The following is a 144,179-nucleotide window of genomic DNA, read 5'->3' as shown; positions in this document are numbered from 1 at the left end:
CTTCGGCATAAACAGACCTTTTTGGAAACCGCACAAAGACTAAAATGGTGTAAAACATCAGGAAGTTATTCATACCCTCTGCCCAGTCATAATCATACTAATTAATTATCCAGCTAATTAATCATTTTTCACTCGGTTTCCACTATATTTCTATAAACATACACCACCAACTCTATCCTTTCTCTCCACTGAGTACTTGATAAGGTCATGAGTACATCCACTGAGACCAAATATTTCTATATATAGAAATAATTGCCTGTGGAATTAAGTGCACTTGCCTGAGTATCTAGTTCATACTAAACTTAATTTAGCTGATTCTCATCATCTATTATATCCATTATTAGGGACAGTGTGTACGCTGCCAGCTGCAGCATTGCCTATCAAAGATGGAAACTAATTAGATATTTACGCATCAAGCATGAGTTCCTTCGCGAGAATATTCACAAACATCAGATGTAGACAATCCAGAGACAATCTAGTAAACTATCACAAGGAAGGTTTATCCAGTGTGCCATGTTTCACACTCCTTTTTTAAAGGAGGTAAAAGAAAGGTATCTTATTCTAGGAATATTGGTTCTCATTAACCATTTCCAACACATTCCATTCAAGCAAAGTAAACACTTGAACAGGCCCCATCTCAGACAAAGTGCTGTAGGTAATATGAGCTGATTATGAATATGTGAAATAAAATAAAATAAACTTTAGGGGAACAAAGTTGAGACTCTAGACATGCTGTCTCCTAGGCCTATGCACCCCAAAATAGGATCGAGGGACAGGAGCAAACACTAGTATCGGAAGAATATCAAGTCACTGAACTCTGGTATGCATGCATACACGCCTGAGGATGTAAAGGAAGCAAGCCAATGTCACTGCAAGGCTGTTCTTTACCATCTCTATCATTTTTGAAAGTTTGTGGAGAATGAGGGATGTCTTCTATGACTGAAGAAAGGTGAATATTATATCTGTCTTCAAAAAGGGAAATAACAAGCCACGGATCTGCAGGCTGGTTAGCCTCACTGCTTCCTGGGAAAACCCCAGAGAAAGTCTTCTCAGAAGCCGCTTCTGAGCACATGAAGGTGAAAAAGGTGACCAGGACCAGTCAGCATAGATTTACCAAAAGTAAACCACGCCCAGCCAACCTAGTTGTCCTAAATGACGGTACAACTGGATCTGTGATTAAGGGAGAGCATTGGATGTTGTCTACCTTGGCTTTAGCAAGTTACATGATACATTCTCCTACAGCATCCTGGTATATCCAAGGTGGGATGTTATTATTTGGATAGGCTGACTGTTAGCTGTGTGAAGAATTGGCTGGGTAATCAGACTCAAAGGCCAGTGGTTAACAGTGTTTATCTACCTGTAGGCCACTTACAAGCAGAGTACTTTGCTTAATACCTTTTATCAGTGGCCTGAAGGAGTTAAAAATAGGTGCATCAATACTTTTGAGGCCAGGGCTGCTGTTCAGAGGGCCTTAGGCTCGAGAGCAGAATGGGCCAACAGGAACCTTACATAGTTCAGAAAGGAAAAATGCCACAGCCTGCTTGTGGGAAGGAAGAGTCCCTGGCTATGAGGAGTGGCTGCTCTGCTGAAAAAGACCTGAGGGCACCAAGCTGAGCATGAGCCAGCAGCGCACCCTGGCAGCAAAGACTGCCAACAGCATCCTAAGTCATACCAACAAGAGCCAAGCCAGTAGATCAAGTGAAGCGGTTATCTTCTTCTAGCTATGGTCTAACACACACTGGGTAATGCATCCAGTTTTGGGCCCCAAAAACCAAAAGAAATATTGACAAACTGGCACAGGTCCAGAGGAGGGACACCAAGACAGTCAGGAAGCTGAAGAACTTGCCCTTTGAGGAGAGGCTGTGGAAAAGTGGTCTGTTCAGCGTGGAGATGAGATGACACTAGAGGATCACAAAGTCGCCGGCCAATGCCTATGGAGAGGGCTGCTAAAAAGACAGAATCAGGCCCTTCGCTGAGATGCATTCAGGACAATGAGCAACAATGGCTGTGAATTGAATCAGGAGACATTCTAACTCGATAGACTGGTAGAGGGGAAGCCACTGTGAGGACTATTTAAACACTGGACTCGGCTGCCCAGAGAGGTTGTGGAACTTCTGCTCTCAAGCCCAGTCAGGTAACGGCCCAAGCAATCTGGTCTAAATTCACTATCAAGTCTGCTTTGAGTGGAAAGTTGGACTGAAAGTCTCTTGAGGTCCCTTGCAGCCTGCAAGGTCCTTCCCACTTGCAGTCAGAGACCAAAACTGGAACCCCCAGAAAGCAAACTGAATAAGATGCTTTTTCTTTTCCTTATGCAGAATGTCAGTCTCGGCTTGTTTAAAAGACTCGAAAATATTTTTTAAACTGCTTCCACTGCAATGACTATTTTCTACTTATCACAGCCGTCCAGGCGCATTTCTTAACATTTAAGTTTTTATCAACACCATGATAAGATCAACAGTATTGCCTCTACAGCAGGCTTGGTCTAACACAGAAGATGTAACCCAGGTAATGATTTATATACAGATTTGGAAAGAACAGCCTTACCTCATATCTACTATCTACTATGTTTTCCTCTGGCGTATTCAAAATAATTCTTAGTTTACATCTGCATAAACAGCAGCCATGCTACTCGCCCAGTGGATTTCTTGATGTCCTTGCGAAAGAGGTTTTCAGACTCAAAACAGACAGCTATTTTCATATGACTTCTAAACAATCACAAAAAGATAATTTAATTAAGAGATCATTTACTTACTTATTCCTTGAAAAAGTTCTTCAATGTTAACAGCATTCTTTGCACTGGTTTCAACAACAATTGCACCTATAGATTCTGCATATTCTTTGGCATCCTTCATAGGAACCTCCCTACCAAAGAAAAAAAAATTTACATATAAAATAAAACAAATTTTCAAAAAAAACCCCTTTATTATGGATAGGAAAAAAAAGACCTCAAACATAGCCTGATCAGAAAAGCATTAGCATAGTCTTCTTCCCCGCAAGAGTATCTTTCTCCTTTTTATAGCATTTAATCATCATATTAAAAAAATAAAATTTTCACGAATATCAATCTGAAGATTTCTTGGACTTGCTGCTGAACCCGTGCCTTGAAAAAAAGCAGATAATTTAAATGTCAATCCCACTTGTTTTTCAAAACTCACCCCGATAAAAGCATTAAAACACTAGAGAAAAGACATAAAACTCTGCTGTTAAAGTGACACCATCTTAAACCCACTGGTACAGCATCCTCATTCTGTAGCCAATATACGCTAAAAGCTGGTAAATACAGTTTACAACATGCAAAAGGCCTCGGCTTCAGACACAAAGCAAGCCCCACACTGACTTTGTGCCTGCCTGAGCCAGGTGGCAGAGCTGAATCTGCCCATGTCCACTGCTGTCTGGAACCAACAATACTTCTTATTTTTAAGCAACAGCTCAGAATCAGAGACCGAACACGTTCACAGGCACCCGAGACACACCCAATTAGGGGTGCAGATGTTGAAACACCAGGCTGCCAGTTGTTCAACCCATCCAACTGGTGTGTTTTGTGTGGCTTTATAGCTGTCTATTGCACACGCAGAATTTGCCTTTACCCCACAACTCTAATGTACAAGCCCAGACACTCCTAGAACAATTTCCTCCTAGTATGAGTGCCTTGGACTTCAACAGAAGGTAACCAGGTGGGGGCACAGCAATGCCATTTCACAATTAGTTGAGGGAGGTATGTATTTTAAATAAATCAGATCTGCTGCTCATGGGAAACATGCAGAGAGGCAGAATAATTGTCCAGTTTATTAAAAATGGTTTTTGAAAAATTAGCCTGCAAATCCAGCAGCTGGATTCAGAGCTTGCTTCCACTACTTGCTTCTTTGTATTACATGTCTTTGTTTTTTGAGGAAGACACATGGAATGCAGCATTACCCCTTATTATTTCTGAAACAGCAGTCTGGCCTTTATTAGGAAAGGTACCACCATCTGCAGATGGCCCCAGAGATAAGAAAAAAGGAACTTAACTATGTAACAGAATATTCAAACAACAGTAAAGGAAGAAATTTCAGAACATAGTGTTATGTAAGACTTTCAGCTTGCTGTAATTTAGATGAGAAAACAAACTTAAGTAATCAAGGAAAAGTAAAAAAGCACCAAGTAACAATATTCCACGGAAGCGTCACAAAACTTCTTAGCCTTCTCTGATGACATTTCTAAAGGGAACTGATAAATGTCCACAGCACGTGGGTAATAAGCATCACGCTATTGATGACGTCAACTGCCACTGACACCAAGAAGGCTGCGTAGAAGTGGAGTCACCATAACCTGGATGTCAACATTGCTAAGATGCTACCTTGTCAAAAAGGAAAAGTACAAATGCTTGAACTCTAAGCCAAGAAATGAATACATGCAAGATGGGGTGACAAAGGAAGAAGGCAAGAACCATCAGTGGAGTGTTGAGTGTTATTCCAGGGCTACAGGCAAAGTTAGAGGAATACGTATTCTAAAAGATGTCAATTATTTCATTTTATCCTTTCCAAATCATTCTATTGATTCAAGCTCCGTTCAGATTTTCTGAATCACTACTGAATGAAGAAATATTCTGGATGCACAGAGGGAAGATCTGAGCATGACATTCTGCTGAAGTCTCTTAACCAAGGATCTGGCAATTTCCAGTGAACACAACTTGTTAAGAAGGTGCATCATATTTTTATGGAAGTAAACCATTCTTAGTTGACTACTAACTTCTATAATGTTCAAAAAATATGTTGGACACTCAAAATATTTTAACACTGAAGTTTCAGCTCTTGTCTTTAAAACGACTGTTTAATGACCTGCCTGAAGGACTGGACACATACCAGAAGGAAAAGTCTACTACTATTACTTAAAAATACACCAAACACTCAACAGTACTATCACAAAAATAAGGATTTATATAAAACAAAACTGCCTGTTAACCTGTAGAAATTCCTTCAAAATGGAGAAGAAATGTACTTCAAGAGTGCCAAGAACTGCTCATAACCTATTAACAACACTGTAAAAACAGCATGACCCCCGAGTGTCCCAAATCCATCTTGGCAGCTCAAAACCAAATTTTAGATGCTAAACAAGGAGGGTAACATGGTCAATGATTATGAGAAATGGTGCCAGTTTCCCAGGGGAAAATAATCAGTTCTTATTGCTTCCTTTCATTCCTCCTTACATCTCCTACGGTCACAGAGACTGCAGAATCAAATCAACTCGGATCTAGGCAGCTTGTCCTCTTTTGCTTCTATTCACATTGGTCTTAAAAGCAGCTGTCTCTCTAATATCCCACAAAACATCTGCCAGAATTTCTACAAAACCCAAGAGAGATGCCAAAAATGCACACAAACAGCAGCTTTCTCCTGTGTGCTCACATCATCTTATCTTTAAATTCTCTGTGCAGAAAGGCATATGTATTTTCTACTCACTGGAAACAATGTGATAAATTGGTGACACATTTCACCTACAATCATTTTTACTGAAGTCAATCTGAAGACATAAAGCAGCCAGAGAATACATACAGCTGCATGCATTGCATAAACAATCAGATTGCTGGAAGAACTGTGAAAACATATCACGTACAATACAGTCCGCTCTCTATTTGTCGACCAAAATCTCTGTAACTGGACATCACTAGAAGGCTTTAGAAAGAGAAAAGACTGCGGGATGCAGAAAGAATAAAAAAAAAAAAAATCTCTAAACTGTTCATAATTATACAAAAAAAAAAAAAAAGAATAAGACATTACCTCACTGAGGACAATGAACACCACACAGATGCCAGAACATTTTGTGCATGGAAGAGATGTACTGGCTGAACATGAGCAAGAAACAGATAATAAGCCATCAGTAAAAAACAGGTAGCATTTGAGAAGAACATGTTGGGAAGATCACAATCTCTCTGTGAGGAAACCCAGTACTGTTCCAATGTTTCTCTGGTGCAGGTTTTCCTTCATGTCCCCAAGTTAACCTGCCTCTGGTGGAACAGCGTTTAAAAGCTTGCTGCTCTAGCAAATGCAACAAAAAGCAGGAGGAGGGCTGGTTATGGATTCATTTGCTATTAGTGTTATTTGTCAGAATCTCTAGATTTATTACCCTGGATCTAAACAGGCAACGGTATTGCTGGGAACACGTAATTTTAAAACTGAAGATATCTCGGGGCAACTAGAAACTCCCCTTTGTGCTAACTGGGTTTGGGGTTTATTTTTTATAATTGTCCTTTCCTCTGTTTTCCTCTTCTTCGCATTTGGAAACCTCTAGTTTCTTATTATAAGATTCTGCTTCGCCATGTTGACAAGCATAACACAAGAGCAAGTAGGAGATGCCAATATACTGTGTCCCTGACTCGTAGCCCAACAGAAACCAGGAGTCTTCTAGCAGAAGAACAGGGCTTCTTCAGGTCTTCCAGAAAGCACTGACTCACAGTTTGGGGCTGGTTCATGGCAGATGGGCTGAGGGAGGGAACAAAAAAAGAAAACCCCAAACAAAAACAAAACAAACCCAACACAGTTTGGTTCTGGAAGCACTGCAGCACTTAAGTTATACATGTGCTTCAGGGACCTGATGAACTTGAGTCAAAGTAATGATTATGAAACAACGGGGGGGTAACATTTGAACAACCACAAGAGCAAACGAGGTCCTAAAAAGGAAAGCATCGAATACAGCCATTGAGTCTGAACTCACAGCTGAAGCAAAAAAATAACAGAGTTGTGGACTGACACAAAGGATTGCTACTGTACAGCGGAATGTGTTTCCAGTTCCAGAAAGGATAAATGTGAATCTAAACTAGAGCTAACAAGAGAAGAGCAACTCTACTTTCATTCTCATCCCAAAGGGCATCATCTCAGCTTTTTTGCAGGAGGGTGGATTCAACCACCAACTCTTTTACCCAGGAACATTTTGTTTCACAGGTGACAATTTTTATGTGAGGCTACGCTCCTAAAAACAACAAAAACACACTTTCTACATCCAGTTTCAATTATTGCAAAGCACAAAGTACAAGTGGTCACTGCTGCTCTGTGAATAACATTATTCTACTGCAGGTCCATCCTTCTAGCTTTACATTGCTGGTTTTGCTCATCATTTAATGAATTCTGCACCTTTTAATATGAATGGAAGGGAAAAAAAGAATAATACTTTTACATTCCAAATGATTCAGCAGCTAAAAGGTGTACACCGTACAAACAGACAAGAAAGGCAGTAAAAGAGAGGTTAAAAAAGAAATATATAATTCTAGTTGTGCTGTGGCTGGTGAGGTTCTTCACTGGCAGGACCACTGCTGTTAGGAGATACTCCATACAGCTGACCAAAATGATATGCTGTTGTAACAATGAAACAAACTGGCTACCCAAAGGAAGGAAACAAGATATTACTAATTTCAAAACAACAAGAAAAATAGATGCATTACCTGATATCAGAAAGATCGCATTTGTTTCCAGCGATGGCCATTACAATGTTTTCAGGACCGTGTTCTTTTAGTTCTTTCACCCATTTCTTCAAAGTATGAAATGAATCCTAAGAGAAACAACAAATAAGCCTAATCTGTGTTGACATATTTGCTTATTTTTCTGAAGTTAGAGGAACATGGCTTTGACAGTATTAATGCTGTTAATTATTGTTATTAATTATTATTAAAAATAATAATTTTATAGATCACAACTCCAGAAAAAGATTGCTGTATCTATGTAATCTGCTTTTCAAACTTTAGGTCGTAAGACTTCCTCAAATTAAATCTTGTCTGAACTTGGACACTACCTTCTCTGTCCCTCCTAAAGCAGCAATGAATGTTTTTCTTCAGTTTTCATTGACGGAGAAATTACCACAGGTCTTTTAAGTTTGTCTAGCAGTTAATTTCCCTTAACTTTTAATGTGAGCTTCATTTGTCTAATTTCAACTTCTGCCCACTGGATTATCATCTGAACCACTGCCATATGTTTAGTAACATCCAAGAGACCTTTCAGTGACCCCCTTCCCCTTTGCATTTCTGAATCTGTGACCTGGTAAACTTCAATTCAATCATTATGGAAACAAAGAGATGTGACAATTCACTTGGCTTTTTTCCTCCAAGTACAAAATTCAAACACTTTTTGATGCTATCTACCTTTTAATAGTAAATGTTCTATTTCTTTAAACTAATGAACTAATAGCATTAAAATTACTTTTGTTCCTAAAGTTTCTAATAATAATCCACACTCGAAATCATCACAGAAACTCAAAGTGAGCTCTCAAATGTATTATAAATAATATTTTCCTCTTCATAAATGCATGTGAGAGTTGTGTCTAAACCAGCAATGGCTGTATCAGTATCACCGAAAAGAAAGCACTATCAGTCATTTGGGGGAAAATATCCATTCTGCTTTAACAGCCAATGCTGCATATTAAGCATCAGAAAGTAAAATACACATTGACCTTCCTCTCCTATTTTCCCATCTTTATTCTGCAAGCTGTTCCATACAGGCTTGGAAAAAGGCTGGCAAAACAAAATTCTGTTCTTACAATGCATTACAAAATCAACTGTAAGACATTTAAATTAAAAATAAGTATCAACCCAGCATGATTCACTCTTCCTCATTTTTTTCTTGGCGAATTAGCAAAGGAAAACAGCACTGCTGTGCAACAGTGGCCACCATCATCAGCCACAGATCATTACACTAATGCACTGGAGAACAAACTCAGCCCTCTCAACCTAGTAGTAAATAATTCAATTGGCAGGAAAGGAATAAAATGCAAGTGAACTGTCATGACCATCCATCCACTAATGCCTCCTCTAACTCAGCTTTATCAGCGGGAGTTTCTTTCAAAAGCAGTGGAAAAGGCATTCAGCTAGAACCTCCCAGCCTCCTCTGCCTGAGAAACAAGTAAGAACAGTTTAGGATCTAAAAATACAGTTTTCATTCCAAATGAATAACGTCGAGCCAAAGGTCAGAGACTTATTATTTCATTACTGGTTTCCAAGTTAAGACTCGAGTCCCTCAGTGCAATCATGAGATGTTATGCTTAGTTAAAAATAATTAGCTTTAAAATCAGTAATATGCAAACAACTGAATTTCTGTTCGGTTGCTAAAGCAGCTAGCTGCTTTTGGCATTAAAATTCAGTTCTGTACAGAGAACATAGACAGTATTGCAGGATATCATCCTGCCTACTTAGCTAGAGGAAATCCAAAAGAAGTTTCTATAAAATGCCATCTTCAACCTTTTGTCAGGAGTAAGCATAAACAACACATAAACTGGACTTTCCATTTAGGTTTTTTAGGTAGCTGGACACCTCCATCCAAATCTACCCAAACTACTGAATCCTATAAACCCCACTGCTCCACTGATGTGGACACAAATTAACATATAAATACTTCCACGGTTTTACTCTGCCCACAGCAGAAGAGTTAACACAGGGAAAAAGCATACAGGTGGTCTTACCTGTTTGGTGATATCATAAACTATCACAGCTGCTGCCGACCCTCGGTAGTACATTGGAGCCAAGGAATGAAACTGTTAAAACATACCCCCCCCAACAAAAAATATCATTAATAAATCAGAATTACCACACCTTGTGAGGTCACATATACTTGCATGGCAGGACCACTGAGTTTCTTTCATCCCATAGAAAACAGACCTATTTAGTAGTTGCCCACTTCTCATTTTCCTTAAGAGCCAAGAAAGTAAATCTCCCTTACCTCCTGCTGCTCTTCATCCTGCTGGATTTACACCATCAGCACTGACTGGTTCAATACAACTTTTCCATTACAGAGCACGGGCTCCAAGGATAACTTTTGACATGAAGATCACCTGCACCTTGAGTCCTAACCCGACACCCCTCCTCTCGCCAACAGCAACACTTTGCTTTGTATTCATTAACAGACAGGACTCAGCTTGGGTTCAAATTTCATAAAACACTGCAAATCACTTAGGTAAAATTAGCTTTTCCGAAAACTCGGAACAATTTTCATGTTTACGTATTTTACACTGTGGTAGATATTTCAAAAAACATGGGTTCTTGCAGTTTAAGTTATTCTTTAGCCTTTTGTTTCAAGAGAAACATCCTTTTAGGAAAAAAAAAAAGGCAATAAATATGTTTATTATAACAACAGCTTGCCAATGAACAGCATCATTTTCATAATTTGCCATGACTAAGCAGCTAATTAGAATTTCAGCTTATAATTACACAGAGAAAGGAAGTCAGAAAGCCCCTCTGCTGATTCAACTAAACTTAGTCTTAAGCAAACCAAAAATAATCTTTTCTGGAAAATATATTTAGTCTCACTGTACTCGCAAAGCCATTTTACAAATTTTTATTTGTAAAGTCATCTGCAAAATATATCTTCATATAAAGCTGCAGTTAATAACTGAGGTCAGGTCCTAAATCAAATGCATTATTTGGGCAGGGTATGCATATCTCACCACCCACTGCACACACACACACGGATCCATGTGTTACACGGCAAACCTGTGCAGATTTACAGACACATCTTCGCCTCAGAACTTACTTAGGGAATGAGCATTTCGACCTAGCAGCTTCCATATGTTGTGCTGTTTCATGTGCAATGTGTAAAGCAAGTTATTTGTAGGATTGGTTCATTTGTCAGACTGTAAGCCATTTATCAGAGATCACCCACTCCAGCTCAAGGTGGATACTTTTTCTTGTAACACAAAGGACAAGCGGCAGCAATGACAGATGGTCAAGTGCTGAAGTGTTTTGGGGAGCGAGGCAGGTGGGAGAGCTCATTAATAGGAGAAAACAGCAGGAAGGGGGATGAGAAAAGAAAGAAGAATCAATCAAGAAGCTAGGTCTGAAGCCAAGGCATCAGCCCAGATCCTCAGGGAGTTGGGCAGACGCATGCCTTGCAGGCCTTTAGGGTGTGGCTTTACTACTTGCATGTGTAATGCAATAAATGCTTTCCAGAATTCTTAGGCTTCCAGATTGCAAGAGAAATTTCCCATGTGTTGCATTAAAGTGCCCTAGAAATCACGGATCTTAATTGTGGAGGCTAGATCAGACCTTTTATGGTGTACGTATACCAGTCCCAGTCTGTAACCTCCTGGAAAAACAAAAATTTCATACCCTAAACACATGCTGATTTGGTTTTAATCTAGATTAACGAGGTATTTATGAATTTACAAACAGCTCTCAGATAACAGTAATCACACTTCACAGGAGCCGTGCAGTTAAGCTCACATGCTTCAAATTCCTTCAATACTGGCCCAGAAAGCATACTGAGAACCTGTACAATATCTTGGGAATTTCTCTCCCTTTTCTTTTGACCAGAACAAAAAAAAGGCACCAAAAGAAAGCATCAAGTAAACATAATTATTTGCATTATATTTTTACTAGTATGTTTGTGATGTTCATGCAACACATTTGTTAAGAGTCTATTATTTGTTAAGAGTCTAGTAGATTATGAAAACTTACTCAGAATTACAATTTTTCATCCCCTCTGGATTCATCCAGTGTTGTTCCTGTTTTCTTGTGGACAGCAGTGATTTCTCATGATTGGGACATAGCGTATCATCATATTTTTCTATTAGACAATTCTTACTACTTCTTGTTTTGACAAGAACACTTTCTATAACAGCTGTTTCAATGAAGAATACTGTGTTAAGGCCAGAAAGTAAAAATAAAAAAAAATAAGAATTTTAAAAAAAAAGGAAAGAGAAAAGCAGACCTCTTTTGCTCAGTCCTGGAAAAGAACTGGATGCAAACTGGAACCAGGATGCAAACTACCATTTTTTTGGGTAGGATTAATTTTTAGCTGGATTCCTAAGCAGCTCTTTGTGGATCAGATAAGCTCCTGGCTCAGCCGAAAGCAAGGGGTAGGAATGTGTGGTTGAGAAAAAGGAGGAAGGACAGGACCACTAGAAGTCTGATTCACACCAGTTTAGACCATACTGAAAGATCTCTGCACTTGCAGAACTACTTAATGCACATCCCTGCTGGTACAATCTACTGCCACTGGCCATTCGACTCTTTTTCCTACAACATAAGCAATAATCAATTTAAAACCAGCACGGTTAATAAACAAAACCAATGAAAACTTCTTTTAAAACACTTTTTGAGATTAATTACTTCAGCAGTGTGTTGCATTTCAGTAACAGAAGCGCCAAACAATGTCAAACCACATTTGACCTGCTCCTTCTGTCAAGAAACAAAAAGTGGCAAGCAGAGGCGCAGGAGGAATGCAGTTCCTCTGCTATTTAGGACAAAATAATCTACTTAAATATTCCAATTCCTCACAAGCTTGGAAAAAGGGAGGGCAAGACCACAGCAAGCTAGGCTTGGAAAGGCTGCCTTTGAAAGGCACTCAGGTTCAGTAATTGTTGGTAACACATAAATACAACCTCCCTACTCTACTCTACTAAAAAACTATTTACTTGCTTAGCTGACAGGACAGTTACTTCTTCTTTTGTGATTCTACAATAATATTTTAGCTATAAGGCATTTTAAAAGAAGAAAACTTTTCATCCATATTTGGGCATGCAGGTTAAGGATTTGGGTTTTTTTTAATATCAAGTGATAGTTTTCATCTGGAATGTAAGTTTACATTCCTGTTCAGACAAACTTGACACTCAAGATTTCATATTTTACATTGGACAAAGTGACCAAGATGGGATTACAACGCATCTTAATGCAATTTCCTATGGTCTGTGAGGAAAAACAGGTACTTTTATACTGTTTAATAACAACCAAAAGTACATTAGTAACAACTATTATCAGTTATCACAATACAGAATACCAAATAAAAACAAAATTAAATCCTCCTTACCATTCTTTTGTAGAGTATAATAAACAAACATGATGATACACTACTCCCAGTCATAAGAAATCACTGCTGTCCACAAGAAAACAGGAAAAGACTCTTTGCAACACTGAATGAATTGAGAAGGGATGAAAAATTGTCACTCTAAGTAAGTTTTCATGATCTAATAATAGACTCTTAATGAATATGTTTTATGAGCATCACAAACATACTTTTAAAAACATTATGCAAATAATTATGTTTATTTTATGAGCTTTTTTGTGCCTTTTTTTCCCCTTTTAAACCACTGCCCAAAAGCAAAGTCCTCTTGAACCTTTTTCTGGCTCAATTACCTGGAAAAAGAGTCACACAAAATTAAAGGGATACAAAATACTAAAGTACACATTTATCACTTGCCAAGGATCAAAGGTGGGACTTGTGCCCAAAACAAGCTTCACACAAAAGATCAGCTCACAAAATTAAATCTCACAGGACTACTTTCTGTATTATAAATGACAACGTCTATAATCTTGATTTTACAGCTCAGTATTTCTGTGCCCAGTCATTCTCAAAAACATCAGGAGAAACAGGAGCAGTCGGAGACCTGCTCTGCTTCTCGACAAGGGCCACCTAAAACACCCAGGCGGCCACTCCCAGCTCTGCAACACTGACAACCCAGGTTGCAACCCCAGCTTAGCAGGGAGTCAGACAGCTCTTACCACCACAAATAACCACACTCCTAACCTGTTTCAAAAGCTGATCAAGCTCCAGCCTAAAATAAAACCTTTTTTTCACCCCATACTTCTACAGGCATCATATTTCAGCAATTAATAAAATTCTGAATTCCTAATTAATTACCTGTAATTTATTTGCTCCTTGACTTAGCAAAATTCAAGCATCAATGCTCGCCTTTTGCTGAAATACGAATATAAAGCAGTTTTAACTTTGTCAGTCTGCTAAATTAGGCTCTTCCAGTCTTAAGATTAGGTAAGAGGGGAAAAAGCAGAACCTACTCACCCTTCTCGGCCTTAGTCCAGCTTCAGTTCATCTTTCCTGACTGCTGCTGATCAGGTTTGTATGCAAACACAAAATGATCAAGTGCACTTCCCCTAACTTGTAACACATTTCTCATGGCCGCATCAGACACACATGATCATCCTCTAACCAGGAAACACGCTCACAAGTGGCTTATTCCTCTGTTTCCTAAGAAAATCACCTACAACTTTACATTACACACTTTTGTTGGGAGTCAAAACGTACTTGCTACTTAGACCACTGAATTTCATCCACACCATTTTCCACCAGGTCATTCTAGGCACTGGGAATACCTCTTATCTTTCTGTAATGACTGAACTATCATTAGGAGCTCACCTATTGTGGAAGTTTAGACGTCTTGTGCCTCTCTTTCAGTATCCACAGCAAGTTCGCCTATTTGCAAATACTGACTCACTTCATTGCTCATTAGGCCTATTCTGCTTTTGTAGGGATTGATAACAACTTTTTAGTCTGAGGTCATTAAAGGATGCAATGCAATAGTTAAGTTGTAGGGGTACATTTCCCCATTCAACAGCTACAGCAAGGCTGGAAGGGCCATTCAAAATATAAATAATGCCAAAACCAAAATCAATGACTTGTGTAGCTTCATGCAGGCTTTTAAGTCTCTATTCGTTAAAGCAGGCCACCAAGCATACTATGTACCTACACAGTTGCATTAAGTACTGGTGCAATGCTAAGTGGGTTTAAAGCACATTCGTATTCGTGCTCCTCTACCAACACGTGCACTTTGCACTTGCAGTTCATCATCTCTGCTGCTAAGGAGGAAGCGAGGCCACATGCACATGATGAAACTTCTTCTGAAAGCAAGTTCTTTTTTTCTCTCAGGATCTGACTAGAAGCTGCCTAACCTTTACAGCTGTACAGCCCTGCAGCACAGAGGACAAATTCGGTCTTAGGTGATACAAATGCAAGTTCAGCATAACCAGTGTTGCTCTTGTTGATTCCAGGAGTATTTTGGGATTCTGCAACCCCTGATCCAGCCATCGCACTGAAGTCAACAGAAGCTTTGCCCTTGCAAAGGGCAGAAAAATGGAACCAACCAATCATTAAGGGATTTACCACCTATTTAAAAGCTCTGGAGTATTTTGCTTTGTGTTTCCTGTGCATCTCATCATGGACGGGTGTATTTGATCGCAGGTAATGCTTTTCACATTTCCTCTGTACTAACAGTACAGAATGAGGAAGAAGAAAAACCCAGAGAGTAGCCATATCACAATGCTTAGAAGAGAAAACCAGATTCAAGGGAACACAACATAAATCACACCCAAGCTGTGGTAGTGAAAGTCAGTCCTAACTGTGTCTCATGTAATGCTGGTTTAGAAAGCAAAACAGACCAAATAAATACAGAAATACCACTCCTGCCTATTTATATAGAGGCTGACAAATGCTGCTGAAGACAGTCTGGATTCATTCAATCTGCCAGGCACACCAGGGAACACTAACTCATGTCTGCAGCTCTTTGCACCATGCTGTAGTGCTACACCCCAGTGCTGGCTTACCGCCACAGCAGGGCTGCCTCTTCCAAACTCCACAGCCAAGCGGAAAAAAGAGAAAAACAAAATACGAGACAACAACAAAACACAAAACCCCTCTCTGGATCACTTTTACCCTGCTAGAGTCATCACTTGTTCCTGCTGCAGAAAGATTATAATTCTGCCTACAAGCATGGCTGGAAAGGGTAAGGATGCACAGAGTAAGCAGAACCAGACCAGTGCTCAGCATCTTCTCACATCAAGGGCTGAATTCAGCTAAGATTTTTCCACGTGGTACTTTCTCAAGCACAAGATTTGCTTCCTGACAGCTGTAATCATTTGACTACATTTTATTCCCATTCTTGAAAAGCTGCTCTCTGACTACATACATTGCACCTGAGTGGCCAAGACCAAACCACTTGGCTTCTCTCAAGGTCAGAGATCCTTATGCTTTCTTTATGTGGGTGCCATTAATGGTAAGGACAGCCACAGCTTCTGTCACTCACTCCCTTCCTATTACACACACTCACCCTTTCAAACCAGGACCTTCATGCACCTTGGTCCCCTCACTCAGTTGTCCATTCCAAGCCCATGGGATTTTGGGTGTCCCACTTCTTCTGTCCTCAGCCCTTCGTGCCACACCACCCTCATGAACCCCTTCAGTCCTACCCCCCAAATCCACCTGAAATATGTTCCTCCACCTCATGCTTTCCACCTCACTTCTACAGCTCAAACCACTGAAGTTCGCATGGTGAAGAGCATGCTAGACCAGTGCCACAAACACGTTACTACCAGCCTGCTTAGCAGAACTGCCTTAAGTGCTCCCATGAACCAGACAAGTACCCGTGTGGGAAGAGTCAAAGGTTGCCACTCCTGCATCTGTGTTGCACGAGTCACTGAAGCAGTCTGTACGCCATGAACAGTATCCATTCCACTACTTGCCCAAGTCTGGGCATTTAAATGCCACATCCCTGTCATCTTCGAGGCAACAGAAAATCTGGGGCATGGAGAGAAGCAAAGGCAAAAAACAGAAGCATCAAACAGATTATCCTAACACATAAGCTTCTCGCACAAGAAGCAGCACAGGGAGGGATATAAAATTCCTGACATTCTTAGCTGGCAAAGAGTGAACAGAAAAATGTTATGCATGAATGCTGCTATCAGATACCATTTAGCATTTTATAACCTTGAGTAGTTTTTCCTACATGATTGAAGGCTGATTCCATTTCTCAGGATTCACAAGCTGAATAAATCAGGCTCTCTATCTCTGACCTACAGAGTCATACCTACAGGTATTTTTTCCTAATTAAATTAGAGAAGATACACATAAAAGAACAAGCATTTCTCTCAAATATCTAAGATAGTCTTAAAGCAAAGGGGGGAAATTTCAATATTTTAGGATAATCTTTTGAATATACTTTCAATAAGCAGAAAACGAATCTTTGCAACATCACAGAAATTCGCTGTGCTTAGCCTTTTGAAGCCTACAGTCATTAAATGAAAGAGGCAAAAGATACTACACATAAAACGTAGCTCAATTGCAAGCTACATGCACCACAAGTTTGTTGAAGCTTAAGAAAGAACACAACCACAATCATCTCAAATTATTTACCATGCTTTGTGCTCACTGAAGATAACATATTCACTTACTAGCTCTAACACAACTTATGCTCTCATGAACAAGTGCTACCAAATCACCTGTTGACCTCTGCAGCACACTGGCAGTAACACACCATGGTGAGGTCCTTACACCACATATATAGAACCACCTCCAGGCTGACTGAGCTGTGGGCTACCATCAGTCACCTATATAAAATGGCAGAACAAAACTCAGGCCACATCTTGACTGCAGAAGTAATTCAAGCCATTGATAACTTGTGTTAATTCCTCGCAGGATAGTCTGGTTTCAGAAGAATCATCCATGAGCTCAGTGATTAGGTTGCTCAGCTTAGAGGAAACATTCCACTTGAGACTGCAATGAGGACAAGTCCTCCTCTCAAGGAGCATTTTCACCCCCTACCTTGTGACACTGTCTCTGAATCACCAGAAGTCGGAGGAGAAGGGGCTATAAAGCTCTTTAGGTATCGCACCAGTCAGCCTTTTCCTGAAAATGGAGCAGTTTGAGAAGAAAAAGCCCTAAAACTCAGGGTAATTTCTATCAAGGTTTAAACTGGGCTCAAGTAATTGAGGCTCATTCTATTACACAAAATTAAAAATCCCAGAGTTTAACACAGTAAATTTAAAAAGGACAGAGATAAATCTTCCTGCCCTAGAAACATGGCTCCCCAGCTCCCTACCTATTTGCTATAATATTCCTCAGCTGGCAAAATAGAAAGCTGGCAGCTACCCAAAGTATTCAAACAAAGCATTGTAATTAGAAGCTACTTAGGGCATCATGAACCAAAATATATGCTAATAAAAACATCATTAACTAACTTGTGAAGACAGTCTTCTTAGGGGAGGGAATCTTCACTAACAGCAACATAATTGTCATGCATTTCAGTTTGCTGGAGACCACAGCAACAACTTAAAGCTGATGAGGAAAAAGTGAGGTTTGGAAAAAAAAGTGGTATTTGTGAAATAGTGGGACAGAGGGAAAGTGCCTCTGAAAAACAGAATACAGTGAACTTATGTGATTTCACACCAACCAAATTGGGTCTGCAGGGACCAGTACTTAGGCACAGAAAAGCAGGGGGATTTTGTTAAGTGTGCTGCCAGTTTCTGGTTCTCCCTATCCAAAAAAGGGAAAAGAAAAAAGAAGATAAAAGAATTAACAAGCTATCTCCTTTTGTAATCAAATACAGTGTACAGTTTCCACAGCAATAGTTGCTGGAGAGCCATGTACCCTTCTCCTGGGTCTCCTATGGGATGCACAATGAGCATTTGCTCCCAGCAAGCCTATGACAGAAGAGCTTTCCATTTTCTGCTGCATTATTGTCACCCTAAGGAAGTGACATTTGCTCATTTTTTTCTGCAAAATGACAACTGTTGTTCCTTCTCTACTCTGCCTACAATTCTCAACTTTCCTGACACAAAAGCAATACAATATTCTATCTAAAACCCATATGCATCAGAAGTTATCTGTTCTCCATGACCAACCTCTGACTAGCTGGCCTGTATATCAAGGTTCTTCAACAAACTCAGGTATTCCTACAAGCTCTTAAACCCAGTAAAGATGGGTATTTCCAAAGGCTTGCTACATTCCAAGTAGCTATCTGAAAGTTGATTTAACGCCTCAAGGGGGTGCCGAGTACTTCCAGCTGCCTTCTCTGTACACCCAGGACACAGCTCCTTTTCAGAAGCAACCACATGAATTTCTAGTTTGTTCCAGCTGACTGAAGGCAGCCAAGAGGCACACTGGTTCTCACAGAGCACTGCTTGCAACTAAGACAATTAACTGGTTTCTCCACACTCTCCAAGCTGGCAGTTTCCCACTCTAGTGGCCAGAGAAGAGAAACTCAAGAAAGAGAAACTCATGCATGAGGAGCACCAAAGTGCTGCTGCTACAGTTACCACCTACCCGCTCTACTACGGTTAAGGTCTGGACCTAACTTGCAAGGCATACGTAAGGATTATCAAGCACTATCAGAGGCTGCACAGGGAGGTGGTTGAGTCACCATCCTTGGAGGCATTTAAAAGGTGGATAGACAAGGTGCTTGGGGACATGATTTAGTAGTAGACAGATACGGTTGAAGTTGATGATCTCAAAGGTCTTTTCCAACTTAACGATTCTATGATAAGGCTTCAGTTAAATCTCATCTCAGACTCTCCTGCTGTGCATCACAGGGGAGCAGCAGCACAGGGAAGGATTCACATCAGCACACAGACACTGCAACTGCTGGCACAGCTGGAGAAGCATGGAATGCCCCAAACTCCAGAACAAACATATGGCAGTCCTATGCCTGGCCTTGCATTTAGAAGAACAAAGCAAAACGACAACAACGTTGAAAGAGAAGGAAGTCCTAAACACTGTTATCAGCAGTGTAGACAATAGGGGCACTGACAAAACCTCCAAACTTTGTCAGTGGAACATAAAGCTTCAACAGAAATCATAAAGAACAGGGGAAGGACAACAGCTCTCAAAGCAGAAACAGAACTTGGCAGACATTTATTAGTACAGTATGGAAAATGGCAATAGGCCCAAAGGTTGGGGTAGGCTGTGAGCTTTGGGTCATTACTGTTGTTCAGAGGATAAAGAAAAAGAAATTAACAGGGGGAGACATTTGTTCTTGAATAGCAGATCAGAAGGAGTAACATAAGACAAAGTAACCAAAATCCCAGATACAAATTAAAGTGAATAAGCTACTAAGAAGCATCATGTGTTTAGCTGTAAAACAGGGATGTTCTAGGACAGAGAATGGCCTGGAAGAACATGGATCTCATCCTGGGAAACTTGTCCGCCTCAGTGGCAAGCACCCAACACCTGTCAATTTTGCTTACTGTATCACCCCAGTTTTGTAGAGTCATAATGAAGGATTTGGAATATGCTGTGCAAACACCAAAGAAAAAGATGGTCCCTAGCCTAAAGAGGTTGTAATTGACAATTACAAATGAAAACACGTAACACAAGTTATCTGTAATAGATTCTGGGCAATTTAACAAAGTTTGTGGTGGTCACTGTTCATCATTGTTAAACACACACATACAAAAAAAAAAAAAAAGGAAAGCAGATGTTTGAAAAATGATGAGCTTAAAAAAAAAACTGAGAGGAAACATAAGACATGAGATGGGAAGGATGGATTTTGTATCCAAGAGTCACAGCTCAGTCAAGTCACAGATTTCCTGCTTCAAGTGGGGCATCATTTAACTCAGTAAATATGACTTTATTCATATGCACCTACTTCAAAAAAAAAAAAAACTTTGACAGTTTTATGACTATGTGAGAAAACAGATTAGTACTTATATATAAATGTCAAGAACAGAGTTTTGTGTGCTAAAGAGCTTAAAGGGAAAAAAAACAAAAGAAAGGACAGCAGGGCAGCAGAAGGGAGAGAGAACAAACAAAAACTCAAACCATGGGAAAAGAAAACTGAAACTTTTCTATCTCTTGCTATAATTACCTGACCATGCAGAAATGGAACAGACAAGATCCAAGGGAAGGAATGATGCTGTACTTCAAATACATTTCTCAAGATCCATTTTCCCATCATAAATAACATACTGAATTACTAAGAGGCAACAGATTTCATCAGGGCCCCTTTTACATCATGCTGTGCATTGCAAATAAAAGCACAAGCATTTCCTGCACTTAACAGCAAAAATCTTCATTGACTGCAATTCACATACAAGGCATGAAGAATACAGTGGGATGTATCAGGACTAATATTACAGCCTGTATAAGCACCTCATTTTACCCCAACCAAACATGAGCATAGCTACGTATTTTTTTTTACAAATGGGAACACTGCAATTTCAAAAGAAAGTCTGAAGATACTTTTAAAATGTGTGCAAGAGTTTTTGTATTTCTTTCAAACCTCTCAAGATAAATGGAGGCATATATTAAGAGAACTCTACAGTTCTACAGCGTATTACCACATAGTGCTGCCACTGAGGCAAAGAATCAAATGACCAATGAGGCTTACAAGTCAATATGAACTAATGACTAAAAACTCCACCATGGCTTTTTTTAAAAGCCAAAGGAATAGCTACTTAATTTGAGTAATTCACCTCACACACTTGAAAATCAAGACAAAAACCCTAAGCGGTTCAGGCTGACAGTGTTAAATTCTAAAATAATAACAATGGACACAACACGTGCCCACATTCAATGTCCTAACTCAGGTCAGCCCCGGAGTCACCACCACCAGCCAGCCAATGTGCTGGAAGTCAAGTGCTTTCCAACATCAATGAAGGCTGCCATACATACCCCAATGAAACCAGAGGGGAGCTGGAGACTGCTTGGGCACTGCCCAAATTGTCTTGAGGAAAATAGCTGACAGTTCACAACAGGCTTTTGGTTTTTTTTTTTAGGTAAGCAGTATGGTCAGCCTGCCTCTGCATTTTCCTCAACTGTGAAATAGGAACCTATATACTTGATGACCGCTGATCATCCCCTTCACAGAGCCCTGCAAAGATTCAGTATGTTTGTACTTATGAAGCCTTCTGAAGATAAAAAAGTTTAGAAAAAGTATGCCAACGCATTAAAAAGGACTGGGACAACAAACATATCATAAAGTAATACTCACCCGTTCCTGACCAGCTGTGTCCCAGATCAGAAATTTATGAAGCTCATTCCCACAAGGCACAGTTTTAGTCATGAAGGATGCCCTGAAAAGAAGGAAGCAGCAGAAATTTGTAACACAACTGTTAATCCAAATATGTAACCCATATACCGTAGCCAGTTCTGCTGGGTTAGACCGCACAGGAGGAAACTCCAAAACCTTGATAAAATGCCTACAGAAGTAGAAGTCCCCCTTTTCTCAGATAAATTATATGACAACTCTATATGTATTTTAAAAGGAAGTTCAAAGTGCAATTGTGTCCAGGAGCACAGTGTTCCTGCCACTCACACTTAGTCTCCGCTGTTTGCTAGCTCCATCTTCTCAGTGATATGGACCTGAGAAAAAGGCATCAGCCAGCATCATACCAGGCAACGAAAGCACAATTTTTCAGTTACAGCTAGAAGACTGGATCACCAGGGAAGAGAGAAGTTATCATGTGTCGAACAGGTGGAAAAAAGTTCTTCCCCTTCTCAACTCAGATGAAGAAGTCTTCTTGTATTTTTTGTAGGAAATATAATTTGTCTATGTTTTCACAGTGTGATTTTCTTCGAAAGAGGGTTACAAATGTATAGGCTTTTTCTATATTACAGCACTTGAATTGAAAGCTAGCTAGGAGATATTGCCAAACTCTGGTAAATTCGGGTTTTCCTCCATCCTATCTGGACACTGCTGAACAATTTCTGCTGTGATAGCATTTTCCTGGCTCGTAAAAATGCATTTGGTACAAAGCACTGTCATTACAAAAGCACCAAATGACATATGACTGATCCAAACATTTCCTTAGAACGATGTATCAGAATTCTCCTCTACAGCCATCTGCAAAGTGCTCAAATTTAACAATGCTGCATTGCTTATAAAAGTATTAAGTAAGGCAAAAATAAGCAGCATTGTCTTTGGTTATTTTCAGGGTGTGTGCTTTCGATTGTCACCCTTCTAGAAGCATTACACAATGCTTTACGGCTTCAAAACCAGGAACTTCCAAGTCTCAGCAGCTACTGTAAATGGCAAGGATTGCATATTTAAAACATTTGATTAATTTGGAAAAACACAAATAAAACCCAAGTAGCATCACCTCTGTGCAGTGTAGCCTTCACATTTTAATCATCAATTAGAAAATAGTTTTGCTCCATTATCATAATCATGAAAATGAAAAGAACTTTTTTTTTCTATTTGACCGGAAGACATTTACTCAGCAACAACTACTTCTGAAAAAGGTTGCTGATGATTCAGAAGTAAAGAACTACTCAAGTTCCCATCAATTCCTTCACTTCAAACAAGCATCCTCCAGCCAGTGATATTATTCATTACATGCTTCTTCTCTCTCTGTCTGTTTTTTTTTATGTTCATTACATTCAGGAGTCCAAAATTGTCCTTAAACTTCAACGCGCAACTTCCAGCTGAGACTCTTTCAAGCTTCAAATAGCAGAGCTTTGGAAGATATTGTCTAACCCTCTGAACAGCACACAGCAATCAATACCAATCCTTCACTGATGATTTAAAACAGCTATAACACACAAGCAAGATCAGCCCTTTCCATTCAAATTTCTCCTTTGTGAACATTATATATTATCTTATTTCCTAATAAGATATCAAGAATTATCAAAGTTTGCCAGGTAACATTGGATTTGGCAGATTTGTCCCCTTTGTTAAAAAAAAAAACTTTGGAATTAAAATCAACTACAGGACCAGTAGGCTTCTGACGATCTGACACATGGAAGCTTGGCAGTTTTTAAAGAATAGGTGTGAATTAATTATACTTAGTTTAATTATAGTAGTTTAAACTGCATTGTCTCCATCTTGAGAAATGCAGGACAATGTAACATGTCCCAAACCCAGATGAAACTGTCCATGTTCCAGCCCAGCATGGCAGGACATACAATGTAGGCAAGTTAAGGGTTTCCCATGGTTCTTGTGCCATTACTCAGCCTTGGGGCCTCCAGGTATTGTGTAGATCACAGCCTGTTTGGGTTGTAGGGTTTTGGTTATTTTAACTCCAAGATCAGATTTGATACCTCATTCATAGTATCATAGTATAGTTAGTGTTGGGAGGGACCTTAAAGATCATCTAGTCCCAACCCCGCGGCCATGGACAGGGACATCCCACTAAATCAGACTGCACAAGGCGCCATCCAACCTGGCCTTGAACACCTCCACAGATGGAGCATCCATAACCTCCCTGGGCAACCTGTTCCAGTGTCTCACCACTCTCGGTAAAGAAATTCTTCCTAATGTCCAGTCTAAATCTGCCCCTCTCCAGTTTACACCTATTCCCCCTCATCCTATCTCCACGAGCCTTTATGAATAGCCACTCTCCAGCTTTCCTGTAGCCCTTTCAGATACTGGAAGGTCGCTATAAGATCTCCTCTGAGCCTTCTCTTCTCCAGGCTGAACAGGCCCAACTTTCTCAGCCTGTCCTCGTAGGGAAGGTGCTCCAGCCCTCCAATCATCTTCATAGCCCTCCTCTGGATCCTTTCCAACAGCTCCATATCCTTCTTACGCTGAGGATTCCAGAACTGGACACAGTATTCCAGATGACCTCATTGATCAGTTGGAACAGAAGAGATATTAATCCTGAGGTTCCATGACCAAAATACAGTGTAAAGTAGGAAGCTCTTGACACGACAAAAAGAAAAGGGAACCAGATGAGCAAGACATCTAAGAATCTTAGTATAAGATGTTGAAGAAAAACAAAACACAACACCTGGAAGTCATGGCCATGCCAAAAACAACACAGCGTGGTTCTGGACAGCTCCAGAAAAGCGGCTATTTCAAGAGACACAATTCAAAGGGTGAGAAAGGCAGAGCCCTGTCAGCCCCTCCATAATAAATTCTGCAGCAGTATAGCAAGCTTAGGACCACTCTGTATTCTCAGACAGGGAGGGCAGAGCAGACTTGGTTTTGGAGCAGTCCCAGACTCTTTAAACAAGTAAAATGAGCTGAAAGCCACTGAAGAAGGGTAAAGAGTTAAGTCAGTTGATAAGCTAGAGGAAAAAAAGATATACAGTATTCAGAGCCTTGAGATCAAGGAAAAGAAAGGAGCTCAGTGGAGGGTAGTGAATTAAAAAAATATATATATAAAAGAAAAAAGCATTATGCACAGTACTTACCCAATAGTAGGACTAATATTGTGATCAAAGTGGTCCTGGACAAATCGACAAACGATGCTAGATTTCCCAACCCCAGTATCCTGAAAATAAAGGAAAGCATGACATTGAGTTCAGGAAATCCTAGATACCAGTATTTCACGTGAAGAAATACTCAAATATTAATTTCTGAAATTAAGTGCACCATTGGGAAGTTTGCTCATGACACAAAGCTGTGTGGCGTGGAGGGATGGGATGCCATCCAGAGGGATCCAGACAGGCTTGACACGCTGGAGGGATGGGATACCATCCAAAAGGACCTCAATAGGCTTAGGAGGTGGGCCTGTGCAAATCTCAAGAAGTTCAACAAGGCCAAACACAAGGTCCTGTACCTGAGTCAGGGCAATCCTAAGCACAAACACAGGCTGGGCAGAGACCAGATTGAGAGCAGCCCTGAGGAGAAGAACTTGCAGGTGTTGGCTGATGAGAAGCTCAACATGACCAAGCAAGGCTTGCATGCAGGCCAGAAAGCCAACCGTATCCTGGGTTGCCTCAAAGGAAGCATGGCTAGAAGGTCGAGGGAGGCAATTCTCCCTGTCTGCCCTCTTCACTATGAAAGTAGTGAGACACCGGAGCAGGTTGCCTAGAGAAGCTGTGGATGCCCCATCCCTGGAGGTGTTCAAGGCCAAGTTGGATCAAGCTTTGAGCAACCTGGCGTAGTAGAAGGTGTCTCTGCCCATCGCAGGGGGACTGGAACTGGATGAACTTTCAGGTTCCTTCCAACCCAAACCATTCTATGATTCTGTGAAATATTCTCTAGTGGCAAGTGGAGCAGATTAAACATTTCAAAAGAAATTAGAGCACATGGATTATCCTTTATAAATGTCTACACTGCGAATGGAGCTCCCTGCTCCCCAACACTCCGTTCTCTCCAAGCCTTGTGTTTTTGGTTGGCGTTTACATCTCTGTTGCAAGGACCACAGTACTTCAAGCATAGACATTTACTTGTTTGAAAGCACAGGATGTTCTCGTACATGTTACCTAGCAAAGCCAAAGAAACAATCTCACTCAGGCCTGCTGCATGGGCACTGCAAGCATGCTTCCAAAACAGATTACTAACACCAACCTTTCAGTATGCTGGCAGCACTACCTTAGTAGAACTAACCTTTCCATTGCAAGACAAACAAGCCTGCTCAGTGCAAACTTCGCAGAGGCTCTAGGTGGTTTTGAAAAGACAGGAATCCAAAGAGCTGGATCTCCAGAGATGTGCAACCATCCCTGTGCAGGTTGTGTTACTGGACTGCGGTGAAACAGTGTTATTTCAAATGCAACACAAGTTACTCTCTACACTGCAATGTGGCAGGCTGCTTCTATTTGCAGGAACAGCTTTTTTGTTCTTTAACATACACCTCCCTCCAAACAGTAAGGAAAAATAACAGTAGTACAGCACTAGAATAAAATCTACAATAAACTCTGGGGTGGGAGAAGCTTGACATTACTCAGAAATACTATTTTAGGCATTTAAGATATTAACAACTTCCCCAAAAAGCTGCATTTTTTCACTTTGTCTCTGCTATTCCCTGAAGCCTTGGATGTTACACAGAAGAACATAAACTATACTGAGAATTATCAAGGAAGAAGAATAGCACTATCACTGCATCTCCCACAGAATTGCAAAGAGCCTCTTTAGAGACAAAAAGGATGCTAGAAAATCAATTCTGACCTTTCCAAGACGTTAACAATAACAGCCCAGGGTCCAATGCAACTCATTAAAAAGTCAATGGAAAGTTTTCTATTAATTTCATTGGAAGTGGTTGCAGAGCTACCAAATTGCACCTGGTAGTTCCATTTTTATCCACATTTTAGGACACTTGACTAATCCACACAAATGTTCTCAAAAAGCAGCAAGATGAGAACACCATTTGCCGAGAGTACTACACTCATACCTACATATTTAAAAAAAAAAAAAACAAACAAACAAAAAAACAAGCTGCCTTTGCCTTTCCTGTAATCACTTTTACAATATTTTATCTTCTTTTGAATACAAAAGAAAAAGAACGCTTGTATTTAGATTTCCTTTCACCATGCTTAAATGAAGCTGTATTGCCACTGCAAGTGAAGTCTTTAAAGATAGCACTTATTAGAAAACCATCATTTAAACTCTCATATTTAATTCAAAGCTGTCCTTAGTCAGCTTAAAAATTGTAATAAATGCTCATGCTACACAGACGGTTGTTTATCTACTGTGTTCAATCAATAGCAAAGAAAGATCAAAGAGAGGAGTAGTGTTTAAAACCAGTCCAGTAGCCTTCGCTATCGATTCCAGCTAACATCTCTGTATAATTACTAGACCAGGATGGCAGAACACATTAAGGAAAAAAAAAGAAAGGTGCTCTCTGCTGAAAATGAGGATCTAATTACTATTCCAGATTCCAAACCTTGTGAAGAAACAAGAACTACCACCCACTGGCTGTGAGGAGTTACATTTCCTTCTCATGGGGACAGAGTTTCTACCACCATGTCTGAAACTAGATATTGACTCCTGTGTCTCAGTGACGCTTAGTTTCATCTACTTCCTTCAGCTCTCTTGACAGGTCACTCAGCAAGGCAACTGCAATTACAGCTCATAAGCCAGAGGAGCTCAATCTCTGGCAGGGATGTGACATCCTCACACACGTATTAAAGCCTAGTTAATTTTCTTGGAAGCTTCTACCTCTTAATTTTTCAGTTCACGGCTCTTACTAATGTTTCACACCAATGTTAAATGAACTTCAAAAGATTCTACTGCCCTTGCTTCTCTCACAACAAGCACGGCCAAACTTACACATGTGCCAGGCATATCGAGAGGCCTCAAATCGCCCAAAGGCATTCTTATGCTTTGTTCCTGGGGTTGGTTGGACTATCAAGAGGGCTAAATTTACCTCTGGTGTAACTACAGTGAAACCAATGGACTTGGACCACAAATAAACCTGCCTTTAGGACAACCACTGTTGCAGGCAGTCGCCAGTGCTTTCCAGGAGCCAAGCAATTTATTGCACCAAGGGTTCAGCTGAAACAAGTACTCCCAACTTCTGTTTTGTTGCCTGGAGGATATAAGCAGACGGCTACCTGACTATAATTAGAGCACAGAAGGGCAGGAAGTAAAAAAGAAAAAGCGTCATACTTAAAGCAGCGATTCTCAGTCCATCACAGAATTTAAAACTATTTAAGACAATTTCCAGTCCATGTTACCACACCCACACCCATCAAATTAAGACACTCACCTGCCTGGAAGCAAAGCAAATCATGATGCATTAAGATCAAACAACTTGAAATCTCTTACCACTAATCAGACCTTATCTTTTACTGACAACAGAGAACTATCTTTCAGGTCAATCTTGCAGAAGTCAAGGAAAGCGAGGTCAAAGAAGTAGAAAAGGCATTCACTTCTCAGAGATGAATTTAATTAAATCTCCTTGCTAAGGCTGCACAAAGCTTTCCTGCTGCCATCTGCTTTGTTCTTTGTTATATGGTCTTCCTCTACCTGTATCCATCTACATCCATCCATCCAAGATCTGATGGGGATGATCATTCTTGTTTCGTTCCTTTTTCTTCAGAGGATTATAAGAGAATTGTCAAGCCACATGCCTGGGTAACATTCATGCATACAGATGACTCTTTTTTTCAATTCTCGGTGTTCTGCTTTTCAAACCCTCTAATCCATTTTTTGTTGTTGTTTTACTCCACATTGGTGTACATATAACATATAACAAGGAATAAAATTTTGGTTTATGTCACAGTGGTACTAAGCTGAGTGGATTGGCCAAGTTTCAGAAACTGAGAACGTGTGCCCTCAGGAGTTATGTCGCAAGAACAGAATCTATAATTCAGAAAAAGCCTTATCCAAAGGAAATCTAAGAGTTTCAGCACCATACTAATTGACTCATCATGATCGAGAGTCTAACATTCCATGAAAGGAGTGGCAAGAAAGGAATAAATGTAAAATAATTATTCTGAATCAAAATGTTCATGATGCATTTGATGAGTCACTCATCGGACCAACTGCGCATTTTGCTTTCCTCCTTTCTCCTTCGTAAGCCTTGTAGAAGGTTTACAAAACGTCAGTTATAAAATGCATTGTACTAGGATAAGTGAAAGAGGTGGGGTAGGGAGGAAGGAAAGGAGTAGAAATGTAATCCACAGTAAGGGAACCACTATTAGTTCACCAGAAGAAGTAGCTTCAGAATCTCCCATTGGTCAGCAAAATGGATATGGAAATCGGAAACTGTATCAGATGTTTCTGATAAATACAAGGAACCGATGCAAGCATGACCAATTTCCGATTTTCACTCTTTAACCTTGAAAAGATACTTTCTATTCCTCTAAAATCCTTTACTGACAGATTTAGGCATGAGGATTTTAAGAGCACCAGAACAGAGAGCAGCATGCCACAAAAAACAGTGCTTCCACCCACACTCCTGCTCGCGGAGAACCACACCACTTGGCTCTTCTCAGCTTACATTACTGTAAAGAGATGAGACCATATTTCAAGCCAACAGAATGGCCGGATGCTGGCAACTAATTCGCAGACAAACAACAACTGAGTTGCTGATTTCTTCTGGCTGATTTGCAGCAGCACAGAGGAAGATTAAAAAAAAAAAAAAGAAAAAGGAAAAGAAAAAAGGAAAAGGAAAAGCAGAAGTTCAATATGAGCAATATATTAATAAAGAAAAACATTCTCCCACCACAAATAAGCAGTTGCTATATTCCTCCATCCACTGTTCCAAATGTGTGCACACTGGAAGAAAAAACTAATGTAGAAAATCTAGCTCTTTAATTTAAACCTGGATATATCGTTTATACCTTTGCATAACCATAGGGCTCCATCCTCCAAGCACTTTTCCAATTTAAAGGGAACTCTACTACACTGTAACACATCCCCGATTAGGTTATTAATCTTCGGTCTAGATATTAAAATAGCTTTTAATAGACACAGATGCACCAAGCACTAGCGCATTGAGCAAAAGAAGCTCCTTGTGTAAATTCTTTCTATATCTGAAATGGAATAGAGATGTTGAATCCAGAAAAAAATCCACTTGTATTATGACTGATGACTAAACAGCAGCCCTATAATTATGCACACTGCTGCAACAGCTATTTCGTTCTTGACTACGCAGAATATTTCTGTTCTTAATATAGGTAAAATTCCTAATAGAGTTCTTAACATATGTAAAATTAGATAAACCATGCAAAAATCCTTTTATGACTCTAGGATTTTGGAAACGCAAATAAAATAAGAAAACTAGATGGCATTTCATGGAAGAAAATGACATGCTAAGAACGAATATACTGAAGAAATTGCCTTCTGTCCTCCTACTTGCAAAGTAAGTAAAAAAGAAGAGAACATCTGGCTTGTAACCACTACAGATCTCATGACTAACTTCCCATTTCAGCTTTAAAAGAGGGTTGAGATACCCTGGAGATGAGTGTCACAAAAATCTATATTGAGGAATAAAGGAGAACTGATCTCTAGAACACAGGGATCCAACACATGGCTCCTATAGAACGAAACAGTATCAAGGAAGCCGGCAAAGGTGCTCGCTAAACCCCTTCCCATCATCTACCAGCAATCCTGGATGACTGGCGATGTTCCATCTGACTGGTGGCTGGCAAATGTTATGCCCATTTACAAGAAGGGTCAGAGGAAGGATCCAGGACACTACAGGTCTGCCAGTCTGACCTCCATGCCAAGGAAGGTCATGGAGCAGGTCATCTTGAGTGCTATCGCACAGCACACACAGGACAATCAAGTGATCAGGCCCAGTCAATGTGGGTTTATGTAAGGCAGATCCTGCCAAACTAACTTGATCTCCATCTACGAAAAGGTTGCCCACTTAATGGATGAGGGAAAGGCTGTGGATATAGTGTACCTGGACTTCACTAAAGCCTTTGACAACATTTCTCACGGTATTCTGCCTGAGAAACTGGCCTGGACAGGCATAGTCTCTACTGGGTTAAAAACGGGCTGGACGGCCAGGTCCAAAGAGTGATGGTAAATGGAGTTAAATCCACTTGGATGCCAGTGACAAGTGGTGTTCCTCAGGGCTCAGTGCTGGGTCCAGTTCTGTTAAATATCTTTACTGATGATCTGAATGAGGGGATTCAACTTAGTAAACTCACGAATGATACTAAGCTGGGAGGAAATGCTGATCTGCTCGAGGGTAGGGAGGCTCTGCAAAGGGATCTGAACAGGCTGGATAGATGGGCTGAGGCCAATGGGGTGAGGTTCAACAGAGCCAAGTGCAGAGTCCTGCACTTGGGACACAACAACCCCGTGCAGCGCTACAGGCTTGGAGAAGAGTGGCTGGAAAGCCGCCTGGCAAAGAAGGACTCGGAAGTGTTGGTTGACAGCTGACTGATTATGAGTTAGCAGTGTGCACAAGTGGCCAAGAAGGCCAACAGCATCTTGGCTTGTATCAGAAACAGTGTGGCCAGCAGGAGTAAGGAAGTTATTCTGCCCCTGGACTCAGCACTGGTGAGGCCACACCTCAAATACAAATACAATGTTCAGTTTTGGGCCCCTCACTACAAGAAAGATATTGACGTCCTGGACCATCTCCAGAGAAGAGTGACAAAGCTGGTGAAGGGGCTGGAGAACAACTCTTACAAGGAGTGGCTGAGGGAACTGGGGTTGTTTAGCCTGGAGAAAAGGAGGCTGAGGGGAGACCTTATCACTGTTTATGACTACCTGAAAGGAGATTGTAGTGAGGTGGGTGCTGATCTCGTCTCCCAAGTGAGAGATGATAAGATGAGAGGAAATGGCCTCAAGTTGTGCCAGGGGAGGTTCAGACTGGACATTAGGAAAAATTTCTTCATCAAAAGTGCTATCAGGCACTGGCACAGGCTGCCCAGGGAGGTAGTTGGGTCACCATTCCTGGAAATGTTTAAAAGACAAGTAGATGAAGCGTTCAGGGAAATGGTTTAGTAGCGGACAGGTATGGTTGGACTCGATGATCTCAAAGGTCTTTTCCAACCAAGTGACTCTATGATCCTATAAAAGTTTTCCCATCACCTTAGACAAAGCCAAGCTTCAATTCATGGTATTTCAATTTGTACAAATTTTTACAACTATAAATGTCTGTCGCTCCAAAGTATTTCTCTTAATAACCAAAATTCACTGAGACATGATCTACAGGCAGCAGCCTCATTAAAACTGCCTGGGTTTAATATGCATTAGTCTTGCATATCAGAAGAACAGTGACAACATCCTAACAACATGGAGCATATCAATATCAAGTGCTCCAGAAAAACAGGCAAAGCCAATATTATTTCAACAATAATATGAGAAACACTTGAAAGTGACAAGTATTTATCCTTTTCCATAACCAAGAAATCAATCCCACAGCTCACCTGGCTTCCACCAAACTCAGCAGGAATCCCCCTGCACCTCACATTCAGAATGCATCTGCCCCTCGGAGCCAGTTTGTGCAGGAGTCCCCCAAGAGCTTACCTGCTAAGCACTCTAACTGTAAAAGCATCACAAGCATTTGACAGCTCAACCCGTTCTCTGAGGAGGAGGAGAAGTGTGACTGATGCAGTCAGGGTTGATTTAGTGTAACCCACAGGCAGCGTCTCACGGCATAGCTTCTTCATCACGTGTGCAGCTGGAATTACAAAGCTGCTCACACTGATGAAAATCCAGGTTATAGGCAGAAGGAAATACTGGATCTTACCAGCAACCTGTTTTGAAGCTTTCTTAAGACAGGTTAGCATCAAGAAGTGCAATAAATGCACACACCTGAGACAATCGTGGTCAAATTTGCACCTTTCAGTGAGATAACACTGCCTTGTGTCATCTTTCAGGCACAGGAGCAGGGAGAAAGCTCAACCAAACATACAGGACAAAGGTATAGTCAAAAAGCTGTCCCCCTCTCCTGGAATAGAATCTGTTCAGAGGAAGCTGGCTGCTCCCAACTATTGACAAAAGGAACAATTCCTGGCTCCCTGTCACATATTTATGCCACCAGTCAAACTTCTTGGCTGGTTCAAATGAAAAATAACAGAGAAGCTAGTTTATACTCAAAATCTCCCAAGCTAAATTCTCCTCTTTGTTACACTGATTTCACTCCTGCCAATGCCACGGCAGATAGGAAGAAGAAGCCCTTGCCTTGCCCAGTGCAGAACTTTCATTACTGGGAGTAATTAAGATGTTCATTTGAAAGCATGTGAACTACTGTGAATTTGTTAAAAAGGAGAAAACTGTCCTTTATGATCAACACATTTGACATTTTAAACACCAAAAAAGGCACTCAAAAAGTCTGCAACTGGCCACGCAAATCTGAAGTAGAAAGGCATGGTTTAAGCTTTAGAGGAAGAAAAACAATCAAAGAGTGTTAGAAAAAATGCAACGCAGAGAGACCTTTCATTCCAGTAGCTCTGCAAAGCACAGCTGGTCTTGGCTTGGCAGTTCAGCTTCTGCGCATTAAAATAGCTGTTCTTTCCACTGTCAGAATTGGCCACGCTTTAGTTTCTGATTTACAGTTGAATCCCCCTGGCCCATTCCCATTATCCTCAGCAGGACTTTAATGGAATTTGAAAATTCACAGCAGCATAATAGCATTGCAGCACTGCTAGATGGTTAGCATTTTATTAGCTATCATCAAATAAATCGCAAGGCCTGCAATGTAAAGTAACACTGGGCTTTTGCAGAAATGTATGCTCAGGTCTGGTCAAGCCTGGTATCTAGGAGGAATTTCACTCCTTGGACACGGTCCAGCACGCAGCACTGAGATATCCAACTTGCATCTTCAACGCTTCGGAGATGCCAGTCCTTAACCCAAAGGCACAGGATGTTTTAAGGCTGAGTACAGGATTACAGCTGCCTTTTAAATTCCAACAGGAGGTAAAAAAGCAATGAGCTGGACAACAAAATAAAGCTTTGCAATTTGCAGCCTGCTTTAGTTCTCTATGCCTGCTATTAACATTTTAATCATTACTCAGATGATCAGATGCAGGCAGCATTGCAATACTTTCCATGTCTTACTAATCCAGTTACAGCTGCTCTGGAAGGCTGTGGCAGGCAGCTTGAAAAGCATCTGAAAACGGCTTTGGATTTTTAACAACTGTATGAACATACAAGGAAGAGTTATGCACAACAGACTCCTGATCACACTTTCCAAGGGCAGTATTTTAACTCAAGAATCACTCTACCCGATAAATTTTTGCTAACCTTAAACACATCCTTCATCCTTCCCTGTATTTGGGTATCACTTGCTTGTCTGAAGCCACTACTGTAAGGAGAAATACCTTTCAGGACACCCTGGGTTCAGGGACACCCCAGGACTGAATTGAATCTGCCAAGCATCAGGCTTATCCCAGCAAAAATGCAGCCATGCACTGTGCAGTGGTGTCTAGGAAGAAATGCAAATAGCTTCTTGCTGTATTCAGTTTTTCCATCTGCAAGACGTATCAAGTGAGCAAATCTCACCACTGCACAAGTGCAGAGATGAAAATACAAGAGCAGCCCTTAGACTGACACAACAGCTCTCAGACACTTGACCAACACAAAGCTGCTTGAGGCTTCAGCCTGAACCAGAAGGATGGTGAGGTGCCTTGAGGTGCTCTGAAGCCTTGCTTCTGTGGTCAAAAGAATAGGCATCTCATGCAATGCACCTCTAACAAATGAGAGGTCTGTTGTAGTTTTCCTCCCTACCTCATCACCACCACTTTATCTGCCTTACGCCACCAGAGATGTATCCAGAAGGAGTTTTTGCAAAGGCCCAAAGGATATGCAATTGCAGGGCAATTTTTCTAAAGGGAAGAACTAGAACCAGAGTTGTCCTCCAGGGGTGTCAATGTGCTGTTAAGCACTTTCCCGAGCGAAGGGTACCTGGCAAACAGACAGCAATGCTCCACTGAATATTGGAACCAAGTTCCCCAAGATCCCATCACAAACACACAGATCTTGATGCAACTGTGTTTTTAGGGTGAAGATTATTCTGCAGTGTCTCGCTTCTTCAGCAGGAACCACTCCAGTTCTTTTGTGTGATCCATGTGTGAACCTTAGAAGAACATCCCCACCTGCATTTGTTTGTTGTATGCCTTTCTTTAAACTCATAATATGGGGTAATATTGGTATCTTTTAAATCAGTCAGTATACTACTCCCATAAAGTTAGAATGATCTGTGTCAATTCTCCCACAGTAAAACACCCTACACATAATTTCTAATTGCTAGTGTAATTTCAGGCTCATGCTGGTGTTCTGGAGCATGAATTAGCTACAGAATAAGGCTTTTACCTCTAGTGTGCACTGGAATTAGATTAACTCTATTTCCCTCTGGATGTAGGAAGTGCACCACTTATTCTCAGAGACTTTTTTCTAGCCCCAACCAGGCCAGTTCCATTATACCAGAATACAATCCTCCCTCTTAGTGTTGCATAGGAATTCTTGGCTCTCTCACTTTCAGCTCGCTAGCCCTTAGATGAAAATAATCATTGATTTTACCTTGTAACAGCATGATAAGGATTAAAATCAGTGGTACCTGTAAAGTGTTCAGAAAATACACAGACAAAAAACCATCCAAGTACCTGGAGAGACAGTCAAGTGCCAAGTCCATTTGTTTGATATTTATGTGTGTCTTCAATACCACGTGCATATTTCTAACAGCTATTTTTAAATAAAAGAAATATCTGCTGGCCAGGGCTTAATGCTATCTGGCCTTTGAATGCATAATGTATCGCTTCATCCTTTCTCTCAATTTGTTTTCCTTTTGTCCACATAGGTTAGTAAAACATGTACAATGATTGCCCATCTGTTCCGTCTCAGAGCTGGATGTGTCAGTAGCCGTGCCGACCTCTCCCATTCCTAACCAGCCACCAAAGCCAAATGCCTGCTGCCAGGTTTTGGCTCCCTTTCCAGTGTAACTATTCAGCATGTGGTTTCCTTTCACACGCCATCCTGCATGCATCCTCCTATGGAAATAAGCTCAGGCATGTATAGCTGCTCTGATATCTCCCATACCTGGAGCCAGGGAATGCAGTCCTACTTGTCCTGCCATTTTTTAGGTTTCTCTAAAGTTAATAAGTTTATCCACGTTCACTGTGACAGGTCCACTGCTCTCAAACAGATTCCAGCCCAGTAAGCTTTTAGAGATACAAGCCCTCTAATGCCCAAGTTTCAAATACATCATCCCTAGTATTTTGCTGCATTCTTTCCACTCTCATAGAAAAAAAAAATTCCAGCCCTTCCCCACCCTCGATTGCTATAGTAAGTACAATCCCTCCATCTGTCTACTTCTGTCAGACATAAGTCCAGAGACCCCAATCAACACCGTGGCCTCACCGAATATAAAGTACAAAAGCAAGCATAGATGGTCAAAAGCACTCTATCATCCTATCAAAGCAATGTGCCTGGTCAGGGATGAAAGAGACTGGAGAGCAGCTAATGTCTGTATAGTAGCCAATGTTAACAATAAATTCACTTTCCTAGAGACATTCATATCTTTGTATATGTAATAGTATATGAAACTGAAGACTCTCTCCTCGAGTCTTCCCAAATACTTGGCAGTATCCTGCTATCATAACTAGGGTTCCAATCTCAAGCTCTTCATGCTTAGTTGAAGGCATGGAGAGTCACAGCTGTAGCCTGAAGAACTTGGAAGATGAGTGGACCAGTTGTATCTTTCCTTCTCCTTTCCTCCCCAGACACTTGGTTTTCAAAAGTATTTGCCCAAAACTCACTCTCATCTGGCAGCCAGTAAGCGCTCCACTAACTTCAGCTGAAGATCTGACTTCAGGTGTGGAAAGGTTTATCCAAATGTGGAGACTTGAGAGAAGCAAAACATTACCACTTTGAAAGACAGCAAGACAGTGCTGGAAAGATGACCTAGTCACAAGAGGAGCTATCTTTCCTTGGTATATAGTTCAGTGACTGACATGGCATTAAATCAGCAGTAAGAAACAAATCCTTGTTTTACACTACACCAGCAATGGACGGCAAGATTAGCAGTCAGTTAAACTATCTCCTATCCAAGAAATCACAAAGCGGCCCACGTGGCTGCTGTACATTTACTCACGGTACAAACCGTGTTGCTTTCCCATGACCTGCCAACTCTTTTTTTGTGTGCAAACTTGGCATGGGTATATGAAATGATCTTTATTTATGAGACAGAGGGCTGCACAGGGAAAGGGAGAACGAAGAAGCTTCCTTCAAAGCTATTCTTTAAAATAACTCCAATGTAGCAAAAATAAATAAATAAAACCATACAGCAAAACAGAAATGTGACTGATAAAAAAACACTACTGGTCAGTAGTCCAGCTACTTTAGTTCCTTGCTCTTCAACATGACTCAAGAACATCAACACTATAGGACATATTAAAAAATAATAACAACAAATTAACAGCACAGCCAACCTAGCCCCAGTTTGCTCAGTTTAGCAATTCTTAAAGCTCATCTACTATTTCAGTCAAAAAAAAAAACCCACACCCATACTCTAATTCAGATATATATACTTTATCACTGCATCTTATCATACAAAGTGCAAGCTAACCATGCTGCCACACTAGGAGTGTGGATAGCAAAGATAAGAGTCTTCAATCATTATTAATATTATTTAAAACCTGCTTCCCTACATCAAATTTCCAGCTAACTCTGTGTCTTTTCTTAGACATATCTTTCTGCTTTCCACACAAGTTATCAAATTCAGAGCAGCAGCTGAACTGCCAAGAGAAACGGAGGATTTTAAATTGAAATCAAAGAGCAGAATCTCAATCAATCAATTTCTTATGCCCTTGACAGCATGAGGTATAGACTGCTGCAGAGGAAGAAGTGCTTAGCCTTGTGAAAAGGAAGATGGGAACTTGGTGTTTATTTGCATTCCTTCATCTCAAATCGTGGCTTTCGGGGGCATTAGCTATTTGCTTAAGATGCTGAACTCCTTGTTTTGAACTGCCTCTACAGTTTCAAGTGAGAGCATGATCTCTATAAAAAGCAGCTGCAAATAAGGTGGTATGAATCTAGCTGACTAATAAGATGAAAAGCTGAAAGGAAAAACAAGAGGAACATCTTTCAGGGCACAGTCTCACACACACACAAACCTCTACTGGAGTAGCAGCAGACGCCAAGGAACCTGCAAAAAAACCTCCCATCGAACGGGGGGGACCAAACAGTGCAAAATATGAGGGCATCCTTACTGAGACCTACTCGTACTTTACAGTAAAGTGGCTTTTGAGTACAACAGTGTGGTCACAAGCTGTGTAGAAGCAATGTAGCCTTTTCAGGACCTCAGTGTCGAACAAGGCACTGGCTGATAAAGTCACAGGGAACAGCTTTTCCTTCAAAATAACTAACTCAAGACTGAACACATAGGAAGAACCAAGATTCCTCATTACCTGACACAACTGCCCAACAAAGAAAGCTCCAATGCAAACCCAAACACCATAAAAACCTTCCACAAGAGCTGAACTATGCTGCAGTGCTAGGGTGGGCATTTAATTGGGAAATAGCACCACCTGGTGACTTCTGGTACTAAGGGAGAAGGAACAGTCAATCAGCCATACTAGGACAGGAGGAAAGACCACTGGCCAAACTGCTCAACTGAGTTGGGAACCACGAGCCTAGGTAAGAAGGGAAAGAAGATTGCATGACGGAGTTACAAAAACTAGACAGGTGGGACAGACAGAGATGGAAAGAAGAATGCCTGAGCACCCTCCCTTGGAAACATAGGCATCTCCCGCTGCAGTTACCACCTTGGGAGCCCTGTGTGACAATGGGTGGCATGAACGTAGCAAAGGCAGCTGCAAATGGATGCCCACACCCCACACATAAATCACTGTATTAATGAACCAAGAAAGGAAAAAAAACCAAACACCACCAAAATACCCATACCTGCACAGTATCAACACTGTTATACACCACAAGCAGATATTTTTGGTTCATTTTTAGGAGACCTATAGCAGTGACCTTTATAATTGGTTTCTACTGATCACTGAATCATAGAATTCTCCTGATCAAGTCATAACACAAACCAGCAGGTAAATCGACTCTGCCAGATGCTCTGTGAGTGATAAGAAAGCATACTCCGTGGTAAGCTCTCCCACCTCTTCACTCCCACCACCCTAGTTCACCTTAACAACCTCTCCCTGCTACTGCCTTGCTGATTTCCCATCTGAGCACCATGACAGACACTTAGGTATTAACACTTCAATATTCACCACTTCATTTTTCAGGTGAGGAGGAGAAAGAAGAGCCCCAGTTTACCATGGGAAAATTCCTACTGTGGTGCCATAGATGGGTGGTCACCACTTATCACCTCGCTGGCCAACAAAATGGGAACCAAGAGAAAACTTAGCAGATCTCTCCAGCATGTGAAATATCAACAGGGAGGAGCTAAATAAAGCCAAAGTAAAACAAAGAAAATTTCTGAGTCCTGCTTTAATGCCTATGTAATCTTAGAGCAATACCTGATTTTGGTGACTCAAATGGTCAGAGTTTATATTCTGGACAAACTTGGAAGACTGTTTAATACCTGCATGCTTCCATCCTTTTCCTACCCATTCTATCTTAAAATATACATACAGTCACAAAAATACACTTCATATACTACTTTTTACATAGAAAAATTCCTACCAAAACCAGCAATGCACAAATATCAAAATATTCAAAAATATCATTCACAATCTGTATGAACGATATCTACTTAGTAATCCTGATAACTGCCCCCGAACTTGAAAAATTAAGTAAGAGATAACTGTAAGGAAGCAACTTAGAAGTAACTGTACCTCACACTGTCAACAATAATGAGTATTGACTGCAGGGGCCGTTATCTCTATTGGCCATATGTACGCACATCAGCACAACAATCTGGTTAAATATCATTCATCATCATTGTGCAATGCAGTGATCAGAGAAACCAAGTTTCAGACTAAATACATAAATAACCTGATGCTTTCATAGTTCAGTAAACACTTTAGGCAACAGCATCCTGACAAATGTTGTTGTTTTTCAGTACAGTTCGGCAGCAAAAAATGGGATAAACAATTCTGTGTTACTCTTTCTAAACCCAATTCTTTTCCTGAGTGAACCTTCCCCACATTTATTTCAAGCAGCTGAAGCTTTCAAAATAATGGCGTGACAAGGAAATCATCTTTGACCTGAATTGCTGCTTGACACAAGTTTCTACACATGCTCCAACACCCCGTCTGTTCTATTATCAAATCCTATCATTAGGGTCCATAAATTCAAGTTACAGGCTTGTTAGTGTCATTTACTTAATGGAGGGTGGGAGTGAAGATTGGATATACCTATCTCCACATAGAAGATACTAAAAATCTTCCAGGCAGCCTGGAAGAGATAATCATAGCATGGTTTGAGTTGGAAGGGACCTTAAAGATCATCCAGTTCCAAGCCCCCTGCCATGGGCAGGGACATCCCCCACCAGACCAGGCTGCCCAAGGCCCCATCCAACCTGGCCTTGAACATCTCCAGGGATGGGGCATCCACAGATTCCCTGGGCAACCTGTGCCAGTGCCTCACCACCCTCATCGGGAAGGATTTTCTCCTTAAGTCTAGTCTAAACCTTCTCCTCTCCAATTTACAGCCATTCCCCCTCATCCTATCACTACAAGCCCTTGTAAAAAGTCCCTCCCCAGTTTTCTTGTAGCCCTTCCAGGTACTGGAAGGTCACTTTAAGGTCTCCTTGGAGCCTTCTCTTCTTCAGGCTGAACAAACCCAATTCTCTCAGTATGGAAGGTGCTCCAGCACCAATGTTTGCAATCCAATACAAACATTATTATTTCATATTACAGATTGCCTACAAATCCCAATAAAGTGATTTTCTTTCATTAAAGGAAGGCAGTGGCTCTTATGCAGTCAACTATATGCACATCAGCTAGGCAGCAGCACTCGAGGAAATAGCTCTTAGTGTTCAGTTTAGTACTTCAGTAATACAAAAATTGTCCAGTGGTTGCCTGGAAAATTTGAAATGGTTTGACTTACCTTCAAGTTTGACCGTCTAATCTCAGTAACCAACTTGATTCTATGTTCAGACATTCCCCTCCCAATTTGTAACTACTTCACCTGCAACTCATTATTGCATTTCATACCAAAGAGGAAGAAAAAAGCCACATAAATTACGAGCGCCAACTGAAACACAAGTTGAAAACTTCAGTTTTGGAGAAAAGAAAGCCTCTTTTGCAGCAACAGGCGACAGAGAGGAAGGAGAGAGTTTCAGGGGGCAGCTATATAAAGACATTTCCCCTAACAAATAGGAACCAGTCTCATGGCCCCAGATCTTTGCTCCACATTAGTGGAGCTCCTTGCACAGGGTATGTCACCTACCAATAACCAGAGGCAAAGAACTCTTCCTTGCCTAGGCCAAAACCAGCTGCCAGTGGCACCTTCTTTAAGCAGACTGCCCTTACAATTCGCCAGCTCACCCGCAGCCTTTGGAAACCTACCCTCATCAGCCTTCTAGACACATTAGAACATGTGCCTTCTCCCAGGGCATCAGGGGAAGGGAGTGAATTGAGATTTACTGGAATTTACTACAATTTGTTATCTACAATTCAATGTAGATAATAAGTAGATGCAGATAATGTACAGCCTCATGGACATTAAATAGCATCAAGGAGAGGTCCAGAATTCTTGAAATTAATGTTTTAATTTCCTGACTTGATGTGCAGGACTGGGAATGGACAATCAGGGTTTTCATAAACTTCAATCCTTGTTAAGAAATTTTTCATCAAAGTATTATGTTTAATTAACTTCAATTAACAACGATTTCACGTTCATTTCACATATTGTCTGGATCTAAAGTTTTCCTTACACAGTAAACATCCACACTTATTTTAAACAGCACCATACTAAGGACCCACCTGGTGCTTTCCCCTATGTCACCCATGCAAGTAAACCAAAGAGATAAGAGCAAGCACAGTACAATAAAAGCCAAGGCTGAGATCTTTATCCGTGGATTTACTGCACGCTGCTGTGAACTTACTGAGAGTGAAGCTATCTGCACCAAACAGGCTCATAAATGGAAGACATTATCAGCACAAGACTGTATCCCTTAAGCAGCTAACTTCATCTCCTGTTGATTTCAGTAGCAATGAAGCCCAGCAACTTCTAAAGCAGGTACCAGTAGCACCACAAAATTCAACAAAAATTCAAAATTCAAAAGCCCTTACAAAGAGCAGAAGTAGGTTTTGTTGCTGCTACTTTCCTTTCTTCACCACAGAAATAACTAGGAAAGAGGTATCTAACTTACAACTGACTTGCAGAAGAAAGTTTTTATTGACTTGGCGAATTTTTCTTATCTTCACTCAGCAACTGGAAACCAGAAATGGTCAAAAGCAAATCTCAACTGAAAGGCTGGTGGAAGCATTTAATTTGCAGTGCTAAGCCATGAAGTTTATTACATTTAAGGTCATCTCCTCAAGTAACAAACTCCTCAAGTAATAGCCAGGGCAGTAGAGTAGTGGATTTGATATTTCCCTCCAAAGCAGGAAAAGACAGCCACACAGAAGATGAGAAGTCCCTCTGAGGACAGACTGTTCGGATACTAAAGACGCTTTCCGTGTTGCAGCCTGAGTGTTTGGAACCTGAGTGTTTGAGCCTGTGTCCAAAGTTCCTACAGACTCCACATATGGCAGAACAACAGATACAGGGATTTTGGACAACATCTCAAGTGCACCACAAGATCCTACCAGACCTTTCCCTTCAGATCTCTGACAGAGTGTTCTTTACTGGTTGAGAGATAATTGCTTAAATTTACATAATGACTATGCAGGTTCCGCCAGACAAAAGTGTTTTGAAACATAAATGAAACACTGCTAACTAAGATAAAATTGCATCTTTAAAAGAAGAAAAAGGGAAACTGAAGGCTAAAACCAGGGGAGAGGTGGTGGGTTTTTTTTTCAACCCACCTTATTATTTCGTATGTATTACTCACTTTGCTGTTTTGCTTTATGTGGTTTTCTGTTTCCTAATTCTCAGCTTCTCTTTCCCTTGCTTCTGCTCTGACTTTTCCCCCCCACCCCATGTTCCTCATTCTCTCCCACTGGTCCCCCACAATGCTCCTCTAATGCTGTCCCTCAGTTTCAGTCCTCACTTCCTCCAAGAAAGCTTTCTCATTTTGTTCCTTCAAATCTCCTCTATGCCAGCTTTTACACCCCTTTCCTACTGGTCATCACTTAAGCTATTCCTGAAAAACTTTGTAGAGTGCAGGGCTATCACTGGCCTTTAGACAAACTTCTTTATTAGGACTTAGTCTATAAGCACCAAAGGTTAATTCTCCCTCAGCCTTCCTCCACACCGGCCTAAAGAAGAAAGCAAATTTGGCCACAAAACGCTTCATCAACTTAACACCTGCTCAAGCAAAGCACCATCTCCAAAGAGCCTACGGAACGCTAAAAACCAAGCAGAAATAAAACTGAGCTACTTTAACTGCTCTTAATGTTAAATGACAGGAGTCACTCAACAGCTGTGTTACCTCAAATACTAAATTTACATTAACTTTTTATCTTTGTCCTCCACACAGCACTGCATTCAGCTGTGTAAAATTAAAGTATACGCTGAGCTTTAAGCTTTGAATTCAATTTAGCCCACTGAGCAAAGGCTGAACCATGTACCCTGACACTGGTGAGAAGGAATTACCCCAATGCTTAGAATCAAACACATACTTGAGGATGCTACTCAAATTAGAGTTCCAGTAACATAATCTTAGCTCAGCAATTTGTGTTACCTGGTTTTATATAACTGTCATTTTTGTCACATAAAATATGTTCCAAGTGTCCATGTTAAGTATCCATTCTTTTCAAGAACACGCTGCAGCAAAAGAAAATAAAGAAAAATATCCAAGGGGAAAAAAAAAATAAATGTCAAAGGACAGAAAAATTGACTCTGAAGTCTATTTACACAAACTACATTCTGCTGCTGGAGTCATAACAATTGAAGACATTAAATGTTTAATTCTTTCATTGAGATCCAAGCATGCTAAGGCAAAAGCCAAGTCCAGCTCTCCTTGAATTTTCTACAAGAGCTACACCCCAAAAAAAAAAAAAAATTCTGACTTAAGGGATAACATGAGAAAAATGAAACGTTTGTAACACACTCAATAACTGAATACCCTAAAAGTAAGATTGTGTGCATAGTATTGCGAAGGTTGAAGTCAGCATGGACTATGCATCATGAAGAATTTTTGGCCTAAATGTGGCTGGAAGCTTACTATTCATATCAGCTTTAACGAGATACAATGCAAGGGTGGATTGTATGACTCTTAAAATGGACCTACTTATATTTAGTACAATATGGAAAAAAAAAAGGGGAAAAAAGAGATAGTGGGTTTCCTATGCAATAAAGGAAAACTGCTTTTTCTCATTTCCCAAATCCCTCCAGGAATTAACCAACTGCCAGATTTATCCAGCCACAAAGTGGAAGTGTGCCCTTACAGGCTGGTAATGGTGTGTATCAGTCGGAGTGTTGGATTTTTTTTTTTAAATTAACAAAGACTGTCTGAAGCAAACAAACACAGTATTTGCTTCCACAGACAGCAGAAGCTGCTTGAGATTAAAATTGTGACTGTGCACGGACAAACACTTCAAATTTTTCAGTTGTAATATGCTTCTAACTCTTAAACAACTAATCATAGCAATAATCCACTTTGTTCCCCTTAAATCACGTAGTTAAAAAGAAATTAAAAGTCCCAAGAGCCAAGCCAAGCCTTTGTGTGACTCCACACCAAATTCAAAGGAGTCCTTTTGGGGATGCTCTTCACATTAGTCTTAGAGAGGCTTGGTGATCCCTACTCCACCTTCTCTGCATTGGCACACATGAGATGTTGACCAAATACCTAAGGATTCCTTTTCTGCTGCTGAATTCCCAGCATAAACCTCACAAGCAGGAAATGGGTGCATCTGGAGAACACACAACAGCAAACCTGGAGACGAGGTACCAGCTACTGACTCTAAGGGCAAGACAGAAAAGTTTAATGCTACTCCAATGTCCATCGTATCTCTTGGGTCACCAGTAAGCATGGGAGAATGTGCAAATGACCCCAGATATCCCATTGCTCAGATGCACTGCTTTGTTGATGAACATTAGATCTCATCAACGCTTACTGTTCCACTTGCTTCAGAATCAAAAGGGCCAAAAAAAAAGTTTTTCAAAATTAAACCCACTTTAGGAATGTCTTCTAACTCACTTTGGTTCTGTAGATATGCTTTAAAGTAAAGGAAGATCTGCCTCAGAGAGTCCCTACCTGTAGGTGAATTCCTGCTAGAGGCTAATACTTATCATTTTAAAAGATTGCGCTTACAGCTTTTTATAATCCCCTGCAAGTGTTTCTGGCAGAGGCTGACTGGTCCAACCAGGACACCAAATGACGTCTGTAGCATCCTGTCGCTCTGCTGACAAAGGAGGAAACAATATCTTGGGGACACAAAGTATTTAGTAGCTGGATTTCACGCACATGTACTTCCACATGTTGCCCAAGTAAGAACATAGTCTGTTCAAAACAAATAGCAAAACCATAACTGCTCTACCCTCTCCTCCAAGAAACATAAAAAACACACACTAACCAGCATTTATGTTCAAAAATAGACAGGCGAAAATAAAAAGCATTTGTTCCACTGCCTGCTGTTCAGCTTTCATGATCAGCATTGCAAGGCTGGAGACTGTAAATCAAACCGCTGGCATTTGCTTACACAAAGCTATACTCCGAGCCAGCCTCCCATCCACCTCCACCAGAGGCTTTCTGAAGCTTGGATTTGTCTTCTTGCGGTGGTGTTCAAAGCTGCAAGTGTTCACAGGAAGGGTGTATAAGATGTTTCAGAAGAAAATTGAAACGTGTCCCTTTCCTGGCATACTACAAGTTAAGCCGAGATGGAATTTTAAAAATTTCCTTTCACCTTGACCCTTACACCATTACCCAGTCTCTACGAGGTAAGTAGAGAGAAGAAAAACAACTTCATAAGAATTAAAACATATTTTATTCCCATTTACTTTGAGAGTGTGTGCCTCACAGCAGCTCTCACGCACCTCCTGGCAAGGTGCGGCAGAGTTATATTCACACGAGCTGCCCCAAGGCTACAAATGCAAGGTAGTGGGGGGCACGACAAGCCCCGACAAGGAGCAGAGCACTGAAGGCTTGCTCTGCCCTGTCCAAAAACGTGTGGGATGATCTAACCCATGGCCGTGATCAGCACTGGATGGAGGCAGGGGTTTTTTTAACTTCTTTATAATGCAGCCAATTACCCAAAGGGAGTGGAGGGCAGAAAATAAACCAGCTTAAATCTGCTGTAAAGATTAGTAAGCTAAGCATTCAAGAATACCAGGCCTTGTAAACTAGAAAGAAAAGACCAGGCTGCACACTAGGTGATAGTAGTTTTCAAAGGGAAAGATGATCAGAGCAAGAAACTCCAGGGAAGATAGGAACCAGCAAGCACTCCTTTTCTTCCTACCCTAGCAGACACAGCCACTGCCTAGACTGCCCAAGGATGAGCTATTCCCACCCATGCCCTCAAGGTTCTCCCTGCAGAAAGCTCCAGGGACATCAGAACAACCCACAGCTGAGATCGTTGGCCATATTCAGAGGGCTGCACACTATTTTTGTGTCAGCCACTGCAGGTCCAACTCACCTATGGGGCTGCAGGGCTGGTGGGGAACAGCTGAAGCCATGACCCACAGTAGGAAGCTCTTGGCTATTAGTCCACATGCTAGCGTCCATGGCATGGGCAAGGAAACCAAGGAGCAGAAGAGGGACTAGGTAGATACTGAACTGGCATATGCTGCCAGCTCTAGAGACAGCAAATGCTTGTTGCACTGAAAACAAGATCCTTGGCGTTCCCAGGATAAGCTCCACACAGGAATGAAACTAACTCTAAGAAAGATTGAAGTACCTGACAGGTAGGCTACCTAATTTTGCCAGGGCAAATGAACCAGATGAACCCCATGACCAGATGAACCCTCCCCATTTCCCAATCATATTTCCCAACCCTTTTGGAGTATAACTCTGTGTATCCACATGTTGAGCATACAGCTGGCCCCAGAAGTGCCTCAGGAATACCACAAGCAGAGGAAGCCACAAATCTCCATGTAGAAGTGGAGATGATGGCAAGGCGGTCAAACTACAACTCCGAACTACAGCCCCCCATCAACAGAGGCTGATGAATCACGGAGGCTAAGCAGAAAAAGGTTGTCCTGCACTCAAGAGCTTGGTTTCTGAGGCGGCACCTGAACCATAGGGAAGGTGGGGTCAACAGGGCAAACCTGCTAAAGCCAGCTGTGTTCCCTTCCAATGCACCCCTTGGTCTTCCCCCTCAAAACCAAGGGGGAAAGCAAGAAAACAGTGTCTGCCTTGATCTCACCTGAACAGGGATGCACCCAGGAAATACATGATCAACACAGTCCCTGGAGGGTCTAACAGCCTTGATGAGAGAATAAATGGCATTTGGAAGAAGGAACAGACGGGAGATAAAAGAAAAAGTGGGTGTTTGACAACAACCAGAGCAGAGCTTGTGGCTCCAGCCTCCCTGGAAGTGCTTCTCTCAACAAGGAGAAACTTTAGAAAGAATATGTCTGATCAGCCTCTATGCTTGCAGAGTCCACAGCGTCCACATACTCAGCTCAGACCCAACCCAACATTAGCAAAATTTAACAGCACTGTAATTTATAAATACTACCGTATGGAAAAGCCCTGCAGGTCCAGAGGTCTTTGCCTATGACCAGCTCAGCTAATGCCTATTTTACCACTTCCTTAAACTGTGCTCTACCTCCAACACACGCTATAAATAAGGCAAATTGTCACCTTAGGAACAAGTCATACCATCAACCAGAGTCTCAGAAAACATACTTTAAATGTAAATTAAAAAATGGCCTTTGACTATGGCATGACTTAAGCCAGTTAAAAGGAATTGGCTGATAAGAATGACAGGTTTTTTCCTTCCCCCCCCCCCGATTTCTCACATGCAGAGTTTCTGGTTGCTTCATACAGTCTGCCTCAGCACTAAGTAGGGCTAGAACTGCACTCATCCATGTTAACAAAGAAGTAGAATTTATCACCAAATAAACTTCCTTATTTTCATAGAAAGAAAGAATTTTAATATTTTTTCTCAGAATTACTCTAAAACAAGACACTTCACAATTTTTCAGCCAATACTAAGAAATTTAAAAAGGACTGAAGCCAAGGAGGTGGGGAAACGTAACAAAAAAACCCAATTGGTAACATTATGAACAAAAGAAATAAATATAATTTGAGAGACAGTAAAACTACAACCTGCACATAATTTTTGGATTACAGTCACTACAGGGTCTCATTTAACAGGGAAATTATAAGCAGCGGATGGCAGATGAGAGCAGTGGGTCAGAGCTGATCACGTGCAGCAACAGGCACCAGCCACAGGGTATTCTTTTGCTGCCCAGCTGATGAGTAATAACGAGCTTCCCCTTCAGAGGCTTTGCAGCTACTGAAAGTAAAACCTGTTTCAAGTCCTGCCTTCTGCTGCTTCAGAAATCTAGTTCGGTTGCGCTGCTGGAAACGAAAGCAGAATGTGGCCCCCACGCTCATCTTTTCCTAGAAGGATGTTCAGGTCATAACTCGGTCTACTCACTTTTCTATGCAACCCCACACAAAATTTTTGGAAGATATAAGTAAACAAAAAAGTTTTGTAGATACATAAGCAAGCAGTAAGGCCAAGGTCAATATGTAACCCTGATATCTGCTAAATTCTGATAATTTGTTTATCCACATATTTAATGTCTATGTTGCGAAGATCTGATTGTAGCTATTTAAATATTTCATGGGTTAATAGGAAAAGGCTAGTTTAGACTTCTGAACATACCTGTTTGTTGATACAAGAGAAAAGGCATTTCTCACTTGGTACGTAACTCGATTTTTATACACTTTTTTTTAAAAGAACCCTCAAATAACCACAGTCCCAGTCTTCTTCAATATGCTGGTAGACCATTCTTCTGAATGGCAAAGCAGGGCAATGGAGTACTGTGGAAGTACTATGTGCACACTTGAGTGCAAACTTCAGAGTGTCTCTCAGCAAGGAAGAATATTGAGAATACCATTTCCCAAGGAAATGAGGTATATGTAGTCACGCTAACCATGTGTCTGGCTGTCTGCCTTTCAGTTCCCCGTGGACTTAAAATCACCGTCCAGTTTTACACGTGATTCTATGTTTCACTACAATGCAAAGAACTAAGTGGCCAGGGGAGAGACACAGACAGACCGTGTGGAATCCTTTGACGGAAAGGCTGTGGCAATGAACATTTCACACCAGTGACTCCACAGGACAGACAGCCATGCAAACCCATGATTCAGAAATTTATCTTGTGATAGAGCTACTTGTTTACATAATAAAACTTGAATGAATAAATAGACAATGGTGAGCTGCTACCATGAAAAGAAGAAATTGCTCATCAGTCTCTGTTCTTCTCTCAGACAGATACTTTGTGGACAGAATTTTAGAAGGCATACATTTACTTCCTCAGTAAAATTTTATTCTTTTCATGACCATCTTTGTTGTCTGCACTACTTTGGTCCCTCTTGTTCTGGTTTAGGCTACAGCACCGCAGCTGTTGATGTGTGCACTGCTTCTGTACCTGTGTAGTCTTACTGTCTTCAGTAGGATGCTCATCTTAACATTTAGACTCCTGGCATGTATCCAGTGAGAAGAAAGGTCCTTAACTAGTAAAGCCCATCCAGGGATGCATTTTTGGTTTTAACAGCTGTGCTGTTGTTTGGTTTGGCACATTTAGGCACTAAGAGCGTTAATAATGACAAACAGCATCAAAAGAGAAATAAAATTGTTGTCTTTTATAAACACCAACACAAACTGAAAGATTCTCGGTCATACACATCCAGTATAATGGTTACTTAAACAGGAAGAGTGGATATTTAAGCTTCGCACTGAAAGGTCTGACACATGCAGACCCTTTGCAAGACGAATTTGTTCTCCATCGAACAGAATCAGATCTTTACATTATCATGGCATGAAGATAGGAAAAACAGGGAGATTTTCTGAAGAAAACTATTACCATATTCCCAATTACTTTAAATATCGAACAATTTTGAGCTCAATTCCACAGCCTGCATGTGCACACACTGCACACAGAGGTGCACAACATTGTCAAAGGTAATGAACTGCTCTCCATACCTAGCAATTGCAGTTCAGTTGTGGAGAAACTCCCGAGCAAACCTTCTCCTCCACAGAGGAAATGTCACTCCTTTTACAAATTTAGGCTCACCAGTTTCAGACAGTATATTCAGAATACAAGCTAGCAGAACGCATGCCAGGAAGTGACTTCTTAACAGCAAGAAAATGGAAACACAAACAGGAGGGTGAAGAAATGAAGACTCAGGCAAGGAAGATGTAGGCACTATGTTTGGGAAAAACTTTCTACAGTAAGAGCAGTTAGGTCTGGGTCATTCTTCTGGGGAGAAGATAAACTTTGATCAGGAGTTTTTTTTAGGAACAGGTGAGACAAATATGTCAAGAAAGCAATGAGCAGCTTTAGAGTCCAGGGATGACTTCTGAGTCTCTTCCAACCCTAACTCCATTGGTCCTATGACGAACAGTCACAACATAAAAATGTAATAAACATACGCAAAAGGAAAGGAGTAATGGAGGTCACTTTAGATGGCAGTTAACAAGCCACCTCCCAAAGTCTCTCTAAAGGGCTGTCAAAGTTTCCTCAGGAAGTGACAAAGACAAGAAATTCTGCCTTAGTCCTAAACCTGGCAATCTCTTCTGCAGTTGCCACACACAATTATGTTAGGACTTGGCAGAGAGCTATAAATCACTCCTCCAGCCTGCATAAAGAAAATGTTGGGAGCCAAGGCTCATGGCACTCAGCAGCCACAGCCAGATTAGGACACCTGGCAGTTCTTTCCAGCTGCACACGCAGCACCGAAGCAGAGTTCAGGAAGACACCAGCTGCTCCCTGTCCCTCTCTCCTTTACCCCCTCAAGTGGGTGCCCACTCAGGACAGAAACAACATGCAAGCCAAAGGGGATCTGTACTCCGTTTCGCTGTATAAACTGAACTGCAGCTAAAACTTGATCAGTACCATAAGGAGGTGGTCTCTAATACAGAGACAACTGCTGTGAACAAACAGGCTGGACCCAGAGACCAGGAAGAGTTTGGAATGACAAGACAGGACTTGCAGTAGATGCTCAAGTGTTGGTACTTACGATGATGAACATGTTCCATATATAGACACCTTGCTGCCCAGCAGCAATCATTTACTGGGTGAAGTAGTCGTCTAGGAGCAGGCTTGAGACCGCTTGTATGACAACATACTCAAGAGAGCTATTCAAATCGTAGCTCCATAGCTCCTTAGCTCCAGCACCTAAGGCTGTAAGGCAGTACACAATTAGGCAGGCATCCTCTTCCTGCCCGCATGCGAGCAAGCTGGAACAACCTCTCCTCAAAGAGAACTGCTTTCCCAAATTGATGAAAAACAAAGCTCTGCTACCATCAACAATGCCTGCCTTCCAGACTGACCCCAGCTAGCCTTCAGCTGCCCCAAATGTCCTGTCATTCTCTTGCTAGTGTATCCTTCAAGTCTACAAACTTCACGACCACCCCTTATCGTGCACTACTCGAGGCTGCTCCAAATCTCTCCCATCACACCCACAGACAGTTTTAAAAACCTCAAGACACTCTGGAGGAGAAGGAAGTAAAACACAAATCCCCAAATCCTCATTTTGTTAGATTTATGCTAAAAATTACAGGCCAAGTTCCCTCCTGGCAATGCAGGGTGACATCCAGGAGCCAAGAGCTTACTTCCCATCTGTACCGCAATGGCTCCAGGACAAACAGTGGCCCTGGGGTACTGTGCTAGCTTATGCAGGCTGGCAGCATGGAGCACAGCTCTGGTTTCCCTCTTTCTCTCTTCCTCTCTTCTCATCCTCCTGCCTAGACCCTCTACAGCTCAACAGGACTTCAGGGCTTGTGGAGAAGCTGGCTTTGCCCATGTTATGCCAGCTGCAAATTTTTCCTCATTGGGGAATTGTGATCTGGCAGGAACAGCCCAAGTCCATGCCCTTGGCACAGCTGAGGGATATAGATGGGCAGTGATCCTCCTGTCTGATTTAGAGGTGTAGCCTAGGGGCTTCACTCAGATGCGGAGAAGGATACAAATAAGACTTGGATATGCCAGATTGGACTGTCGGGGGACCCACTAGATACAAATGCAGATTACCTTACCACATCCAGAACCTACAGAAAAGACAACTGTTAAAATTCCTTTTGGTAGATCTGAAAATGTATTTTTGAGTTGCCCTCTAGTTTTCAAGCGGATCAGAAGATTAGCACCTGCATTTGTTCACACAGACAAGTATAGAGTTCCCCTCTTCTTGAAATCTGTATGAGCTTCCCAAAGGGATTTGTTATATAAAGGATTCCTCACTTCTGGGAAAACAGAGTGTCAACCTCCATGGTAAATGATATGTTTACAATCAGAACTAGATGTTTTTCTAGAATTACACCCTATTAAAACTCAGGAAGCTACTAAGCAACTATAACTACAGACACAGTAGTTCCCACTACCATCCTATCATTTTAATGAATCTACAGAGTAACTGCATACTTTTAGTAACACAGAGCTACTTCATAGGTTTCTTTTCCTGTCTTTAAAAGAAGTAAACAATTGCCTTGCAAAATCGCCAGTACAGTTTAATGTTACAAAACAGCAGTTAATAATGGGCAAGAGGAATGTCATTCCGCAAGACACTTCATCGCTATAAAATTACACGATTTTCTGCTGGGGAAGAAAAATAAAGACACATCCGCATATTCTACCACAGACTCCTCAGGTTTGTATAAACCACATTTATTTTGTCTCTATGCCATTTGAAAAAGTTGAAGGCAGGAATTCTCACCACGAAAGAAGGGATGGTCACTGCCAAATACTTTGGGCTGAACTTCCCAGTGCTCTGGCACTTGCTCCAGGGCAAGGTACCCACTCCGTCTGGGGTAAATGTCAACATGGATCAGAGAGAACTGGCGTGTCTGTATTTGCTTTTTAAATGTTCAACTCACTTTTACTGCATGAAAGAGAATTCACACTATGCCTTCATTCATCCCAGCTCTTCTGAATGTTTATGGAGCTATGGACCTAAAAAGCAGCCTAACTCGCACCCGATAATTTGAGATGCTTTATTATTTTTTTTTTTGGGGGGGGGGGGAACAAGCAAAGTAGTGATGCTCTGATCTGTAACTGTGAGAAGAGATGCCTGTATTCTCAAAGCAGTGTTTGGAACAGCTCGAGGAGCGCTCTTTGCTGGGAAGCTCCAGCGAGCAGGGCAGCGAGGGGGCGCGGAACTGCCGAGCTAAGCAAAAGAAGGAAAAGGCCATTCCTGTAAGGAGCCGAGCGAAAGCAGCTCGGAATAAACCCAAGCGAGTAATTCAACAAAGCACCGACGCAGCCCATCGGTGACACGGGAAGTCCGGGAGAAGGAGCCACCCGAAAGCACGTCCCAGCTCGCCGCTTCCCTCTGTTTCGCTCCCCACCATTGCCTCAGGGGCTCGGGGAAACCAGAGCTGCGAGAGACAAGACCTCACAGCTTCTCGCAGGGATGGCGGGCACCGAAAGCCTCCCGGATCCCTTTCGGGGCTCCGGCACAGGATGGAGAAGCGCTTGGGAGCCACAGACCTCCCTCCATCCAGGGGGAAACGACACCTCCAGCTTGGGAAGCGCCCCCAAAGGAAGCCCCTCGCTTCTCCCCCCCCCCCCCCCCCCCCCCCCGCCTCCAACCCGGCACAACCTTCTTAATTTTTATTAAAAGTTAATAACCAAAACAAAAAAAAAAACACAAAGCAAAAAGCCCACTAACGCTTCCCTCCTCGCCCCCCGTAGGCCGGTGCGCGGCTGCCAAGTCTCGGCGTGGAGGAATTCCAACCCGGGACGGGGAGAAGCGAGAAAAGCGGGGGGATGGAAGCATTCCCTTCTTTTTTTTTTTTTTTTTTTTTTTTAGCTAGCACCCCATCTCCTCCAGCGGGATGGGGAGGAAAAGGCGTGAAGCGGCCCCCTCCCCCTCCCCGCCCGGTCCCCTCTACTCACTCCAAGAAGACACACTTTGAGCTCGCGTATCGCCATCATCTGCCCCGGCGCCGCCGCTCCGCGTCGCCCGCCCCGCCCCGCCCCGCCGCCCGCGTCCTGCCTTGGGGCAGCCCCGAGCGCCTCTGGAGCGGGGAGCAGCCTGGGGTGGGGGGGGGGGAGGGCGCTGGGAGACAGGTCATGGAGTCATCATAGAGTCACCAGGCTGGAAAAGACCTCTTAGATCATCGAGTCCAAGCGTTCCTAACTGCCACTATACTGTGTGCCTGAGCACCTCGTCTGCCCTTCCCTTAAACACCTCCAGAGACGGTGACTCCACCACCTCCAGTTTGAACCTCCCCTGGTGGAGCTTGAGGCCGTTCCCCCTTGTCCTGTCCCCTGTCACTTGGGAGAAGAGCCCAGCTACCTCCTCTCCACAACCTCCTTTCAGGTAGTTGTAGAGAGCAATAAGGTCTCCCCTCAGCCTCCTCTTCTCCAGGCTAAACAACCCCAGCTCTCTCAGCCTGTGCAGCTTTCCAGCCACTCTTCCTGTAGTCTGTATCACCACACAGGGTTGTTGTGCCCCGAGTGCAGGACTCGGCATTTGGCCTTGTTAAACCTCATGCCATTGGTCTCAGCCCATTGGTCCAGCCTGTTCAGATCCCTTTGAAGAGCCTCCCTACCCTCCAAATGATCAGGGAGAGGCTGCATCCTTGAATCATGGGACCATAAGGTAGGAAAAGACCTCTAAGATTGTCCAGTCCAACCATCATCCCAATAGCCCCATCCTGAAGTGCCTCATCTTTGTGTTTTTTTAACACCTCCAGGGATGGCGACACCACCACTGCCCTGGGCAGCCCGTTCCTGTGCTTCACCACTCTTTCAGTAATGAAATCTTTCCTAATACCCAATCTAAACCTGCCCTGATGCAACTTGAGGCCATCTCATCTTATCCTATCACTTGGGAGAAGAGACTGACATCCTCTCTCTACAACCTCCTTTCAGGTAGTTGTAGAGACTGGCAAGATCTCCCTTAAGCCTCCTCTTCTCCAGGCTAAACAACCTCAGTTCCCTCAGCCACTCCTCATAAGGCTTGTTCCCCAGCCCCTCCACCAGCTTTGTTGCCCTTCTCTGGACACGCTCCAGGACCTCAATGTCCTTGTACTGAGGGGCCCAAAACTGAACACAGTAGTCGAGGTGCATGGGACTGTATGTGTTCTGAGTCCTACACGCCATGTGCTGCTGGTCTAGATTCAGGATTTGGGTTGCTTCAGTCGTAAATGATCTGCATCCATCTGCTTTTTCTTTTTTCCAGTTTTACTTGCTGTGTGCAGAAAGCATTTGAAAGAGTAACTCCATTTTTACCCATCCCTAAGTAATACATTACCCATTTTTTATTAAATCAGTCAGTCTTGAGGTGATAGTAAGGCTGCATCACAAAGTTATGCTAAATACTACATTGCAGCTCATATTGGGACTGGTTCACTAAAATCAATGAGGAAGGTTTGTAACAGCTCTGCTGTTCTCTTGGTAGCCAAAGTCCTAGAATTTATGGAGAAGAGTTGCATGCTATAACCCTGAGAAAACAGAACAGTGTCATAGAATCATAGAACAGTTTGGGTTGGAAGAGACCTCAAAGGTCACCTAGTTCCAGTCCCCCTGCCATGGGCAGGGACACATCCCACTAGATCAGGCTGCCAAAAGTGTCGTCTGTAAAGTATTTTAAGTCATAGCTTCTGTTCTACTTACAGGTTTGTTTTCATTTTTTTCACTAATTCATGAGGCAGAACTTCTAAAAGGAAATGAAGAAAATCTTCATTAGTCACTGTGAAATTACTGCCACGTCATTAGGAGCTTCCTGGCAATAAACTGTTGTGGCGTTCATTATGTCACTAATTAGTTCCACATGAGGTCCTACACACACACTAATAAGCTGGAAGAAGATGTTTGCTCTCTTCCAGGGCTCCCAAATCCTAGGCCAAGGAAATGCTTGGAACAGAGCAGTTGTTATCCCCAAGGAGGAAAACACAAAGCATTTGTAGTGGAGTGTCACAGCCTGTCAGGAGAAAGAATATCAAAAGAGAGATATCAAAGGAGAAGCTCATCAGAGAGACGCTTGTCATTTAATTAAGCTTTTCTTTTTCAGAAGGATTTAGCAAAGAGAAACAAAGCACAGCAGGTTTTCAGACAACCAATACAGAACATTTTTAGGATTCACTCTGCTCATTGTCTTTCCATAAGAATGCATGATACAATAAAGTCTTTCAATAAGCAAATAGGATATACTCGCTAATATAGAACAATTACAGTTTGCGCTCATAGCACAACTAATTCAGAGCAGCTTGGCATTTCAGCCTGTCATTAATCTACAAAACAATAGAAGATTTTAATTTTCAAGGCTTTATATCCCTCAACTCCATCCTCTCTTTCTATGTTAAGCCTAAGTGAAATGTTACCCCTATTACTTAGATTCAGATTTTTCCACTGTTAAGGGACTGACATTTACAGATCATGTTATGGTTCAGTATCATCTTTTGCACAGATTTGTATTTTTGTCACCTCTTTAAACATTCCTGTGTCTTCCATATATTCCACATATTGGTTACCTATCCCTTTTCTTTGGTCCAAGTTGTGCAATTCTTGAAGTTTGGGAATTTTTGTTTGTTGTATGAGTGAAAAGTTATACTAGCTGAACTAATTTCAGAAAGAAGCACTCAAGTATCAATATATTAGATTGCAGATTACAGAAAGAGACTGGAGGACTGTGTTCAAAGCTCTTTGGTGTCACGAGCACAGCTTGAGGGCTTGTCTATAGGTTCACTCAGATTAAGCTACGTTGATGTAATGAGAGCATCCGTAGAGCAGATTAAAGCACTTTGCTATATATGCATTGAATCTGCCACTTTAACCACGGCAGTGTAATTTTCCAAAGCCTCTCAATGAAGGCATGCACTAAAATATAATAAATAAAGTTACAGTTGGGGAGAGCATTTGATTAAGCCTATCCATTTTTGAGACAGTAATACATCCCGGTGGCTTCAAAGGCAGGTAAGTGCATGCCTAATGCTGCCTTGACCCAGTACCATGATAATACAGAGCAGCATCTGAGAAATCTGCTGAGGAAAGAAAGTCAGACTCCCATCTTCCTCCTTATCTGGAGAAACTTCTCAAATACACAGTGGTGAAACAGGAGCCCTCAGTAAAATAGGTCAAAACTGCGACCTCAAAAGCTTACTTCTGAAGATACAAACAACTAATTAGCTACTTGCAAACAGGCAAATTGTTTACAAGGGTAGCATGAAGATGACCCAGTGTAAGTTGTTCAGGCTGAAACAGCACAAGAGAGAGTGTTTAACGAGGGCAATTCTACTTGCATAGGCAAAAAGTCTGAAGAGCCAAACAACAAAAAAAAGAACAACCAGAGGAACCAATTGTACTTTAAACAAAGAGTCTAGGAACCAAAAAAAGAAGGAAAAAAATATCCCCCAAAATTAGGGAGATAAGAAGTGAGAAAAACAACAATACAAACAGACATGTGCTCCAGTACTAAAAAAAGCTAATGACGTTCATTCTTCCAGGAACTGGCATAATCCTTGTGTTTGTCTGCATGCAAGACGCTGTGGTCAGGAAAACATTTTTGAGGAATTGGTCATGTTGCAGTGTTTTCAAATGACTGGTTAAAAGCAAAAGAAAACAAGTCTTTGCATCCTAAAAGTTTCCTTTTTTCCCTTTTGTAGCATCTTATTCAATGAATAATTATAAGCTTCGAAGCAATGGTTTACCTCACTTCTTTCTACCCAACTCTATTTTGTGTTTGGGAATTACAAAACCAAATGGCTTTGTTTTTCTGCAGCCTCCCTTTAGAGTTTCAAGTAATCCATTCTCTCCTCAGAAATCATTTGCCTCAGTGTCCAGAAACTGGAGGAGCCAGTCCTTTAGTTTATTCTAATTTTATAATAGCGCAATTACACTGCTTTCCAATTCATTACTCCTTAGTGTGAAAGGTTTAGGTCCTCGGAACTGGGCTGAAACCAGCAACATGCAATCTGGCTCAAGGTGTTTCCAAGTTGGAAAGTTTGTTCAGGCCTGTCTCTGGAAGTTCAAGGTAGTGCTGGTTGCCTTGGGAGGGTACGATTGATTCATCCTTCACCTTGGTTTTGCTTAGACAGCTATCCTGTCACTCACCTTAGTTTTTTCAGCGTAGCGTGACTGATGTCCTGTGAACAGACCCATTGAGGAGAGGAAGGAAGGAAGCCTTCTTCTTAAAGGTGCAATACGAGGAGTCAAGAAGACTGGCTTATTCTCCTGCTGGCAGTGTGTCCTTACTGTGAGACCTGGGGATGAGTATCTAACCGTAAGTGCTCTGTTCCACCTTGGGTTCCTCCAGCAGCCTGGGAAAATGGTAGCTGGGGCTGCTGCCGCTGTTCTCTTTGTCCCTACTCACATGTTCCTGCTCTTATGTGGTCTGTGCCAGTAGAAATCTCGCCCTACATTTAAAAGTTTTATACAACCTCAGTCTACTCCTCTCTGTAAGTGGTGTATAGTGGTATTTGTCTAGACTGTACTGGTAGGAAACTGCATGCTTCTGAGTTGCTGGCAACGTTCCCAGGCTTATGAAGGCATCTGCCTTCCTCCTTCTGCTTTCTCTCTCTGGTGAGTGACCTGTGCAGAGAAAGATCCCTACAGGACCCTAATGTGTACCCACCTCCCCAAACTGCTGTTGTCTGTCCCAAGCACCTGAAGCTTTACTTCGTTTCTCCCACTGTTGCTTTCCCTCTTGATTTCTTGGCAAGCATCTTCCTTACACAAAAATGTTATCCCTCCTGTTCACTGGTGAATCCAGTCCAGGCCCTCCTACTATGGGCTGCCATCCCAGCACTTATTCCCAAAGCACGGAGCAGGAGGCAAGTTAACTCCACACTGCCTGGGGAGAAATGCCTCACAAGTCCCATGGATGACACAAATGTGCAATACAGTAATGACTGCCAGCACACAAATTTTGCCGGTGCCTGCCCAAAGAACTGCCAAAATGTCTTAGAAGGAAAGCAGCTGCTGCTGAGCAAGCAGTTCTTGGAGCAGGAAGAGCAACGTCCAGCTCAGACCCTAGATCCCATGCAAAATCCAGTTATTCTGAAATGGCTAAACAGTCTGGAAGATGCTATTTTTTTGTTCATTTGTTTACTTAGAAGGCTCCAGGAAAACCTTACAGCAGCCTTAAAGTACTTAAAGGGGGCCTACAGAAAAGATAGAGAGGGGCTTTTTGCCAGGAAGAGTAGTAATAGGATGAGGGCTGATGGTTTTAAACTGAAAGAGAGTAGGTTTAGATTAGATATTAGGAACAAATACTTTACTGTGGAGATGGTGAGGCACTGGAACAGGGAAGTCGTCCAGGGAAGTCATGGATGCCCCATCCCTGAAAGCTTTCAAGGCCAGGCTGGATGAGGCTTTGAGCAATCTGATATGGTGGAAAGTGTCCCTGCCCATAGCAGGGGGGTTGGAACTGGATGATCTTTAAGGTCCCTTCCAGCCCAAATTATCCTGTGATTCTCTGACTGAGTCTATGATTAACCATCATGAAGGTTAGAAAAGGGCTGCTCTGAAGCTCCCGAGACACAAAAACTAAAGAAGTACAGGAATGAACTGGTGGAGACTGAGAGCCGATTCAGTCACACAGGTCTTAAACCACTGCAATTTTTTAACTCCATTAGGATTATTCCACTTAATTCGGCATACAAAAAGTGAATTAAGTCCTTCATAGCCCATCATTAATGCCAGAAGGAGCTGCAGCTGCCTGTTTCTTAATTTTATTGTAGTGTTACTTCATGTTTTAGTATCTCTTGTTTGTGGCATTTCTATGGTCCATTCATTCCCTCCTGAAGAGAAAATCCACTGAAAAAGATTAGAGGGGAGTAAACCTCTGCAAGATCATACTTGCAGCTTCATTGCCAAGTATTTTGAAAAGTAGCATTATTGCTGCTGAACAAAACCTGGGGTTGTTTGCATTAAGCTTACCGGAATGCTTCTTGATAGACTTAGAAACAGACAGAATGGTAGAATGGTTTAGGTTGGATGGGACCTTGAAGATCTTCTAATTCAAACTCCCTTGCCATGGGAAGGGACACCACTCTCATTCCTTCCTTATATCTAATTTAAATCTAACCTCTTTCAGTTTAAAGTCATTGCCCCTTGTCCTATCACTACACTTCCTTGTAAAATGTCCCTCTCCGGCTTTCCTGTAGGCCACCTTTAGATAGTGCAAGGCTGCTATAAGGTCTCCTTGAAGCCTTTTCTTCCCCAGGCTGAACAATCCCAGCTCTCTCAGCCTGTCTTCACAGGAGAAGTGCTCCATCCCTCTGATCATTTTTGTGGCCCTCTTCTGGACTTGCTCCAACAAGTCCATATTTTCCTTGTACTGGAGACCCCAGAGCTGGAGGCAGGACTCCAGGTAGGGTCTCATGGGAGTGGAACAGAGGGTGAGAATCACCTCCCTCATCCTGCTGGTAATGCCTCTTTTGATGCAGCCCAGGATATGGTCAGCTTTCTGGGCTGCAAGAGCACCTTGCTGGATCACGTTGAACTTCTCATCAGTCAACATCCCCAAGACCTTCTCCTCAAGACTATTCTCCATCCATTCTCTGCCCAGCCTGTAATTGTGCACACAGGATTGCCTTGACCCATATGCAGGACGTTGCACTTAACCTTGTTGAACTTCGTGAGGTTGACACAGGCCCACCTCTCAAGCCCGTCGAGGTCCCTGTAGATAGTACCCCTTCGCTCGAGCTTGTTGACCACACTACACAGCTTGGTGTCATGAGCAAACTTGCTGAGAGCATACTCAATCCGACTCTCCATGTTGCCAACAAAGACATTAAACACCAGTAGCAATACTGACCCCTGAGGAACACCACTTGTCACTGGTCTCCACTTGGACATCAAGCAGTTAACTGCAACTCTTTGACTGTGACCCTCCAGCCAGTTTCTTATCCACTGAGCCGTCCATCCATTGCATGCATGTATCTCCAAATTTAGAGAGAATGATGTCCTGTGGGACAGCATCAAATACTTTGTTCAAGACCAGGTAGATGACATCAGTTGCTCTTCCCTTATTCACCAGTGCTGTAACCCAGTTGTTGAAGGGCACCAGGTTTGTCAGGCACAATTTGCCCTCAGTGAACCCATATTGGCTGTCACAGATCATCTCCTTATTTTCCATGTGCCTTAGTAAGTTTCCATGAGGATCTGCTCCATGATTTTGCTGGGCACAGAGGCGAGATTGATCAGCTTGTAGTTCCCCAAGTCTTCTTTTTTTCCTTTTTTAAAAATGTTCACATTGGACATCAGGCCAGATGCACGACAAAAGAATCAAGTTAGAGCTCTTTCTACTGAGACTGAAATTGCCATCTTTTAGTCCATCGAAAGTCCAGCTGCTTCAGCCTGTATGTTACTTATAGAGGATGAATCCATGCAATCAATTCCTGACAAGAGATCAATATCTTATTACCAATCTCGATTTCTATATGAACCTTAAGAAAATACCTACATGAGCCCAAGATGCTGGATGAGTTCTTTCTCAAGTTACATTCTGTACAAAATCTGCTTGAGCATGCACATGCTTACAATGTAAACAGCAATCTAAACAAAAGGTTGTTGTGATTTCATGTACCAAGGCACAGTTCAAAGCAGGGGGCTCACTTTCTTGTGGTCATTCAAGGCTGCAATCTGATAGTGCCTGTAGCTATTGTAACACGTTTTGTTTTGCAAGTCCTCTCCTCAGGCTGCCAATTTTTAACACAATTCGAAAAGACAGCACAATGATTATTATGAGTGAGTCCATGGAGGTGACATAAACTGTCTCAATTCACGTTTGGTGGTGCTGACATTGGTTTGCTCCCTCCTTTTAATGCTTCTGATATAGCTGATTCCTGTTAGTTGCTGCTTGAAAAGGGAAGGTAAACGTTGACCTCACCCAACTAGATGTTGTTAGGAGAGATCTCTACTTCAAAATGCAGGGAGACTTTGCAGCAGGACAGCAATACCTCCTTGCCTTCCATCTCACTGCAGGAGCAGCCCAGTGGTGGTCTCATTATACATTACAACTGGATTTACTGAGCAGGAATGCTGTTTCCTTCTAGCAGTATGTTCCACAGTAGGGTATTCTCATACAGAATAGCATAGTATCTAGTGGTTAATTTTGCTCACTTTACCACCATTAGCTTTTTATAGGGTGAAGGAGCCTGTGTTTACTACCAAATGAAAGGAAGGCATCCATAATTCTCCTTTCAATTAAGCTTAGTCTTGCAAACTATGAAAACAGTATTGTATTAAGGTCAATGTTTTATTGTCAAGAAAGCAGGCTCCTATTGTGTATATTGCCAAGGAGAGATAACAGGGCTCTTATACTGTCAGGAATTTGTCCTGCCAAGTGGGCATCAGGTTTGTCTAAAACACGCCCAGTGTGTGTGTACTGCCAGCCAGAGAAAGTTTGAACTTCACATTGATTTTTCTCATTAAATCCTCAGGCAGTGAATACACGTTGTGAGGTGCTTCCTCTGTTTACGGAAGGCCCAAACAGGGATCTTCCAAACAAGCCTCAAATTAACATTTTCAAATGAAAATGCATCCATCTGTTCTGGCCTTACAGTAGTTTAGGTGATGAGTAGGGTGTCTGCAGCCAGCTTGTGGTGTCACTCCTATCTTTTTGTCTGCATCTGTGGAACTGAGTGTTCACTATAAACATTCATGAGGCAGCTGGAAAGGAGAAATTAAAATTCAGTTGTAAGCCAGGTGGTGGCTGAGGAGACTTATTTTATGGATTAAACTTGATTCATTTATTTATATATATATATATAATAGTGAGATTGTTCTTTGCAGTCCAAACAGTAAACAGGAAAACAATCTAAGAAAGAAATCTCAGAGGGAGAAAAATCTGATCAAGAAATTCTCATTAATCAAAAAAATTCTCTCCAGCATAAAAGACAGAGTTCCTAACTTTTCCCCTCCCTCTTGCTGCTATGAAAAAAAGTATTTATGTGTTTGAATGAGTTTAAGTCTGAGATTGGGAGTGTGACCTCTCCTCTTCCCATCCCTAACCTAAATAGTCCTGAAATGCACAGGATGTTTGATGTAAACTCCAAATCCATTTTGGGGTCTCTGTCCTTTATAAGGACAAATTAGCCTTTAAAGAAATTTAAAGTTTTGCCAAGTTTTCACTACACAAATTAGAACTATTTCTGTTATGATGTCAGTATTTTTCTTCTCAGGGTGAGTCCTTGTTTAACATTTATTCCAATTTCCATCTACATCCAGTGGTAGTACTGCCTGTTTATGGACTTCAGAATTTGCCTCCAACACAGATAATCTGAGTTTTTTCAAACCTAAAACCAAATGACAAGTCTGTATGTTTTGTTTTGTAGGGTTTTCAATAGTTAGTAATAAAATATTTTACAAGGGGAAAAGAATGTGGTACTTGATCAACAGCTTTATTTTTCTAATGAGGAGCAATTATACAGTAATCTCTTCAAATAAGCAATAACTTGTCAGATCCTTGCCTGCACCAACAGGTGCTGATTACCCTGACATAGCTAATAGCTAAGAGACTATCTTGAAGAGTAGACATTGGAAATACGCACCATGTAGCGTATCTTATCTGGCCAGATTTTTTACCCTCTCCTTCAATAATTTTTTGTGGTTTCTTTAAAGATGGTGGAACAGTGATGGGTGCAACAGGTCCAAAGATCCTGCAGTACACTAGGAGGCTGTAAATGTTAATTTTTAGGGCAGCTAAATGTCAAAGTCTTATTCTAAGCCTCCATTCTAAGGATATGTAGACACATGCTCACCAAGTAGCAAGTAGATCAGGAAGTCACATCCCTTGTTCTCACAGTTTGAAGAGCTTTAAGAACTGATGAGAATAAAAGTATTAGAGCAATAATTGGAAACGTCCATCGTGAAGGTGTAGTTTAAAGAGAACTAGCAATGGTTGTCTGTGGTAATACAGTCATCAACGTGAAGATCTATCTGCAGGACAACCTTTGGGAGAAGCTACCATAGTCATAATCTTTATAATGCTATCAGGAAGATGTTAAAATAGATTAGAAATAATTAAATCTGACACTCTGACAAGGACAAAATGTCATTCTGTAAAAACTCAGAAAAAGTAAAAAGTCTTTTATGTTAGGACATATCAAAAAAAACCACTCTTGGTTCAACTCTTCAACTCTTGGTTGAAGTTTGAGTTTGAGAGAGTCCTACTGAGGGCAAATTCTTTCAGTAAGACAGGTGGCTGGAAAGGAGATGTGGTCCCCAGTCCCCTGGTCCAGGTGTTTGTGCAGTTGCCAGAAAGGAAGAAGCTTAAGCCGTGAACAATTCAGGCTTTATGCGAGCTACCGTCGTTCACTGAACTTCTGGAAGAAGTGTCTCGACTGTAATCTCCCTTCAAAAAAGCTCAGATGAGCTGAATTTAGGTGGGAATATCCCCTGTGGCTCCTACACAGAGAATGGGAGCACTTGGGCACCTGGGTGACCTGGGTCGTAGCGCTTGCTTGTGGCTGCGGAATGAACAGCAACCTGGAAAGTGAGGAAATCAGCCCTCTGGAAATACCAAAGGATTTGGCGGGGCGGGGGGGGGGCGGGGGGAGGAACTGGGTCCCAAGCGATTTGCACAGAGGATGGTAAAAAAAAGGAACTGAATTCCCGGCTGGCTTTATCCTGCAGGAAGGGGAGGTAAACGACACTGTGTGATTTCTAAGACTTAATCCAAACGCTGCCTGGATGTGTTATCCCATAGCAAGAACAAGTTCATAACGTCTTAATTATTTCAACTCAGGAGTGAGAATATAAGCATCCCTTTGAGGGGACGCCTATTGTGTACCTGTTCTCAGACTGGTCACCCAAAAAATAAGCTCAGACTGAGGGCTGGTTTGTTTGTTTATCTAGCCTAAGAGAAAAAGTAAAATAGGTGAGTAATAACACTCAATACACATGCTGGTTTAGTGGCATCTAAGGAGCTAGGTATGGAAGAAAAAAGGATGGAGAGATTTTTGAGGATAAGAAAACATCAAGCCTATCTTAAAGCAAGACATTTTGCTCCCAGGCCTCTCTTTATGACAGCTTTGTCTCTGGATCAAAGACACAATAACGGTCTGTCAGTTTGTTTGTTTAAGATAAGCCAGATTTTCACTGCCACTCCTCTTTGTGGAGTTACGTTGTACACTGAATGATTTTCTGTTTGCTTACCAAAAGTTATCATGAGATAAGTAATGCACCTAAACTACTCATAGAGCTTTCCAAGAGAATTTTTTTCCAAGAGAACTTTTCCCTTGTTCTCAAGTTCTTCATATCCTGAAACTTTTTTCCCTGACAATGTTGAGAATGGTGCAGATTAACTTTTAATGGGTAAGTGAGGGACATCACAGCAAGCACAGCCTTTTATTTCATCTCTTACATGCTGAGGAAAATTACAAACTAAACTCTTTCCTGCATATTTAATCTAACTTAAATCTGAAAGTACGTTTGAGTGAAAGGATGTAATATATTATTTAAAGCTGATCAATTAACCTATGGGTTAATGCGTTCATACTCTTAAAAAAACACAGCTGATGATAGGAAATTTTGAGAGCTAAATAGCATCTGTGGAATGTTAATTCTCTGTGCACAGGTCCTGAAATTTTAATGTCAAAAGTAGAAAGGGCTCTGGAAACATCGTATATGCACCATTTCCTGTAGTGAATACTTTCTAGCACTGCAGTCAGAGTTGGAGTCTTTCTTTTAGCTCCTGTTAGCAGGATAGTTCACCTTGTCCCATCTGCCCTTGTTTTGTGAGAATATGAGTCTTGTAAGTTACCTGTCCTCCATAAAAGTCTTCCTCATTGAGCAGGGTATCCACAGCCTTCCCTTTGGTTCTTTTTACTCTAGTAAGCTGTCCTGCCTCATAAATGCATGTATTTTACAAAAAAAAAATGCAGTTAGGACCACCGTAATGACATCGTTTGGCAACTGAACTGTACTGAAGCATTCAGAAATCACAGAATCATAGAATCATAGAATGGTTTGGGTTGGAAGGGACTTTAAAGATCACCCAGTTCCAAACCCCCTGCCAAGGGCAGGTACACCTCCCACCAGGCCAGGCTGCCCGAGGCCCCATCCAACTTGGCCTTGGACACCTCCAGGGATGGGGCACCCACAGCTTCCCTGGGCAACCTGTGCCAGTGCCTCACCACCCTCATGGTGAAGTATTTCTTCCTGATGTTTAAGCTAAATCTCCCCACTTCCAAGTTAAAGCCATTTCCCCTCATTCTGTCACCACATGCCCTTGTAAAAAGTCCCTCCCCAGCTTTCTTTTCAGCCTCCAGGTACTGGAAGACTGCTATAAGGTCTCCTTGGAGCCTTCTCTTCTCCAGGCTGAACAACCCCAACTCTCAGCCTGTCATCATAGCAGAGGTGCTCCAGCCCTTTGATCACCTTAGTGGTTCTCCTCTGGACCCATTCCAACAGTTCCATAGTCTTCTTGTGTTGGAGATTCCAGAACTGTACACAGTACTACAGTCAGGGTCTCACAAGAGCAGAGTAGAGGGGGAGAATCACCTCCCTTGTCTTGCTGGCAACGCTTGTTCTGAGGCCACCCAGGATACAGTTGGCCTTCTGGGCTGTAAGTGCACATTGCCAGATTATGTCAAGCTCCTCATCCACCAGTACCCCAAGTCCTTCTCTGCAGGGCTCCTGTCAATCACATCATGCCCCATCTTGTCTTGAAACTGAAGATTGCCCTAACCTAGGTGTATGACCTTGCACTTGGCCTTGTTGGACCTCATGAAATATTCACACAGGCCCACTCTTTCAGCTTCTCCGGGTCACACCAGAGCATGACAACTGTACCACTTGGCTTGGTGTCATCTGCAAACTTGCTGAAGGTGCACTTGATCTCACTGTCTATATAATTGATGAAGATATTAAATAGCACTGGTCCCAGTACAGACCCCTGAGGGACAACACTTGTCACAGATCTCCATCTGGACATTGAGCCTTTGACCACTAGTCTCTGAATGTGACCATCCAACCAAATCCTTATCTACCAACTAGTCCACGAATCAAATCCATATCTCTCCAATTCAATGAGAAGGATGTTGTGGGAGACTGTGTCAAAGGCATTACAGAAGTCCAGATGAATTACATCCACTACTTTCCCCATGTCCACTGAAATCGTTACCCCATCATAGAAAGACAATAGGTTGGTCAGGCAGGATTTGGTCCTGGTGAAGCCATGCTGGCTGCCACTAATCATATCCCTGTCCTCCATGTACTTTAGCATAGCTTCTAGGAGGATCTGTTCCATGACCTAACTAGGCACAGAGGTGAGGCTGACAGGTCACTATTTCTCAGAGTCATCCTTTCCACCCTTTTTAAAAATGTGTGTGATGTTTCCCTTCTTGCAGTCTCCAGGGACTTCCCCTGACTGCTCAGACTTTTGAAATATCATGGAGAATGACTTGCCAACCGCATCAGCCAATTCTCTCAGGATTCTGAGATGAATCTCATCAGGTCTCATAGACATATATATTCAGGTTCCTCAGGGGGTCACAAGCCTGATCTTCCCCTACAGTGGGAGCAGCTTTACCTCACCAGTCCCCATCTTTTTTCCATTAACTCAGGAGAGCTGAGGAGAGCAGTTGCCAGTGAAGTCTGAGGCAAAAAAAAAGTAGTGAAAAAAAATTTGTGAAAAGTGGCACTGGTACTATTAAAACAACAAGAAAGTTTGTCTTCTTTGGCTCCCTGATATAGAAAGCATGGGTACTGGGTGGTATGGCATGTACCACGCCATCCTCTGGGTATGTACATAAGTGGAGGCATTCTACTGATCAGACCATGACACTTGAAAGCCTCGTTGGGCTGTGGGAAATAATGGCTAACCTTCTGAGGTGGTTATGCCCTGCAAATGCATCAAAGTGTAGAAAGCAGGAATAAGGGTAGGCTACTCTATTTTTACTCTTTAGCAAGCAGTAGTATAAAAAAAGAGAGACCTAATTCATGATTGGGAACCAAAGAGAAATTAAACAATATATTTTTAAAGACGTTTTAAAAATAAAACGGCCTGGTTTTTAATGACTGAACTTAGGAAACATTTATCACTTGTACCAGTACGAAACCCTCTAAGTAGGACTCGGTTTCCCAGTGTTAGAGCTCCTTGTTCTCAGTACGAGTGGCTCTTTAGACTGAGAAAGAGAATCAACACTGTGTTTTTCAAAATGCTGCCTGGAAAGGGATGTGAACAGGAACAGTGCAGAGAGAGTGAGGTATATGCATGCAAATGTGCAATCACAACAAACCCAGCTCAGCAGGCTTATGGATACTCAATTAATACCAAAATTGTATTTAAATAGAAATGTTGCAGCCACTCTGTAGAGAACAGATAGAATTTTCTTCTGTATTGGAGCTGCAGACAGTATCTCTTTAAATCAATGTTATTTTTATTGAATTTATTAATTTTCCTGCCCTTCACTCCCAACAAGTCTGACTGTCGTCTCGTTGCCAATGGAATATCTGAGGGTGAATGACACAGATTTCTCCTTTTACTTTGATATTTTCACTGGGATTCACTGGAATAAATGACAGTTGGAAATATATTGTGGTTCCCATGGGCTAAATCCATCTTTATTCAGAAAGAAGATTTCCTCTATGCTGTGCTTGACAAGCATATTCCACTAAATCATTACTTTGATCCCACCCACATTCCAATACCACTGTGCATACTTAGTCTGGCTTTCTTTATGAATCACCCAATAAAACACACCCAGTTCAAGATATTATTGGCAATGCTGCAGTCTATGTACATTAAATCTCATTTTAAACAAAAACCTTTGAACCTGAAACGTTGCCAGTGCTCGAATCCAAGAAGTCATTGAAATACAGTAATGTGAATCTTAATATACCTGACACTCTTGAATTGTTGCCACAGTTAAAAAATATTTTAACTTACATTAGTACCACAAGCAGACACCCTGTGTTTCAAGCCCATGAGGGCTTTTTTTATTATCATCTAGATGATTAAAAAAAAAAAAAGGAAATGGTCAGATCAAGTGAGTAAAGCTGATTAGGAAATTATTGAGACAAAGAGCCTATCCAGGAGTTGCTTTAGGACTATAATTGCTCTTTCACATCTTAGGTAATTTAATTAAACAAAGGAACTACTTTTGGACCAGGCAGGTCCTTGAACTTTTGATTCTTGCAATTACAAATCATCCAGCCCTGTATATTGTCAGGTTTCATGACTCATGCTGTATCATCGTCTTCCTCAGAGATGATAACATGGGTTTTATGTTTACTTGTATCCCCTCTAGTTTTGTGTACAATTACTTCAGATAAAACAGTTTGCTCCTTGGATGCCCTCCCAGCTCAATAGCTGAAAAATTCTGTATAGAAACTGGCACATGTCAAGAACCATCATTCAGTTGTTCTCCTTATTTTGTGTAGCGTTTAGGGATGGTTTTCTCTGTTACACAATCCTTCCTTATAGTCTGTAGACTCTACAATTTTATCTAACACTGTATCTTAGCATTGAATCTTAGAATACTCTCAGCCTCAACTTTTAGGAGAACAGTTTCAACCTCAATTATTTCTTCAGTGGATTGAACTCTGCTATATTTTGCACATATCTGACTGGTTTTCAAATAGTGTACCACTGTCTATCCAAATGTCTGTCTGGGCTCAGTGCTACATGAACTGAAATTATTCTGTTGCTGATTGAATTGGAGCACAAGTATTCACATCTGCCCTCAACAGACTGCACAAATACACGTATCTAAAGATTAACTCCTCCGAAGGTCTAAAAAACTGACCCTGAAACTGTGTGCTTCCGAAACGAGCCAGGGTTATCTAAACAAAAAGTTCTTAGGATGTAACCCCTTGACTTCTCCACCCCTCATGGTTTTTCAGATTGACAGATCCTAGCAATTGCACAGACCAGGATAATGAGCCATGTCCCAAAGCAATCATTCTCCTGACATGTATCCCACTGGCACCTACTAACCTTCATATCAGCAAAAAAAGAGCTTAATTGCCTGTATAGGCATGCACCCAATTCTCCCTGACAAAATGGATCGCACTGTTGCCAGATGAACAGGGTGGCCGAGAGGACTTCCAGCCAGCTAGTATTCACATGGCTTGTGAAACAACGTCACTCTTGAATCCGACCTAAGCCCAGTTCAAATCTGAAAAGCTCTACAGACAGGTTGCCAGATCCCACTTTTGCCAGGGTTTGGGTTTTACTTCTATTTAACTTTGGAGAAATGCAACATGAGTATAAGAAAACAGTAAAAAAAAAAATCAAACACTGTTCATGAAAACGGAAATAAAAGTGCTGTGAACAGCAGCTTGCTGATACAAGCTTGGGATGGAGGAGTAAGGTGGTGGGGAGAGCCGATGCTGTAGTAAGAAGAATCTTAGGAAAGGACCAGTTGGAAAGATGTGAAACAGACATTGCAGGAAAACTGACAAAAGGAAAACCAGGTTTTGTGGTAGTAGTAGTTCAGCACCATTTGTACGTCTGAGATGCGTTCTGAGATCTAAATAACTAATCTCTGATTCAGAAGAAGAGTGTGAGCTGATTGTATGTGCCAATATCTGAGCACACCTAGAATAATGCAAACTTAAACTCAGTATACCAGGAAACAAAAGAGTGAATAAATGCAAATATATTAATCTGAAAATCAGGTTAGTTATTGCCAGGCAAGTTGGGTGGGGAAGGGAGACTGCGTGGGCTGACAAAAGGCTGGCAAGCCTGGCTGACTCAAGGGAAAGTCTCACAGGGATGTAGGGTCTGGCCTGGCATTCAACTCAGATCTGGTACATTAGGAAACATGCACTAGATTGCTACCTGTGATGCATGTAATGGCATCAGACAGAGAAAATTAGCACAGAATATTTTTTTCAGGTGTGTTTCATTTTATTCACTACTTTCCATCTCAGGCCTCCAGCAGTATCAGGCACATTACTTTGCTTCTTTTGTTCTCTGTTTCTTTACCTGTAAGATAAGAATAATGGCATTTATTTCCTTTCAAAATGATTTGGAGATCTAGAATGAAGGGTTGGGGGATATCAGTATTCTCTACAATAGTATCCCAGCTGAACATATATGTGTTTGCTGTAATTTCTTGAAATAGCCAAATTTCCATTTTTTTTCCTCTCTGTTCAAAAATTAAAAAAAAAAAAAAAAATCATCAGGCACCTCAGTGAGGAAAAGTTTCAGTTTCTGGTTGCCTAGTCTTGTAAGTCGGTGAGACACAAGCCTCTGAGAACCAGGAAATACAGAGCTAAGGTACTGGGGTATAACCTGAACTCTGCCTTGTTTGATCAGTGATTCAGTCTTCCCGTAGCATACATATGCATGACAGAGCATTTCAGAGCTGTAGCACAGCTCTCTTAAAGGAAAACCTCTGTCTAGGTGAGTGCTAATGCAAGAGGAATCCTGCATGTACGCTGCACTTGAGCACTGAGACCCAGGGAACGCTGCACTCAAAACACTGAGATCCAGTTCTCTGAAACAGCCTCTGACAGGTTAATTCTTTGTCCTCTTTCACAGTGAGCTTGAGCACCTATAGGATCAGATATAGACACAGACTTCCAGTTGCCTGCTACAGACATCACAGACCACCCCCATGCAGTGCTTACAACCAAAGGAGTTGAGGATATCACCACTGGTAGTGGTCTTAATTGCAAAATGAGGCATCAAGACATGTCTCTCTGCCATTGGTGCCAGAGATTTGCTTGCAAATTAAGCGAAGAGCTATTGCGAGCTCCGGGTGCAGCCTTAACATCGCACCAGGATGTAGCTCAGCTGGGTAATTCCTAGTTTTCTTGGGTTAGAGCATCACTTGAACTTGCCACTGAATTCGTTGCTGTCCTGGAATGACATGAGGAACCTACAGGGCAAACTTAACTTTGTATTAAAAAAGCTTTTTGTCAGCAAATGTAAGTGTTAATTTATTCATGGTTGGCATAGTAATGTGTTTATAAGCCTTCTGTGAGGCCTTCCCTGGGAGCAGTGGCAGGTGGACTCCGCTGTTAAGGATAAAAGGTCATCCCCAGCTCAAGCTCTTACTCAGGGAACAAGAAAAATTCAATAAAACTGTGGTACACAGTAAAAAACTTTCACAACCACAAAGGATGTGTAAAAAAACCCAAAACCTTTTATTGGAGGGAGAACAAGAATAGTGCAGGAGAAAAGGAAGGAAAAGGGGAAGGAGAAGAAAGGAAAGGCTTCATGAAGAACACCTTTTAGCAGGAATGCTTCAATGTAAGATACACTTTCAAATGCAAATCGACTGTGTCTCAGGCTTCAGCCATTAGATTTTCACATGTATTCATATGTACTATGCATGCTTACATGTATGTATGTGTCTTAGTCTGTGTATTTAGTCATGAGTCAATGTCAGTTAAACACTCTAGAAAGAACAAAAAGATGGTCTATAAAGTAAAGAATGTATAGTATAACTATAAAGCACAACATATACATGCAGACAGAATCCTGGGGGTGGACAAGAACACTATGAGTCAGTGTTACTCAAGAGGATAAGCAGTCACCTTGGTGCACCAGAAGTCTGACCCTGATGCATTTTTTTGTAGGCTTTACAGGAAAAGAAAGTTTTGCGGAGGAATCAAAAAGAAGACGGCAAGATGGCCGAGTAGATATTTATGGGAAGCTCTTCCCACACATGCAGGGAAGCCTGGGAGAAATGCAAAGCCGGTTAACATGTGGAGATTAAAAGTTGGCATTGATATCTGATCAGACTTGCTTCTTCACAGCAAATGAGAGGAAACAGATAATAATATGATAGATAATAATATAATATCCTTGAGTTCTTGGGGCTGCAGGTGTTTTGAGCCTGAGGTCCCTATACCTGGAACAATTTTGACTGAGGAAATGTCACTAACCCAACTGCAGAATAACACACTGCAAATATTTCTAGATGGATGTTGGGTATCTTGTGTCTAATGTGGTCACTTGTGTAGGATTGAAAGGATTTATGTAGTACTTTATGTAAATACTATCATTTCTTGCTGATAGCTACAGACTTTTTTGTGATGCATCATGCAGATAGCAATACAGGTGTCTTTTTATCACAAGCAAAGGATCTTGCCAAGGAGTTTTCCATTTGTATCCCTCCACCCATAGCCTTGGCTGCCACCCTTTGTAGTGTGTTTTGCCATGAGATAAAAGTGAGTTTATCTATTTCATAAGCTTTGTAATTCTCAGTGCCTGTAGATGTACTCAAACTGACTATGAGAGCTTCAGCACAAAATCTGCTAGAATGGTTTGGCTGGTGCTATATTGCTTACTCTTTAATATGTCTTGTCTAATATAACAAGTCTCAGTCTGTTAGGAAAAGTCTGTTTTCTTTCATAATTAGGTAAGCTGATTTAGAATGGCAGTTCATCACGTTGTCTGAAAGAGTTGGCATCTGTACTACACTTACAGTGTCTCTGCTTTGCTTGTGACCAGAGGGAGGGAATCACACCCTCAACTTCAACTTTGGATCAGGCCCTTTATGAGTACCTGGGGATTTACTGAGCCTGAGACGTTTAGAAATATCTGGTTACTTATGTATTAAGTGGCATTTTTCATGGTGCGTCGGCATGAAGCAAATTATATTTTTTTTAATTATTTTTTTCCCGTCCATGTATGTGCCACTGTATGAGCCAAAGGTGAGAGTTTCTACTCACAGAGGAAAAGACCCTGATGGCTGCTAGCAATGGTGCTTGGACCAACTGCACCTAGGGAACATAGTCTGATGTTCTACTGGTAACATGGGGCAAAAAAATTGCAATTCTCGAACAATTATAATTTGTCTTGAAAGGCTAAATCATGCTGATCCTTGTTTTGTGTGCTATTTAAATAGCCCTGCCTACAGAGAAAGAACTAACCATCACTTAGGAAGATCACATGCAGATGGGAAGATCCAAAATTAATTTATATGAATTTATGTTAAATATGATCTCTTGCAATCATCATTTTGCCTTGATTTATTGCACAAATTGTACTTCCTCTCTTTATACAAATATGTACATAGAAATAAAAAAATCCTAAGTACTCAAGAGATTATTACAAATGGGGCAATTATTAATGGACAATAATAAGCACTACTAATACACTTTTAAGAGTAGTAATTCTGGTGCATTACAAATTATAATCCCAGTTGTCAGAGGTGTATCTCGTTAAGTTTCATTTCTCATTCTAATGGTAACAATAACGGTCAAGGTAGCTTCAATGCCCTCAGATCACAGTAATCCATAGTTAGTGGGCACTAATGCCTTTCCGTTTGAGTTTGAAACAGGGAAATGAACCCCTCGATTCTTTCATTAAAATGAAGCACATCTCATTTTAGGCTGTTGCTATTGAATTCAGAGGACACGAAACCAGGCCTTGACTGTGGTAAAGGATGCAGAGCAGAGAGGAGATAAAACTTCCTGGAAATAACTTGTGGTAAGAGAGATAATAAAATGCAATCTTCAAGAACACTTTATTTTTCCACTCTAGGTTTATCGCCAGTTATTTGTGATATCAAGTATTTTACAGAATCACAGAATAGTTTAGGATGGAAGGGACCTTAAAGATCATACAGTTCCAACCCCCTTGCAATGGGCAGGGACATCTCCTATCAGATCAGGCTGCTCAAGGCTCCATCCAGCCTGGCCTTGAACACCTCCAGGGATGGGGCAGTCACAGCTTCCCTGGGCAACCTGTGCCAGTGCCTCACCACCCTCATCATGAAGAAGTTCCTCCTTATTGTCTAGTCCAAATCTGCCCCTCTCCAGTTTATACCCATTGCCTCTAGTCCTGTCACTACTAGCCTTTGTAAAAAGTCCCTCCCCAGCTTTCTTTTAAGCCCCTGAATCTCCTCTTACATGGCACAGAACAGCATGGTTCATACAACTGAGTTACGGTGAATTTACTTGATATACTCAGATTTTGAGACTATATAGCTGAATAAAAGCAAGTGTTGGATAATCAGTATTCCGTAGGCCCTAGTGACTTGTCTAAAGTTCAAACAGGTATGAAACAGGGCAGAGCATGTTCAGCAGAGTTGTAAGGAAAGGTAATCATGCATTTTAAAAGAAAATTAAGCATTATCAGTCATCATGGCAAGCAGAATGAATGCCCACAGAGACTTAATCCTTGTCCAGCTTACAAAAAAAAAAGTCCCAACTGTATGATGTTTGTCCTACAGGAAAGCTAGGGAGGACTCTTTACCAGGGAGTGCAGTGATAGGACTAGGGTTTTAAGCTGAAAGAGGGGAGATTCAGATTAGATATTTGGAAGAAATTTGTTCCTGTGAGGGTAGTGAGGCACTGGAACAGGTTGCCCACAGAAGCTGTGGATGCCCCGTTCCTGGAGGTGTTTAAGGCCAAGTTTGATGAGGCTTTGAGCAACCTGATCTAGTGGAAGGTGTCCCTGCGAGGGGTTTGGAACTGGTTGATCTTTAAGGTCCTTTCTGACCCAAAGCATTCTATGATTCTATGTTAAAAAGCAGCCCACAAGACATGCTGTAAAACTTGCAGCTAAAAACAGCTATTGAAATTGCATCCTTTTTTGAAAAATGAGCAAAATAACTTATTTTGCTTTCCTGTGTATCAACAACTTCACAAACTATTACCAGGACAAAAACAAGACTGTGGAAGCCTCAGACGAGAATCCCATGTAGCATCAGTAAGAGTTCTTGTCTTTACAAAATGCTCTAGGTATCAACTAATTGGAGCATTTGTTTTATCCAAGATACTTAACCTTCCAGTTTACAGCTGAAGATCTATCAGAACAGTTAAAACGACAACACCCACCAGCACTGACGATAAGGTTCAGCCAACAACAGCAGAAAGCAATGGATACCTTTACATACACATTAGCTAAACCATTTATTTTTACAACCAAAGCCAAAACACAGAGCAGTACTGGAGAGAACATCCTGTATTTTTAAGCCACAGGTTCCCAGCTGTGAAGAGAATACTCCAAGAAGACCTTATTGCAGCCTTTCAGTACTTAAAGGGGGGTTATAAGAAAGATGGGCAAAACTTAGCAGAGGCTGCAGCAATAGGACAAGAGGCAATGATTTTAAACTAAAAGAGAAAAGATTTAGAGTAGATATTAGAAAGACATTTTCTAAGCTGAGGGTGGTGCAACACTAGAACATTTGCCCAGGGGGGTGGTAAATGAGCAGCCTGATCTAGTTGAAGATGTCACCGCCCAGTGGAGGGGGTGGACTGGATGACCTTCATGGTTCCTTTCAACACAAACCATCCTACGATTCTATGAACTTCACGGTGCACAGGAGGTGGGTGCTGGTGGATAGTGTGGCAGTGGCACAGCCTCCGCTTTCCCCAGGTGACCCCATGATGCCTGAGCCTGCTCCTGTGGGCTCTCCACTCCACCGAGACCCCTCTCCTCTGGCAGCTACCCCACGCAACTCAAGGTGAGGGTGCCGTTCTTGCAAAGTGACCCCACAATGGGGCCTTCCAGGGCAGGACTGGGAGCGTTGCTGGGGACTGGTGGCAGCAGGAGGAGCCCAAGCCCTGAGATGGCACTGGGGGGGAGGGAATCATAGAATGCCAGATTGGAAGGGACCTCTGGGATCACCTGGTCCAACCTTTTTAGGTGACATATAGTTTAAATGAGATGGCCCAGCACCCTGTCAAGCTGAGCCTTAAAAGTCTCCAGTATAGAAGAAACTACCCCTTCCCTGGGGAGATTACTCCAATGTTTAACTGGTGTCAAGGTAAAAAATTTTCTTCTGGAATTCAGTTGGAATCTCCCCAGGAGCAACTTATACTTATTACTTCTTGTCTTTTCCATGTGACTCCTTGTAAAAAGTGAATTTCCACCCTCTTGGAAGACACCCTTTATGTACTGGAACATGGTAGTAAAGTCTCCCCTAAGCCTTTTCCTCTGAAGGGTGAACAAATCCCGTTCTTTCAGCCTTACTTGACACAGTCGGTTTCCTAGTCCTCTGATCATCTTAGTGGCCCTTCTCTGCACCCTCACCAGCTTGTCCACATCTTTTTTGTATAGCAGAGACCCAAACTGTATACAGTACTGAGTAGTGGGAAAGGGGTTCAGGAAGAGAGTTGAGGCCAGGTGAATGGGCCGGGGCGTATGGCCTTCCCTGGCTGTCGCCAGCCTTGCTTCCTAGAACAGGCTCTCCAGAAAAGTAGTCACAGTGCCAAGCCTGACAATATGCTAAGAAGCATTTGGACAATGTACTCAGACACGTGGTCTGACTAGCGGGGCTGTCCTATCATAGGGAGGGTACCTTAAAGATCACCCATTTCCAAACCCCCTGCCATGGGCAGGGACACCTCCCACCACACCAGGCTGCTCAAGGCCCCATCCAACCTGGCCTTGAACACCTCCAGGGATGGGGCAGCCACAGCTTCCCTGAGCAACCTGTGCCAGTGTCTCACCATTGTCATCGTGAAGAACTTCTTCCTAATGTCTAATATAAATCTGCCCCCTTCCAATTTAAAGTCATTCCTCCTCATCCTCCAGTACCTGAAGGGGCTACAAGAAAGTTGGGGACGGACTTTTTACAAAGGCTTGTAGTGATAGGACTAGAGGCAATGGGTATAAACTGGAGAGGGGCAGATTTGGACTAGACAATAAGGAGGAACTTCTTCATGATGAGGGTGGTGAGGCACTGGCACAGGTTGCCCAGGGAAGCTGTGGGTGCCCCATCCCTGGAGGTGTTCAAGGCCAGGCTGGATGGGGCCTTAGGCAGACTGATCTAGTGGGAGGTGTCCCTGCCCATTGCAAGGGGGTTGAAACTGGATGATTTTTAGGGTCCCTTCCAACCTAAACTATTCTGATTCTATCACTCCATGCCCTCATGAAAAGTCCGTGTCCTGCCCCCCCCCCCCCCCCCCCCCCCCCCCGCTTTCCTGTAGGCCCTCAGGTACTGGAAGGTCGCCGTAAGGTCCCCTCGGAGCCTTCTCTTCTCCAGGCTGAACAACCCCAACTCTCTCAGCCTGTCCTTGTAGCAGAGGTGCTCCAGCCCTCCGATCATCTTTGTGGCCCAATTCTGAACTTGTTCCAATAGCTCCATACCTTTCTCGTATTGGGGACCCCAGAGCCGGACACAGCGCTCCAGGTAGGGTCTCAAGAGAAAGGAACAGAGAGGGAGGATCCCCTCACCCTGCCGGCCACGCTCCTTCTGATGCAGCCCATTTACGGCCGGCTTTCTGGTCTGACCACCCCCCCGCTCCTCAGCCCGTCCTCCCAGCCGCGCTGCTCCAGGAGCCACAAGCTCCCGCGACTCCTTCCACCCCAGCAACCACTCCTCGATCCTGACTCAGGCCGAGGGGCGGGGAGGCGGCAGGCGGAGGCGGGGGCAGCGTGTCCGGCTTAGACCCCTCCCCTCCCTCCCGCCTCCCTCCCTCCCTCGCCGTTCGCTCTCCCGGGGACGCGGGCGCCGCTCCGCGCGGGGCCGCCCCCCCCCCTCCCTCCCTCCCCTCCCGCCATCGCCGCGGGGCCGCGCGCGCCCGCTGGGGCTGCAGCCAACATGGCGGGTAGGTAGCGCCCCCCCCCCCTAATGCGCGCACGCTGCCTTCCCCTTCCTCCCCCCCCTTTCCTCTCCCCCCGCCCCAGCTGCGAGGCGGGGGAAGGGCAGCGCGGAGGGCGTTTGGGGAGGGGGGCGGTTGTCGGTGAGCGCCGGCGCGCCTTGGAACACGGTTTGTGTCTCCCGCAGATCTGTCGCTGCTCCAGGAGGACCTACAGGAGGAGATCGACGGATGTGAGTGGGGGACGGGAAAAGGGGGGCGGGGGGGAGGGGTGGCGGGCGAGGAAGTGGCTTCAACTGGGGTTGGAGGGGCGGGGGGGCGCCCACGGTGCATTGTGGGAGGCGAGGAGGAGGAGGAGGAAGCCATGCTCCGCGCTGCCCCGCGTACATGACGCGCACGCGGGCGCGCGTGGCGCAGGCCGGGCTCCGCCGGGCTTTCCCGCGGGCGAGCGGGAGCGGCGTCGCGCGCCGGGGTGCGTTGGGGTGGAGGGCGCGTTACGGGACACTTTGACCAGCGAGGGGAGCGTTATAGGATGTATTGGCTGGCGCTGGGTGCGTAAGGCGCTATAGGATGCATTGGACGGCACTAGGAGCGCGACGCCGGTTGCGTAGGGCGCTACGGGATGCGTAGGGCGCTTGGCCAGCGCCGGGTGCGTAGGGCGCGCTATAGAATGCATTGGCCGGCGCGCCGGGTGCGTAGGGCGCGCGACGCCGGGCGCGTAGGGCATGCGCTACAGGATGCATTGGCCGGCGCGGAGCGCGTAGGGCGCGCGCCGGGCGGGGGGGGGGCACATATTGCATTAGCGCCCGCGCGCGCCTCCTCCTTCCCACTCAGGCGGCAGCGGGGAAGCCTTTCCTTCACGGAGCGGGCACGGGGTGGGGGGGACGAGACGACGCCGACTCCTTCTTCTCCGCCTCCGGGGAGGAGAAACCTTCCAGGGTGGAGGCTGCAGCGTGAAGGGTGCCAGTGCCTTTTGTATCGATATAGTTTTATATCTTTGTTGTTTTTTTCTGCGTTCCCTCCTCCTCTTCCTCCTTATCCTCCCGCCCTCCCCTCTTCCCCCCCCGCAGGCCCCCTGTTCTTCCTCCTGACCCTGCGGAGAGGAAATGTGTGGAAAAGAGTTAATATCAGGGTGCAAATTGCAGAATGTGGCTCTGGTGCAAAATTATTAATTCGGAGGTGTGAAGCCTGGCTGGGGCAGACTGTAAAAAAAAAATCTTAACTCAGGTGAGAAGGCGTCTGTCGGCAATGTCGGTACCCAGGGAGCTTCTAGGAAGTGGAGGAGGATACGTTTTTCGGGTGGAAAAGTGAAAATGGAGGCGGAGGTGGCTGGTGATGCAGCAGGCGTCTGCTTCACAGCCTGCGGTGGGCGTAGGGACCCTTATTGCTGTCATAAGGGATTTTGCCTGATGTGCAGTCTTGCACGGCAATCCGCTCACCAGGACTGGGTGGCAGGAGAAAAGGCTTTCTTTTTTGTGCCTTTGCATTTTTAGGGGAGTGATTTCCCCCCCCACCCCAAGTTTTCGTTTTATATCTTTATGGATTGATTTTAATTTTTTTAATTTCTCAGAACTCAGCTGTAAGTGTTTTACATCGTTTTCAGTTTTGTCATCTGATATTCACAAGGTTTTTATTGTGTGTTGCCTTGCACAAAGACGGAGCTTTTCGCTAAGGCTTTTTGGTTTGTCTTTTCTGTTGATTCTACTTGCTTGAAATTCAGATTAATATCATAGCTGTTCATAAACTTTCTGTGATTGCAAGAGGACTTTCTCAGAAGTGACACGCTTTTTTTTTGGGGGGGGAAGGTGTGGTCTTAAATTTCTGCTTAGATTATGATTTTTCTTGACAGGAGTTGAAATAAGATATGATTGTAGTCATTGGAGAGATTCTGAACCTGTGGGTTTCTGGTGATGGTTTGAAAGCTTGTCTTTAGAAACATAATATATGCATGGAGGTGTGACTCAGTCCAGATGAGAGCATCCTGAAGGCAGGAGCCATGGAAATCTGAAAATTTGAAACCTCATTAAAAATTACTGAGGTTTTGATGAAGTAGATAAAAATGAATAACCCCATACTTAATGCATATTATTTTAAGAGAAAAAACGGGAATCTGTATGAATCAATGTGTGTTGTCTGGGTGTGGTTCAATCACAGGATGTCTTTTATGGTTCTAAATTGTATGTGGTTTTGTTTTTGTGAGGTAGGTTTGAGCTTGAAGAAGAATGACACAGACCAGGGAGACTGTGCATATCCAGTCAAAAGCACTCTTGTGCAGTGGTATCCCTTTGAAATAACCATATTTTGTATGTATGTACAACAGGTCTTATGTAATTTATGAAAGTGTTCCCAATTGATGCATTGTTTAGGATTGCATTTCATGGCTGCACATACAGAAAAGACAGTGTCAAAAAAAAAAAAAAAGCTGCAATTTGCCTGGGTTTACTGAACCTGAACCCCATACTACAGTACCTCTCCGCTGTAAATATTTCAAATGTTTACAGTTCTTTCAAGCAGTAGAGTTAGACACTGGTTTAGAGGTGTGTTCCTGAAGTAGTAATACAGTTATGAGAAACCTGGAAGTGCTGGCAGCTTTTATGCATGTGTGATTCTGGCAGCTGTCATCTCAATGTTAAATGTGCTGAGCTGTAGTTAAGGCCAAATGGAGAAAAAGGCATGCGGGCATGCCTGTAGCCCTGGTGGAGTAATCTAGGAGGAGAAACTGGGTAAATGTAAAATAATATGAATTATAAGAAAAGGCTGAGTGGGATCAGTTGTTTGGCTAGTTTGAAAAGTGAACTGTGTAATTTTCAATAGATCTTTGGGCTTTTAATTGATCTGTTATCAAGCAATAGTAAAACATCCATGAAAGTACGCTGGAGAGTCAAGGAGACTAGATGCATGGGTACAGATCTGGATTGGACATTCGAAGCTCGGTCTCTGATTAGGCGTATGTTTTAGGATATTTTACTGGATTAGGTATTCCTTTTTGGATCATCAGTTATCTGGGTTTGATTCTGAATCACAAATTCATGGTTTGTTTTTTTATAATGATAGTTTACAATGGGATTCACAATTCTCTGGTGCAATAGAAGTACAAAAGAAAATGAAAGAATCATTAAGGTGACTAATAGATAACTTCTATTGGTCATGTTCTAAAGCAGTAGGAGAAAGTCCTGGAATCGAGCAAACGACAATGCACGGTTGCTGCTAAAAGTAATGAACCAAGCATCCATCTGCCTTTTTAGATGCACAGAGTTAAGAACAGTTGTTTTATGATGGTTTTCTTTAAGGTCTCTGGAATTAAGGATTTCACCTAATTGTAATTTAGTTGGAGTTTAATCAACAGCTTGTTGTACAACTGTACAATTTGTGCCTTCCCTCATTTATTGTGCCACCAACTCATTGGATGCTAATTGTCTAAAACAGTAAATTATTATGTCTTTGGAGTACTGTTTTAATCATTGCTTGTAAAATACAGTTTACCTTTTCCCAGAGAGAACTTCATAAATATTTAGGTTAAGTGGAACATTCCTGGGTTTCAACAGAGTAGTAAATCTGCTTTTGGAGTAGTCGGAGACCTTCAGAATATATACCGTAGAAGGCATCTGTCTTAAAAAAATGCCTTTTGTTTATTTGTTTAAGAGGTCAGAGATTAAACAGCAGCTTCTGTAAGGAAGGATTTCAGAGACTGCTTGATAAACCAGCTGGATTGACTTCTAAATAATTAATTTCAGCTTTGGTTTGCATTTCTACTTTGAAAGCTTCATACTATTTTCTGCTGTTGGTTGCTTGGTAACCACTGGAGAGCCCTGATTTATTTATTTTTTTTTCCCCAGGTAAATGTGTACTTTACACCTGATGATGGTACATTACACAGATGGTTGCTTTAAGTAGTTACATAGCTTTGCATGTGGTATTTCAGTACTTTATTTTTAGCTAATATTTTGCTTCTGTAGAGGTAGCTCCTGATGTCAGAGGCTATGATAAATCATTAAAGAAACTCTGGTTCTCCTGTGCTCAGCTGGTGGCTTTTCCTTGTTTGGTAGTTTGAAGCAGAAAATAAATATTCAGCGAGTGTATTCTTACTGAATGTACAGAAGGTTGTAAAAGGCGTTCAATTCCTAAATGTAAGTTCTTATTGTGAAAGGCAATTTTCTAACCGTCCAAATAAGTAATAATATTGCATTTCATCTGAGTGAAGGTGAATCTAACAAGAATCCTGGCACAATGTCTATTAAGGCAAAAAAAAATCGCCCCACCCTAAAGACAATAGGTTGAAAATTCAGAGTGGAAGCCTACAGAAGACTCTCTATCCTATCTTAAGGTGGGAAAATTAAGGTAGCGGTTCAGTATCAGCTGGACAGTTACCCATAATACTGCTTGAACTATTGGCTTCCTTGGTCTTCTGTCTGAAGTCTTGCATGATACACAAAAAGAAGTCAGGGAAAAACTGGCTTTTGTTCAGATCTTTGGTATGTGCATACAAAATCAAAATAGAATAACCTAACTGTATAAACTAAGTATAGAGCAGAAAAGAAAATAAGCAACAAAAATGGCTAAAGAGCACACATGGGAGGTCGTAGAATTATATATTTCTGATGAGAACTAAAATGCTCTTTGAGTCTTTCAAGAGTGTTCCACACTCCCTTCCATCCTTGGATATTTCTGAAGACTGAACTGATCAGTATGAGTAAATGTAATAAAATGCACCATGATGCTGACTTCTTTCAGTCTGTCCGTTGACATGTGCAGGATGTGTATTCTGAGAAAGGAGTCATCTGTAATTAGAAGTCAGATTGTTAGAGAGGAGAGCTTTAGCTTGATATTTTAGTTGCGATTTAAGTAGGGAGAGAAAAGAAATTTTTATCTAATAACTGGTTTAAAAGTTGTTTTGGATTTGTATTTTTAAACAAATGTTAATTATCAATAACTGGCAGCTGCATTTATGTACGAATTTTGGACTTCTGATAGTTGCAAGTCCTGGATTCACGCTTTGGTGGCCAAGTAGCTTAGCATTCAGATTCTGAAGCTTTACCTTTTATCATGTTGAAAAATGGTGAGTGGTAGTTAACCTTTTCTTTGTACACTTAGTGTCCAGGTATTTTAATTTAATGCAGAAAATGTTATTTTAATATCTAACCTTAGTTTAGACAGTTCTACTTCAGAACTGCTAAATGAGTTTTATAAATACTTACATATATACACACCTGAGTGTAAACTTCTTTTCCTTAGCCTAAGAGTTTAACAATAAGATAGATTTAACAGTAAGGTACTTTTTGTAACTAGCAAATCTAGTATTATTGTTTGGATTTTACTAGTGGATTAAACAGCTCTAAGGATTAAAAAACATAACATACCTGTAATCTAATATTACCTTTAGTTTTATATTGTGTTATTTTTCGTTGATTGAAAAAGGAGGATGAGTCTTTCCAGTCTCTCCTCCCAGTGAGCTTCTGAGCTGTATGTGAACCATTTATTTAGCTGAGCTCGAAGAAAGTACTGTTTGTGTATCTGCAGGTGTCAAAAACTGGTTTGTCTTTGATGATGTGTCCTTGATCTAGGTGATCAGCAAATCATCTGGCATTAGGAGTGAGCTCCTGTTTGTTAGGAGTGAGCTCCTGTTTGTTGAATGCTTTTAATTAAACTATACTGTTAGACTTCAGATAGTGCACAAGTATTTTCTTAAATAGAAGCTAATTTCAATTCAGTTTTTTTCTTTTAAGTTTTTTCTTTTTTTTTTTTCTTTTTTTCTCTGCTAAGAGTCAAAAGGGTTTTATTGCTGTTTGTTTTTTTGGTGTCAATTTGTTGTTGTTTGTTTTGTTTTTTCCCCAATAAAATCAGTCTGTATTTCCCTGTGTTGTCAAATCACAATCACAGCTTGATGCTCTGTTGTATTCTTATTCCCTGGCAGTGAATTATGCTGGGATAACATGCATTCAGTATCTTAAAATTCGCCTTATATTTCGGGCAGCTGTACATAATATCAGAAGTTTTTGTATTGTGATTCCTTTGTTCCTTTCTTGTGGAACAAGAATTAGCAAATTGTTATGCTGTTAGTTATGCTGTATGTTTTGTTATGCTGTATAGACTGCAAGTTGGGTCACTTCTTGGAATCAGTCGCAGCTTTGCATATAGCTAAATTTCCAGCATAATGTTCAGATGCCATGTTGCAGTACTGACCATTTAGTTCCATCAGAGACTTAGCACTAGCAAGAGTGCCTAGACAGTTTGAGTTACTGGGTTGGCATTTCAATAGTCTGCAGCCTATAGTGTCTGTGTTGCAAAAAATAATAATGGAAATTAATGACTGACTTCCAGTTCTCAGGTGTGACTGAGATTGTGTTCCATTGGGAACCTAATAACCTGTTTTTAATGCTAATGAAGCATACTTGTTAAGTCTGTTGTTTCCCCTGGAGATCAGATTTTAATTCTCTTGACTCTTTAGTTCATTTCTTTGTCTTTCTGAATGGCTCTCGGAGAAACTGGGAGACTTGGGTGGATGGCTGTGTCCCCGGGGAATTCTGGTTTTAGTGGTATCTGGTGGGTAATGTTTAGTGTCTTTTTCTTGAACAGCCTCTTAGGGTCCCAGAGAGCAGGTGATGGGAGGAAACAGTTGTGCTTAATTTGATACAGGCTAATGAACTTTCCTCATGCAGCTGCATGTTTTCTCCATTACACCTAGCAGAGGATTGAAGAAGAGGTAATTTTCTAGGCTTTCAGCTTCCCAAGGCCAGTAGCATTGCTTCTGATGGGGAAATGTGCTTTTCACCAGCCACTTTTTATGTTCTTGTATCTGACAGGAATCCTTAATTAAGGTTGCCAGCTCCTCTTTTTTCTAATTTTTTTTTTTTTAATTGTTGTCTTCTCCTTTATCCTCTAGGATTTCAGGTATTGTCTCTTTCTCTCTCATTTGGAGGAAAAAAAGAAAGGAGAAGGTGTGAATGAGTCAGGAAAGAGCTGGAAATTTTTAAAATGTTAAGCTTAAGGTAGATTGAAACCTTGGTTTTCCTGCATTTGTTTCTGACTGCTGACCTGTTGTGGAGGTGGCAGACCACGGCTGAAGAGAAAATGTCTCTCTTTCCTGTGTTTGTCTTCTGCTGCCAGACCCTCCCGGAGACTTTCCCTCTGTGTGGGAAGGAAGCTTATATTGTTAAGAGTAGTAGCTGCAAGAGATGACTGTAGCAGAACTAGATGAAAGCCTTTTCTTTGAGAGCTGGAGTAATGATTCAGCCTTCAGAAGAGGGAGGCCAGAGACAGCTGTTGCTAAAGGAACCTATAACATCAGGGCTCCTCTCTCTGCTTTGGAAGGTCTTGCATAAGAAAAATTAATGTGGCTTTTTCTTAGTTTGATTGGGATGCTGTGATTCTTTCTGGCAATAAGGTGTTAAAATCCTGTCCAATGTATAGATGGAATAAAGTGCCAAAATGTGTTTGTGAAGGGTGTTCATTTGCCAGAGCAGAAAACTGCACCGAGTGCTGGTTTGATGGGAAAGAAAAGTGAAAAGCAAATAGTAAAAAGAATAAGCATTATTCGGAGATACAGTTTCTGTAAAAGCTAAATATGTTAATGTATAGAAGTAACATTATATACGAGTGCTAATGCGGACTGTTGAGCGTTTTTCTCTGATAAATAAGTCTGCTTTAGGGTTTTTTTTTTTTTTTTTAGTCTTGTTACCATAGTGCCTGTACAGTTCCCAGGTATTTGAATGGAAGAGAGGCCACCTTTTCCTTCCTCTCTAGCCTGAAGGATGAATAGCTTGATTAGTCTGTAGGGATACTTGCTTGTGCAAGTTTCCTTGTATGTTTTATTAGATGAGATTCTATTTTAAATAACACTGAAATTAGTGCCCATATCTTTTTACTTACTTTTTCTAAGAGTGTATCCACTGTGTTCTGTGCTGCTCAGTCTCCTCCATTGACCAGTTTTATACTTTATACTGAGCACATACAGAAAGAAAAAAAAAATGTGAAGAGTTGCAGAAAGAATATCCACCTCTGAACACTCAAACAGGAAGGCTTATCCCTCCAAGAGTTTTGAATGCTGTTTAACAACATCTCAAGAGTGTAGTGTGCAATTTAAATTGACAGAGGAGAAATATAGTTCAGAAGTTCAAAGTGATTTGTGTTGCAAAGCCATGGTATACAGACTATGGATGTATGAGTCATAGAACTTACCTTCTCTACAGCATTTAGCCCAAGCAAGTTTATTTTGATTCCTGGGACTGGACCAAGCAAAATAACTTCATAGTGGAGCAACACCGGATTCGAGTGGAGCAATTGGGTTAGTAGCTGATGTGTTTCACATCAGCACTGCAAGGCTGCCTCAAGTCTTTGGAGCATTTGAGCTTCAACTGCTTGTTTCGTAATGCTCTCCCTTCCAGTTAGTCCAAGGTAAAATCATATTTAGTTTGAACTTGACACTTTTGTGTTTACCAGCTGCCTAGTTAGGGGCAGAACTTCAAATGCAGTAAATGCATGTGTCCTGTAATGATAGGACCATGGATAATGTGTTGACTGAAGATGGAAGTGGAATGATCTTTGCGGTGTTTGAAAATGCTCAGTCAATCATGGAGGCAATAAAAAAAAAACCCACAAGCAGCAGTGTTCTGCAGAGATACCTTCCTTTGACTGTAAGGAAATTGTAGAGGAGAAAAAAATACCTTAGAGGAACTTCTGCTTGTACTAGCTGACTTGCTTCACTCCAGCCTTGTTCCACCATGCTTAATTGTATGTCGTTGTTTGGAAGGCATAAAAGATAGCAACTTAACTAGCAGGGGACTTGAGTACCTTGGTGATAGGGTGTGACATGAGCCCAACGGGAAATTGGCAGATGAAATATAAACAGTTGATTGTTTTACTGGTAGCTTGGATGTTCTTGTCTTTGTTTCAGTTTCCTCTGGACCAATTTTTCTTGCAGGTCTAACCCTTAGCCAGTAGAAGGTACATGCCACTGTTGTACGAATAAATGACTAGTGAGCAATGTGAGGTAGAACTCTTCCTTTGTTTCAGAGGAAATCATAATTTTCAATGCTGCTTGTGTGTGCCTCAGAGAAACTTGTCTGTAGCTGTACCTGTCCTTGTTGCTTAAAGAATTTTGTATTGCCTCTTGTTTCCTCTGATGCTTAATGCAACTCCTTTGTCACATGCTTGATAGCTACATATAATTTTTTGAAGGCCTTTGCTAAATGAGACTATTCTCTTAATCTATTATGTTTAGTATAATGGGTCTTCTGAGTTTGTTGTGCCATACCTGCATAAGTTCTGCATGTACATAGCTGCTGATTTTGATTCCTATGTCTTTCTTTCATCTGCTAAATGCTTCCCATCCCAAGCCTGTACCAAAGCTTTATTTTAAAGGGTTTGCAATGTCTGTGCTTCAAGCTATTAGTAAGCTCTGCTGATAAAGTGCTGCGTAGGGGCTGATGTGGTAAACCTTGCTGTTAGCACAGCAGCTTTGCATCAGAACTGCTTTGCATTTCCCCCTTCTTATCTTCTTCCATGCTCCAACCTCTCTCCTCCTTCTCTCCTACCCCTAAACCCAGTCCCTCCAAACGTGGAATACAGAAAACAAAGTCTACATTCAGGTGTCGTGCATCACATAAGCTCAAGATGGATGGCGCTCCACATGTGAAGGGTAGGTTTGGGGAAGAGACAGAGAAAGGCAGATGTGGTTCTTATTTCTGCTAATATGGTGGTCAGACTGGAATCTCAGGTTATCGTTTGCCCTTTATACTTTTGTACGCCTGTTTATAATTTTGCTGAGTAAAATCACACATTATTCAAATTTGCATTTTTCTCTGAAAATATCAGGGTAAACTTGAGGCATCTCACTTGCATTCTCAGGCTACAGCGGGAGTACAGAGATGATGCATTATGAATGTCTATTGGAAAAATCAGCTCCCGCTTTCTGACAGTGGTATTTAAGATCTCCAGTGAATTATACCTGGGTCTGGCAGACAAGATTAGGGAACTTGGCATCACGAACACATTTTGTAATATTTGTGTAACTGTTATAGCAATAGAGCTTGGTTAACGGTACTGAAGCAGCGCAGTAAATTTGTTGTAGCTAATGAAGCCGAAGTAGGGTGACTGACACTTTTCCGCAATGACATCACTGACCACCAGAGCGGAAACATGGTGCACTGTGAAAGGGTAGGAGTAACGAGTTTCTAGCCACAGACAAATTTACTTGTTTAGCTTCCATGTTCATGTTGAGGTAGGTATCTCTTTGCAGAACATCAAGATGCAAAATTATACTTCTTACAGAAAATTAGATGGAAAGGAATGTATTTACAATATTGAAGGGCTGAGAACACTGCTTGTGTTCTGCAGAAACCATTATGTACAGTGACTTTATTGTCTCGTAGCTTTGAAGACGGTGAATTGGAACAAAAATTGCTGCTAATTATTTTGTGATTAGGATAGCAAATTTTTAGGCTTGTAGGACTATTTTTGGTCTACTATTAAACAGAAAAATTGCTTGCTTGAGCAGCAGAACAGACCTAGGTCCTTCTTGCATACAAGTACTCCTGTACTGATGCCTGAGCATGCTTGTGATGACAGTTGATGTAGGTCATGACAAATATCTTGTACTACAGTTGAACAAAAATTAGTCTGTTTTACTAGATATACCTGTAGTAACTGCCATAGAGACTTATTAATAGAGCTTGAGAATACTTTGGGAATGCAGAAGATAAAATGAGGGAAATGTGTGTAATATTAGTTGTAAATTTTGAATCTTTAAAATGCTGGTTGCTCAGCTTTGAGAAATGAAATTTGTTCGTCTTTAGAACACCTGTCATCTTATTACTGAGTTTCCATGCCAAAATGAGGAATGATACGTTTCTGCCATGCAGCCCATAACAGATACAGAAGAACAAAAAGAATACATGTAGACCTTGCTACTGAGCAGTCTATGGCAGAGTTCATGCGTTATTACATAAATGAAAAATTGTCATTATTTTTTCAAACATGATCTTCTGTACCTGTCTGTAGAAGACACAATATAATGAAGATCTCTGTGAAAGATACCATGAAGATGAGAGATACAGTAGAAAAATCATCTGACTTGAAAACAGCCTACAGATTGTGGTTTTATAGAGGATTGAGTTTTTAATGAACCTCTGTTTTGTGGTGTGCTCAACCAAGCTTGTCAGTAAAATTGCTTTATGGCCCATGTTAGTTATTAATTGTGGCAAGAAATTGTTATATCCTTGCCATAAAACAGAGGAGAACTTGAGGGAAAGAAAAGAATTTAAAGCCAGGGGTGTTAATATGTTCTTGGTACAATATGGACCACATGCAAGATAGATAGGCAAGCCTGAAGAGCCTCTAAAAAAATACTAAGACAAATGATGGGACAGGAAAATGAAGGTACAGAGAGGAGGAGTTAGTTGGCTTATGTCATAGAACAGGTCAGTGGTTATCAGACACTGAAACAAAATCCAGTGCTTATCTTGTTATACAATGATGCCTTATGTTTAGTGACAGTTGCGTGGAGATCTGAAGAAAAGTTTGCAGGCTATGTAGTCTAGATAAATTAATGCATTTATTCATTTTGCTCTGCTTTGGTGCTTGTGTGGACAGAGAATAGAGGCACTGTTGTTGCTTTTCACACTGTTGTCCAACTATTGCTCATCCACCATCACCATTAGTGACTTTAAATTTCTGGGATAGGGTGTTTTTATAGCAACTCAAATTTCTTGGCTCTACTTCTTTTGCATGTTGGTGAACATGTAAGACAAGATTAAAAGGTACTTAGGCTCTGAAGTTGCATTAGTTTTCAGTGGTGTAGCTTAGATGCCTTCTGAGGATTTGGTCTGGATTTGTACTGGTTTGAAAAAACGAAGTAAGAAAAGTGACTTATAGTTTTTTCTTCAGCAGGAGAGGAAAGTAACATGTGGCCCTGTTGCCTGGTCTGTTCTGAAGTAAAAATTAATTTGGACATTCTGCATTTGAGCTAGCAAAGACTTGTACTGGTTTTGGCTAGGATAGAGTTAAATTTCTTCATAGTAGCTTGTTTTGGGCTGTTTTGTATTTGTGCTGAAACTAGCGTTGATACCACTGATGTTTTAGTTACTGCTGGACAGCTGTCAAGGCCTTTTCAACTTCTCGCACTGCTGTTCCAGAAAGTAAGTTGGAGGTGCACAAAATAGCCCCATACAAGCTGCTATGGAGAATTTTAACTCTATCCCAGCCAAAACCAGTAGGCTTGTGTTCAAGGGTGTTTTTAGCATTTGTGAAATTTACAAAAGGTCCCCTCCTACTTGAGGAAGTGCTCAAGAGTTGGCTGGAAAGTAGAGGAGGCCTGAAGAGATGGTATTCGGTTAACTGCCTCTTGGATAGCTTGTTAGCTGATTGTATTTGGGGCAAGTTAAAGACAAATCTCCTTGATGGGTTTTGTTAGAATGGGGATTTTAGTGGGCTAGTGCTCCTTTTTGATTGGCTTGGTGTATTGATGTTGGGAGTGAACATGAATATGCAAGATAACTGTAATGGTACTTTTTGTAACTAAAGACTGTACACATTCTGATTGACTTATTTTTATCACCTCTCTCTTTCCTGTTAGTATTAGTGCTGTGTTTATCAGGATGCTGCCATTTGGATGATCTTGTTTGTGACTGAGATGCTGGGGTTATTTAAATAATAAATGTAGCTCAGCATCAAAGGCATATCAAGCCCATTGTCATGCTAAACTTAACTTTACAGTGCAGACAGAAGAGTCTAATCCATACACCTCGTTTTCTGTTTGAATTAGTATGAGACATCAAATAGATTAAAAATACGAGCAGCTGCTTACAATTTGTCGTTGATATTTACATCTGGATTTAGCAGTTTGGTTGACTTGACAGGTTTCATGAGACAAAAAAAATATCAGAACATTCAGTGCACTAATAAATCAAAAGCATCAGACATCCACTCAACTTTGGTGTGTGTTTTGTGTGTTAAGACGTGTAGAGTGAGTAGTTGCCGTGTCCTACAGTCTAAGATGGTATCTGCATTGGACCACTCACTGTAGCAGTATTGGTGGGGGAGGAAATGTAGAGGGGGCAAAGAGGAACATGGAACATAAAGCTGAGATTGAGACAATATAAATGAAGGAAGTAAAACTTGTGGTAGTTGATATAATGATTAGCATTTTTTATTATTTTTCATGTATTTGATAGGTAAATAAAAATATAATATTGCTGATAATTATGTTGATATTTTTACATAGTTTCCTAAGTTTATGCTTGTAAATTAATAATATGACCCTGTCATAGAAATAATTTGACTGAATATTAGTGATTTTTTTTTTATTCCTAGTTGGTTATGACACGACTTAACGTATTAATTAAAGTTCTGTAGTTTAGAAATTGATCCAAGTGCAGTGGCTTAGCTCCCTAGTGAAGGGTACAATTATAATGATACCAAAAAACCCCAAAAATTCTGAAATGAGGAGCATCTGTGTAACTTATTTCATGTGTGGATGCTGCAGAGGCTCTTAGTTGCTTCAAAGGATGTCTTGAGTTAGCCCTCCGACAGTAGGAACTTGCATATAACAAAATTTTCTAAGCGAAGCAGTTAAGGACTCTAAGTTTGTCTGTCTTGGAGAAGAGGAGAGGCTGAAGGGTGACCTTGCTCTCTATGTTTTCCTGAGGAGAGGGCTTGGAGAGGGATGTGCTGGTCTCTTGTCCCTTGTATCCAGTGACAAGGTGCATGGGAATAGTTCAAAGCTGCATCAGGGAAGGTGCAGACTGGACATTAGGAAGCATTTCTTCTCAAAGAGAGTTGTCAAAACATTGCGACAGGCTTCCTAGAGAAGTGGCTGATGCCATAGCCTGTTGGTGTTTAAGAGGCATTTGGACAATTTGCTTTAACTTTTCGTCAGCCTTGAAGTGGCCAGGGAGTTGGACTAGATAATAGTCATGGGTCCTTTGACTGATGTACTTTATTCTAAATAGACTTGCCTCTGTGAGAAAGGTGCATGGCATAACTACCAACACAGGAAAACCGCTGGTTTTACTTGAATCAGTGGCTTGAATTAAAGGCCTGTGAGCCTGTCAAATGATATAGCTTGTTCATTGTTAACTTAACCTGGCATAAAATCCTGACTTGTGTTACAAATGCAGTTTTACCTTCTCCCACCTTTCCTGTGAAAGTAAAACTAATTATTGCAAAAAGGACTGAAACAAGAAAAAAAAACTAACAAAACCCAAACCAAACAAGGGTTCAAACAGTTGTGTAAACATTGGTTGCTAAATGCTTTCCCTTTGTGCTGCAATAGCTCTCTGCAGCTGACCCCTCCCCCTTTTTTTTTTTTTTTTAATTTTGAGGCTTCCTTTCCTCCCCACGAAGTTTGTTATTCTCGGCCTTAGGCATACCCAAGAGCACTAGTTCTTGTCCTCAAATTGCTCTTCCATCTACTTTGTCTCACAGCTCTTAACAGGCTTTCTTCCTTGCCCCATTTCCCAGATTCTTCTAATGCCCTTGGATAAGATTGCATGTCCTATCAGCTACTGCAGAATTTGAACCCTCCTCCAGGAATGAGGTTTATTTATGACCAATTAAACAATGTCTATTGATTATTTACCTAGAAAATGAAAGAATTAGTTTGTTGGTAAAGGAACGGTATTAACTCAGATTGTCTAAGAATATTATTCTTACAGAGAGTTTGGTGTTAAATCTTCTGACGTTTGAAATACGTTAAGGAAGACATTCAGAAAATGGTAGCTGCATTCCTTGTATATTCTGAATGCTGAGGATAATGATACAAAGTCTGATAATTTAGGTAACATAGTATAATTGTATGGAAAGTAAGAGAACAATAATCTTTTTTTCTTTCCTCTATAGAGTTCCCATTGTTGGACTTACCGATCTGTCTTTGTCTTTTATCCATCTCTATTTGCCAGTTTTCCAAAGCATTTTCAGAGAAACTTGTCTAGACTGAAAAATATAGTGTACTATAGTGTTGTATTTTCAGGTGTAAAGCAGGTGACCCAAGATAGTTCTTGCAAGTAAGTGATTGCATTTGCAGGCTAAGGTGTGTGTTACAGGACTAAGTTTTCAAGTAGTTTTATAGGGCATATGGAAGCCAGAAAAGGTGGTAGTTGAAATCCTAATTCCTTAAGTGGCTCTGCACGGCATGGTTGGAACCCTTTTCCGTTTCATTGTGGTTCCATGTTGATAATGGTATCTGTTTATATGAAGTTCACTATAGATGTGCTAGTTAATAATTATGCAATAGGTGAATTGTGCGTATTTTAATTGTTAGTTATGTACAGCAACACACATCTGAACTTTTTAACACGCCTAATTTTGATTTTTCTTTCTTAGAAAAGCTTCTTTTTTTTGTTCTGTTAGATGATGTATTTACTCTTCATCTCTGGGCTAACGGCTGTGATTTTAGTCTGTGCGTCTTGCCATGGCTTTTGAATTGGGTAAAAGTCATTTGCTTAATAAAAATATAAGGTATAAAAATACTTTTTGTCAGCTAAAATATCACTAAACTTGGGCGTTTAGTGAAACACCATATTGGGGAATTCAGAGAAAATTATTCAAAATCCAGTTAGTCCAGTTGGTATGTTATCAATCACTGTTGTATAGAAAAGACTTTGTGCGGGCTGGGGAAAGCTACAGGGGAATGATGTAGTGCAGTTATACATTGTCAGTAGGACCTTGCCTAGACTTCTGTATTTCAGACCAACAATTTCAAACATTTTAGTGTTAAACTACTGTGATTATAAGGAATATTTCTGATGTCTCTGATAGTTGGTGTGGATGACTACAGCTCAGAGTCTGATGTGATTATTATACCTTCAGCCCTGGACTTTGTCTCACAAGATGAAATGTTGACGCCTTTGGGAAGACTGGACAAGTACGCTGCGAGTGAGAACATATTTAACAGGTATGCTTTTTAAATGTCCTGTCTGGCTAATGGTTTGTGAACTATTCATCTGATTTGAATCTGACTGAAATTAATTTGCGTGAAATAAAGGTAATTTAAAAACACCCAATGACTTTACAAAATTCTTCAGTTTCCCTCTTCCTTCTGTTTGCTGATAATCCTACTTAGAGAGAGAGAATTATTAATGATAACAGAAAAATATTTGCTTACGCTTGCTTAAAAGTTAAGCAGCAGTAGTTGAGGGCTTCTTGAACTTTTTCATTAATTGGACCACATCATTTTAGGGTCTTTGTGTAATGCTAACATTCCTGTTGACACAGAACTAGAAGTTAATAGTAGACTGCATCCATAACTCTGTGGAAAGTGACTTTAAGAAAATACTTTAGGCAAGGTCAGGAGAGGATAATGCACAGCACTGTAGGTTGCCAGAGGAACCCAAGAAGCGTTCTGCACGATCATCCTTATCCATAGTTTACAGTTTGAGTATTGCTGCTTCTTGTTATTGAAAATGAAAACCTGCTGAAGAGAGTCTTGTCTTACCCAGTTAATACTGTGGTCTGCCTTTTCCCCTTTTTATTTCTGTAATGTCACCGAGCTCATTTCTCTTAAAAGCGTGCATATTGTAGCATACTTAGGACAGGCGCACGCCCGCTACGCCCCATTCCCTAAGCACAGACACTCTGCAATGGGATGGAGACATTTTTGTTGAAACAAGTGTTTAATTGTAACTGAACAATTACAAGATCACAGAAATATATAAAAATATGTTAAGATGGAAGTTTTCTGGTTTTAGTTTAATATAGTTTAGTTTGGGCTTCAAGTGAATCTTTAGTAAAGCATATTTGCTCTTACATTTAATTCTTAATTCAGTAGTATGTGGAAGATTAGTCTATGATCAACCACCCTATAGATTGGTCTCTTTCATTGTTTGTGGTCCGAGTTCTGTTATTTAGCGTTTAGCCCTGTTCTTAACTGTAGTCATGTAAAGTGTACTTCCGATTCCATACTACATGTATGAGCATCCACTTATGGAAGATTTTCATTCTGATTGATCTGAGGCTAACACTTATAGAATGGCTTCTCTTACTATAATTGCATAAATTTGTATACATTAATTAGTTTGGAAATCTCTGATTAAAGTTTTCTTCTCTTCTGAAATGCATAGTTTTGGGTATTTTACAATTTGTGATGAAATCAGCAATCTGCCAACCAAGAGAGAGATTTTTATATTTGCGTTTTCATGGAGAGGGAAGATAGAGGAGCTGTTAGGGTTGTAGGTGACAATTCTGTAATAAAAGCCAGTAGGGAAAAGAACAAACTCGGAAATTCAAGTTATGTGACTTGAATTTTAAACAATAATAGTGGTCCTAATAGTTTACTTGCCCCTTTAAGAAAAAAACTGTCTTGCTCAGTCTCTTGATGTGGATTGCATGGGACATAGGGCATGCATAAGCTTGAAGTGTTTTTGATGACACTGTCCAGCTTTATGCGTGTTGTGCTTGCCTGTGCTTTCCTACAGGGGAAGATGAGTGGATTTGCCCTTGGTGTTTTGGTTTTTTTTGTATTAGCCGATTTGGGCTTTTTTGCTGGTAAAAACCTCTTATTTAACCCTAGCTGTCTTTGTAGGCCTACTGTGTTATGTAGCATAAGAAAATGAAGGAAATAGCATATGATTTAGTGATACAACTGTGAGTAGCAATTATATCTCTGTGATAGTAACTATTGCAGGCAATTTATGATGATTCAGCATTAGTCGATCTTGGGAATAATTGCTATTTGCTGGACAGATGAACTGAAGCATTTCATAGAGAAAAGATAAGAATAAACAACTTGTATGTAATTTAGTTTATTTCTTTCAGTATGGTATAATCACATCCAATTACTTATGTGTAGTTTACCATTATGTTATATTGAGTTAATAGTATGTCAGTTGTTTTTGAACCTGCATTTGTGTGGAAGCTTCAAATTGTAGATGCCCAAACCCTTGAAACATAATCATTGAGCCTGGGTAAATTAGATTAAGACTTTTTTTTTTTTTTCCTTTAATGGATGAACTTGCTTTTAGTGGGGGGTTTTTTTTTGAAAAAAACTTTAAATTTCATTTTAAGCATTATTTCTCTTTGCGTTTGTTTTTATTATCACTTTCTGTCTGGCTAGTCAACTACATATATATCATGTTTTCAGTGTGCACTTAAAGTGAATGACTAAAGTTAAGTGATTTTAAACAGTTATTACAAAAGTGTTATCCTGTTTGAGGGGATTCCTTGAATGCTCATAATTTCTCAGCTGGTGTCTGAAGGCCCAATCCAGTCACTGTGAGATGGAAATGGACCTCTGTTTGCATCCTGAGAAATTTCAGCAGCTTGGATTTGGAACTTGCAAATAGGAATTGCTTCTTATATAAATAAACGTGATTTTTGACAAGATGAATTGGAAAAAGGAAGGTGAGGTAGGGAATTCTAACAGTTTCCCAAATGGTGGAGGAGTTGCTGTGTAACAGTTTTTAGCTCATTATACTCTAAATCCTCACCATTGTAGCACAGGTGTTGTCTTAGTCTATGAGAACAGAGGGGAGAACCTGACAAATGTTACATTAATTGACCTCTCTTGTATCTGAAAGCCAAGGCAGGTGGTACTTTGGTTATAGATTTATTAATGAAGAGGCAGCCTCCAGACCACATTTGAGAAGCATCCTTAGCATACCTCTCAGTAGTCCAATATCATATTGCAGACAGAGTAGATGCTGAGCAGAAAGCAAAGACCATTACTCTGAAACACAAGGTCTCCTTGTGTCTTGTAACACTGGGTGGGGTAGAGGTGCGCACAAATACATGCATGCATGGATGAAACTTCCCTTTTACTATTGCATAAAAAAACAATTGCTGGTGTAGATTGGAGCATGGCTTTTGCCTCTTCTCATAGTACAAATCTTTTGTGGGTTTTCCTAAGCTTTATTGCTAGTTAACACACTTGCATTCCCCATTAAGAAGGCTCAGAAATGTACTACACTCTCCAATAGCGAGGCAGTTCCTGAGCAGCAAGCCCTTCCTTTTGATCAGCTTACTTTTTGAGGAATTGCTGTTGCCCTTTCTCTTCAAACCAATGCAGAGCTTGGCACCTAACTGTCATTTATCTGTATGAAGGGTCTTGCCTATTAAGACTGTATCTACATATCAGTTTAGATATTTTAAAGCTTTCCTCTTACAGAATCATAGAACAGTGTGGGTTGGAAGGGACCTTAAAGATCATCTAGTTCCAACACCCTGGCACTGGTCAGGGACACCTCCCACTGGACAAGGCTGCCATGCTTCTTTGTGTTCAGAAGTACTTCTTAGCTTTTCCCTCCAAAAATACTTGATGTCTTTTGAAGTAGTTTTTTTGAAACAGTGTATCTTCAAAATACTGGTAGAGAATCAGTCAGCAGTAACTGAAGATGTACTGGATTAAGTGTAGCTGTACTTCCATACAGCATAGCAGTAGCATTTGCACTGTCTACAGTGCAGGTTAAAATTTGGCCTAAAGGATTCTGGGTAACTTGTCTTTTTTTGGCTAAAAGGTATGTTCCTCTGACTTCATGGCATAGGCATGTGGCTTCTGAGATGGTCATCAGAAGATAGCCTTGCTTTCTAAATTCTTGCTTTTCTAGATGGAAGAGATTGGCATCAGAAAGGAGACTATACCACATGTGGCAAAGAATTGTTTCAATGGGGTTATCCAATTCCTGACTGAGAGTCGCAGTATAAATCTTGGTTTTATGTGTCTGTGATTCTGGAAAGTAGTCTAGAAGTTTTTAGAATATATGCTCTGTTTCAGGAGCTAAGAAATCAATTTCTTTCCAAGGAGTTAGGGTTAGTGACAAATTTTTAGATGTATCGGGGCTATACCATAAGCCTTTGTACTTCTTCACCTGTTCTGTTGAGTCAAGAATATAATTTTACTGTTTATTTAAAAATTAAGACTTGCATGCGGGCAGTACCCCCACTAAAACAGAAGTATGATTTTTTCATCCCTTTGTGCTGTAATGTGTATCAAAAACCTCTCTAAGATACTGTGTTCGGTGGGATGCTGAGAATCTTATCGAGATTTATTAAGTGTAAGGAATTACCTTGCCTTGTTTTCATGTAGGTATGATCAGACTATAACCATCAAGTTAATTGCAAATTTGGTTATTCATAGCTGCATCTTTTTTCTCCTCACTCACTTTCCTCCTGCCTGTGCAGCCTAGCACAATGTAAACTTTTTGGGGTGTTTGTTGACTGTTGACAATAAGGAAATGCCAAACTCTTAGCAAAGCTATGCAGATGAAACTGTAGTGACACTCATTCTGACTAGGACACTTCTCATCATTTTTGGATAAATCAGGTTATTTCTGCTATCTCTAACTCTCCTTTTCTCTGTTCTCACGTTTCAGTCCTTCTAAGCCCACTGTATGTCAAAATATAAAATGTAGTAAAAAATTAAACCTCAAAACATGTTTTTCCGCACACAAATTTGCTGATACTCGTATATCAAACAAATTACTTAAGTTTAACTTTGACAATGTAGATTGAGAAAGTTTACCTTGTAAGTGTATATTAAAATGATATAAGCTGAACTATCAAAGGACAGGATTTTTCCAAAGCCCTAAGAGAAGTCTTTATTACTTCAGCAATACTGAATATAGCTCTGCATATTTAGCCTTTCTTCTTAGGAAGGGTACAGAGATGTTGATTTCTAAGTTGGGAGTTTATCCACAATGTCTTCTGAGATTATTTGGGGAAAACAGTGCCAAGCTAAGTTACTGCTGCTAATGCTCAGTTAAACCTGAAATGTTATCAAAACATAATTTAGAAGTTCTCAAAAAATGGATGAAGAAAAAACATCTTTTCTTTCTCTTATTTTATTCTTTTAAAGTATCCTTACTAGCTAAAGGCATTCCTTGTGCAGTTGAACTCATTTAAATTCTATAGTAGACCTTTATTAAAGGGCTAATGATGGTGATCTGTATGTGGTAATTATATCACATAGAACTCCAAGTATTGATTCCAATTAAGGTCAGAGGAGTATGTAAAAGGAGTTTGAATGAGCCAAGCAAAGAGATTTATAGGTCTTTTTGTAGTATAGTGTCACAAATCCTAATTATGTCCGTGTGTGCAGTCTTAAAAATATCTGTCCCCTGTATGTGGACATAAATCTGTGTTTGTAATTTATCCCGGAGTTAACTCCTGCTAGTTGCAGTGAAGTGTGCCTAACTATAAGTTTTTCTACCATTGGACGAGCTCTCCCCATGCATGCTCATGAAATCTTGAACTTTGCTAATTATCCTTCACTTCTGCACATAATAGTTGAAACAGTTGTACTGCATGCTGTCCTGGTTTAGCACTGGCCGGGTCAGTAGCTAGAACTGGGCAGCTCCGTGTCCCAACTATGCTACTATGCCGTGATAGTTCATTGCAGTCCTCTGTAGACTTTTTGTAGCTTGACTGCTAATGCTTGCATGAGAAGGAAGATCAGACTGCTGGACAGGGCACCAGGGACCCTTGCTTACTGTCTCCTGTCTGGTAAACTGAGCACATTGAAGTGTGAGTTTGTAGGGCTCAAGTAATTGCACATTACTTGCCTACATGCTAGCTGTTAGCCTGTGGCAAATGCAAGGCAGGTTTATCTCCGTGTCCTATGTTGCACCTTGGAGAAACAACAAGAATTTTCGCAGGTTGGTGGGGATAGTGGCAGATCTAGGTCAGAGCCTATAATGTTTAGAGGACGTGAGTGGACATCATCTCCCAGAATAGGATGGGTGGAGTTAAGAGATTACTCTGTCATTACTGGCTGCCAACCCAGTTAAATTTTCTAGGCTGAACTTAGCTTGCACTGTTGTCTGTTTTGTTGTAATGCTTTTTATTATACCAAAATTTGCTAAATGTAAAAGTAGACCCATTTGTTCCTTTACAAGCCAAAGAAGGAAATGCCACCTGAATGCAGATGGGAGCCATCTTCTACATTTAGCCAAGGGAAAAAGCTGAATGTCTCTTCTTAGGACTTATTTATTAAATCCACTCAAATCTGTCTACTTCAGGTTAGGATTTGGGGTGTTATCTCTTCCTTTGAGCAAAAGGTTTGTAGCCTTCAGCTTGCAGGGTGGCTACTTCTGCATAGCCATCTGTCCAGCTCACAGGAACTAGCAAAAACTTACTGTGGTATCCAGCCACCATAGTGCAGGATACTGCTAATGGCCTCTGTGAGAAGGTGAGACTCTTCAAGACTTCCAGCATAGTAAGGGGCAATTCTGTGGTCCCCAGGAGCCTGATGGCATGTAGTGCTGTTTACTGTGGTTCCTTACTTGCTGAGACCAACTCAGTGGTCACTTGAGTTGTCTCTCATTTTCCAAGATTGTTTAATAGGTAGAGGCCACATGCATCCAGGCAGGCTAGTCTATGAAATATGCTTCATCTGTTCTTCTTCTCTTTTCAGAGGTGTCCAGCTCTTTAAAAGGCCAAGTCAACTCTGCTTCTAGGTTAGTGTGTCACGTAGTCTGTTTCCCTCCATTAGGATTTTGGTAGCTGAACTTCTTGCTGCATGTCAAGATCTTTTCTGAGAGATGTTGCACTTTTAGCAGGTTGAAATGAGTGAGGGAGAGGAAATTTGTTAAAGGCAAACAGCTTTTCACACTTTGGTTTTTGGAGGATTTCGTTAATCTGTATGTCAAAACAGTTTAGTTTAAGATTGTTTTGCAAGTGGCCCATGTGAAACACTTAATGATTTTGAGTTTGAGAAAATGGCATTGTCTGCTTGGCTTTGGAAATTGATTAAAATGTACTGCATTTCTCCAATTGTATGGAATTACAAAATTCTCAAGCTTCCCCTGTACACCAAGAATGTGACCATCTGTTTCTTACCAGTTTGTGACCATCGCTGATATTTGCTTTTTGTTAGTGAATGTGATCAACTTTAGCAATGCTTCTGCTCTTGTCTACAGCACTGTGGTTTGTTACCAGTGCTTATATCCAGGCTGCGTCCTAACAGTGTTTCCATTAGTCAGATCTGACATAGTCTCGATATTTTTCTGGCAATTGACTCTTGCGGCTTCAGCATTTTGATAAATTGCTCCAGGGCAGTGCAAAAGCTAGCAGTGTGTTGGACATGATTTCTCAGCCCATTCCACTGTTGGGATAATCCTGATAATGGACAGTGTGGGTTGAACATCAGCTCTCTAAACTGCTGTTCAACTCCCATTGTCCAAAAGAGTAGATAAAAAAGGGTTATTCCATTTCAGGCTGTTGTTGAGGAAAGGTTGATTGCCACACATTGTCATGCATTGTTTAAAAACTTAATGTTTAAGGGTCTCCATGTAGCTGATGGGTATAACTTTGTAACATAGGCTGCAACAGAACTTAGAGGATAAAACCTCAAATTTGGCTCAGTCTTGTCACTGACAAGTTAATCCTTAGAAAAATTTCTTGCACATTAAAAGTAGTAACGGAATTGATTCTGACTTGTTTCATATTTTCTTAATGTTTCATTTTCTACTTTGCTTAATTCATGTCCCAGGCACACATGGGCTGGTACATTTTATTTTCACAGTATATACACATTGCTCTACATAGCATTTGAATGAAGTTTTGCTTCTAAATGTCACTGTCAGTATGGAAATCTTCAGCTTAAATTTTGTACTTTTCCTTGTGAAATAAGGTCATGATTCTGTTTAAAACTGTTCTGATGATAGTGGTGTTGTCTTCCTTTGTATAGAACAAGTTAGGGAATTGAGAGGTGACATTGCAAGGCTGATACTGACTTCCTAACATTCAGCTCCTGTTTCCCACTTGACAGATCATTACTACTTCTTATCGTTGTGGCTGGTTTCTCTTACTCTTGTAAGACAAAGGGATACATTTAAAATTAACAGTTCTTTATGATTATGCCACGTATCAGAATTAAGAATTCCCAAAGCAGGACTAACTAAATTAACTGATCTAAAAGTGAATATATGTAATAATTTGCTGTTTGGTTTAAGAAACTTGTATGATTCAACAACTTTTGGATTTGGCTGCATTTCTGGACACAAATAATGCTAATTTTTAATCTTTCTTGTAAACTAGGCAAATGGTGGCTCGAAGTTTGCTGGACACTTTGAAGGAAGTCAGTGATGATGAGAGAGATTGTATTGCTGTGTTGGAGAGAATCAGCAGATTAGCTGATGATTCAGGTAGGTAGCATTCAACATTTTACTGGGTTAATGAGGGAAAGTCAGAATTGCTGAACCTGTGTTCAGCACTGGACCAGTACGTTCTTTCTAGTCTTCAGTATTCAAACTAGACCTCTATAAATGCAATAAAATATGGAAAAAAATAGGTTTGCTAAATCACACACGACCACCACCACCCCTGGATCACTTTTTTCCTTACTATTTTCCTCTACGGAATTGAGCTCCCTCAAAATGCAGGATTACCACTTTCCATCAGTACATTTTTTTGATAACTTTTATTATGTACTTTGGCTACTCAGCAGACCTACATGATTATTGTAGTCTTGAAAAGACTCTTGCAAAACATCTGTGCTGAACTCCCCATTAGTTTTGATAGAATTTAAATGCTGAAGCTGTTCCCTTGGTCCCTTTTGGGCAGGCTGTGGTGAAGATAAGAGAAGCAGCATGAATTGGTAAGCAAGATGCAGATACAAGTAGTGAATAGGAGGGCTCTGTAGATACAGAGGAATTTTTGCTCATGAATATATTAAGACTACTGGGTGTTTGGAATAAAAGGCAGAAGCAGGAAAATAATGAAAAACAAATATGAAAGAAAAGGAGTACTGGGCCTGTGCAAACCTTATGGAGTTCAACAAGGCCAAGTGCAAGGTGTGGGTTGGGGCAATCCCAAGCACAGTTACAAGCTGGGTGGAGAGTGAATTAAAAGCAGTCCTGAAGAGAAGGACTTGGGAGGTGCTGGTGAATGAAAAGATGGATATGAGCCAGCAAGGTGTGCTCGCAGCCCAGAAAGCCAACCATATCGCTGGGCTGCATCAAAAGAAGTATAACCAGCAGGTCAAAGGAGGTGATTTCCCCCCCCCCCCCCGCTCTCATGAGACCTCACCTGCAGTACATTCAGTTCTGGAGTCCTCAGCACAGCAAGGACATGGATCTGTTAAACCAAGTCTAGACGAGGGCCATGAAGGTGATCTCGGGGCTGTAGCACCTCCCCTGTGAGGACAAGCTGAGAGAGTTGAGATTCTTCATCCTGGAGAAGGCTCCAGGGAGACCTTATAGCAGCCTTCCAGTACTTAAAGAGGGGCCTACAGGAAAGCTGTGGAGGGGATCTTTATCAGGGAGTGCAGTGGTAGGACGAGAGGCTAAAAGAGGGAAGATTTCGATGATGTACTACGAAGAACTTTTTTCCTGTGAAGGTGATGAGGCACTAGACAGGTTGTCTGGAGAAGTTGTGGATGCCCCCTCTGTGGAGGTGTTCAAGAGCAGGCTGGATGAGGCTGTGAGCAGCCTGATACAGTGGGAGGTGTCCCTGCCCATGGCAGGGGCGGTGGGACTGGATGATCTTGCAGGTCCTTTTCAGCCCGAACTGTTCTATGAATCTATGAAAAAGCAGCGCAGTAGTGGATAAGAGAATAATGGTTTGGGCAGAGCTGCAACAAAATACCAGGTTGAAGATGCTCTAGAAAGAATTAAGAGCTTGATTTCAACATAGCTGATACAGTTGAAGCACCAGAAGGGAGAAGGAAGGCTTTAGAGGCAAAACATCGGAGAAGATCTGAAGTTCATTCTTTTGTCAGTGTAGGGAATGCTATGCAGATAAACTCCTATTAAATCTTATATAGGAAGAAAATTTTTCTTCTATTTAATGTCTGTTAGTTTTTCTCCCTTCTTTAGGAATTGAAGGGTATAATGCTTTCCAAGGGTAGAAAAGTATTCTGCTCATTTCTGTTATTCTGTCATTACTGTCTTCATTTAAAATGCACATTTTTATTTTCTGAGAAAGTGTCATTGTTTAGCCAGGAAAAATAGCCTGTTTTAAGTAGTACAAAGTTGTATTGAGTACGTCTCCAAGGATCCTTGAAGTTGGGAGAGGGGGGAAAAAGTCACTATTTGTTTAAGATTGTGTCTTTAATTGAGGACAGTCGTGTGCTACTGTTTCCAGAATGCTTTTCTAGCAAAGCTCTGCTTCTGGACTCTGTGACCAGGTTAAGAGTTATGAACATCAGAAACTTTCTGAAGCTTCAAGTTTGGAAAATGGGACAGATAGATCTGTGTCCAGGGAAAAATGGGCTTTTGCCGCAACTTTGTTGCCTTAGGCTTTTCCTTGCTTACCAACTAAGTGTGTCAAATTGAAGTTTGTTTAGGTAGGAAGGTCATGGAAGTAATGAGTTGAGCTCAAATCAATTTGTTTCCTTTTAGGAAGGGTGGTGTACATTTTTTAGTCAGGGTTGGTGTTTTCTCAGCGTTAGTAAAAGCAGCATTTCAGGCTTTTCCTGCGATGTAGAAATTGTCTTGGATCTGCCTAACTAGTAGCGCTAGATTCTGCAGCTGCTCCACAAATTAAATTTCTGCAGACTTAACTGTGAGTTTCATGCCTCAAGCACTTGCAGTATTGGACTTACCTTGTTTCTGTAAGACAGGTAATGAGAATATCCTTGTGTCTTGAACTGTGTGAAAATTCGTTAAGGAACTAGATCTTCTTAATATATGTGCTTAACCATTACTCAAAGTGCAGCACGGTGGTTTTCATTGGGTTTTTTGTTTGTTTTGGTGTTTTGGGGCTTTTTTTGTTAAGGTTACTGTTACTAGGCTTGTTTTCAATTTTTCTTTTATTTGATGCTTTTTTCGATTTACAGTACTTTTTCCAACTTGTTCTATAGACAAAAAAACCCAACTGAATTTGGAATAAGAAAACACTTATAAAAGTATCTGTGCCTTTTGACTTGTTTGGTCACAGCCAGATTTATGTACAGTTAGACCTGCCCTGGGGTCAAGCCTTCATGTTTAAATACATAAGTAAGTAATATTAAAACACACTGTTGGGAAGTCCAACTAAACTCTGCACAGGATTTCTCATTTCTAGTACCTGTTACTTATTAGTCTTATGCCTGTGTTTTAACAATGGGAGGTATTTGTCTTTTCTTGTCAAATCAAGTCACAGAAAACAAGATACTCTTCTCTTTTTTGGCAGTAGTTTGTGTAATTTGGTTTGAATTAACGAATGTACCCGAATTATGCAATATCAGCGTGCTCTTTGTGTTACTGCTGCAGTTATCTAAAACACAAGTGCATCAATAAGCTAGGAATACCCTCTGCCCTAAAGCTGCCTGTGCAGTCCTCTGTCCTGTTAATACTGTGCAACCTAAGGAGTCCTGTAGTTGGGCCGATATTTTTCACAGATGGCCTTTGTTTGTTTGGTGGGGGGGTGTTGGTTTGGGTGGGTTGGTTGGTTTGTGGGTTTTTTTTTGATTTTGTGTATGTGGTATTTGGCTTTGAGAGTTTGTCTTCTTTTTTAATAAGATGGGGCTACAATGAGGCAGCTATTTTAGTGTTTCAGAGCAAGAGAATTTCAAAACAATAATTATTTTTCTCTCTGTGTACTGAATAACACTTAAAATCTAAATGTCATCTCTGTTGTGCTAAACACTGCACTAATGTGAAATAAAAATTAATCTTTACTAGAAGATCCAGACCCAAACATCATTGTAGGATGGAAGGCACAAAAAAATCATGAGAATATGGTTTAGTATGATTGACACAAATCTTGACATACCAGCTGGCTAGCCATGACCTAAATTTTTGAGGCATTATGGCAAAAGCAAATAACAGCTCTAAAATGGTTTTTAAGAAGCTGTTGGCAAAAAAAATCTCAAATAAATAGCTATTGGTGGCAACTGATTTTGACTTTGAGTAGTGTGTTATCAATAACAGTCATTTATGAAAGTTTCTTTAGGACAGGAATGAATTAAGTATTGTCTATATCTAAAGAATGCTAAGTAATGTTTTAACATTTCTGTCAATGGCCAGCGTGTGGGTTGCAGGTGAACAGACAGCGAGTTGTAGGGAAATGTATTGTGTGAAGGAGAGTTCTGACTACTGTTGTGTAACTGCTCATACAAATGATATTGTGTGTCTTCTCCAGACAGGGCAGTTTTACCTCTTTCTAATGAAGTAGTTCCGGGTTAAATGTGATTTTGCAGCCCTAGATCACTCGTATGTTTCTGCTGGGAAAAAATACCCACTTTAAGTGATACTGGAAATGAGCCACTCCTACTGCTGATGGGACATAGGAATTGCTGTACCCTGGTATCATGTTTGGCTCTACGTAAATGGAAGCACCAGATAGCTGTTCCAGCAGAAGAAGCCCATCAGTGACAGAGAATATCTGTCTCCAGCCCCTTACTTGCCAAAGAAACTTTTTCTCCAAATCTCAGTTGTTTGGAAGCCTTAGTTTCTTCATTGTCTTCGTTGCTGTAGTATGCATTTATTGCATTGAGTGCAAATGCATCATTGCATTGAGTGTTTCTGCTGAGTCTGTGATTTTTTTTTTTTTTTTTTTTTTAAGAGAGGAGTTTTGGTATTTTTCAGCCCTTTGGAACTCTGGACTTTTGCAACTGTCTTTTGTAGCGAGTTCCCTAAAGTAGTTACAGCTGTGGTAAGAAAGGTGCTACTTTGTATTGCTTTTGAATCTGCTGTTGAATCCCTTTTAATTTCACTGTTTCTTTAGGGATGTTGGCTATGGCTGCCCACTTAGAAGCTCAGTGCCTGGCAAATGTTCCTTTATCCCCCATAAATCCTTGTTAATGATAAAGTGTTTATCTTTGTGTTAAAACAGGTGGGCCTTCTTCATTCTCAGATGTAGAGTAGCTGCAGGCTTAAGTGAGCTTGAAGAAGTCCCTTATGTCTGTCCTTTTCATTTGAGTAAATTCATAGCATCCAAACTTCTTCTTTTGATATCAGCTTGTGAATGGCTTATCCGATACAAGACTTAATCACTGTGCACACAAGCACAATGAACTGGCTTTGAAAGTTGGCTTCAGCCAGAGTTGTTGTGATATTGCTATTTTGCTCAGTGTGCTTGCAAAACTAGGCACTTGAAGTTTTAAATCTTATTTTCTGAGGGCTCTTTTTTAGAGGAAGAGCCTGTATCCTAATTTCTAAAATACATGTGGTATTTTATGTACTATGAAATAGATGCGTATAGGTTATCTTTCTAAAGAAATGATGGGGGAAAAGGAAGTGGAGCACCTGGAGGACTGGTGCCTATTTGCTTGAATATATCAAACTGGAATGAAAAGTAGTCTCTTTACTGCATAGAATCAGTTGTGCATGAAGTTTGCAAAACAAACTGATTTTAAAAAACAATTATTAGACTAATTGGTCACTAAGTTCTGAAGCTGCATAATCAGGCTTGATGTGGATGGCCTTACAAACTTAATTACTTAATAGTGTGCTTAACCTATATTAGTAAAACCATTTAAATTACTGTTGTTGCTACAGTGAGAGGTGCCAATGATATCTGTTGAATAGCACATATTACGGCATTTCATGTAACAATTGTCATATGTAAGTAATTTTAATGGGACTGTTAATATTTGCCTTTCCCAGTTGTCAGTAGCTCCACCTGATGGGTTTTTTTTTTTTATTCCACTCTCCTGCATCTTCATGTTTCTGGATTTTCCATACCTCTTCTCCTATCTCCTGCTACACTAAGTTTTTCTTTTGCTTGATTTCATCCCTTTTTTTTTTTGTCACTTCATGCTTCTGATCAATGACTAATGGTGACTTTACCCTCTGTCATGATCGCGTCGTTCAGTCCTTGCACTGCCAGTCAGTAATGAAGTCAGTTTCTGGTTAGTAAGAAAAAAGAACCTGACTACTGAAGCAGCGCACACATAAGACACATCTGCCTTTCTGAGGGACTCTTGAGCTAAAAGGGATGAGCTCTGGTTAGTGATTTTCACTTGTCTAGATTTCCATTTGCCTTCAAAAACGGTAAAGTTGGAGGGACAGATGAAACAGGAAATGAGAGAAGTTGGAAAGGGAATATGGGATGATACTAGAAGGGAAAAAAAGAGAGGAAGGAAAAACTGTATGTGACAAAGAAGGGGATAAAGTTTGAGTTGATGAACTGTAGAATTTATTTTAACTTCGTCTTTGATTGTGCAAATGTTGTTCAGTTGGAGAACAGACATGGTACAAATCTAGTTCTATTGCCATACCCTTGATCCATTGACATATTATTATTCTGTGGACCTTCTATTCAGGCTGAATACAGAAATAGGGATCTGTACAGCAGGGAGGCCATGCATGTGTTTTCTGTGCCATTTGTTTCTCTCTAGTACATATGAATCAGTGTTTTCATTTGCGTTTCACCAAAATATTTTTTTAATGAATAACAGTATAAATGCAAAGTTATGCACTTACACATTTACTCCTTCCTCACAATCTTGATAAGAACAAATATTAATATTCAGATATTCTTAACATTCATCAAAATTGTCATTTAAAACATCATTAACATAGCCAGTAGTTGTTCTTCATGCACATTTGTACACAAAAAAACCTTACAGCCACTTCCAAATGCAGGGGTTACTGGCTGCTGCTTGTATTCCAGAGTGGTCATTTTGTAATAATAAAAACTTTGCAGAATTTCTTCTAAATACTGTACATTGTTTTAGAAAAAGCTACTGTGAAATAAACCGGGTTATAAGCTGGCTCTGGAATAATGACTTCATTTACAAATAACTGCTCTGGAGCTCTGCAGTAATCCCCTTTTCATTTTCAGTATAAACGTAACTGTGATGGTTGACTTCCTTGTAGCTGAAGTGTAATACAGAGTGAACTGAAGTCTCTGCAGGGGCTTTATACTTTTATATAAGAAAGCTAAGTGTATGTGCTAGGAGTAGCTAGATAAATATGTGGTACTTTGCTTTCAAGAGAGAATTTGTCAAATTCTAGGAGCAATGTAAATGTTTTTTCATTAGCGAGGAAGGAACAATTAATGACTTCTGTGATTTTGGAGTCAGTTTGGAATGTTGATTTAAACGGTGGTTGGTGATATAGCTAAAACTGAAACATTATGGAGAGCCTGACTGTACACAGTGGTTTTTCCAGAATGCCTAAAATAGAAACTTTCAGTCTTGATGTGAAGTAAAAATCTTCACACCTATTTTTTTTATACCATGCCAAAGTCTGCTCCTGACTGTATTGTACAGTGCAAAACATATATCGCACAGATGTATTCCGCCTTAAGAAGCTGTGTGTAATTATTTTAACTGGTACTGCCATGCTCCATTCACTGTGCTGGTGATTAAACCATAGAACAGAAATGTTTGAACTGAAATGGCAGACACTCACCTAATGAAGCCTGCTGGAATGTGTATTTGGAGCTGCCACTCCTCTAAGCTAAAGACAAAGCTGAGGAACAGGTGAAAAGAATTAGAAAGTACTGTATCTTTAGAGGAAATTTTTGGCATTGTTGCTTGGGTCTTTAGAAAACACAATGCAAAAGAAAAGCTCTACTGTAAGCCCATCAGACTGTAAGATTAGGCTCTATTCAGTGCACACTGGAACATATACTTCAGCATTTGGAAGAATTGAGCTCTTATCTAAATTGGAAAGCTTAAAGTTCAGGTTCTTGCATAGCAGCAGTAGTTCCCCAGAACAGCACAAATGGTTTTTTGATAGTGACTGATGGTGTTGCATTACACAGCCAGTTACATGCACAGTGCTGGTTTGTTTTGTTGGTTTTAATTGACCTTACTAAGATTGCAGAGCCATGTACTCAGAAGTCAGGGAATGTAAGAACTAAGGTGACTTTGCAGTTCTAGTTCATTCCTGGGCATGAATTTTTCAAATCTTTAATTGCATCATCTCATGTGTCTGTGTTCCCTAAAAGCCAGAGCTTACTTGGAAGCTCAGGAAGAGCTTTATGTGAGCAGCTTTTCAATATTGTAGGTAATGTGGCCGCTGCCTTAAGTGTTGCATAATAGATGAATCCTGTTCTGAACAAAAAAGGATGTTATGTGTTTGATACTCATTGCTCTGTTAGTGGAGTGCTTCATAAAGGAATTTAGAAATTCAGTTTCACAGCAAACCTAGTCAATTTGAGGAAAGGCCGTGTTGCCGTTAATTTACCAGTGGGTGGGCAAACTGCAGAGGTAACAAAGTCAAAACACCATGTCTATTTTGAGTGCCTTATGGCTGAAGCTTTATACATGGCTCTTGATATGCTTAACACAGAGTTCTTGTTGGCTTTAATTGCAGTGGTGGTATTTCTTCAGCAGTGAAGAGAGAGAGTTTAATCTGCAATCAGATGAGTAGTGTATGATTACTCTGTGAAGGTTCTGGCTTGAGTATTTTGCACAGCTTCACGCTAGGCAAAGGAATCAATTGGGTTTCTCAGCATTTTGCTTCTTTCGTAGTAATATAACAGCAAGCAGTCCCAGTGCCTTCTGTTACCACCACTTGCTTGCTTCCATCATCAGACAGTTCTGCCACTTCAGAGGAGTGTGTGATTGCACAGGGAAACAAATCTGAGTGCCAGTTCTTGCTGTTTAATCACACTGCTGTGGTGAGGCAAAAGCTGCGTCAGCAAAATCAGTTCTTCGATATGGTTTGTTGCCTGGCTGCACGAACATATTGTATTGGCATAATGCAAGCCACAATTTTTTGGTTTGGGAGGGTAGAAACTGCCTGAAGCAAGTTCAGAAACAATTTAAGATGCATTGCTGCCAAACATGCAGCCTCAGCCAGTTAGTCTTCCTCACTGTCCTCCCCATACACAACCCCTCCCCCCCCCCCCTCCCCCCCAAGTCGTCTTCTGACTGCTGCAAGCAATGGGGCAAGAGTGAGAACAGGATCCAAGTGATAAAGTGTTGTGACACAAGCCTCCTGTAGCCTTGGATCATGTCCTGGGCATGTCTTGAAATGTCTGCCTTATGAGAAAGGTGGGAGTGAGTCCCTCCAAGTCTTGGCATTGGACTCTGGTTCCAGTTTCTTGTCCAACACGTTCTAGTGTCCCTCCCCTTTAGTTGCTAGTCTTACCTCCTGTCACTCACCTCTCTGACCTCCATCCGTCCTTGCCCGATTGTTCCTCATTCTGATGTTTCCCAGAACATAGTTGTACCTGGTTTTGCAGAAAGAGGATCCTTCCTCAAAATGAAGCTTGACATAAATGTGCTGACATGAACACTAGAGAACATAGATTTTATGTACAGGACTGCAAAAAGCTTATTCTGGTAGTTTGCCTGTAAATATTTATTGTGCCTTGTTTGCTTTTATTTTGACTCTGACAGAGCCAACAGTGCGGGCAGAGCTGATGGAACAGGTGCCTCACATTGCTATGTTCTGTCAAGAAAACAGACCTTCAATCCCATATGCTTTTTCCAAATACTTACTGCCTATTGTGGTACGATACCTCGCAGACCAGAATAACCAGGTAAATGTCTTTTACGTGTAGTTTATTAGCTAGTTGGATATACCTGGTGTGAGGGTTTTGAATTTAAATGATTTAGCATCATACAAGTGTGTAATAGTTCAGGATGAAGAGTGACACAAATGGAATGACACAAAATATGTGGCACTCTGAACTTTAATTAAAGAAAATTTTCAACATTTTTTCATTTGACGTTATCTGTTCTGGTTTGAAGCCTTTTATCTGGTATTGTATTCTTATGGAAAAGATCTAAGAATCACTTTGATAACCTGACGTAATTTTAAATTTGGCAAAAATGAACAGTAGTTACAAAAACGTGACTCATTGGTATGATTCAGTTCTCTAACGCTGTTATGTACCTTCATTACCAGGTACTTGTATATTGATCCAGTAGAGCTTTTGGGTTGGACTTGGGTGGGTTTTTTTCTCTGTATGTATGAGTTAGTTTCTCTAAAGCTTTCTGTAGGCTTCTTGTAATTTCAGACTAGATTAATCCGAAGTGATACATTATTTTAAGTATTTTAGGCCTCTGAGTTTGTCACTGTTTTTTTGACTTGCCCTTTCCAGATTTTCTGTAGTAAAAAATGGGTACCAAAGTGTGGGTTTTTTTAATAGTTGTTTTGATAATTCATATATAATACAATGACTATACTTCTGCTTGATATTCTCATACTAGAAGGTCAGTGAGTCTGTTTATCATCTTAAACTCTGATACTCCATTGATAATTTGGCTTGTTTACTCTGAAACAAAGATCTCAAAAATGTTTTCCAGATTTCTTTATTCCACTGTGTAGTCTGTTGTTTTGTGTAATGTTTTCTCTTCTGATTAAATTACTTTTTGAGAGGCAGGGGGTAGTCATATTTGAAGTCAATTAATGTTTATTTTACTTTTGTCCAGTCTTTTTTGTTAGGTGGGACTAAGCAAAATTGTCCCTCAGAATTTAAAATGCATTCAAAATAAATGCAGTTATTCATTGTCAACCAAGCTTGTTAATCTCAGAAAAAGAGGATTTAGCGAATAAAATTCACATTCCTTAGAGCTTTGTTACTCCCAATTAGTTGTATTGCTTTCCCTGTATGAGCTTTGCCATGACATTTTTTTTTGACATTGCTTTCCTGTGTTTCAGGAAGTACTTAGGTAGATGCTTATATAATAGTGTTGTCGTAGTTTACAGTATGCAGGTGTTCTTGGATTCAAACATAGTTTATTTCAAATATGAAGTGTTTGCAAAAGTGGTTTTGGAGCACTTGTCCTCTCTCCGAGTTCAGTGGGTATAGGTGTATGGCAGTATGTAGGTACAACTTTGGAAATGCAGGACACACATTTAAACAAAACTGTCTTTGAATTCCTTGGTTCAATTTTTGTCTTTTTATGATAGGTAAGAAAAACAAGCCAGGCAGCATTGTTAGTTCTGTTGGAGCAAGAACTCATAGAGAGATATGATGTGGAGACCAAAGTGTGCCCTGTCCTGATAGACCTGACGGCTCCAGACAGCAATGACGATGTGAAAACGGAAGCTGTGGCTGTAAGTAGCAGTAATACCAAATCATACAGTATGAAGCTTGCTGGAATGCTTGATGTTACAGTGATAGTAGTGTGTTTCCAAAATGCACATCCATGTGCTATTAAGAGGAAAAAGTACATTGCTATCTGTAACTAATGTGTAGCTTTTTCCATGCTGTGTTACACTCAGGTCAAGGTTAGACTTAAATTCGATAATGCTGTAAAAAAAACCAAACAAACCCAGCTGGACAAAACAGTGCAGGGGATTATTGACTCTTGAAGCATCTGCTGTTGTTGGTGCTTTTTTTTCCCAGGTTTGATTGTTTTATGGAAGTTTAAATTGTTACGTGTACAGTCTTGAGCAGTTGAAAATTTAAGCTTATGTTCTGATGGACTTTGCTGTATCTCTGTTTTCTGTATTGTTTTTGCTTTATTGGACAAAATAACAAGGATCTGAGTTGATTAACTCATGGTTGGTTGGTGGTTTTCTTTTTTGCATTAGACACAACCTTAATTAAAAGTTATTATGTCAAATTAAGCTAGTAAGCAAATTAATACATTAATTTATAAAGGAGAAAGCAGAATCTGTATGCCTTTGTTTCCTTTGAATTTTTGCAATTTATGTTGATACATTTTGCCTGGCGAGCTTGCCTTTTTTTCAGTCATTTTGCTTGAGAGAAGTGTCATTTAGTGTTTCTCATTCTTAGTGTGACTGGACTCATAAACAATAAGCAGGCTGGGTACTATTTCATTTGGCACCAAATTTCTAGTACTTTCTTGAAGAAACTTGCAAATAGATATGGGAATAATCAAAGCAGAATTGTTCTACCCGTCTTCATGGTTTTGAAGATACTGAAACTTTACAGAGGTTTGTGTAGCTCACCAACTACCTAGAAGTTAGAAAAATAATAATTTCTTGTAGGAAAATCAGTTTAAATAGTTCTGCTGATGTGATTGGGAAAGCTAAACACACATGAATTCTTTTAGATTATCTTATTTAAAAAAAAAGGTAGTAAAAATCATAATGAAAGATTAGTTAGAGGGCAAAGCTGTTGCTTTTAAGATGTTACTTCCTCTGGTATGATGTGCTTTTTCAGTAATTTTATGTTAGGGAGTTGAATATGTGCAATATGAAGTGCTGTAATTTTTAAAGCATATGGAAGTTGAAGTCACTTATTTTCTGTTACTTGTAAAATTATACATGATACTTGTAAAATTATATGATTGTTGAGTATTGGAATAGTGAAAAGCTATTGTACTTGGTTTTCTTTTAGATTTTTTTTTTGAGTCTGTTTGGTAAGATATGAGTAATTTCTGAAAGCTTGGTTATTGGCGTTAGTTAGGAATTGTGGTTATTGCCATTAGTTTGGTGAAAGACCAATGTCTTCGACAGCCGTGTTCCATCATGGCACGGGGAAGGTACAGAGAAAAAAAAACCACAACACTTTATTGCAAAAGTGACCAAACTTTTTCAATTCAAAATATGGAATTTTTTTTTCAATGTTTTTCACAATTCTCAAAATTATGTGCATCAGAATGAAAAGTAAATGTAAAAACTCTTAACTGATACAGAATTGTGTTGTGCAATCATTCCTGATTAGTGTCTGTCTTGCTATTAGATAATGTGCAAAATGGCCTCCATGGTGGGAAAGGACATCACGGAAAGACTTGTTCTTCCTAGATTTTGTGAGATGTGCTGTGACTGCAGAATGTTTCATGTTCGCAAGGTATGACTTATCAGCAACTGGTCTGGATTATCTGTGAAAGCTGTGTCATGAACTTGGAACTTATATTAATTTAAATTACTTTTTCCTTGCTAGATGTCATTTTTGATATGTATAAGTGAAGGCTATGTGGTTTCCTCATAGTTTGCATTTCCACAGATTTTATATTTTACACTGCGTTTTTTCTGGAGTTCCTACCTTTATTATCAGAAACAAAAAAAGAATCTGCTTGTCTTTATGCCACAAAAATGTGAACCAGCTGTAACTGATACAGCATCAGCACCTTAGCTCATATCTCTGTGGGTAGATGGAATTAAAGATGCTCCTTAAGATGAAATAAACCAGTTCTCCATCATAGTATTTAGGTGCTGAGACTGTGTTCTCATTTTACCCTACTACTGCATAGCTTATTTTCCTTGATAACTGCTTGTGTTCTTTCATTTGACAGCACTTTGAACGTGTTGTATCTTTTATCCTCCTCTCCTTTCATTTAAGTGCCAGGGTGGTTCTTTCATGATTAAAAAAGACTGATTAAGCCTGAAATGAGCAAAACAATATTTATTTTTTCTTTAACCGTGGGAACTGATGGAGAGAGAAAAAGTGGCTGATACTGAGTTTGCGCCTAACCTGTTTATATGGCTTTAAAAGCTGTTTAAATTTTTCCTTTGATTTTTGTTTGCTGTATTAAAACTATGGTCTTAGCGGTTGCTTCTTGCATTTTGTCTGCAAGGTGTGTGCGGCCAATTTTGGAGATATCTGCAGTGTGGTTGGTCAGCAAGCCACTGAAGAAATGCTGGTAAGCCATTTCTTAAAGGATTTTTCTTTTTAATACAAGTCAGTAGTGGAGTTAATCAAGGTACAGGGAAGATCAGCTAAAATGATTAGGCAACTGCTATATTCCCTTAGTAAGGAAAGACTAAAAAAGCTGTGACTCTTCAATTTTGCTGATGTGAGTTTATGATTGATATTTACAAAGTCTTGAAAGACAGTTGCTATGAATACAGAACTCTTACTTGCCAAGTCACACAGTCTAAAGCTAAAGGATATTCTGTTCTAGAGCTTGGAGAAGGATTTAAACCAGACTGAAGAAAATACCTCTGGCTATGGAGGCAGAGACTATTTGCAAGTTCAAAAGTATATTAGGCAAGAAGTAGGCAAGGAATATGTTTAACCCCAGCTGGCAACAAAGCACCATACAGCTGCTCGCTCACTCCTCCCTGGTGGGGAGAATCGGAAGAGTTAAAGTGAGAAAACTCGTGGGTTTAAGTAAAGCAAAAGCCATGCATGCAAGCAAAGCAAACCAAGGAATTTATTCACTGCTTCCCATTGGTGGACAGATGTTCAGCCGTCTTCAGGAAAGCAGGGCTCCATCATGCATAATGATTATTTGGGAAGACAAAGCCATCAATCCTAACATCCCCCTTTCCTTCTTCTCTTACCTTTATATGCTGAGCATGATGTCATATGGTATGGAGTATCTCTTTAGGCATTTGGGGTGACCTGTCCATCTGTGTTCCCTCCCAACTACTTGTACCTCCAGCCTGCTTGCTGACAGGGTGCTGTCAGCAGAGAAGGCTTTAATGCTGTGCGAGTACTGCTCAGCAATAACTAAAACATGCCTTTAGTATCAACACTGTTTCCAGCACAAATCCAAAGCATAGCCCTATACTAGATACTATAGAGAAAATTAACACTGGCCCAGCCAAAACCAGCACAGAGGTAAAAAGGGAAGAGATACTAGTTGAAAATGGAGAAGCAGTGAACTGGATGGAGCAGTGAGAAGAGGATCGTGAACAGTGCCTCCCATTCTTCTAGCAGTTCCAAGGAGCTGGTGGGTGTTGTTAGGCTTGGAGATGTGACAGGGCTAGGGAGCAGAAATCAGACTGACAGTCACTGGGATCCTTCTTCAAACTTTCTCCTTTTGGGGGTGTGGACAGTGAGGTTGTTAAGGGCCAGTTCTGTTTGAACTTGATTTGTCTTGCACCAAATGCAGCGTCTCTCTCATTCCCTTATTGCTCTGTGCGGCTCAAGTCCTGCTTTGTAGGGTAGGTGGTGACCGATTGGTAAATCTAGCTGTGAGAAGTTAAGGTGAAAAATAAACATTTTCTTTCTATCTGGAGATGCTTTTCCTTTGCATTTCAGTAGGAATCATAAAAAAATTTGAAGTTCTCTCTGAAAGGTAAAATGTTAATGCACCAATAGTCTTTGATTTTGTTGCTTTTGATGTTTTCTGCTTTAAAAGGATGGCGTAGAGATGAGGTTTTCTCTTACAATAGGATTTTTGAGCTTGGGGAAGTGTTTGGAGTTCGTTTTTTTGCTTTTATAAATCAGGTTAGACAGTACTTTCCTGTTACTCTTCAGACAAGTGATTTTTTTCTTATTTGTATCCATAAGATATAGAGCAACTCACTAGAAGGATGATGCTACTGAAAATGTGTTCTTTATCTTGCAAATGTTAAACTATTGCATCAGAATATGAGGGCAGAGAACCAGATAAAGGAAATGAATGTGAAAAAAGAACTTACTTTGAAACAAGTACTGCCTGTTAAGACTTGCAAACTTACTCACTGTGTTCCTAACAGCTGCCGAGGTTTTTCCAGCTCTGCTCTGATAATGTGTGGGGAGTTAGGAAAGCCTGCGCTGAATGCTTCATGGCAGTTTCTTGTGCAACATCACAGGAAGTCCGGAGGACAAAATTGTCAACCCTTTTTATTAATTTGATTAGTGATCCTTCACGATGGGTAAGAATTGCTTCTTATTTCTTGAATAGCTGTTGTATTTCAAGAATTTTACTGTGATGCTTCGTATAGAACCTCTCCTTGTAGGTGAGGATAACAACTTGTTTCACGCGCCTCAAAAAAAATTATTGTTGGACTGCTTAGTTTGTCAGTGGGTGTGAGAGTGTCCCGCACATTTCCACTATAGCATGTAAGAAAAACTGTGACAGTGGAGTAGCTTTCCTTAGCTACAGAACTGCCTGTGACTTAACGTTGCTGAATATCATTAACAAAACTGGAAAATTAGATGATTTGTTTGTGTTGCTTCAGGTACCTTACCATCACCTCCTTTTTGGGGGCTGAGTTGTGCAGTGGAGTGGTGTTGGTGTTGGGTTTGGGTGGAGTTTTGTGTTGGCAGGGTAGTTGGAGAGTGTTTTCTGGTTTGGTGGTTTGTGAGGTATTTTTGTCTGGCAGATCTACTCTTGAAACATTAAGTTTGTTATTGAGCAGGATACTTCTGAGAGCCAGAAGTAGATCTTTTGCACGGGACCGTGAGCTCTCGGATCCTGGAAAGTCATGCAAGTTGCAGCCCAGCAAAATTAATCAAATAATAAAAGTGGAGGTAGATAAGGTAATTGTTGAGAAGGGGAGAATAAATAGGTGGAGGAGGAGGGAGCAAATGAACAGCATAACCAAATAGCAGAGGTAAAGAAATGCAGAGTTTATCTTCAAACTTATGGTAGTGAAATTTCTGTTCACCACACAATTTTTTCCTTTCAAATTGTCAAAATTCCCAACTCAGCTTTCCAATTTACATGCTTTTGCTGTCTAAATAATTGTGATTTCTTTGGTTGTGGGGAATAAACCTGTCATCTTAGTTACCCGTGATTTAACTGTTTCTACCCTGCTTTTTCCCAACTTTTTTTGTTTAGCACTTCCATGTATACGGCTGGCTGACTTTTCCCAGCCAAGAGCTTCTGCTGTTGCTTTGCTAAGTTGGCTTATAATCCTTCCAATTCTTAGTAGCGGACATTCATGTTTTATAGGATGGCAAGCTTTCTAGATACTTAAATATTTTTTTTTCCATCATTAATCCTTACCACTAGGTTCGCCAAGCTGCTTTTCAGTCTCTGGGGCCTTTCATATCAACTTTTGCTAATCCATCCAGCAGTGGCCAGTACTTTAAAGAGGAAGATGGTAAAAACCCAGAAGATTCTGGTTCTGCACAGGAAAACAGGTAAAGAATTTGCTAAATCTACAAATTATTCTTTCTCCTTGTTTTCCTTCTGTGTGAACTGCAAATTAAGAAAATACTCAATTTATACAGGAAAGTTAATTTCTCTTGGTAAATGGCAAGATCTGGAACTTCTCATTTTACCTAACAGAAAATGCTGATAGTCTATTATTAACTAAAAATATGACTATTCAGTAACTTAGGATAGCTCAGGATATATACCTTATGTGATGAAATGGCTGACTTGATAGAAAAAGCAGGGCAGTGGATATAATCTACATAGATTTCAGTAAGGCTTTTGTCATCATCTCCCATAAGACCCTCATAGAGAAACTGATGAAGTGTGGGCTGAAGGAGCAGACAGTGAGGTGGTTTGAAAACTGTCTGAATGGCTGGATCTAGAAGGCGCTGATCAGTGACACACAGTTGGTAGGCCAGTAGCTGGTCGTGTACCTTGAGGTCAATATTGGGTCCAGTCTTGTTGAACATCTTTATTAATGATGTGGATGATGGGCCAGGGTGTACCCTCACCCAAGTTTGCTGATGTGGCAGAGGGGCATGCTACCATCAAGAGGGTCCTCAGTAGGCTGGAGAAATGGGCTAGCAGGAACATCTTGAAGTTGAACAACAATAAGTACAAAGTCCTGCAACTGGGGAGGAATAACCTGAAGCACAAGTACAGGCTGTGGTCTGACTGGATGGAGACTGGCTTTGCAGAAAAGGCCCTGGCGTCCTGGTTGGTCCGTGGTCCCGACTGACCACGATCCAGCAATGTATCCCTGCAGTGAAGGCCAGTGGTGGTCTGGGCTGCATTAGGTGGAGTTGTTGCCAGCAGGTTGAGGGAGGTGATCTGTCCCCTCTGCTCAGAATAGGCGAGGCCACAGCTGGAATGCTCAATCCAGTTAGGGCTTCTCATTATTATCATTATATAATTTCACAATGAGTGTGGTGAGATTGAGACAGTGGCACAGGTTCCCCCAGGGAAGTTGTGGATGCCCCCTCCCTGAAGTGTTTAAGGCCAGGTTGGATGGGGCCTTGAGCAGCCTGGTCTGGTCGGAAGTGTCCCTGCCCATGGCAGGGGGTTGAAACTAGATCATCTTTAAGGTCCCTTCCAACCTAAAGCATTCTATGATTGTGAGAAAGATGTGGATATACTGTAGAGAGGCCGGTGCAGAGCCACAAAGATGATGAAGGAACTGGAGCATCTCTCCTGTGAGGAGAGGCTGAGAGAGCTGGGACTGCTCAGCCTGGTGAAGGGTAGGTTCAGGGAGATCTTACCAGTGTATACAAATACCCAAAGGGAGGGTGCAAAGAGGACAGAGCCAGGCTCTTTTCTGTGGTGTCCAGTGACAGGGCCAGAGGCAATGGGCACAACCTAAAACACAGGAGGTTCCGTCTAAATGTAAGGAAACACTTAGGTTTTTTTCTTTTACTATAAGGATAACTGAGCACTGGCACTGGTTGCCTATGGAGGTTATGGAGTCTTCATTCTTGGAGATATTGGAAATCCATTTAGGCATGATCCTGGGCAACTGGCCCTGGGAGGCCTTGCTTGAGCAACCGCCTGATGACCGCCCAGATGACTTACAAAGGTCTCTTCCAACCTCAACCATTCTGTGATTGCTATGATTTGGTTTGCTATACTGTAAGTCAGTCTAGTTTGATAAATAGCAAGCTCATAGCAACTGTATGAATTTTCAAGGATCTGTTTGAAACAAGATTATTTTGGATTTTAAAAGTTCATTTGTTTTGCCGCTCAACAGTGAACAAGTCAGAACTTCAGAAGATGTTACGACCAAGAGCGGGCACAACGGGACAGAGGACTTGTCTTCACATGCTGATAATGATGATTTTGCAACGAAACTTGAAAATGCCATGGAAGATCAAAATACAGTATCAAATAACTCTCTGGGAGAAAGTGATTTCCAGACTGAGTCATCCTTCCATTGCACTTTGTCTTCAGAATCTTGTGGGGAAATGGCTGATGAGAACGAGCAAAGTTCTCATTGCTATACAGCAGGTCTGCAGGAGGCTGGGCTAAATTCACAGGAAACCTCTCTTTCAGACCAGGAATTGTACAACTCTTTCCATTTCTGGAGGACTCCACTTCCTGAAATAGATATTGATTATGAGCTTCAGCAGACTTCTGAGCTATTACTCGATAGAGAAATTCAGGAACTCACTATGCCAGTGTCTTCGAACATTCCTATGGCAACAAGGAAAGAATTGGAAGAAATGATAGAAAATTTGGAACCTCATATAGATGATCCAGATGTTAAAGGTATAGTAAAGATACTGAAGAGTTTTTGGTGTTTGGACACCTGCGTATGTTGCTTTAGCAGTTTGTTCTTTAGCCTTCGCTTTGTTTTAGAAGTTGTAAGTATTACATTCTCCTGGTCCTCAAAGAGATTGTATCTATTTTGATTTAATTGTGAAAATTCATGATGAACTAAAGGGAACTTGCGTTTGTGTAAAGGTGTTTAAAGGTGGTATGTTTCCTACACATCCACAGTTTGCAGTGTAAACTTCTGATGGCCTCTTTTGACACTAATCAAGTAGATGGTTCAATGGCATAAGCTGTTGATAAGGAAACTTATTTGTAATTAGCATACATGCAAAATAAGGGAGATTAAGTTGGAGTTTTGTTTAAACACTGAAGTGTGTCAAATGTTTTTTATGTATTTTATTTTTAATTAATTAGTCTTTTCTGCAAGGCCTTTATTATTGCAGTATCATGTTGTTGACTTAAGTTTACCAAGTTTGTTCGGTCAAACTGAGAATTGATCCAAACTGCATTCTTGAAGTTAATGCACATCTTCCATTTTAAAAACTCTTGAAGGGTGGAGAACAATTTCATAAGTGTGAGCAGCTGATGGAGCAGCAACTCAAGGGATACCTCTTGGGCTAAAATGACTTGGTTATTTCACAGTTTACATGCTGGAGACATTTCTTTTGGTATTCGTGTGCTGAATAAATTCTAAGGCACATCAGGTTTCATAGTCATAGTCCAAGCCTGGTGTGTCACTAAAGAAGAAGCCCGGTTATTCTGGAGCTGAAGAATTTCTAGGGGAGAGCATACCTCTACCAGAAAAAGTAGGAAGGAAAAAGAGGGGCAAGTCGGGAGTGGGGGAAAAACATGTTCGAATAAACTGATACTGCTTTCAACGTTTTGTTGCTAGAAGGTTGATATGCTAATAACTTTTCTTAAATGGATTTTGGGCTGCTTCTATTTACTCTATTGTGAAGTCAGCAGCTGAAACTTTGTGTTTTAAGAGTGCTTTAGGCACTTTCTAGGGAAAGAGACAAGGGGAAAAAAAAATCAGCCTTGCTAATGATCTCAGTCTTCACATAAACCATCTCTGAAGCTCATGCTAAACTTCGACTGCTCTTTAGGTTTGTTCTGACCAGTTATAGAACATATCTTAAATGCTTTGAGTGAAGATTTCGGTAGTCATCTATTTGTACATCCAGAGCTGTCCTGTTTTTGTCATGTCTGTGTTCATATCTTTTGTCAGAGCAGGGTTGGGGTTTTTTTGTAGCTCTCTTGACTGGACATCAAGATATTTTCTGTGCAGTTGTTGACTGGCACTTGCACATTTCAGTGGAAGAAAAGTGTTACTAGATTGCCAACAGCATGGGTTCCCAGTACCCACAAGTTAGAAAAGGTTTGAATTAGGGTTATCATGGCCATTTATTCTAATTTGGGTGAGGTGGGTGGCTTTCATTACTTAGTCACCTTTGTATTCTGTTCAGTACTTCTGACTTGGGTCAAGGCTGTGTAGCGAAGCCCTGTGAAACACTCCTAAACCTTGTACCTTTTTTTTTAAAAAAAAACAACTCTCATTGTTGAGTCTAAGTACTTAATAAGCTGGAATTTAACAACATACCTGTTTTGATTTCATAATATTGCTATTTTACTTTTATATGAAGTGCATTGAGGCATAAGGAAACTGAGACCAAAACTGATAGAGTAGTATCCATTTTGCATGCTTGTCTCAAACACTAAAACACACAGTGAAGCAGTAGGCATCCAGACTAGTCTCTGAATAGCTGACTTGATGTCTGTGTTTTGGACTTGGAACTCCATAAATGATGACAAGGTGGAGGTAGATTTCCTTTGGGGGTGATCTATAAGATCGGAGCACTGCCTCCGTTTGTGGTGATACCAGGAATAATGCTTCCATCTTTACCATTTAAAACTGTTGTTGTTAGCTGATGATATAAATATTTAGTCTAAAGGTTGTCTTAATTTGTTATTTTCATAGAACTTTTATGAAACTTCTTGATTTCACAGATGATTTTGTCTCTATTTAGCTTACAGGTGCTTGCCAAACTGCCCTGGTCCCAATCGGTGCTTAGGATCCTTCCCTGCCCCTCACCCCACAAGACTAACCATTATTATTTTATGAATCTTGTACTGTGAGTGGGCTGGTTCTTCACAGCGAAGACTAAGCAAGCTAGGAATTTGTCTCTTTCCTCTCTCTCTCTCTCTTTTTCTTTCTTTCTTTTTAAATCCCTGTGACCTTCTTCTTGCACTTATTTTCTTCATTGGTTTGCTGTCACCAAAGTCCCAGATTCTTGCTTCCATGCTGTTCTCCTGTCTTTTATTGCTGTATTCCCAGCCAAGAGATGGGAGTAGAAGGTGCTGTGTTCTTTACGGTGGGTAAGCAGAGGCTTGCCATGCTGTGGAGGTACATCTCTTCTGGTTTCTGTATCAAATTGGACAAGCATCCTTGAGACATCACAAGATGAAGTGAGAATGAACTAGCAAAAGCCTAGTGCGGGAATGATAACAGTAGTGTATGATTTTATGCGTGTGTTAATAAGGTGAAGTTGTTCAGATGACCATAACTCTGTCTGTATCTCATCTCTCATGCTGCTTGACTGTGCAGCTTCAGCATCCTTCTCTTAACATGTGGTATCCTTTCTAGTACAATAAGCAGAAGTTGATGATTTCCATTTTGCTAGCTGGTTTCAGACCCAGTCCCTGACAGCTGAGGCAGGTGTGGAGATTTGGTACTGGAGTTCAACTCGCAAGGATTCTTGCGAGTAAGTGAAGAGGAGTAGTGTTTTTTTCTCCTCCCCTGCCCCCCCCCCCCATGCTTTGTCTGTGTATGCATCCATAGGAACTACTATACTTCTGTACCCCATCCTTTCTTTCCATATCTATTTCACCTCCTAACTCCTTTCTATCCTACTTTTCTGCATTCCTCTGCTTCACATCTTACCTTTTCTTTGTTGTACAAGGAGCTTCTTCCATCTCCTGCTTGCATCATTTACAGGGGAAGTATTGAGAATAGCTCAGTTTTTACCTCAGCACTTCGTGACAAGGGAGGAGATCAGTTGAGAAGAAAGACATTGCCAGCTTGTGCAGCCCAGAGTACTGTATGTTCAGGACATACTCCAATCTTCCAGATGTCTTGGCTACCAAGCACTAATGGATTACTGTTTACATACACAGAACAAACTGTGGTTGTACGGGTTTTTTTTGTTCTCGTTTGTTCAGGGTTTTTAGGTTTGTAACTTGACTGTATTTTCTGTGTTTCTGTAGTGCACTTCTCTATCATCACAGCGTTTTCCATTTCAAACTTCAGATCCTTGCTCCAATGCATGGTGACTGATATGGCCTCTAGCAAATACGTTTTTTTTAACAGTGGCCAGCAACCGTCATAGAACATTTCTTTTTCCGTAATCTCATTCTTAGAAGGGAGTAAACTGCTGTGACTGAACCTCACTCCTAAAAATCTTTACCTTGATGCTTCCTTTCCAGAACTAGCTTGTTCCCAAATTGATAAATCTGAGTAACGAGCAGCTGAGCAGTCAGCAACCAAGATAAAGACAGCCTGTCTTCTCACAGACAAAGTCTACTGGTTAGCAGAGCTAAATAAGCTGTGCAGAGTTAAGCATATACATTTTGCAGTATGTAATGCCTGTTAATAGGACCTTTCTAATCTGCTCAGACTGGGAAATGGAAACCTGCATGTTCCTCTGAAGTATGCCAGCTCTTAAAATTATCACAGGGTATTTATTCAGGTCACCTTTTTCCAGCTCGCTGACACTGCTGCTCTCTTCACTTCAGAGGTTGATTTTCTTTCCATAGATGTTTTTATTTCTCTATTTTTCCTTCCAGGGACCCATTTTTCAGCTTTATTTATCTCCTTATGTTCTGCATAGCAAGTGCTAAATCATGTAATGTCAGCTTTTCTTAATATTGTTTGGGGTAAGAGGGAAAGCCTGACTTGCAGGTTACTGGACCTAACTGTGACTTATGCCAGTTACAAGCTGCTTTGCCAAATGGAGACCCAGTAGGGATAACTAAGTCCAAATGTGGGGTCATTTGAGCTCATTCCCTTCTTAAAACTATGTTTATAAGTTAGACTACCTGCGCTGCCTGCAGTAAAAGTCTAAAATATATCGGTAATAGAACAGTAGATGAGGGGAAGAAGTGGAGAAGAATCATAGAATAGTTAGGGTTGGAAGGGACCTTAAAGATCATTTAGTTCCAACCCCCCTGCCATGGGTAGGGACATCTCATTAAATCAGACTGCCTGAGGCCCCATCCAACCTGGCCATGAACACCTCCAGGGATGGGGCAGCCACAACTTCCCTTGGCAGCCTGTGCCAGTGTCTCACCACTCTCATGGTGAAGAAATTCTTCCTGATGTCCAGTCTAAATCTGCCCCTCTCCAGTTTACACCTGTTCCCCCTCATCCTATCTCCACGAGCCTTTATGAATAGCTCCTCTCCAGCTTTCCTGTAGCCCCTTCAGGTACTGGAAGGTTGCTATAAGATCTCCTCTGAGCCTTCACTTCTCCAGGCTGAACAAGCCCAGCTCTCTCAGCCTGTCCTCATATGGAAGGTGCTCCAGCCCTCCAGTCATCTTCATAGGCCTCCTCTGGACCTGTTCCTACAGCTCCATATCCTTCTTATGTTGAGGATTCCAGAACTGGACACAGTATTCCACATGAGGTCTCACAAGAGAGGAATAGAGGGGCAGAATCACTTCCCTCAACCTGCTGGACATGCTTCTTTTGATGCAGCCCAGGATATGGTTGGCCTTCTGGGCTGCGAGCACGCATTGCCGGTTCATGTCGAGCTTCTCATCGACCAGCACTGCCAGGTCCTTCTCTGCAGGGCTGCTCTCAAGCATGTCATCCCCCATTGTGTACTGAAAACGGGGATTGCCCTGACCCAGGTGCAGGACCTTACACTTGGCCTTGTTGAACCTCATGAGGTTCTCAGAGGCCCACTTTTCCAGTCTGTCCGCGTCCCTCTGGATGACATCCCGTCCTTCCGAGGTGGCAGCTAAACCATTCAGCTTGGTGTCATCCACAAACTTGCTGAGGGTGCACTCAATCTCGCTCTCAATATCATTGATAAAGCTATTAAACAGCACTGGTCTCAGTACGGACCCTTGAGGGACACCACTTGTCACAGATCTCCATCTGGACCTTGAGCCACCGACCACTACTCTTTGAATACGACCATCCAACCATTTTCTTATCCACCTTCCCATCCACCCATCAAATCCATATCTCTCCAATCTGACTGTGTCAAAGGCTTTACGGAAGTCTAGATAGATTACATCCGTCGGTTTACCCATGTCCACTGCTGCAGTTACCCCATCATAGAAAGCCACTATAGAAAGAAACTTCTTATGTTTTAATTACTTGTATGTCTGTGCTGCGTAATGCAGCCCATACCCTCATTTCTTAGTCAGAGGCAAAGGATGAGTAAGGCAGATCCTTCAGAAAAAAGAAGGAAACATGCCACTTAGAAATGTCAGTGTCATCTAGTGAAACATCAGGAGAAACAGAAAACAACAATAAAACATATTGAAAGAAAGAGACTCCTGAGGACTAGGAAATATGTTGAGGCCAGGTAAAAAGTGGTTTTTAATCCTGCAAGTTATAAATTTCCTAATTTTTATATATTTATATGTGAATTATATATTATATACTATAGATATATATTGAAACTCTATTTTCTAATATAATGTGTTCTATAGTGAAAGTATGATGGTGGTTCTGATTTTATGCTTCTAACTTGCTGTGGCTTTTCCTCTGGAGGTGAATTACAGTTAATACAGCAAGAATATCTTTCAGTTATTCTGTCAGAGATGTGACACGGTTATAGAGCTGGTGTTGTATATAGTAAAGAACTGACTTTCTTCCTGCTTACCAGACTCCACCTAGAAACCAGTAAACCTGTAGCGTGTTTTACAGTTTTTGCTAGCTAAGATTGTGCCAAGTTATAAATTTGCTTCTTGTAACAGAAGTATTGCATATCTTTCTTATGTCTACAAATTAGTCTAATTTTCTATGTTTAATTCTTGTTAATAACCCTGTCAAAAAAGCTGAAGGGAGAAATTCAGGTTCTGTAACTTAGTACATCAACATGGGCTTAAAAACAAGCTCGTGGTTTGTTGTTTAATTTCATAATGAGCATACCTTGGGAAAGCCGAAATCTATGAGGAACAGAGCTTCTGGATGGATGGGTAAAGTTAATGGGGCAAGAGATTATTCCTCCTTAGCTTCTTGGAAACAAGTGGAGGAGGAGAGAGGCAGCTTAGATCAGTCTCCACTGAATTGTGCGTTGCTTGCAGTTAAGATTGCCTCAGATATCCGATATACTTAGGTCAGGCTATATCCAGGGAACATTGCTCAACAAAGCTTTTTTTTAATTAGTGGTAAGCCCAGCAGTCTCGGAACTGATGGATCTTTTTCAAGAGGGTGGATGGCAGAGTATGAAGTGCTAATGCTTTCTTCTGATGAACAAAAGAAATGCAAACAGTGCAACCTTGATTATTTGTTAGGAGGATGCAGGGAGTCTAAAGTATCCTGTCCAGAAAAGTGTTACTGTGGTCTAGCATCTTCCTATGTAGATCTTACTTTGGAGTTGCTACGAATATGTAAGCATTTAATGACCCTGCATAGACACAGACACAACTTCACAGAATCAAAATCCGTTCTGCATGAATAAGCCTATTTTCAACTTTTATTTTAATTACTTTTCTTTTCTCTGTCTTATTCCTACTTCCCACAAAAGGCTCAGGCAGTAAGTTAGTATTTGTGTTCTGCCCTAAAGACTGTTTGCACCATTAATATGTACTGAGATTCTTAAAGAACTGATCCTGCCATAACAGCAATCTCTTACTCTTGGGTTGTTTGGTTTTATTTGCATTAAAGACAAATTTCACTGAACTCCGGGATGGTTGAGCACCGTGAGACAAGAGTGGAGGATTAATCTGCCTTACATTTTACACTAATTGTCCTCAGTCTGGGATTTACTAACAGTCAATAATCTTAAATTTGTACCTCCCTCTAATTCTTCTCCCATCCATCAGTTAATTAGTCACTGTTTAAAAGTTGATTTGTTGACTTGCTAAAAGTTCATTGCAGTTCGGTTTCATGCATTTCTCTCATATGCAGCACAAGTGGAGGTGTTGTCTGCTGCACTCAGAGCATCCAGTTTGGATCCTCGAGAAGAGACAGTGGCCAGCCTGGGCAAGGGAACAGACTTACAGACTGAACTAACCATCAATGAGCAACAAAATTTTAAACCTATACTGGGTGATATTGTGCCTTTAATTGGTGACTCTGTTGAGGTAAGAAGTGAGTTTTGCACTTTTTTTCTTCTTTTTGCTTCCCCCCTTCCTCCCCCTCCCCCCCCATTAGGATTTCCAGAGCTCCACTAATAGAGCTGTATTTTGTGTTCTTGCAGTAAGTGCAGCCAAACACTTCCCAAACACTTCTGGCTGTCTTGTGTTCAGTTTTGTTGACTGGTATTGAAGTACTAGCTTCGTTGAAGTAAATGAAGCTATTGAAATAAAACTACTTGTGCTGGATGCCTTTGCTTTTGCCATTTCTGTGCTTGTCCATGTAAATTCTTGAAATTGTGTCCATTTAATTCTCTGTCAATGTGACTGTCACATTTTAAGATATTTTAATGCTATTGCAGTTTATTACTGTGAAATTGCCCTCCTTAAAACAGAGCCCTACTGATAATAAATGAATCTCCTTCAGTGCTCTCTTCCCTTTGTGTTCCTCGCTGCCTCTAGAGAAAGAGGTACTTTATTCCCTGTGCTCCCTGTCAAAGTGGTTTGTAGTAGTTCACTGGTCTACATAAGAGAAGTTCAGGACTTGCAGTCTAGGGTGTTGTGTGGACTGCTGAAAGAGGAAGTGGATTCTAGCAATCAGTAAGGTTTTGAAGTTTTTTGTGCTTTTTCAGCACCACACCACTGCCTGCTGCCCAACTGAAATTCTGTCGTGTTTGATACTTTTGGTTAGACTTGATGATTATAGAATCATAGAATGGTTTGGGTTGGAAGGGACCTTAAAGATAATCCAGTTCCAACCTCCCTGCCATGGACAGGGACAGCTCCCACCAGACCAGGCTGCTCAAGGCCTCATCCAACCTGGCCTTGAACACTTCTAGGTATCCACATCCACTATCTAGGTATCCACAACTTCCTTGGGCAACCTGTGCCAGTGCCTCACCACCCTCATTGTGAAGAATTTCTTCCTAATGTCTAATTTAAATCTTTCCTCCTCCAATTTAAAGCCGTTACCCGTTGTCCTAACACTGCATGCCCTTGTAAAAAGTCCCTCCACAGCTTTCTTGTAGCCCCTTCAGGTATTGGAATGCTGCTATGAGGTCTCCTCAGAGGCTTCTCTTCTCCACGCAGCACAACCTCAACTCTCTCAACCTGTCCTCGCAGCAGAGGTGCTCCAGCTCTTAAAGGTCTTTTCCAGCCTTAAGGATTTTATGATTCTATTCTATGGCTGTATGCTATTTTCCATTCTGTACTTTGTATTAGGCCAAACTGACCATGTTCACAGCATATAGTGCCACGAGCTCTGATAGTATTAAAAGCTGTAGCTGTGTAGAAAGCAGTGGTTTGAAAATATGCTCCATAAAACCACAGAAGTGATTTGTTGAATTGCATTGCCTAAATGGTATTTTCACATGAAATTTTGATAAATGTGTTTGAAAAGCCTAGTAGTTGACATTAGTCCTGTGCAAAAACATTTTCAACCTTTAATTAGAACAGTGTTTCCAGATGACATTTAATTAACTTTTCACCTAAGCTGTTGGACTACCATGTAGCCTGCAAACATTTGAGGAGTGAAGGAGGTGACATTTATTTGGATGCTGCAGTTTATACATAGTCATAATTTAACACTACAAATTGGGTTGGTTGGTTGCTTTCAAAAAACCAACCTGTCCACATTCCTGATATGAGGCTCAGTATGTTTTGTTATCATAGGATTGGTTGTAGTTGCTTCTTTCTAATGCTGACCTGTAAAATGACAGTGTAAATATATCCACTGTCCTTCTAATTTTTGGGGGTGATGAGGGTAGTGTTTGTTTGGAGACCTGTCCTGCATTTTACTTCTTTACGGAGTATGATGCTGACAGAAACCTGTCACATTGCTGCTCTATGTTGGTTTTGCAGTTTTCAGTTTTCCTCTTTAAAGTGTGCTCTTAATCTGTCAGTTCCCTGTTTGTTACTGGCACTGAATCAAGCCCTCATTTTACAAGTGAAAGGATATTGCAGAGGTGACCCAGAATTTGGGAATCAAGCTGTGATTGTTGGGCTAGTGCACTATTCCCCTTAGCAGTGAAGAGCTCTGATTTTCGCAGGTGTTTCTTTTCTGTGGGTTTTTTTTTTTTTCTGTAGTGTTGTTTTGGTTTGTTGTTTTTGATGTCATTTTTTTTTTAAAGTCTCAGCATAGCAACGTGTCAATAGGGCACTGGACACATTAGAAAAATCAGGCTAGAATTTTATATTTTGAAAGCAACATTCACAGCTCTGCTCACATATCACAAAGCAAAATTACACTTTGCTTGTCCTTCTGCAGCTGTGTTGGCTCCTGAAGGAGTTAATGGTATGTATTAAAGAGGTATTACTCTATATTCAAATAAAAATAAATGTTGACAGATTTTGGAATGTAGGTGAAGCTTGTTCATTGAGAATGAGGGTAGCCATTTGTTTTCTTTCTTGAGCCACCATTTGTTTTCTTTAGGTTGTGTGCTCTATAGAAGCATTGATAAATAAATGTAAGCTACAAGAAATTCCCCAAGTCATATTCCCAGTGTGGGAGTCCTCTTTTTTTCCTCCTAGGAAGGAAAAGAGAAAGGAAACGACTAAAATCACTCTATCCATTTCTGGCACAAGTATCTCTCCTTAAGAAAAGGAGGGGTGCCAGGAGAAGACTGGACCCCTGACACTGGCCTCTTCTTTCTGTGTTTGAGCCAGCTGCCCTGTCAGGAAATGCCAGCACCACTTGTCCTCGTGCTGTGGGCTTTGTATGCAGAGCAGCAGTCTGTGGAACACAAGCAGAGAGCTCTTTTTACACTGCAACTAAAGGAGACCTCACGTGAGAGATTTGTAGGGCGGTGACAGAGTGTTATATCTCAGAGGTAGTGGTTTACCACTTGGTGCACAAGAAGCTTTCAGACTAAGCCCTGCTGAATTTTTATGTTCTGGCTCTGTGCAATGCTCAGTTCAGGGGGGTGTGTTACATGGAAAAAGTACAGATGGAGTTTCATCTACAGCAGTAGAGATACTGCATTGATTTAAATAACGATTGATACTGTGGTTCTTCTCTACTGAAGCTCTTCCTTTCTGGAATGTGTATTTAAAAGTGGCTAGATAAAAATATTCCCATCTGTAACACCCTCCAGTATATTTAGTTTAACTTAGTTAAATCAATAAAGTATTCTTTTCATCGTTTTTTTTTTTTAACTTAGTCTTTTAGAGCTGGGGTGGGAGAGATTGTAGGATGGAGTCTTTCAGTTTTGATTATAGCAGAATGGATGATGAGCCTCCAGTCCCATGCATCCGGGCAACTCATGGAAGGCACTGTGCCTAGGTTGGGCTTGCTGCCTCAAAATTTCTTGATTTAAGAGTTTAAAGCCGGTGGCTTCCTGGCAGTGCTGAAAATTATCTCTTTTCTGAGATAAACACTAAAAAGGAGTGAAAAATTGACTGTCAAACTAAAATTCTGCAGAGATGGTTTTCAGAGTCTCTGGAGGTTTTGTAGTTGGAGCTGTATGCAGCTGAGCACATTTAGTTACAGAGTCACTTGCAGATCTGTTCTTTCCTTGTCTCTCTGATACCTTGTCTCTCATCTGCTGCATGATAAGCCTGAAGGATGAAGTGGGCTGCTGTGCCAGCAATATGTGATTGCCTTACAGCTCTGCCTAGTCTTTATCACCTTTAATTATACCTCAGCAACTAAAATTACAATCCAATGCTTCGATGAAAGTGGATCGTGGAAGAGGCAAAAAGCAGCTGTCTGAAGTCAAACCAAGGAACACAGATATCCCAGAGGCTTTTTTGAAGAAGTTTTTGGTTTGCCTGAAAATTCTCATTGTCAAGCTGATCTGAACAGCTGGTAGAGTAGGCACGTTGTCTGTGCTTATGTTGACCCTGAGAGCTCACCCTGCAGCGTCTGTGAACGAATACCTTGGCTTATATCTAGCAAAAATGCTTTTGTCCTGTTCTACCAGATAGCAGCCTGGTCTACTTTTCACATATTCGTCATGTACTTCTTGTCATTCACAGCTAATTATGCAAAGCCCGTTGTATTTGGGGAACTCTGCTGGTACAGAAAGTGACAGTGCATCCTCTCAGCAGCAGTTTATCATAGCGTATCAGACCTCTGCTGCTCGGTAGAGTTCTGAAACAGAGTCTGAGTCCTTATCTTCAAGGTCCAGATGCGTAGCCAGGATGTTTGAATGATTGCTAAAAATTACTTTAATAAAACTGCCGAGAAGGATGATGAGTAGTGTCAGCAGCTATGATCCACTACGGCTCTGTATTATAAGATGAAGCTCATCTGTAGAGAAGATTATAGAATAATCACCTCTAGGAAAGGAGCAGCAGCTGAGTCTTACCGCTTTCCACTCTGAAGTGTGAGAGTGGTTTTGCTTTGACCGTTTCTAGCACAAATCCAAAACAATGAATCCAACAGAATTTGCTGCATATGTTTTCTCATTTTCCCTTTGAGGGGAGAAGCAGTGTGTGTTAGTTACGTTTTCCATAATGCAGTCTCAAAGGTACTCTTCTGTTACTTTCATTCCATAAGAACCAAAATGGAGCAGGATAAAAGGAGCCTGTGTTTGGAATTGAAAGCAGAAGGATTTCTCATAGGCCTTTTGGTTTTCAGTGGTAGCAAAATTGTATTTGATATTAAACCATGTATTCCTTTAATCTAAGAAGACTCTGAGGTGAGGACAGCACTTCTTGATGTTGACGTTTTTATCGTGTTTAATTGTTGACTGTGTTTTACATGACTTTTTTTTTCTTTTTTTTTCATAGAATATGGATTCTACACTTCACTATATTCATAATGACTCAGATTTGAGCATCAATAGTAGTTTCAGCCCTGAAGAAGAAAGAAAATCCAAAGTACAGGTAAATGACAGTGGTTTCTATTTTTCCTACATGTATCAGATAAGTGAATTTTTTTATGTATATGGGGGTTTCTTTTATGCATTTCATTCAGTCATTTCTGATATGATGTAGTTTCTATTAAATACGGAAAACCTTTTAAGTAATTTTAACATATTTAATGTTCACAGAGATAATGGCTTAAGTTAGCAGTTGCTTCTTCTGTTTTAGTTATGTATAAGAGATTACAGTATTTTTTGACATGAGGTAATGGTTGTCATAGACTTCCAGGCTCTGATTTCATTTGGTTTCATTTTCTATGGAAACTATCCTGTAATGGAGGTTGGGTTATTGCAGAAATAAATTTTTCTATTTTTTTGTTAAATATTTTGAGTGGAACTTTCCCCAGCTCATGACAGCTTTGTGCAGAGATTTGTGAAAGTGTTTCATTAAGCTCAAACTGTCTCTTTGTTATTTTTTCCCAAAGGGAATATTTTGTTGTTACATAGTACAGTATCAAGTGTGCCACCCTGCACCAGCCTGATTGTTCAAGTGGGAATCTCGGTCCCTCTTGTTTCTTATGTGAGCTGTGCTAATCTGCAGCTGTGTTAGGAAGTGCTCTTGTGCATCGCCTTGGGTAGAGTCAGTGCCTGGCATAAGCTGACAACAGCTTTAAGGAAAGAGGTTTTCGCAAAATTTTAGTTCAGGTGCTTTAGTTTCTCAGTGGAGAGAAGGATTGGTCTTCACCAGAGATACCTCTGTCTCTGGAGAACTTTTTCCTTCCTCGTGACTACTTAGGGAGTTTGGAAGCAACATTGAACATACTGTACTCTGCCTCTTCCCTTTCCCTCCGTCCCCAAGGTATTTTAATTTAGTTTTCTTCTCCCCACCTCCCCAAGATGTAGAGAGGAATAGGAAAATTACCTTTGAGCAAGTCTCATAATTTTCTATTCTGCCTATTTTTATGGAAGATTAAAGTGGCCAATTTGCACAGCCTGCGAGCCATAATTTTTTGTACAAAGGTGGAATGTAGTCTTTTAATTTCCTGTTCCGAGCAGACAGTGATCCACCTGCTCATCTCTTCCATTGGTCTGTGTATTTTCAAATAGCCCCCAGTTATGTCATCGTTTCTTTGGAACTGTTTGATGGAACTTAGGAAATACAAAACCTTTGCATTCTTATTAAGAGATTGTAATTAAATAATAGTCCATAATTGTGGAGAAAAAAAGTGTTATTTTGGTAGTACGCCCAGGAATTGCAGTAAGACTTATGAGGATTTATTGTAAACAGTGTTAAGATTCCACCATTTTTCTCCTGTAGGATGTTGTACCTCAAGCCTTGCTGGATCAGTATTTATCAATGACCGATCCATCTCGCGCACAAACAGTTGATACCGAGATTGCCAAACACTGTGCCTACAGCCTGCCAGGTGTGGCACTTACATTAGGCAGACAGAACTGGCACTGTTTGAAAGATACCTATGAGACATTGGCATCTGACATGCAGGTAACCTCAAGAAGCTCCAACAGTGAATGATCTGAACTTTTATGATGTAACAATGAATAATCTGAACTTCCATGGCAATTTCTCTTGTTTACTGTGTGTTAGGTTGCTCTGCTTCTTGTGTGGAGCTTTCTGTTGCTGATATTAGCTCTCATAAATGGAAGTGTAACTTGTCTCAGAAGGAGCTGGGTGTGTGTGGTGCTCAGGTGGTAAAGAAATGGGGCAGTTTGAGCAGGAGGTAGGTCTCTGGTAGGAATGTGAGGAGAGATTTCTAGTTTCCTCTGAGGCCTTATAGCAGTGCTTGGGTTTTTCATGTTATGAGAATTTGGGCTGTGCTGCTGTGCATGAGAAGACATGTGCCTCTGCAGGCATGTCTGGACCTCAGTGAGTCAGCCTCACGCCAGGCCTTTTGGTGGCCTTTTGGTGCTGCATCCAGTTATTCATAAGGGAATAAAGTTGCCATCACCGTGCAGCCATGCTGTTTCAAACCCAAATACTGGAAAAAGCAGCATTTTCCTTGTCTGGTGGTAAGGAGGTGGTTTTATGCATTTTACTGTTGGGTTACAGTTGTTTCTCAGTCTTCCCTTGTTTCCTTTTTTGGAGATGCTCTTTTTATTTTTTTAAACATTCTCAGACTACTTCACCCTTTCTTGAACTTACTGCTTGCTATGTCAGAGCAGCAGTTCTCAGTGACATGTAGCAAGTAATTTCATACATGGCTGTTGCTCAGATTTTCCAAACTTTTTTGCAGCCATTAAAAACAAACACCTAATAAATTTAAAACACAAGTAAAAACAAATTGCCATATGTTCAAAACTGTCTGGAGTTTATTGCCAGTCTCATCTGAATTAAGACTGAATCACCAGACTTGGGTGAAAGAACAGCACCCATGCTAATTGGAAAGTGCTGGCTAAAGAACAAATATTGCTTTAGTTCTTAATAAGTCTTACTTGAAATAACTACTCTGTTAGAATAGTGCCCCCTGAGATTAGGGCAAGTAGAAGCTCTACTGGTCATTGGAGTGGTGGGCACTCAGTGTGGGTGAGACTTTACCTATTATGGAAGCTAAATATGTCAGCTGAAATAATTGTGGGATTATATATCTTGTTCTGTTTTATAAATTAAACAATTGAGAGGAATAGTAGTAGTGTGGAACTAATTTACCTAAAAGAATTTAAAGGAGAGAGTATTTTGTGGAAGAGTGCTGATGTCAGGAATAACATTTCCCTTCCTAAAGCTTAGAAAATTAAAATATTTTCATTCCTTTCGTTTGCCTAGTTCCTTCATATTCCAAGAAACTAATTGAATTAATTTTCCAATTTTCATTTTCAACTGTTACATGAGGCACTGTTGAATGTATTTGTATTTTGTATTTTATGTTGAATGTATTTTGTTGACTGTAGCTTGCTGGGAGTCCATCTTGGATACTGACCCTCAAGTTAAGCACTTTAGATGATACATCAATAAAATTTATTTATTTATTTTACAGTGGAAGGTTCGGCGGACGCTAGCATTTTCTATACATGAACTTGCTGTCATCCTTGGAGACCAGCTTACAGCTGGAGATCTAGTTCCTGTCTTTAATGGCTTTTTAAAAGACCTAGATGAAGTCAGGATAGGTGTGCTTAAACACTTGCATGACTTTCTGAAGGTATGTCTGTGTTCCACTCTGGTCAATTGAAATGAGGTGTTTGGCTTCACTTCTTTGTATGGACTTGCTTCTTAACATACCTTTTTGTGGGAATCCATACAAATCTGGATGGAATCCAGATGTCATTTGAGTACTGGAGTATGTTTTGCAGGGCATCTGTGTTGCTGATACTTTCTTTTCTCCAGAGAGCCTCGTTTGTGCACATTTATTCAATATTTAGGTGGCAGTGGATGGTATTAAGATTTTTGATGGCTCTAACCTTTCTGTACAACGTCTCAAATATCTTTAGTAGTTTTTTCTGTAACTGCCCCGGTTTTTGAGCCGAAAAACACAAATCATAAAACCATTGATCAATACTAGGTTTACTGCTTATGATTCTTGTTTTCTAGAGTAAAATCAGAAACTAGGTCAGATTTTGCTCTCAGTAGTACCCCATGTGGTTCTATATACTTAAGCATGTAGGGTTTAGCGCAGAAAAGCAACACTATTGCTAAAGAATTCTATTTATGAAAACAAGTGTTTCATTAGCTGTATTTCAAAGCTCTTGTTTTATCTGCTCACTGTAGCCTACATTTCTTTATGTAAGTTTATATTTACTGTTACAGCTTCTTCATCTTGACAAAAGACGAGAGTATCTTTATCAACTCCAGGAATTCCTAGTAACTGATAACAGCAGGAATTGGCGTTTCCGAGCAGAGCTGGCTGAGTATGTAGTTTTCTGGGTGCTTTTTTTTTATTGTGATAGATGTAGAAAAATGTTAAAATCATAAAATAAATATTTTACATTCTTAATTTAATTTTTAATTAGTAGACAGTTCTTATCCTCCTCCATTTGTCCCCCTTGCTTAAAACTTCCGAGTAGTTGTGTATCATTTCTAAGTGTTCAAGGAGGCACTTGAATGTCTTTTCCATCATAGTATGTTGAAAGCATTACTCTTCTATAAAAAAAGAAGCTGCCAAAAGAATATGCCACATCTGGTTGCTCTTGAAGTCAGTAGACGTGTTCTAGCAATTTGACTCCACGTTGCTGTGTCTGAGTAGGCTGAATTCATGAGCATGAAACGGAGGAGATCAGGATGTTCAGGGGAGTAAAGATTAAGCAAGTAGCAAAGTAGTGACTCTTGGACTTCATCTGAGCAGATGAAGGCTCTTTTATGGAACGGGTTGGTGGGCTGCTATGTGAGGCAGCTCCGAAAGGTCAGGTTGCTCAGAAAAGCCAGCAGTTATTCAAGGATAAGATCCTCCAAGTAAAAGGGTAGTTCATCTTGATACTTGGAAATACAAGGTGATATATCGAGCTTGGTTTGGCTAAGAAAGGAACTCATAACCGAGCTTGAATGCAAAAAGGGATTATACAGGAGGTGAAAGCAGGGATGGGATGCACGTAAGGAATTTAGAAGCATTTTCCAGGCATGTTGGTAGGGTTATGTTAGGAAAGCCAAGGCTCGGCTAAAGCTGAGACTTGCAAGGGATAAGTACTGTTACGTTAGCAAAAAAATAGAATAAATGAATTATACAAGACCAATCCCGAATGAGGTGGATGATTTAGTGATAGTGGGCACAAAGAAGGTGGAGGTACTGAACAAGGTACCCACAAGATTTCCCAGGACTCTGTGCTTAGAGCAGATTTCAGTGGTGGTTGAGGTTCAACCCAGGGATTACTTGAGAACTCAACACGTCAGACCAGACAGGCTACAACTGAGGCTGCTGACAGAGTGCTGGCACAAGTCATAGTGAGACCGTTAGTCATCACCTTTCAAAGGCTGTGAAGATGAAGGCAGGTTACTAGAAACTAGAGAAAGGCTGATTATGTGCTTTTGGCCTTTTTAGAAGATGCATGCTATCAGGGGAGTTAAAACTTTCTTTGTTGGTTCAGGCCCTGGGAATCATGGAGCAGGTCATCTTGGAAACCATTTCTGGACATGTGAGGCATTAGTTCTCCATGAAACAGTCAGCATGAATTTCCAAGAGTAAATCACATCTGAACCTTCTGCCTTCTGTGATTAAACAACTGAATCTGTGGATGAGGAGAGGGTGGTGAATGTTGTTGGTTTCTGCTTTAGCAAGGCTTTTAATGTCACGTCGCACAATATTGTTGTGGTCAAGTTAGGACATAATAATCTGGATGGATGGAGGCTGGATGAGTAGTCATTGAATAGTTTGGTTCAGGAGGTTGTAGGTGGTAGGTTATACTCTACCTATAAACCTTCTGGGACTTTTTGTCAATGACTTGGAGGGGGTGACAACTGTAGACGCTTGTCAGGGTTGCTGGTGGTGCCACAGTGAGATGACTAGCAGTCAGTGTGCTTGAAGGCAAGGCTACCATCCAGCAGGGCATAGTCAGGAGGAAGGGGCGGACAAGAAGCCGTATGAAATTCAATAAGGGACAGATTCTCAGTGCTGTGCATGGAAAGGAAGAGCCTCTGACAGTGAAACGGACTGAGGACTGGCTGTCCTGGGAGCAGCTCTGCTGGAAGGGCCCAAGGTATCATAGAGGACAGTGAGCTGAACATGGGCCAGCAGTGAGTCCTGGCATCATAATCCTGGGCTATATCAACAGTAGCAAAATAAGTATATCAAGGGAGTAGATTTAGCCCTCTCCAGTCAGCACTCATTAGGTCTCATCTGGAATAAATGCGTCTGTACCAATACAGGAAAGATGCTGATGAACTGGAACAAATTTAGCAGATGGTCACCAGGATTATCAAGGCTGCAGCAGGTGCCCTGTTGGGAGAGACCATGAGACCAGTGCTTCTCTAGCAGGAATGCTAAAATGAGTGTATTATAATGACTAATTACAATGTATCTTTTGAATGAAATTTTAAGAGACTTACTTTGACAACTGATCCATAGTATCATCTTCTTGCTCATTCAAGTGTTGTTTTGATTTAGTAACTACAAATCTCTTACCTGTTATTGCTGGTATGGAGACATTCAATCCACTGCTTGTAACTTGTTGTGCCTCTTCTTCTGATGTGCTTCCTAGTGTTCGCGACACATACGTGCGTCTGCAACCTACTGAAATCTTAACTCATTACAAGCTGAAGGCTACTGATAAGTTGTCTAGTTGTCCAGTATACTCTGAAGTAGAAGATTCTTAAGTGACCAGGGATGCTTATCAAACTAAGTAGGAGTAGTTGCTTTGTAGCTGTATGTGTGTTTTGTGTGAGAGATGTCTTTATCAGATATTCAAATGTACGTGCACACAGCAGTGTCATTCACAGCTGGATCACTGTGCTGCATGTACATTGTAGCCAGTATCAGGATCCCTTCCTTGGAAATGACACCTTAGTTCCCTTTCCTCTCCCCTAGTTTGTCATTCTTTGAGCTCATGCAGTGGGTTTTTTTTTTTCGTTTTTGTGAATAAAGGAGAATTTAAAATTTGCAAGTGACCCATAGTCAAACTGATGGCATTGAAAAAACAGATTTTACTTTTCAGTAAGTTTATTATGCCCATATTGCATATTTAGCAAGTGTTGTCATATAAATGATAATATTCACAGTTAAAGCTACCTTTCTTCTCATTATAACACACTGTGGTTCTTATTCCATCTTCTAGGCAACTGATCTTGCTTCTAGATCTGTACAGTGCCAGAGACATCTATGACTACTTGCGACCTATCGCTTTTAGCCTCTGTGCAGACAAAGTGTCTTCTGTCCGCTGGATTTCTTACAAGCTGGTAAAGCAATCTAAGTAAATTCAGGATTTTGGACTGGTGAGGGTTGGTGGTCAGAAGTAATTTTTGTATTGTTTTTACTTCTCATTTCTTCAAGGTTAGTGAAATGGTAAAAAAGTTGTACATGGCTTCAACATCAACCTTCGTGGTAGACCTCATGAATGAACTTGTTGAAAAGTTCTGTAGATGCCGCAAATGGTCTGGTCGGCAAACTTTTGTCTTTATTTGCCAGGTAAAATGTCTTCTTATTAATCTCTTTCATTTTGTGGGGTAGTGTGGTGGTAAGAATGAAGGTAGGGGGAAGGGATAGGCAGCTGGAACTCTTTTGCTGTCTATTGACACTAATGAATAGTTGAGAACTTCTGTTTCAAAGGGAATAGGTTTCATGGCTGCTTTCAAGGTGAGCTTGAATGCATCTTTAGCTCAGCATATTAGCACCAAGTTGTCAAATCTGATGTTGGATATAAAACAAATGCATAACAAAATAATCCATGAGTTGGGAAGCTGCTTTGTTACTTTGTGTTGAGTGACATTTTTATAACAAGCTGCAGTAGTTTCCCACATTTTTGGGTTACCCTTTAGAAATCAAGTGTTAGGCGTTGCCTATTCCTCCTTAGCCAGCTAGGGCAGCTTGGTCAAAGCAACATATTCTCAGCAAAATGAGCAGAGGAGTTGAAACTAGCTGGAGTTCCAAGGAAATGATCAAATTTGGAGGCTGTAGCAGAGGTGCAGACTAGGGCCCAACATGGCTGCTGCCCAAGTGGGACAGTTCTCTGAAGGATTTGGAGAAATGTGAGCTTTGAGCTTATTTAGGGAAACGTGTCTGGGTACAACAGATGACTATTGAGATGGACCATTCTTGTCTAGTTAAAATAAAGACTAAATCAATCTTAAAAAAAGGTTTGGGAAGGCCTTTTGCTTTTCTGTGTTTTCAAGTGATACAGTGATTAAAAACACATTAGAAGTAAGGAAGTTGCCAGACTTCTAACTGAGCCTGAATTTCCTCAACCCTAACTTGTATCATTATGTATGACTTTGTGCTAGAAAGCATTTTACTGTGTTTTAGAAATTTGTGGATATGTGCTTACACTATGAAGGTAGTAAGGTCTGTCAGCTTTGATTGCGTTGGGATTTTGTCTTCACTGTGCTGAAATCTAATGCAGTTGCTTCTGTCTTGCCAGACTATCAGTGAAGATGACTGCCTGCCCATGGACCAGTTTGCTGTGCATCTATTGCCACACTTACTACATTTGGCATCTGACAGGGTTCCAAACGTTCGAGTCCTGCTTGCAAAAACATTAAAGCAAACCCTTTTAGAAAAAGGTTAGTGGTCAGAAAGAGTTACGGCCAGCTGATTGCATTTCTTTTGTCCCTTCATTTTCCTGTAGTCAGCTGAGAAAAAAGAAATGATATCAGACGTGGGTCGCTTTTGCTTTTACAGTCTTGTTGTTGTGGAATGTTACCGTAGCTGAGTGCGGTGTCAGAGCCGCCTTTGTGTAATGCTGGGGAAGTTAAGAGTTCTTGCTCATATGTCAGCCTGTTCTTTTGATACCGCTTTCCCTGAATGAGCTAGTTTTTGGAAGTGTCATCAGGGCACAGAAAGCACTAATCAATGACTAGCAACTGTGAAGTTTGAGTAGTGCCTTTTATTTGGTTAAAAAAAAAAAAAAAAAATCTGTTGATGTTCTGTGTAATAAGGATAAAAGAAAAATCCTTCCATACAAATCCACCATCCGTTTTCTCACTTTGGAAAAGAGATGGCTGCTGTTTGATTTTATGTTTTATGGTAGCAGTGGGAAGCAAGTGTCTCTGGAGTATCTTCAGGGAAATTAGACATGCAACTTTCAAATCTCAGGCTTTGCTTAGGAAAGCATCCCCAGTGCACAGCGGGTGCCGGAAGAGTCAGCAGTGCTCAGATTCCAAAGCACTGTAAAGGAAAATGGCATTAGAAATATTACGCTATTTTGTAAACCAGCAGAGTGTCCACACTTGGAGTACTTCATCAAGTTCTGATTGATCTCTTCCTCTAAACCATACACTGGCTTGAGGACTGCTGTTTCTAGCATAGAAAATGTAAGGAAGAATGCAAAATGTTTAAACACAGGACAACACAAAGAATGCCAACACAGTGGGAACTAGGCTCTTGGTAGGTGCCGTGTGCATCCTGGAGACTCTGAGTAAGCTTATTTAGACAGTTAGCATGGATCAGCTGATGTTGCAGTAATTCGTCCTCTGTTAACTGTGCTAAGGCACAGTTCTTCCTGTTTTCATGTCATATTGGTACTTCTGTTGTTGTCCTTGTTATTTTTGTGTTCCCCACCTGGAAGGAGCACCTTCATTCTATATTGCCGCTGTGCAGATTTATAATACAGGTGGTCCCTGCCTCAAAGATACTGATTGGGGTTGGTGGATAGATGATGAGAGACAGATTTAAAAAATAAGTTGAGGAGTTTTCAAACCTCAGATCTAAGTTGCCTTTCCTAACGAGCTGTTTGTAGTTATGCTGCTGTTACTGAACTGAACAACTTGTGTACTTCATGAAAGCTGTCAGATTTTGGAACTTCTTCCACTCTTATTTCATCTTAGTTTTATTGTTTGATAATAATTTGGCAAGGCTGCCAGTGTAATAGTGTGGCATGGCCATGGGTTTGTGATACCTTCCCTCCATCACAAATACAAGTGCACACCTTTTGAGTCTCTTGCAGGTTTCTTTTTAATTCCTCTTTGATCATGGAGTATGTCAGGTTACTTTTATACTGAAGGACCATAGATATCTTGTACTCCAGTAGCAACATTAGAGCAACAGCGCTCAGAAACATGGAATCATTTTTTTTAAGGTGAATTCATAGGTATATTCACAAGTGTATTGTTTGCTTGTTCAGATATTCTTGTTTGACTGTACGTGTACACTGTCTCCTGGGATTTTGAACCTTGTGAGAGCATACCGAGGTTTGCATTTAAGTATCTGCTGTCTTTTCTTCCTATAAATCTTGTGCATTTTCTCTTACAGAATATTTTCTAAATTCTGCCAACTCTCATCAAGAAGCTGTGGAACAAACAATAATGGCACTTCAAATGGATGAGGACAATGATGTCAAATACTTTGCAAGCATACACCCAGCCAGTACCAAAATTGCAGATGATGCCATGAGCACTGCTTCATCAACTTATTAAAAAGTTCTCAATGTTGCTATAATTAAAAACAAAAAATTAAACTATCCTCACATGCCTCTAAAATGGTTGATCTAGGACAATCTCTTTGGAAGGAGAGATTTCTTGCCAGACTTAACAGGTGGATGTTACCTAAACCTGATACCAGGGATTTTAAGTCAAGAAAACCTAAACATGCCTGTCAGCTTGACTTTAGAAAAAACACTGCTCAGAGGATTACTTTTGCCACCGAAGCCTTAAATCTTCTGTCTTCCTGAACAAATGAAACTTGAATTGGCAGATCATTTTCATTGTAGAAAGGATGTGATTTCCAGAGACCTGCATTGTTTCTCCTGAGGAGTTAACTTAGCAAGTATTTTCTGTAGCAACTGGTAGATGAAATGGCCAAAAAAGGCAAATTTATACCAGGACGTAAGACCTCCAGTATTAGATCTAAAAGTTTTTATCATTCAAGGACTTGATTTGTGTGCAGCTGGGCACACCCTTAAGTGGGAATAGCTTTGATGTTTGTAAATGAGGAAAAGTAGAAATTTGGATTTCTCTTAAGGGCTCAGTGCTAACACTAAACTAGAATTTGATTTTAATCCTTAAATGCAGCATATTGCTGTACCCATTAGCAGAAAACTTTGCTGAGTACCTGTGTCCTAATTATTTTCATGCTGGTCATGACCTAAAGGAAATTTATTAGCACGTGTACTTTAAGTCAGGTATTTTTAACTTGATCATGATCAGCTCTGAGGTGCAACTTTTTTCTTCGTATACTGTACATATCTGTGAGCCTCCTTGGAGTGCTGCAGTCTTTAATCATGTTGTTTAAAGCTGTTGTGATACAAGTTGTTCTCTACTTGTCCAAATAAAATTTATTAATAAGATTGAAAGCAATCTTGTGACCTTTTTAAGACATTAAAAGAATAAGTTTGAAATTTAAGCGGTCTTTTCTTTTTCTAGTTCTTTGCACTTGGACAGCTGTTGCAAGGGGAAGGGGTTTTGCTAGATTGTCTTTTGAGCTTCTCTGTTGAGCTTGGGGACCTGTCACTGCAGCATGAAATTGCTTCTTCGCTGAAGTGAGTCTGAATATCCATCTCAGTTCAGATTTACAGGAAACTGAGCTCAAAATGCCTCTGACTACTTTTGTTTCCTCTCATTTAAAATGACTGATACAGTATCTCCTCCTGTATCTTCCAGGGGAACTTGC

The 144,179-nt window shown here is 41.0% G+C and overlaps 2 protein-coding genes across 10 annotated transcripts in view; one reads left to right on the top strand and one right to left on the bottom strand.

Moving 5' to 3' along the window:
• RAB31 (RAB31, member RAS oncogene family) overlaps positions 1-53,694 on the bottom strand; it is a 66,294-nt gene extending 12,600 nt beyond the window's left edge. Inside the window, exons 1-6 of one of the 2 annotated variants that reach the window (XM_054060131.1) lie at positions 53,608-53,694; positions 24,588-24,667; positions 21,445-21,526; positions 9,418-9,489; positions 7,412-7,518; positions 2,753-2,862 (exon numbers count right to left, since the gene is read on the bottom strand). In XM_054060131.1, the coding sequence (XP_053916106.1) occupies positions 2,753-2,862; positions 7,412-7,518; positions 9,418-9,489; positions 21,445-21,526; positions 24,588-24,667; positions 53,608-53,646 (490 nt within the window). In that variant the 5' untranslated portion in view covers positions 53,647-53,694. The remainder of the gene's footprint in view (positions 1-2,752; positions 2,863-7,411; positions 7,519-9,417; positions 9,490-21,444; positions 21,527-24,587; positions 24,668-53,607) is intronic. The other variant, XM_054060132.1, reaches the window with a different exon arrangement.
• Positions 53,695-78,026: 24,332 nt separating this feature from the next.
• Positions 78,027-143,907, top strand: PPP4R1 (protein phosphatase 4 regulatory subunit 1). Of its 8 annotated transcripts, none has more exons than XM_054058643.1 (20): positions 78,027-78,126; positions 78,306-78,350; positions 93,919-94,003; positions 102,079-102,185; positions 111,263-111,405; positions 112,782-112,928; positions 114,526-114,633; positions 115,361-115,426; positions 117,213-117,371; positions 118,454-118,584; positions 120,345-120,862; positions 128,013-128,188; positions 132,911-133,006; positions 134,303-134,488; positions 135,975-136,136; positions 136,742-136,842; positions 139,696-139,816; positions 139,911-140,045; positions 140,995-141,136; positions 142,824-143,907. In XM_054058643.1, the coding sequence occupies exons 1-20, from the start codon at positions 78,120-78,122 to the stop codon at positions 142,985-142,987; spliced, it is 2,799 nt and encodes a 932-aa protein (XP_053914618.1). In that variant the 5' UTR covers positions 78,027-78,119; the 3' UTR covers positions 142,988-143,907. The 8 variants fall into 8 exon arrangements, with proteins under 8 accessions (XP_053914618.1, XP_053914615.1, XP_053914619.1 ...); XM_054058640.1 differs by having other exon boundaries at positions 78,036-78,126; positions 93,868-94,003; XM_054058644.1 differs by lacking the exons at positions 78,027-78,126; positions 78,306-78,350 and adding exons at positions 78,458-78,589; positions 87,660-87,751.
• Positions 143,908-144,179: the final 272 nt, after the last annotated feature.

The sequence above is a fragment of the Cuculus canorus genome, chromosome 2 (assembly GCF_017976375.1).
Source record: "Cuculus canorus isolate bCucCan1 chromosome 2, bCucCan1.pri, whole genome shotgun sequence".
NCBI lineage: Eukaryota > Metazoa > Chordata > Aves > Cuculiformes > Cuculidae > Cuculus > Cuculus canorus.
Note: the sequence above shows the minus strand (reverse complement) of the source record. Positions and strands in the feature narration are given on the sequence as shown.

Coding starts and splice junctions, on each gene's coding strand:
- PPP4R1 (XM_054058639.1), top strand. CDS start 78,505: ATGACGCGCACGCGGGCGCGCGTGGCGCAGGCCGGGCTCCGCCGGGCT. Junction 102,186..111,262: donor CAGATTAGCTGATGATTCAG/GTAGGTAGCATT, acceptor TGACTCTGACAG/AGCCAACAGTGCGGGCAGAG. Junction 136,137..136,741: donor ACTTGCATGACTTTCTGAAG/GTATGTCTGTGT, acceptor TTACTGTTACAG/CTTCTTCATCTTGACAAAAG.